The sequence below is a fragment of the Schistocerca nitens genome, chromosome 2 (genome assembly GCF_023898315.1).
Source record: "Schistocerca nitens isolate TAMUIC-IGC-003100 chromosome 2, iqSchNite1.1, whole genome shotgun sequence".
Taxonomy (NCBI): domain Eukaryota; kingdom Metazoa; phylum Arthropoda; class Insecta; order Orthoptera; family Acrididae; genus Schistocerca; species Schistocerca nitens.
The window spans coordinates 534,053,472-534,197,650 of NC_064615.1; the positions used below are offsets into that span (position 1 = coordinate 534,053,472).

The following is a 144,179-nucleotide window of genomic DNA, read 5'->3' on the forward strand; positions in this document are numbered from 1 at the left end:
CCGATGTATGTGTTACGGCAGACGCGGTCGACTATAATGAAACCACAGTCATATTTTTTAGCATTGTTTTAATTGATCAAGAGAGCTGGCCGACGTTGTCCATTGGCGGATTTGCCCGTTGCCGGCTGCACTGTGACTGTATCGTTAAGTATTAAGCGCTGTGCAAGCTCAAACTCAGAATGAAGCGGTTCCTGGTTACCGACAGACATGGGGACACTAGTGGTCCTGTCAACTGGTGGAGAGTAGGGAGACACTCCAAAGGCGAAAACGATACGTATGATGAGAAGTATTTATTGCTAGGCTTCACTGAAACCTCAGTCAGCGGTGAAGAACGTCCACAGTGCGTGATTTGTTTAACCCCTTTAGCTGCTGACAACACGTAGTCTAATAAGTTAAAGAGATATTTTTAAACCAAACATAATGAATGAACGGGAAAACTAAGCCTTTTATTGTCTGTCCAGAAGAACTTTGCTAAAACCCTTTTAGCCTCTTACCAGATTTCACAGAGGATTGGTAAATACAAGAAACTAAGCACAGTTGCAGTAATAAATAAAGAAATTCTGCTCTTATGACCAACAATTGATATAGTATCGAAAATGTTTGGTGGTTCATTTGCTCCATAGTTGAAAAGTGTTCCAACCTGTAATGACACAGTGCGTAGAAGAAAGTTAGCCATTTCTGACGATTCAGTCGAGCAGTTAATCGATAAATTGCGTAACAGGCGCAGGTGGACGAAGCCACTGATATAGGTAAAGTTGCTCGTTTGATTGCTTATGTTCGTTTCGTTGATGAGTTTAGCTTTCGAGAGGATTTGCTTTGCTGTGAACCAATACTGAAAACAGATACAGGGATATCATGAAATAGGTGCACTAGAGTATACACAGACGAAGCTCGCTCTATGTCTGGAATGCATGGTGGACTGCAGGCGAAAGTTAAAGCTGTAGTAGGTCCTTATTCAGCCTGCACTCACTGCATGCCATATCGGGAGGCTACGGCCGCTAAAACACTTGGTCTGCACATTGTTGAAGTGCTACAAACAGTTATGGAAACAGTTAACATTGCCGGCCGCGGTGGTCTCGCGGTTCTAGGCGCGCAGTCCGGAACCGTGCGACTGCTACGGTCGCAGGTTCGAATCCTGCCTCGGGCATGGATGTGTGAGATGTCCTTAGGTTAGTTAGGTTTAAGTAGTTCTAAGTCCTAGGGGACTGATGACCACAGCAGTTGAGTCCCATAGTGCTCAGAGCCATTTGAACCATTTGAACAGTTAACATTACTAAGGCAAAATCTATAAATTCAAGGCTTTCTAGAGTGCTGTATGAGGAGATGGGTGCTTAACACACTCAGTTGCTGCTCTTTAGTAATGCTCGATTGCTTTAGAGGGGTAAAGTACTAAGAGAATGTTTGGACTGAGGAGTGAGGTATTCGGTGTCTTAAAGGAGATAACTCACTCTCTGGCAAACTGTTTCAGTAACGGAGATTTTCGAATAAAAATGGCCTACCTCACTGACATTTTTGTGAAACTAAATATTCTTAACACTTCACTTCAAGATAATCAGGCAAATGTACTAACTTGGAATGAAAAAGTGAAGGTGTTCATAAGAAATTTGAGCTGTGGCAAAATCGAATCAAAAGTAGCATGCTATTAATGTTCCTCGCTCTAGTGTCACTGTTAGAGGACTCAGATAATCCAGTACTTCCAATGGAGATAAAAGCCTACCTTCATCATCTAGAAACACTAAAACTTCGCTTCGAAAAGCGTTTTAGAGACGATTCTGATTAATTTAACTGGATTAAAAATCCTTTAAAAATGCTCCTGGACTATCATGTCATATAAAAGAGCAAGAACGACTTAGCTGACCTCATTTGTGATACCTCACTGAAGAGTAAATTTAATGACGTGTCTTTGTTGGCGTTTTGGATAGCAAGGCATTCCCAACTCTTTCGAAACAGCCTACGTACCCGAGTATGTTTTTTTTTTCCGTTTTGGCAGCTATGAAGTCGAATAACGTTCCATAGTTAAATGTAAGCAAAGAACTTAAATGTGACTTTGTAATCTAAATTTTAATGCTCTTGTAGTTCTTGTTTGCTGAACTGTAAACATTGTTCATTTAATAATTTTCGAATAAATGAAAGTGTGATACAGATAAACAGTTTTTTTTTCGTATTTTCGTTATAATAATTCATGTAGTTTTGTTTTCTGTTGCGTAAAGTCCTTCTAAATGGAATTTTTCAAAACAGAGAATAAGGCAAAGAAAATATAAAAAAGACAATTTTTATTAACAAAATAGGTTGGAGGCGATACTGTTTTTCCTTGTGAAGGACGCCCAGAGGAAAAAACTTTGAGAATCACTGGTGTACATAATATCAGTAGCAGTTCTATCAATAATTTACTAGTAATGGTACTAAGTATGCAGCTACTAAAATGCCTTTTATTCGTCACAGTACACGTCGTTCATTTCTTGGTTAAAATATGGATGTGGTGTCTGCATGTAAGTTTTACCAAACCCATGTTCTTCCTCGCTGTTGCTGTAAAAAAGAAAAAGTTATCTGGGGGACCATGCACGGGCATCTGGCGTCCAATAACACCGACCAATGGCACTGCAGTGCAGAAGGAAAATGGAGAAAGACTGTTTCCCCCACGACCACCTAATATATATTTCCCTGCTCTCCTCCCTACACATTGCAAGAATTTTTCATAAAGCGCCCATTGGACAATCCGTGGTACAATCTGCGATTCAGGATTTGTCATTGGTAGTACTGGTGCCTGAGCAACATCTTGTCCCTGTGACTAGGAAAAATATGAAATTGATTGTGAAGTTTTTAAAAGTAGCATACGTTCATTTACATCTCCGTATTATATGAAATCAAGAATTGAAATCTAAGATGCCTTAATTAAATTATAGCGTAAAATCTCTGTACACTAATTTGCTATTCGCACACATATTGCATTCTAAGTCGGTAAGTGCTTCGTCAGGAAGCCGTGGTTCAGCACGAATTGAACGTGGGTTTCACTTCATAAGTTGGCGATCCTGTATATTGAGGCGTAGATGTCAAGGCTGCGGCGTGCCAGAGGAGGTTAGAATTGCAATACGAGGTTGTCGTTTCGTCGTGTGCTTCACTATAACGCTCGTTCCTTTCAGATGAGGATATAAGGTGCACTCATTATATTAGTTAATAGTACACATTGTAAATCTTGATTACTCGTGACAAATACTAGTAATAGTTTTCCGCCAATGAATAGATTAGTTAGCCTATGGCACATCGCAAGTACGTAATTAAAGAATTCGTGTTGTGAGCGGTATTAGTACAAGTTACCCTAAACTAAGGAACGAGACGCTTGCCTATACCCTTCTTACCTACGTGCTTCATAAGCAACACGAGCAAACTCTGCCACTAGGTTATACAGGCATTTAGCGCGGCGCGCATTTTAAATAGGTACCACCACTGCACAGAAAATTATAAGTCCATGGAGTATTTCTTTAACATGTAATTTGTATGCTGTTTATAGCAGATGAGTAACTTCTTCCAAATTATAACGTAGTAGTGTGTGTCACACTAAAATAGGAGCAAAAATCAGAGCAGAGAGAAATTTTAAAACGGGGTTTAGTTTGATTCTATAAACGTAGAATGTATTTTCTACTCATCTGAAGCCCTTTTATTCCAAATATGTTACTGTTCAGAATAAGTTTTGCTGTATCCTCATAACTTGCATAATTTATGATTTCCAATCAGGAACCTCTACTCTACAACCTTTGACCGCAAAACATGACCGTCTAGAGCCATCTGTGTACTGGAGGTAAGAATAAACCTCTTTACTGACGAGGAGAGGTCCCCAGAGGTGCAATCGACTGGTTGAAACTATCTATAGGCCTACGGTGATATAGGTTAAAATCTCCACCCCCTAAAAAAAAAAAAAAAAAAAAAAAACCGCAATTTTATATGACACTCAATAGTGTTAAAAAAGTCGCGTTTTACAGTCTTGTTGCGTGGTATAATGGACAGGTTAACAGTTTCACATGTAAATTGTGGGCTCCAATCTTTTTTTATTTTCAAATATTTATCGATATGACTTTGATCATAAGTTTTATTCAATTAATTGATGCAAATGTAATTTTCTAATTCCATTCCTTTGTCAATAATTCTAATCATAATACCAGCTTCTTCATTTGCTCTCATTTTCCTTCCTAAAACTCTTTCTCCACTTGAAATATTTGTACGTATGTTTTTAATTAATTTTATGTATTAATTTCGTTTTTTTCACGCCATGATTTTTCGTCCACATTATTGCGTTCATTATACCTATTTCTCATTTTACTTGAATTTCGTTTTACTTATAAACCCGTCTTTCATTTAAATTTTCATCTGTGATATTTTGTCCACAGTGCAATAGGTATTTAGGTTGTGTTTTAAACGTTAGTATGACGATTACTATGCAAAAAAATTGCGCATCTGGTAATAAAAATATATTTTTCACACCATTGCACAAATATAAATTGGTTATTTCTTTCGTCTTTTGTTTTTAACTGATAGGTTGGAATTTTCAAATAATTGAATATTATAACGGGAAAATATAATTAAACTCGTATTTACAAAAATTCCGATTGGAAGAAGAATAATAATACAAAGAAAAAATGAAAAAGTTCATATGGTGATTAAAATAATGTGACAAAGGAATAAAAATAAAAAAAATACTTTTGAATCAATCAGTTGAATAAAAATTACGATCAAAGTTGTTTCGATAAAGATTTGAAAATAATAATAATTCGAGCCCACAAGCCCCTACAAGTGAAACTGTTATGCTATCCGTTATACCACGCAACCAGACTCTAAAACGCAACTTTGTTAACGCTATTGAGTGTCACACAAAATTCCGATTTTTTTCGTCAGTTACTTGCAAATGAGTGCCCACTCGGGCGAATAGCTGCAGTGTGTGATACCTGGGAGCTTAACATACATCACCGTATGGATAATTTCAAAAAGTCGATAGCACCGCTGGGTACCTCTCCTTTTGAGCGCAACTCAGCAGATTGTACTTCCAATTGTTTATGAGACGCTGCGGCTTGGCACACTGTTCAGTCTATCTCGTACATGCCACAAAGAGTAATTTTAAGCTTTGACAGAGTGTGCAGGGCCGTATCGAAGATATGGCAAGGCAAGTGTGGGCTCACAGAAGCCACAGACTGACCCGAAAAAGAAAGAGAAAAAAATTTAAGAAAGAAAAATGCAATCATTTAAGAGTTAACAGGGGATGGTTACGTTATTTCACCTATCTCTCAAGGACCTGTCTTAACCGTACCTAGCCCTCGCCTCATGTCTATAAAAGCACACTGTTGACATATTGCCATTTCTACGCGAGTCAGTCAACAAGTAGTAAAACACATTTTTTTCTGAACGTAGGTTGCTTTTACTCCGTATTCTAGTACACCATATTAAGCCCACTCTTTTGGCTACAAAACCATATTTTTCAACATAATATCTATTGAATGCAACAGCCTTACGCCATGTTACTGGGAGGCCCGAATAGTACAACTCCACGGGTCGACAATGGAGCTGGCCCCTTGCTGCATCAAAAACCTCCCCGTTATTCATGCACTACTACTTTCTGCGGAGTGCATCCTTCATTGGACTAAACAGATGGAAGGAGCGAGATCTGGGCTGTAGCGTGGATGGGGAACAACGGGCCAATGAAGGTTTGTGAATTCCTCTCGTCTGTGCAGACTTGTGAGGCCTTGCGTTGTCATGGAGAAGTTCGTTTGCACTTTTGTGGCGAGGAACACACTCAAGTCGTTTCTTCAATTTCCTGAGGGTAGCGCGATACGATTCCGAGTTGATCCTTGCACCATGAGGGAGGAAATCAAACAGAATAACCCATTGAGAGTCCCAGAAGACCGTCACTATGACTTTACAGGCTGAGCGTGTGCCTTTGAACTTTTTCTTTCGAAGACAGGTGGTGTGGTGCGACTCCATGGATTGCCGTTTTATTTCCAGTTCGAAGTGATGAACTGATGTTTCACGGCTTGCAATGCAGTTCGACGAAAAATTGTCACTCTCTTCCTCGTAACATGCAAGCATTTCTGCAGAGGCAGACCTTTATTGTCTTCTCTTAAGTGACGACGAACCAAGTGAGAACACACTTTTGATTACCACAACTGTTGAGCAAGTATGTCATTACTACCAACAGAGATATCCAGTTTAGCAACTAGGTGTCTGACTGTAGATTAGAGATTAGTTTAGATTAGTATTTGTTCCATAGATCATGAATAGGACACTTCGTAAAGATGTGGAACATGTCAGGTTAATAAAAGGTGTCTATACAAGATATTACATTACGCAAAATATTACATGACACTTAATATTTTTAATTTTTTTGCGGGGGTGGGGGGTGGGGTGGGGGTGGGGGGGGAATTACCCACTTACTATATCCAAAAATTCATCTAATGAGTAGGAGTTGTTGCCATTAAGAAATTCTTTTAATTTCCTTTTAAGTGCTATATGGCTATCTGTCAGACTTTTGATGCTATTAGGTAAGAAACCAAACACTTTTGTGGCAGCATAATTTACCCCCTTCTGAGCCAAAGTTAGATTTAACCTTGAGTAGTGAAGATCATCCTTTCTCCTACTGTTGTAGCCATGTACACTGCTATTACTTTTGAATTCGTTCAGATTGTTAATAACAAATTTCATAAGTGAATATATATATATATTGTGAGGCTACAGTGAAGATCTCTAGATCTTTAAATAAGTGTCTGTAGGATGATCTTGGATGAGCTCCGGCAATTATTCTGATTACACGCTATTGTGCAATGAACACTCTTTTACTCAATGATGAGTTACCCCAGATTATGATGCCATACGAAAGGAGAGAATGAAAAGCTAATTTACTGAGATATATATCGCCAAAATTTGCAGTGATCCTAATATCATAAGTAGCTGAACTCAAACGTTTCAGCAAATCTTCAGGGTGTTTTTTCCAGTTCAACTCCTCATCAATGCATTCACATAGAAATTTCGAATATTCTACCTTAGCTACCGATTTCTGATGGAAGTCTATATTTATTAATGGTGTCAATCCATTTACTGTGTGGAACTTCATGTACTGTGTTTTTTCAAAGTTTAATGAGAGCCCATTTGCAGAGAACCACTTAATGATTTTTTGAAAAACATTGTTTACAATTTCACCAGTTAATTCTTGTCTGTTGGGTGTGATAGCTATATCATCGGCAAAAAGTACCAGCTTTGCATCTTCGTGAATATAGAATGGCAAGTCACTAATATATATTAAGAACAGCAGAGGACCCAAGGCTGTACCTTGCGGCACCCCATTCTTGATTGTTCACCAGTTTGAGAAATCACCAGTTTTTGTATATTATGTGAACTACTTATTTCAACTTTGTGCACTCTTTCAGTTAGGTATGATTTAAACCTTTTGAGCGCTGTCTCATTCATACCACAGTACTTGAGCTTATCTAGAAGTATTCCATTATTTACGCAATCAAAAGCCTTTGAGAGATCACAAAAAATCCCAACAGGTGACTTCCGATTACTCAGAGCATTTATATTTCATTAGTGAAAGTATATATAGCATTTTCCGTTGATAAACCTTTCTGAAAACCAAACTGACATTTTGTTAAAATTTTATTTTTACATAGGTGTGAAGCTACTCTACTCAAGAATTTTGGATAAGGCAGTCAGAAGAGAGATTGGGCGGTAGTTGTTGACATCAGACGTATCCCCTTTTTTATGTAGTGGTTTAACAATCGCATACTTCAGTCTATCTGCATCAGAGAGCTATTACATATGTGGCTAAGAACCCCGCTTATCTCTTGGGAACAAGCTTTTATTATCCTGCTGGAAATGCCATCAATTTCATGTGAGCTTTTAAAAATGGCTCTGAGCACTATGGGACTCAACTGCTGAGGTCATTAGTCCCCTAGAACTTAGAACTAGTTAAACCTAACTAACCTAAGGACATCACACACATCCATGCCCGAGGCAGGATTCGAACCTGCGACCGTAGCGGTCTCGCGGTTCCAGACTGCAGCGCCAGAACCGCGCGGCCACTTCGGCCGGCCGTGAGCTTTTATTCTGTGATCACCTTAAACGAGAGTGTCCACATGTTTCAACATTTCAAGGGTCACAGCTGTATGGTGCTGTCCAGTACGCAGGAGATGGACAGATTTGCGCAACCTTCTGATGATAACAGACTCCTCGTACAACGACTCGCACTTTTGTGCACTGCCGTAGATATTCTACAAGCGCCAAGAATATCTGCGATGCTCAGGTTTCCCAACAAAAGAAACTCAATGACAGCTCTCTGCTTGGAACTCTCTTCCATTATAGACGCCAATTTCAGGGGTATGTATATCGTCGATATGCATTGGAACTTCCTGAAATTATAAGGGCTGAAGCGGGAGTATTTCACGATACCCCACAATATATTCCGAATTTTTTTAATCGAAATCTGCCGAGAAAAAGTGTGTTGCGTTACGTATTGAACGCCCCTCGTACAGTGTCATTTCATCCATACAGCATCACAAAGAAATGACAGCTACTGAACATATACCTATTGCTAACTTGAGTAACGTGGCAACAGTGCACCTGGTTCACACAAATGATGACTACATAGCTCGCTCATGTTCAGGTATGTAGTACTTGTTTCTACTTTGTTACAATATTGTAGGATTTCTGGCGGTATCCAAGAGGCGACTGAGAGAAGAGGAATAGGAGAGGATGGGGAAGAATGGCGAGATCGAGGAGTTTTGCAGCAGAGATGCGGTGACAGCTGTAGGATTACTCAACAAAAAGAAGTGAATGTCAAAGATCGTCATGAGGGTCCGAAGCTTCTACAGTACATGAGAGAAGGCTTCCGATTTTACCCAATTTCTGCCGATGGATGACTGGAACGAGATTCGACATTGGAGGAAGCAAGAAGGAAAGGCGGAAGGTATATACAGGGTGGAGAAAAATTGTGTCACGAAATTGTAACACTTGATAGCTGATGCCAGTAGGAACCAGAATTACTAATGTTGTGTAGATCGGCAACGCACAATTTTTAAACTTCGGATACTTGGCGCCACGCGCTCCGATTGGCCGCGAGATTGCCCTGTTGCGGGATGCTCTGGACAAGAAAATCAGCAAGACCTATTCCATTGCGCAGACCGTCAACCGACGAACGGCAACAGGGCAATTCCACGGTCAACTGAAGCGTGTAGCGCCAAGTGTCCGTAGTTTAAAAATGGTGCGTTGTCAACCAACACAACATCAGTAATTTTAGATTCTACTGGCAGCAGCTATCCAGGGTTAACATTTCGTGACACAATTTTTCTCCACCCTGTATAATTTACTAGCCCCTCTCGTCAGAGCTGGCGCCTAGGATTTTCGTGTCCCTGGTTTCTTTGGATAAAGTGGAAAATATTTAACGCAAAAATAATTTTTTAAGAAGTGTTTTTAATATTTAAAGTTTTCCGCGAACTCTTTCATAACCCTGACATAATCTAATGAACGGCTAACTTTTACTCTATTATGAACATAGTTGCTCCGACGAGCCGCTCGTTCCCCTCTGTAGTTCTCAAGCAACTTCTAACGCTTCCAGAAATGCTCAATGACCGCTCCGCTTGGGCAATAGTAACAGGCAAAGTGCAGGAAATCTGGAAGGCTACAATTATATTTAGAAACATGTTATTAAAATTGCACTTACAGTCAGCATCGAGAATGTGCAGGGGGGGGGGGGGGGGGAACTGTTCACACAGAAAATTAGCTGCAAAAATCTTGTTTGACTTAAAAATTTCATCTTTTAAATCACGCTTGTTAACGTCTATGCCATCGTAGATGCAGATTTTAAAACTTCCGTTCAGTTCCCATTTAGTGAGGCATCCGGGCCGGCGGGCTAAGGGCTACTTTTGCCCTGCTTAACCCATTCTGTCGCACCCCACCCCTACTCACACTGCCCCCGCCTCCCCCGCCCCCCCCCCCCCCCCCGCCAACTCTGATCCTGCCTTCAGTTAGTACTTTTTCTCTGCAGTTTGACTCTCCCATACTAAAAGTTCTAATAGCTTATGGGGATGAAACCAGGTAATGTCTTTGACAACCACCAATATTTTTGCATGTGAACGATCCAGCATCTTCAAAGCACAAACCAAACAGCATCTTCAAAGCACAAATCAAACGAGAGACAACTGTCTATGGCAACTGATGGCAGCAATATTTTTCAATAATTCTTCATTTTATTAAACCTATTTACAAAATTCTAAAATTTGCAAAATCTGTAGTAAATAATTACCGAAATTTACTTTTACAGGAGCAAAGGGCAGAGTTAGTTCTACTGGGAATGTGGGATCACTTTGGTCAGGCTCTTGAGTGCGTGCATTGTCACTTAGTGGCTAGAACAGTTGTCAATACAGAATGTTGCCCACCTAATTGGCGTACACCACAGTGACAGTACTCAGACAGTCATCCACTGTTGTGAGACACTGAAAATTGAAAATCTGTCTCGTAATGGTCACCCACAGCCAACAACACCAGCTAATGATTGCTACCTGTACCACAATTTATGTCTTGTAGGTATCCCAAAGAGAAGACAATGGGACTGCACTTTGCCTTTTTGGAGGCAACTGAAAGGGCTGTGTCGACTGAAACATTACACAATCTTCTCCACACAATCAATTTGGACTCTATGCATCAATTGCAAATAACAGTGCAACTCTCCTCTCTCCCCCTAACCAGCACCGTGGTGCACGAAGGAGTACTAGGAAGCAGAGTGGATGCTGGCCTTCCTACATGACCTACTTGCAATTTTCTAGGGACTCCATTGCCCCCACTTAATGTTGGAGCTCCCAATAACCAGCAAACCCACAGTCTGCACTTGTTCGGACCTTTCAGGGGGAGACACTCCAGTCCCAATACACAAGACTGATATTTTCTCAGCAATGGGGCAGACCTGAAACCTATATTTAAGATGTAAGGGGACAACTGCGTGGCCAGTACTCATGATTGTGTTCCACTCAGCAGTTTGCGAATTTGCCATTGTTCATCATTCAAACAGAGATCAGTGTGAACCAACCAGGACAGTTTTATAAAAGGCCCTAGGACAACAGTGATCCCAAGCAATAATAAAGGCTGTAAGGAAGCGGCTAGAGCTTTTGCTGAAGGCTTGTCAGCACCTTCACTATCCTGAGCCACTTATAAAGGATTTTGCTATGCACATTCCTGGCAAGACAGTTTTCTGCATGATCGACCTTGTTCGCATTATTTACTGTGTACTCAGTGCACTGCGGATATATCCAAAATTGCTCTTTGCACTCCATTTGGACACTACGGGTTTCCTGAAATGCCATTTGGACTGTGCAGGGTATCTGGTGCTTCATGGAAAATATATCTATATATTTGCCTGCTATGTCGCTGAGCAAGACAGAGCACTATCCTACCTACAAGAGCAGTTCATCTATCGAAAATAGCAGTCCCTTAGACTATAAGAACACAGTCTAGTGATTAACTCTCAAATTGTGCATCTGAGGCAACTGAAATAAAATTCCAGACCACCTTACCAAAGCAAAAGTTAACCTACCACCTCAAAGCTCAGTGGAAGCTTTCTCTCGATTTCCATTACCCACTTGACAATTTTATACGTACAGTTTGCATGAAATCATGCATTATTGGCAGCATCTCAGAATGAATTTGTAAAAGGACCAGCCAAGCTAGAAGACATGCAGCAGGAAGAAACCATCCTTCACCATAGTCAAAGACTGTGTGATTAGCTCATCCTCTTCCTAATGCACTGCTCGCACTTACAGCGGTCACATCATAAGCTGCCAATGGAGCTGCATTACAACAATGTGTACAACATGATTGGCAGTCTCTGACTTTCTTCAGTTATAAATTATGAGCATCAAAACAAATTGGCCCACATACTACTTCTCAAACAAAAGATTAAGGCACACGCTGGAAGATAGACATTTCAGCCTTATCGAGGATCATAAGGAACTTGTGTTCACTTTCCATCAAAGCTAGCAAAGGTACAACAACATCAGATGTTTCATTTGGACCTCATAGTGCTGATTGCTAAAGATATTCAACATGTTGATGGCAACTGGAATGGATGAACAGACAAACATCCTGCATTGACACAATTGCAGAGCATCTTGACATCATTGCACTTAATGGTGCCCAGGAAGGAAACAATGAACTAAAGATATTTGAAATATTTTCAGGAACACTGCTGTATCTTCAGATACCATACTGAAACATAGCAGTATATTGTGACATAAAATCATATCACTAATAAATGCAAGTGTTCTTTACAGCTGATTTACAACAGTAAATAATTTCCTCTTTCCATAGCCTCACCTATTCAGAGGCAAGGGTTACTATATGACTTGTGAAAAAAACTATTTGTGTGGCCAAATAATGTATCGAGAGTGATTGTAAGCCATGTATCTACTTGTGAAATGCTTGTCAGCCCAACAATATAACTTGGACCGTTACAGCTCTGATCAGTACATTACTGCACCAAGTCAATTATTTAAATGGATCCTTATCAGTGCCATTGCTTCTTTATTACCACATTGACTGAGAGGAACTAACCATTTCTCTTCTTGCTCTGAAGCGTAACCAATGAAAGATGCAACAGCACTGAGTGTTGCCAACATCTTTTTTTGTGAGTGGATTGGATGCTTCGGCGCACCCTAAGTAACAATACTGATGTGGCGTGTTTCAACATGAAATCATTTGGTCAGAATGAGTCTTACATAGGTGCTCAATAAACTCCACTGGCAGACATTACAAGAGAGGTGTGTGCATTTACTACTGACATTTCGAGAGAGCACTTTCCATGAGTAGTCAGATAACATATTATTACTTCCTGCACACATCTCATGAAATGATCATGACAAGAAAATTCAAGAAATTAGAGCTAATATAGAGGCTTACCAACAGGCATTCTTCCCACATCTCATTTGTGACTGGAATGGGTTTGGGGGTATCAGTTAGTGGCACCAGAAATGCCCTCCGCCACACACCTATAGGGGCCTTGCAGAGTATGATGTAGATGTAGATGTACTGATCAGGGCAAACAGTCTGAGTGATACCTCTTTAAAGTACTTTCAACATGGTTTGGCATGAACTGAATTCGAACCTGTACCTATCACTCTCCTGAAAATGATGTTGTTGAACAGCTCCATCACCAAGTAAAAGCCTCAGTCAGATGCCACACAATAGAGCAATAATCTGACAGTCTCCTGATTGTCATACTACATCTCTGAATGAATTTCAAAGAGGATCTGAATACAGCAGTTACTGAATTAGTATGCGGACAAATGCTGTCACACCTTGGATAATTCCTCACCAACAAATGAAAACAGATCACTGAAGCACAATCCTTGCACACCATCTTCTCTTGCAGATTTGTAAGCTCTGCCCCACTGTTGCAAAAGAGCACAGTATCCATTGACCATATATTTTCTATGACTTGCATTCATCTAAAAAAGTTCTCATCTGACATGGCTGTATTGAAAAATCTCTCCACCCACTGTATGGTGTTCTGTACATAGCTTGGGTAAACTGTGATAGAACAGTGGAAATTGCCATCAGTGGCGCTTCTATCATGATATCCAGCAACAGACTTAACATGGCATCTATCCCATCTGAGACTCACACCGGATCAGAGACATCAGTCAACACCAAATGCACAATAGACATGACTCTACAAGGACACCTGATGTTCCAACCTTCTACTGCCACCAACTGTGCCTCTGAGTAGACTTCCAGCCACTATATGTTGGGTTTGCTGTGTACATTTAAACCCTAAATATTGTTAACACCGGGAGGAAGGGGCAGGAGGAGGTGGTCGTGGGGCGGAAGATACTGACGTATCCAGTGAAATGTATGCTATATTTTATGTGATGTGTACATTAGTTGATTATATTATTATTCATTTTGTGTCTGGACTTTGGACAAATGATACAAATGCTATTTGTGATTAACTGCTAAACAACATTTGACTGTAGCATGTTATGTTAAATAAATAGTTCTTTCACACAATAATAATACAAGTACAGGCACAAATACAAATTTGCTTTAATGAAACAAAATATATACAATTGGTGCCAAAATATGATGAATGCATAAAAGAATTAGAGATACATTTCTTTGTTAATGACTTCGTTGACTTTTCGCCCTCCCCTACACGCTATGATGCATAAAACAAATAAATGAAGTTACCAATGAATAATATGTCATTACATTTTGTGAAATTTTAAATGAAAAGCCCATATGATCCTTACTATATTCAGTTTAAATTGTAATTGACCTAGTAGCAACTTTAAAATCGAGGCTGCTGTGTTTCATAGAAATTAAAAGTTTGTTATATTCACAGTCCTCATTTGCAATACAAGCAGAATGACACTTTTGAACAGAGAAACTATTGTGGTAATACACTGGTCATGATTTTAGTCATTGGCTGCTAAAGGCTATGGAATGCACTAGTCTCTGTACATCCTGGTAGGAATCGATTTCTAATGCCCCACATTCAAATCCCTCCATTTAGGTGTGTGTAGGGGACACGATATCCAGTCATCAAACATTGTCTTGTCTCCTCGATACTGAAGATCCAACCTAGATGGTGTTGACCTTGGAAAGGTAAAGTCTTGTGTACTCTCCAGTATGCACTTTGCATCAGTTATAATCTCAAGTTCAAAGGCAGCTAACTCTCAACGTGCTGCAATGTTTGTTTCACGCCTGTTTGTAACAGGCTGCTTGGTTACCTTATTTACCCTTGCATCAATTCACCTCTCGTAGAAATATTCAGGCATCATACACAGCACACCTTTAAATGGGTCAACCATTTCCACAACTTCTGGTCACTCAGTCTAAAATACATAATTACAGATGAGTTACTTAGTGACTGCAATTTAGAGAGTGTGTTGAAGTAATGACAAAAGTCACGTTTTTTTTTAAACTTCTGTGCTACAACTCTCATATAGAGAAAATTTTCACGTGTAACTTTGGTGCGTAGCTTATTTCTCATATTTAAGTGTCAGTAGCACCAGTAAGCAGATATATGTACAAAAGTCATAGCAAGTGAGAAATGATACTGTAAGTCAGCATAGCATGTTAAATTGCTGTCAGTGTCCCTACCTACCATCATAAACAGTGGCACAGCTTTGTTGGCAGTTTTGGGAGAATTTACAGTGGCAAAGCTTTCAACTATGTTTATTATGAAATATAATCATGAAGATGATCTGAAAGCGAAATCTTATTGTTTTATAATGCATGAGATTACAGTTTCTTACATCTGGCTATTCTTAGTGGTTGAATGGCTCACATTTTGTAAATATTAAATCTGTCTCAAAGAATAAAGTCCTATATGTACCATACACTCATAAAATATGTTAGTGGTACACTGTTAGTGTTGTTTTAAGATGGCAGCATTGTTTATCTTTGGTTTATGTTAATTTCCATTTTTCAGATGTTTTTATTTTTTTGTTTTTGTTGCTTATCCTACATGTGTATTATTGTCTTACACCACTGAGTGTAAACTATCACATATTTCAATAAACTCTGTACAAACAGCCTTACAATAGAGCATTATTGTGCCTGATTACAGGTTATGGGTCGAGGAGAATAAGTATGTTTATCAGTATAGTGGCAATTTTTTTGGTAATATCAAAAGTAACAGTAAATTTAACATTACTGGCATAGTGTTGGCATGGCACAGTGGAATGGCCTATGCATCAGTGTTTAAAGTTGTCTGGAGGGGACAATTGGGCAATATGGTAATTCCAAATGGAAGTAATATTCAGAGGAAAAGGTGTTTTAGATATTATCAATGGCATAGCTATTAAGCCCACTAAAGCTGAGGAAGAAACATGACTGGAAAAGGACACAAAAGCACAGACCTTACTGTATTGGAGTTAGCGCCACTAACTCATCTACTTTCATGTATGACATCAACTAGCATGTGGACTGAACTGAAGAATGCGTACAAGAAAGAGTCCACTGTGAGCATTCACCTACTTCGGCAAAACCTTTGCTTGCTCCAATTTGGTAATAAGTCAGTTGTTACAGTTATGTCAGAAATGGAAGCAATCAACACTAAATTGAAGCAAGTCACAGAAAATGATAATAATCAAAGTGTTGATGTTATTGCCAGAGATATAAACACTTCTGTTCGACCTGGACGTCTGTCTCCCTTGAGAAGCAAACATTTAACAAGTTAGCTTCAAGACTGCATATTGAAAAAGAGAGAAACAATCAGTTTGCAATAAGGAGGGCCATTTTGCAGATGATAGCAAAAACAAAGTGAATAGAGAAATGAGAAGCTGCAATTATTGTAAGGAGAGAGGTCATTTGAAGTCAGATTGCAGGTAGTTGAAGTACAAGGGAGGTAAAAAGGCTCAGCATATGAATGCATTTATGTGTATGAGTCAAGGAGTTGGTCCAGAAGATAATTGGTTCGTGGATACAGGTGCTAGTGATCATACGTGCAATAAGAGAGAATTGTTTAAGAAATTGAACTATGTGCAAAGCTCAATGAAAGTTACCGCGGATGATGGTAAACGTCTTGATGTGATTGGGTTTAGTACCGTGGAACTGTATGCATGGAATGGGGTTGAGTTTATCAAAAGAGTAGTTAGTGGAGTGCTTTTTGTCCTGAACTGAAATTCAGTCTGTATTGTGTGGGAATTGTGTTGCACAAAGGTATGTGTTTAGTGTTAAACAAGGAACAATGTGAATTCTTGAACAGAAAAGGGTAAGTTTGTGCATTATCCAAATGCGTAAGTAAAATGTATCATATGTGGTTTTCTGTAAATGGAACACAGTCAGAACTGTTAATGGTTGCTGTGATGTGTGCAGATAAAAAATGCATTGTAGTTGATAATAATGACACTAGTGAGCTTTCATTGGCCAATATTGATTCGTCTCAACATGCTGAAAGCTTAACTATTTGGCATAAAAAATGGTGCCATCAGAGCATTACACATGTGATAGAGTTCTTGTCACATGAAGGAGTGGGCTTCATTGGTGACTTGTTACCTGTGCAGAATGTCATCAGTTCATCAAGAGCTAATGCCCCTCTTGAATTGGTTCCTGCAGACATCTGTGGACCAATGGAGATGAACTTGCTTGGACAAGTGAAATATTTTTTTTTTTGTTTTTGAAGGATGGCTACTCCAGTTATTGCAAAGTATTGTTTATGAAAGAGAAGGGTGAAGTTAAAGGTTGGATCAAGAACTTTATTGCAAAAGATGAGAGAGAAACTGGTTTGAAAATTAAAGTTTGAGGAAATGATAATGGAGTGGAGTTTATGAATACTGACTTAGGTACATTTTTTAGTGGAAATGGCATAACCCATCAAAGAAGCACTGTGTACATGCCAAGGCAAAATGAAAGGGTTAAGAGAGAAATGTGCATCTTGGTTGAAGATGGTCATTAATTGATTTCAAGAATGCCCAAACGTTTCTGGGCTGAAGCACTTAATGTGGTGGCTTATGTACTAAATTGAACTGGTCCAAGTCTTGTTGAAGGCAAAACTCCTTTGGAAGCCTTTTATGGCACAGAATTATGTTTATAAGATTTGAAAATATTTGTTGTTCATGTGTCTGTCCTTGTACCCAAAGAAAAGAGATTGAAACTAGACATAAAGAACAAGATGGTTTATTTATGAGTTATGATAATGATGTGAAGGTGTACATAATATGTATACCTTTAAAACAAGCCCCAAGGTGCATTGAGATGTGGTTTTCTTGCCACCAGCAGTATCTGAAAGGGAGAAAAAAACTGATGTTCTTGTAATAGAATCAGATACTGGTTGTGTGATGAAGAGAACATAGACAAAATTTCAGAACTGGATTGGCAGAAAGAAGAAATGAGGTTTGAGGTTGTGGAAGAAAATAGAAGTCAGCTTAGAGAAGAACATGAAATCAATGAAGACAGAGAAAACAGAGAAATTTCATTTGAGGATGCAGAGGAAAATGTAGATGATGAGGATGAGAAAACATACAATCTGAGACCCAGGAGGAATATTCAAGGCCCAAATTACTTAGAGGATTATGAGTTGGGCCTGTTGACTGCATTGAATGATGATGACCCCATCACCTACTCTGAGGTGATGCCTTGTAGTGATGCTAAAATTGTAAAGATGCTATATCAAGAGAGCTGCAAGCCTTGGAAGAAAATAATACATGGGATTATGTGTGTAAGACAAATGATTGTAATGTTATCGACACAAAGTGTGGATTTTTAGGTGAAAAAGAGATGAGAAAGGTCATGTTGTTCCTTATAAAATTTGTGTTGTAGCTACAGGTCTCCAGCAAAAATTGACTTATTCAGAAATATACAGTCCAGCAAAATTAACTTCAGTGAAATTTTTCCTGGTTTTATTTTATTATTTTCTTATTGAGAATAACTTTCTCTTTTATCTACTGGATATTTGCAGTGCTTTCCTCTTTGGAAAGATAGTTGGAGACTTCTATGTTAAATTAGCTACTGGATGTTGCAGTAACATGAACAACTTGGAATGACTCTGTTTGGTTTAAAGGACTCAACAAAAAACTGGAATGTTAAATTTCACCCAGTAATAAATGACTTAGGATTTGTAAGAAGCGGTTTTGAGAATTGCTTTTATATAAAGACAGAAAATAGGCATAAAACATACATACTTCCCATAATGAAACTAATAATTTAAAGTTTTAGTTAAGTGATAACTATAAAATGAAAGATCTAGTTCACATTAGGAACTATTTGGGAATGAATATTGTTCAAAATTTAAGGGAGGCTACTATTACTATTTGTCGATGTAGCTATCTTGAAAAAGTATTGAAAATTTTTGAATGTAATTCTGTTTGAAATACCGTGGGGGAAAATTTTGATTACAGTGTGTCAAAAAGAGAAAAATCTGAAAATGAAGATACTGATAAATATGTAGAAAATTAACAGAGTCACTGATGTATGCCATGTTAGCTCCATTCCAGATATTTGTGTAACAATAAGTATTCTAAGCAGATACCAATTGTGTGCAAATCTGAATTTATGGAATGCTTTAAAATGTATACCATGTTATATTAAGGGAACCCTAAAACTGAGTCTGTTATATGCTAAGTATAAAAACTGTACCAATCGCATAATTGGTTATATTGACTCTGATTCGGCTGCTGGCAGAATAGATAGAAAGTTGTATTTTCAAAGTTTTAGGTTGTAATGTTACATGGGCACCTAAGAAGCAACCCACAGTGTCTCTGTCATGAACAGAACCAGAATTTAGAGCCATAAGCATGGCAACTAGCAAAGCCTATTGGCTCAGTAATTTGTATTATGATCTTCCTGGCAGTCAAACCACTGTTGTACATTATGAAGACAACATGCCAATAACTGCAAGAACCCACAGTTCCACCATAGGCTAAAGCATATAAATTAAAGCATAAAGTAAAATTTATTTGTGAGGGAGAAAGTTTTTGCTGAGAAATTTTGTTAAGGCACATTAGCACAAATGAGCAGCAATCAGATGTTCTGACAAACCACCAGGTACAAAAAAAATTGAAAAATTTAGAACCTTGTTACAGCTTACTTGAAGTTAGTATCACCGATAATTAACACTTGAAGGAATGTGTTAGTGGTACAATGTTAATGTTGTTTTAAGGTGGCAGCACTGTTTCACTTTGGTTTATCTTAACTTCCATTTTTCAGATGTTTTTTTGTTTTTGTTGTTTACCCTGTGTGTGTGTGTGTGTGTGTGTGTGTGTGTGTGTGTGTGTGTGTGTGTGTGTATTATTGTCATGCACCACTGAATGTAAACTATTACATATTTCAGTGAACTCTGTACCAACAGACTTATAATACCACCTCTGACTTGCATAATTCAATCAGATAACGTTAAAGGTGAAGTGCATTTGTTGTCTATGAAGAATTCATTGTTTCGTGTCAGTAAAAGAAATTATTAATGCCATCGGTAAAAGCAATATATCATAGAAAAATTGACTTCTGATGCAATGGATTGGTTTAAACACTAAAAATGAGCTAAGTTTAAGACCTGGACTAGCATTTAGGAGGACCTGGGTTTGTATCCTCCTATGGCCTTTAATTTTAAGTTTTCCCCAGTTTCTTTAATTGTTCACAGAAATTTTTGGGATTGTTCATTTGAAAAGCTAATGGCTGCGTCCATCTCCAGTCTGTGCCAAATTTCAGCTTGTGCTCCATCTCTAATAACTTTATTGCTATTCCAAAGAAAACAGATGTCGGGTGTGAATTTTACTGAACCATTAGTTTAATAAGTCATGGCTGCAAAATACTGACACAAATATTTACATAAGAATGGAAAAACTGTTACAAAATCACCTCAGGCAATATTGTTTTGGGTCTAGAATTTAGGAACTTGCAAGACAATACTGACCCTACAATTTACCTTAGAATATAGATTGCAAGAAGGCAAACCTACATTTAAAGCATTTTCATATTAAGAGAAAGCTTTAGACAATGTTGACTGCAGTACACTCTTTGACGTGCTTTTGACAATGTTGACTGCAGTATACACTTTGAAATTTTGAAGACGGTGGGGCTATAATACAGAAGTGAATAATTATCTACAACTTGTACAGTAGCTAGACTTTAGTTACAGGAGGCCAAGGACATGAAAGGGAAGCAGTAGTTTTGAAAAGAGTGGAACAAGGTTGTAGACTATCATGATATTTTTCAATATGTATACTGAGCAAGCAGTAGAGCCAACCAGGAATAAACTTGGAAAGGAAATTAACATTCAGGGAGAGGAATTAAAAATTGAGGTATGCTGATAAAGTTATATTTCCCTCAGAGACAATGAAGGACTTGAAAGAGCAGTTGAGCTGCATGAATTGTGTCTTGAAAATTGGTTACATGGTGAGCATTAACTAAAGAGGAGATGATGAGTCACAAACAGACTTAATGAAAAGATGCTATACATTTAAGCTTTTGGCCAAAAGACTTCTTATCAAATAGAAGATACACACACACATTCTTACAGCTCACATACACACTTGACCCCTGTCTCTGGCCGAACTGTGAACAGCAACTGCACATGATGGTAGCAGGAACCTGGCATAAGTCGTGGGGCTAAGGACAAGGCATTGGCAGACAGCGGGAGGGATAACAGAGTAGGGGTGGGGCAACATGTAGTGCTGCTTGTGGTACCATGCAGAGATGTGTTATGGACAGGGTAGGGCTGCTAAACAAGACTGGTGGGTGCATTGGCAGATTAGAGAGCTTTGTAGTGCTGGAGTGGGAGTAGGGAAGGGGACAGGTAGGTGGATTGCAGGGACTAGTGAAGGTTGAGGCCAAGGAAGTTTTGGGGATGTAGGATGTACTGCAGGGAGATTTCCCACTTGCGCAATTCAGAAAATCTGGCATTGGTAGGAAGGATCCAGATGACACAGGCTGTGAAGCAGTCATTGAAATGAGGCACATGATGTTGGGCAGTATGTTCAGTAACTGGGTGATCCAGCTGTTTCTTGGTCACAGTTTGTTGGTGGCCATTCATTCGGAGCAACAGCCTGTTATTAGTTGTCATGCCAATGTAGAAAGCAACACACTGGTTGCAGCTCTGTTCTTAGATCACATGACTACTTTCACAGATGACCCTGCCTTTGACGGAATAGGAAATGCCTGTGACAGACTGGAGTTGGTGGTGCTCGGAGGATGTACGAGAAAGGTCTTGCATGTAGATATGTTACAGGGATATGAACCAGGAGGTAATAGGGTTGGGAGTAGGGATGGAAAAGGATATTTCATAGGTTCGGTGGGATGTGGAACGCCATTGTGGGAGAGGTGGGAAAAAAGGTGAATAGATTGCTGCTACAATCAGATGCAACTGCTGTCTGCAGTCTGGCCACAGTGGCCAGAGACAGTGGGCATGTTTGAGTGAATTGTGAGAATGTATGTGTGTGGCTATTTTAGAAGGCCTTTTGGCCAAAAGCTTAGCTGTACATCGGTCTTTTCATTGCACCTGTCTCCAACTCAACATCTCCTCTATATGGTGAGCAACAATCTATTCTTTTCATAATATTATTGTTATTCCATCCTGAACTTTCCATTGTTTTCATATGAAAACTCCATTCTTTCTTTGTCTTATGAAATAAACAACATTTGATTGTTATGAATCCAGATTTTTCAAGTCTACAAAATACAAAACATTAAAGGTCTCCATTTTAGCTCTTAATGGTTTACTCTACTGTTACTTTAAATATTCCAAACATAGGGCACATATATCTGGATATTATTCAGACAGGTAGAGAATGAATACTAAAATATATATATATTCAAATGTGATAAACAACCATATTCTTGTTTTAATAAACAAAATTTTTACGTTTGACTTGGCTTTGCCTGTAAATGGAGTTTTAATTCTATAAGTGAGACTCGTTAACTTTGTTCAATGTGTCAGATGTTGATTCTTCTAATATTCAGTTCTTGTGAGGATGTCCTTGCGTTTTGTTGATTAAATTGAGTAATTTATTGTCCATAAGTCACAGACTTTGAACATGCCTTTTGCTGTGTTTTTTATTTTTCTAATTTCTAGCATTATAATCAAATAAAATTCTCACCTTTTGTGAAAAATAACATAGGGCAGAATACTATAAATGCATCCAAACTCTGAGGATATGTGGAACAGTGTACTGTCAAGAAAATGTTTGGATTGTAGAGAGATGGCTTACATGTAGGCCTAACAGTACCCTCTCCTGTCTGATGGGAAAGTTTGTCATGAAATTCAAATCATTTAATTTCCACAGACAACACTATCCACTTTTTCAAGACAATAGTAATCCATCGGTGGCTTGAATATAAGTTTTATAACATGAAACATGTATGTGTAATAAAAGTGGAATCTTCTGGTGACCTATTCATGTAAAGTTTTAAAGTTCTTGCACTCAGTACAGGATTTACACTGTCTGTAGGGACCTATATAATTCCACTCGTCGTGAAAGATGTTCCACATATATGCACCATGTTTTATCTGTAGTAAAGTTCTGTTCAGTTAAATAATTAGCAATAAAAGAATGATATTGTCCAATCTGATTTTCAGTTAAGTCCATTTGATTAAAAATTGCACTTTGAATAGAAAAGACATATACATCCACATCTTCCAATGTATTTGAAATTTAACTTTTTTCAATTTATTATACTGATACTATTCAGTTGGTGCAGAAGACTATACAATTTTCAAGTAAAATTGGTAATGTAAATGCCTACATATATTTTTGCTATAAGACACAGTACTACAGTTATTGTGGATCAGTCGATTGATATGATAAGCAGTTAATTGTTTTACATGTTACACAACTGTAGAATATTGTCTGACAAACCAGTTCCTTCCACAGTTTATAAATGCAACACACAATTTGGGCCCACCTTTGAGGTTTCTTTAGCGTGCCAACACCCAATGCAAACAGGCTGAATATCACTTTGTACCATCAAAATTGAGTCAGTTAATGACACAGTTAATTGTTAAGATTTCCACTACTGGGCCTCAGCTTCTCTGATGTAAACACACACACACACACACACACATAAATAAAAATACAAAGTCAGATATGATTTATAATAAGAAAGCATTTGTCAGTTCATACTCATGACATGCACACAAAACTTTTTCCAGTCAGCTCATAAGACAGATATACACTGTCTCCATGCACTGTGAGTTGTTAATGTCAAGAGTTGCATTGATGAAGAAGAGTAGCACTCTGTACAAATGAAATTTACATATATAACAACATGAATATAAGCAATGATACAGTATTTACACAACCAAGTCAGTATATGATTCAAATTTTAGAGTGATAAACTCTGAAATAAATTTAACATAAATTTATCCATGTTGCATGGAAGTGACTGAGGTCAGCAACTCTGTTATAAATTTATGAAATATCTTTTACTCCTTTAGTCACTTTTTACTAATGTTTATTAGTACAACACATTTCAGCAGAATGTTGTCATCATGAAGTGCATTGTAGTTACACATTAATTGATCAGAATTGTAATGAGGGTTATTTGCTGGGTGAGCCAGTGAGGTTATATACCAGAATTTAATGATTTTGATGTCCACCCTGCGGTAGCTGAGTGGTCAGTGCAACAGAATGTCAATCCTAAGGGCCTGGGTTCAATTCCTGGCTGGGTCAGAGATTTTCTCCACTGAGGGACTGGGTGTTGTGTTGTCCTAATCATCACCATTTCATCCCCATTGACACGCAAGTCACCGAAGTGGCGTCAAATTGAAAGACTTGCACCCGGTGAATGGTCTACCTGACAGGAAGCCCTAGTCACTGGAAGCAAATAATAATAGACAGTAGCTACATCATACCCACCTTAGCAGTTAGAGAAGCGAGAACAGCAGGGAAAATCTATCGCACATTATGAGGCAAACATCACAGAAGCAGAACAGAGACGAATCTTCCAGGCAACAATTGGCCACAAGTCTGGAAGAATCTCTCAGAAAAAGCCATACCTCCAGAAGCTAGAGACATGTGGTACAAAGTCGTACACAAGACCATACCCACAAACGAGAGTCGAGCACACATCGGCATGGGTGAGTCGCCGAACTGTGAACCGTGCAACCAAATAGACTCCCTGGAACACCGCTTCACATGTCGGACAAGCCAGCAGATATGGGAGACATGCAGGAGAATGGTGGCACATATGAACAGGGTGGATCACCGTAATATAGAAATCATGGCTCTCACCATCCCAGAGGCAAAAAGCTTCCCTCGGCCCAAGTGCGTCGCGACCATGTGGACACTTGCAATGACAGCACTTGCTATAATTTCAAAAAGGCAGACAGACACAGTACAGTTCCTCACAGATCTCTGGGAGGAGCACAAGAGAGCCAGGCAACTACTGTCAGACATTCCAGAACTATCTGCAGATTGTGCTGGACGCCACCTTCAATGACGCCCCTATAATTTCAAAAAGGCAGACAGACACAGTACAGTTCCTCACAGATCTCTGGGAGGAGCACAAGAGAGCCAGGCAACTACTGTCAGACATTCCAGAACTATCTGCAGATTGTGCTGGACGCCACCTTCAATGACGCCCTCCATCCCTACACACCACGACCGCCGCCGCCACCACTGCCGCCTCCACCGCAGCCACCACACCGACACACCATGCCCTCCCATAGCCCCTCATGACCCTACCATTGCTGACGCAGACACCCTCCCACCCTCCAACATCCTCAAAGTGCATGTTAAATGAGTGTTGTTTGTGCTTGTGTACAAAATGGCAGTGTATCATCTGTGTTCTCATATGTGAAAGAGTGCAATACAACAAATCATATCGTCACACAACTAGGGAGTGTTTAAATACTGGAGGTCTTCTGAGTGTCCAAAAGGTGTTTATGTAAGTATCATTTCAATAATCCTGAAAATCATAAACAATTGTGACTGAATGCAACATGATGCTTCGCAAAGATTCATTTATCATCTATCAAATGATTTCCTCTCTCTCTCTCTCTCTTTCTCTCTCTCTCTCTCTCTCTCTCTCTCCCAAACACAATCAAAAACTACCTCTCCCTAAAATCACTATCCATATATACTGGGTGATCAAAAAGTCAGTATAAATTTGAAAGCTGAATGAATCATGGAATAATGTAGATAGAGAGATACAAATTGACACAAATGCTTGGAATTACATGGGGTTTTATTAGAACCAAAAAAATACAAACGTTCAAAAAATGTCCGACAGATGGTGCTTCATCTGATCAGAATAGCAATAATTAGCATAACATGACAAAGCAAAGATGATGTTCTTTACAGGAAATGTTCAATATGTCCACCATCATTCCTCAACAATAGCTGTAGTCGAGGAATAATGTTGTGAACAGCACTCTAAAGCATGTCCAGAGTTATGGTAAGGCATTGGCGTCGGATGTTGTCTTTCAGCATCCCTATAGATGTCGGTCGATCACGATACACTTGCGACTTCAGGTAACCCCGAAGCCAATAATCACACGGACTGAGGTCTGGGGACCTGGGAGACCAAGCATGATGAAAGTGGCGGCTGAGCACACGATCATCACCAAACGACGCGTGCAAGAAATCTTTCACGCATCTATCAATGTGGGGTGTTTTTTTTTTGTTCTAATAAAACCCCATGTCATTCCAAGCATGTGTGTCAATTTTTACCTCTCTATCTACATTATTCCGTGGTTTATTAAGTTTTCAAATTTATACTGACATTTTGATCACCCGGTTTGTATGTACATATGTTGTTGAGTGTACCCATAGACGTATGTCATAGTCACTAGGTTCAAACCAATTTAAAGGATGCTTTCATTTGGCACCAATAAAAATTAATCTCACTAAATTTCATCGGATTTTCTTCAAAAAGGACAGCTCTAAAAAAATTGTATGCAGAACTAGAACTAAAAACAAAAAGACCACAGTGCTGAAATAATCAGGCTACAAAACAAACAAATATAACCAAGTACATAATTAGAAACAAAATTTGCTTATCAGAAAGAACCAAAGCATAAAGAAAATACAAGAAAGACTATTGAAAAAGATACGAATATTGTATGTGCAAAACTTGAATGTACCTTTGATCAAGCAATGTATTCGTTAACCTGTAAACAAACGTTTATTACATTACAAAAAAAAAAAAAAAAAGTCACCCGACAGTTAGTTTTACCATTTTGCTGGAAATTTATTGTCTGGAGCACAGAGCATAGTAAGAAACACACCATCAGCACGTAACACTTTCACATTCACGTGTTTACATTCCATAGGCTCTTAATACTTTGTCTTTGAAACGTAATTATTCAAATGTAAAAGTGTTAAATGGTGATGGTGTGTTTCTTACTGAGTCTGTGTGCCAGACAAATAAATTTCTAGGAAAAATGGTTAAATTTCAGTATACAACCTCACTTGCCACCCAGAAAAATAATCCTTCTCACATTCCAAATTAACGTACATTTAACAGTAAAGCACCTAATGATGGCAGCAAGCAGCTAAAACACATTGTGCTGATAAATAATAGTAAAAAGTGACTGAAGCGTAAAAATTATTTCATAAGTTGTAATATGTAAGACTGAAAATGTAAAAGCCAGTAACTATGACCAGCAAATAAATACACCTGCAATTTTAGTTCACTTATCTGGTAACCCCTATCATGTTGACTGCATCCCAGTGGATTACATTGGTAAGTGGTATAACGGACAAATGACAAATGTGGTGGTTGGTATGACATTGGCCACAGTATACTAACTTGATTCCTACAGATTAAGGGCATTGTGAACAGCATCCTCCATATTGTCAAGGTTTTAAGATCTGAGGTATTATCCCTCCTTCAGGGAGGAACGTGAACAGTTTGTTTTTATATAAGACAAACAAGTAAATGATAACACTGAGGAAGAAGTTCAGAAGACTGGCATTGATAGGTCAGGAGATAAATCAGTGGAATTCAATTAAGAAGCAAGACCAGTTGCCACATACATTCGAGAAAACTACAATTACTCCATATTCTCACTGTGCAACAATTCTCACTGTCAATATCTCAAGTGAATTACTAAATCTTTGTTATCCATATACAAGTAACATTTTCAGTCATATGTGCAGTACACCATGGTCACAGGGAATATTTCCACATAGAGTAAAATATGCTAATCGGACATCTCTGACAACTTATTTACTCCACCTTGAAGATAGCTGGAAAGGCTATACATGCAAGAACTATAACACATGTTGAAGCATTACTGACCTGGAAGTCTTCTCACTTTTCTTTGTTGTCTGTCCTCCTGTAATTATTTGATTTAGTGACAAGTTGTTAAATAACCAGCACAACACTGCCAAAATTAACTTTGAACTTCTCATATTTATTAACACTGCAATGACCAGCTTGTATTCAAGCTTTTACACAGTTCACATATCACACATCTGCACTTTACCTAAACTAAGACTGTTTCGACAGAGTGGCAACATACTAACTGTACAATTTTGCTATCGATTTCTGACTGACAAATAGCATGAGGAAGTTTATTACATTGCAAACTTGACACTTTTACTGTTTAACCACAACTCTGATGGACTTGGGTACTGTACTGAGTCATAAATTCTGATAGCTTGGCATTGACTGACTCACTTGTACATAGTACCTGACTGTACGATCTTAATGAAATAAAATGATGTTCCCCAACGGACAGATAGCAACACAGAGATGTTGGCAGTTTAGCTACTGTAAACAAATTCATTACACAATAGTTACACAGTGTTGATGCAGTGAATGCAAACTAGTGATTGACTGCATCATTGTATAACATGCCTACTTATAGACATGCATGATAATGAAAATCATAATTTGTTATTACATTTTGAATATTAACAAAAAGACAGCAAAACTGGAGGACACAAAAATAGATCATCAAAGAAGGAAATTTGTTTAAATGTGACCCAGAGACATGGAAAATGACAAAATTATAAGTACTATTTTATGAACACATTTTCTATTTATGCAGGGATTTCCAAAGCATGCCAAAAAGTTATGAAAGTAGATGTATTAGGAATCAGAACAAGCAGGGCTACAAAACTGTGGTACTGAATTTTAGAAATAATCACAAGTTAAGACTGCAACATTCTGTACCACAAAATTTTTGGATATGAATAAATTTTAAAATATGAACTTTCTGAAAAATGGAAGACATTTATTGAGAAGAGGAGAATCATGGCTTTCAAATGAAAGCTATTTGCTAACTGAAAATTTCACCTTCACATTTATAGATTCACATTTACCATCTTCATCTTCTCTTCAGGTATTAGGTAGGAATTGCCTGTTATGGTACCTATCTCTGTCGGGGTCTTCCTCTGTCTCTTCTCCCATGGCACTTACAATTTCTTGCCTTTAAGGGAAGTATCTCACTCTCCATTCTCTGTAGACGTTGGTTCCATTTTCTTCTGTAATCTCAAATTTTATCATTGAGGCTAAAGATCTGCAGTTATTCTCTAATATCTTGATTTCTTAGCGTGTCTTCTCTTGTGCAACCTTTAACACCTCTAAGGAATTTCATTTCTTGTGCCTGAATCCGGCTTTCTTGCTTCTTGGTAATCACCCATATCTCCCTTCCATAGAACAGTGTGGGAAATTGTAAAATTTAATTTATGTTTCTTTTCTGGTTTTGTTTTTTAGGTTTCTGTTAATTTTTCCACATACCCGGCTGAATTTACTAAGCTTAATTTCAATATCTCTGCTGTAGCCATATTTCATTTCACATCTGAGATAGTTGAAACAGTTTACTTGCTCTAAAGTCTTCTGATCTATCACTATTTTGGTTCTGATTGGTTCTTTCCCCATGAAGGTCATTGTCTTAGTTTTTTCTTTTGAAATTTCCATATTAAATTTTGCACTTATTTGTTTTAGCAAGTAGATTCCTTTCTGAAGGTCATCTCATTATCTGCTAGGATCACTGCATCATTAGCATAAAGTAAAGTATTTAAAAGAATGTTGCTGTCTAGGTAGATGACTTTCTGAAATTCTGATTTCCATATATGTATTATTTCATTAATGTAGACGTTGAACGAAGTTGGAGAGATGCAGCAGCCTTGTCATACCCCTTTGTTAGTTGGTATCTCATTAGTTGTTTTACCATTGAGATCTTGAGTGATATTTGTGTCTTGATATAAAATTTTTATCACATTTACTGCATGTTTTGGATATCCATGATTTGTCATTATTTCCCAAAGTTTCTGTGTATTGACATTGTCAAGAGCTTTTTTTTTAAATTAAATAAAAGCAATGTGTGTTTCTTTATTATACTCTCTCCGTTTTTCTGTTATTTGCTGTAGAATAAAAACTGCATCTATTGTGGAGTGTCCTTTCCTAAAACCCATTTGTTCCTCATGCAGTACTGCTTCAGCTATGTTTTTAAGTCTTGTATTTAAAATCTTAACATACGCCTTGTATGCTGAGTCCAGTAAACTTATTCCTCTGTAATTACTGCATATGCTTTTATATCCTTTTTTAAAAATTGATATCACTCTTGCTGTTTTCAAGTCTTCTTCCAACATTTGTTGAAGAGATGCAGCAGTCATTGGTGTAGCATCCTTCCTCCATATTTCAATAATTCAGCATTAATGCCATCTTTTCCTGTTGCTTTTCTGTTCTTAAGTGATGTTAGTGCAGATGTTAATTTGTCAGACTGTATTTCATCCAATCCTTTCTCATCTAGTTGTTTAATTTCAGTTTCTTGTGCTGTATGATCATACCACAATTTGGTGTAATGATTTATCCACTGTTCTTTTTCAATACTATTTATTGGTATCTTCTCTCTTTCTGTTGTGTTTAAGGTTTTTAAAACCTTATATGCCATTTCTTGTCTTCCATGGATATTGTGTTTGATATTATAGATAAACCTATCCCAGTGTTCCTGGTGTGCTTTCCTTACTATGCATTTAACATTATTTCTTTTCTCCTTATAGTATTGTTTGTTCTCAATAGTGGGGTTACTTAAGTATCTTATATGTGCATCCTGTTTTTCTGTGGCAGCTTCCATTGTATCCTCATTCCAAATTTGTTGGCATTTTCTTTTCCGTATTCTTTACTTTTTACCAAGAGCTTCTCCAGCTACTCTGCATACAGTATTTTTCAGAGTTTGCCATTCTTCTTCTATATTGTCTTTAGTTTGAAATTTTGCTAGTTCTTCATTTGATCTCCTTTGGTACAGGTGTCTTATGTTGTCCTCTTGAATCAAGTATACCTTATAAACACTTTGATCTTGTTGGTTTGTTATTTGTTTAGTTATTTTCTTCCATTTTGTAAAAAGATCTATTCTGGAGATTAGTAAGAAATGATCTGATCCTATATCTTGTCCTCTTGTATCCTTTCACATTTATTCACATTTATAGATGATCACTAAAAGCTCTTGAAAGAGAATGTTTCTGGATAAACTAATGATCTTATTGTTAACTTTTATTACACTACACTGCAAATAATGTAGTAGTAGTAGTAGTAGTAGTATTCAATTTATTCATCTGTAGATATCTTTTTACAAGGATATAGGACATGTCAAAGTGTTTACAAATTTAGATCAGTTTAAAAGAACTAATTCGTATACACATATATTTACAGATTTCTAGTTAGAGACAATCATTAGATTTTCTGCTGGTATACAATACTTTTTTTACAAATAACTTATTAAATAATGTAATGCCACATTGTTCACTCATATCTCACTATCAGTCACTGCACGCACTACACACACATTGTTTCATAACACTTCACTCACTACAATGAAGTTTTGATAATCTCTGCTCAAATAAGAAATTGAATATTTTGCATAATTATTGTACATGTACTAAACATAGAAAAAAAGTATTTAAGATTTAGAATTGTAGCAAATGGGGCTATCCAGACTTTTTATATCTTGAAATCACTCACAGTAAGGTAATTAATAAATTTCAGTTTGCATTTCAGAAGGGGCTCTCTGTAGAACATACCATTTTTCAATTCAAGAATCAGATTCTATACAATTTAAATGACAAAATACTGCCAATTCATATTTTCTATGACTTTTCAAGGACAGTTGATTGTGCAGTTAGCAGTTTTCATCATATGTAACTAAAAGGTTCCAGTGTGTTGCATTAAGAAACTCTGGGAGTATACTCAAGGAAAGAGCATCTTCAAAATGGGGAATAATCGCTACAGGCATACCAGAGATTGAGATAGGGGGCACTCTTGTTCTTGTTGCATTTAAATGATCTGCCCTCATATATCCAAAAGCCTAGAATACAAGTGTAACAATCAAGTCTAATGGAGAAACTTTGATACTTGGAAGTGTAGATAAAATTTTCTTGAAAGTTAACAACTGGTTCTCTGCAAATGAACTTTCAATCATAATAAAATGCAGCACATGCGGTTTTGTAATGTATAAGGCTTGACAAGACCATTAGAGTTACTACATGAGATTAAATCAATATATGAAATAGAATATTGTAAATTCTTAATTGTTTATGTTGATAAGAAGCTGATCTTCAGGTTACATGTTACATATCTTAAATATCTAAGCTCAGAAACTTTCGTGTTACAGATACCAGATTTTGAAAATGAAACTGTCAAAAATTTGTCATACTTTTCCTTAGTCCCCTAATGTATTATAGCATCATATTCTGGGGTAACTCGTCATTCAGAAGGAAAGTGCTTGTTACAATGAGGTATATGATAATTACAATGTGTGGTGTCCACTCTAAAACATCTTGCAAACTGCTCTTTAAACAGTTGTGCATATTTTAAACAGACTCACAAAATATTTACTCCAATATGATTTGTCTGTTGAATAGGCATGCTAAATATGGTGGCCAATTTGTTTGTTTCTGAGGAGGTAATGTACTGGCATTGGGTTTCTCCTCGCATCTCCATCATCAACAGCAACAACGCAAACATGACACTGCACTACACATAGTCATCACAGTTACCTATACAAAATCAGTTACAGTGAAGGAAATTGTTGCGACAGATGCCAAGTGGCATCAAATGAGAGACTTGCACCAGGCTGTAAGTCATGTGAATAACTGTGAATTTGGGAGACACTTTCCTATGTATTATTTTTAGTTTCAAAATTATATTGTGCTACCCTTGTAGATCAGGTAACATGATTATCATTAGTGAATATTTTCTGTGTTTCTTTAGTGTAAGTAAGAGTCTTTAATGTCTTTATTCATATTTTGATTGCTAGTAGTATAAGGATACAAAACTTTTGCTTGAGTGACAAGCTAGCATTGGTGTATACAGTTAATGTCAGGAGCATATATACAGCAAAACACCTATTAATTTGGGCAGTGTGAAGTATATTTGTTTTGAGACAAATGTTCTAGCACTTTAGTGACATGTCCAGATAATGAAGTGCATTAGCGCACTGCTTCTGGCATTCTGGGATGTGAATGTGCCCCAGATAGAATCTGCCTTGCTGACTGATGTTGGGGGCTGGTGACCCAGCTACTCTGGATGTTGTTTTTAGGAGATTGCTTGCGTCCAGCTAGGTAAATATTGAGCTGGTACCCATGCCCCACCTCAGATACACATTATATAAACATTTAGAAAACGTTCTCACACTTGAACATGTGACTTAATTCAAGACACAGACAGATGAGGTACACAAATTCTGTCGCTGGGAAAGTGGTGGGAGCAGGTAGGACATCCAGCCACCAACTGTTACTAACATGAGCAAGACCCACATAACAAAGCCAACTACATAGAAAATCAGTAAAAGGTGAGGAAGAAAAAAAAATTATAGTACTTCTGTGTATGTATTCATATAACTTAGATTTTTTGTTTGCAATATAAACATGTGTTACCCTGAAATGAAAAGTGAGGTTAAAATTCCATTTCACAAGATGTTTTTTGCTAAATTATGACAGAAAATGTAGTTAATATTCTGTCTTACACCATGTGATGTTTTTATTACAGGTTTGTACAAGTCGTAGGAAGCAGGTGTCTGAAATACTAAAAACATATTCTAATGCACTACACACACCAAGAAGAATGCCTACAAATAAATATCAGTGTAAAAGAAAGGTGAAGTTAACATCGTTCTTTGCTATGATTGTTAACTTGCACTTCAGTTTTTCATATACGAAAGATAACTTTATTGTTGAAGGTGACTATAATTCACCAGTTCTAAATCAGTCACAGAATACAATATGTTCAAAAACTGAAATAGGAGATGATCTGAAACCAAATATTGTTCTGATTATGGCGGATGATCTGGGCTGGGGTGACTTTGGCTCATACTGGCCTCACACAGCTTTGACACCAAATGTTGATGCCATTACCAAGGAAGGAATGAGGTAAATAATTAAAATGTTACATTAAATCCCTTCAACAAGTAACTTTTCTTGAAAGACAGCTGTTTCTTTAGTAATTTTAATTTGAGATAATGTTTAATGCAGCTGATAAGTAATTTTTTACTTCAGTCATTATTATACATTTCAAATGAAGGAAACTCTGGGTAGACACTTAACATGTCTTCTTTACTGTAAATAGCACTCTATCTTTCATACACTGTTGTTATTATACACTTCAAATGCATATCCCCTTCAAGATTTATGTAATTTACATGTGTAATGTCTAGAGATAAAATACGCTGTGAGATCAGATAACTTTTGATTTGCTTTTGGAAATGATATTTAAGTGCATGTAATAAGGCACCCAACTATTCTGCAATGTTTTGCACTTTCCTCAGGATGTTTTCTCATTTTGCCCTTCATTATCTTTCTGCACTGTCACACTACAGGATGATCAAAATCAAACTGGCCCAGATAATACTTCATGCATCTTAAGATAGGCAATCCAACTTATATCGTCCACACATCCTGCACAAGTGTCCACTTTTGGTTGTCAGCACGTTTTTTTCACTGTGCCCAAAGAATTAAAATTACTGGAGCTGCTATACCAGTAATGATAGAGTTAAGAGTTAGCTAATACTCATGGGCAGGGATTGTCAGGCTGGTACTGATTCCATGGCACATAAATACTGTGTAACTAATGTTTTTAAGACAATTAATGGGCTGGCTCAGCAATGTTCTACACAAAAATTTAGGCATAGAAGCCCTCCTTCTGAATGTTTCAGGCATTAATCTGGATTGCAACCTTCAATTATGAAGTTGAGGATTGAACAAGATGCAAGGCTGAGAATGATCCCAGCTCTTGCATGAAGACAGTATTACTCTTTTAGTATTATTACAAGCCCAGCTTGTGTTCAGTGACACATGTCAGTGTGGATCTCAGAAAATTATGTGCAAGAAAGAACAACCTTATGTTGGTGTGACCGTTGTAGGATCCATTTACTTCCCTGCACTGTATGCAACATTGGTCTAGCACTGAATGCTTTTGGTATTAAGTTACTTATATGGCTGATAGCCAGAAGTAATCAGCCTGACAAAAGTAGAATCCAGTTTCTGAAATTGACAATGTATTCTGCATAGACGAGCCTATAAAGTAATGAACAAAATGAACTATATAATCTTTGACATAAGAATACACATTTTATGAATTTTGTCATAGTTACATACAAAAGAGCAAGTGTGTGTGTGTGTGTGTGTGTGTGTGTGTGTGTGTGTGTGTGTGTGTGTGTGTGTGAGTGTGTGTGTGTGTGTAAAATTGTACATTTACATAAAAAATTAAGTGAAAGATTATGCACAAAAAACATTGAAGACTTTATACATGCTGTCACTTTTTGTTGGTAAAATTGTTAGACTGTTCAAATTGAGAATCATTTGCATTATGACATATTCATACACAATGCCCAGCTGATGAACTTACTTCTGTCTGAAGTACATTACATGCAACAGTAATTCACTCTCCCATATCCTCCACAATTACTATAATTTTCCTGTAGACCATATTCTTTACCCAACCCCAGAGAAAGAAGGGTAATGGTATCAAGATAGGCAGTTGTGCTGGATACCTCTGAATAGGACTGGTGCTTTCCTCCCACTGGTTTGAAAATAAGCATGTTAATGCATCTCTTGCTACTGAAGAACTATGGGCCGTACATCTGTCGTGTTGGAACTACATCATTTGACTTCTCATGGACATATTTTTAATATCAGGAGTAAAGTATGTATCACAAAATGAGTGTAAATTTTCCCATTCAATATACCATCAATTAAATAAGAGGTAATAATGTGCTGTCTGACTATACCACACTCCACATTCACATTCCAGTGTTGTTGGTCAAACATCCGATGAAGCCAATTTGGGTTTTCTGTTAACCAGTAGTGCATGTTTCTCAAGTTTACATCCCTGTGATTTGTGACCACTGCCTCAACAGTAAACAAGTCTTTCGCCAGAAAATTATTCATGCCAGAGAACCCACTGGTACTATTCAAAATGATACTGAAAATCACTACTATTTCTGTTGTAGTGTAGGGAAATATGGAATGAGTAATATCTATTTGTATGAAAAGTACACAGAATCCTTCTTTAGCTTATACAACCTTGCTTTGTATTTGACAAGGACTGGCATGTGAATTAGTTGTAGTACCTGGAAGAAATGTCACTTATGCAGCTTCATTGCTAGCAATTTTCCATTGTATTTCTGTTCTTGGGTCATAACTTCCTATCTCATGAAGTGGGGTGAGGTAGACAGTGTCTACCTGGGAACCATTCTTCATGCAGTTCTACTGCTCTTGATACACTTTGATGACATTATCTATAAATTAGGAGCATGTTGATCCATTCTTCATAAGTATTAGCAATGGAGTCCAGAAAGTAATTAATGCATTACCAGTGTTTCGATTATGTGGAGGATTTACAGCATCCCTCATAACAAACATGATCTGTGTAGTCAGTGATTCAACTGCACTCACGTAACTATAGATGGTTCTGTAGCCCCAACAACAGCACAAATATCTTATGTTCAATGCATTTTTACTCTGTGAGTTTGTGTTAGATCTGCATATTCTTCTCATCATGATCGGCTATTCTAGTGTCAGTAAATAGCATAATTCAGTTAAAAAAAATTGATGCCTGGTCCTTGGTTATTAATTAAGTTGCAAGAACACATTGTTATTTGTTCCATGATCTCCTGGTTGCTGTTCATTTAGGTGAAAACATTACAAATATCATTAGTATATCAAATGTAATTTGAGGTGAAAAAGTTAGGTGCCTCATCATGTACAATTTATGGCTATAGAGATATACAGGTAAATCTATAATTTTGTAACTAAAACAGTAAAAATATTCTCAACAAAATTCTTTTCCACTATCAGGTCATAGAGCAATATTTTCACAAATCCATCCTCCATGTTAAGTATAAACCTACCTTTTAGTTGAAACTTTCTCACATATTAAACTGTGTGTCAGACCAGGACTCAAACCTGGGAACTTTCCCTTTCATTGGCAAAAGCTCTACCAACTGAGTTACCCAAGTGCAACTCACAACCCATTCTCACAGCTTTCTTTCCACCAGTACCTCACCTCTGACCTTCCAAACTCCACAGAAGTTATCAGTTGTAGGACTAGCACTTCCTGATGAAAGAATAATGCAAAGATGTGGCTTGCCCACAGCTTGGGGGCTGTTTCCATAATGAAATTTTTCATTCTGCAGCAGAGTGTGCACTGATAGGAAAGTTCCTGGCTGGTGAAAACTGTGTGTCAGGCCAGGACTTGAATTGGGACTTTTACCTTCCACGGGCAAGTGCTCTACCAACTGATCTACCAAAGCATGACTCATGACCCATTGTTACAGCTTTACATCTGCCAGTACCTCATTTCCCACCTTCTAAACTTCATAGACTTTTCCCTGCAATTTTTTTTTAATCTTCCAGAAAGTTTCACATCACTGCATATTGTGCTTCAGAGTGAAATAAATTCATTCTGACTACACTGTATTTAATTACTCATCTTTGAGTCCAGTACACTGCAATGTCTGTGTATGAAGTTTCAAATGGTGTGGGGTAAGTCTGAAATTTTCTGTATGACAAATATGATACAAGTATCTGAAACAGGAATATCTGAGTGTATTTTGAATATCTTACACAATATCATACAAATCAAATGGTCTATTGGCACCATAGCAGAACATTGATGGTCACACACAAAATGAAACATTGTGTGTAAAATTTGTTGGAGTCAGTGTGGACAGCAAGCTTACAAAATGTCAACACCAAGGTAGGCTTAACAAGTGTCACATCTTGCCATGTTTTATGCAAAGACATGTTCCTCAGTCTGCATACTTGGAGATATAGTTGCTACCTTACATTGCTTAATTTCATGTCATGTAGTCCTAGAGAACTATCTCATGGGGCAATACAGTTAATTCATTCATTTACACTTACTGGTGAACTACAGCCAGGGAGAATTCACTGAATTTAACGGTTAATGAATTGAGCTTAATATCATATTGGAATTGTACTAAACTGGTGATGTCACTGTAAATCATTGGTGGCGCATGTTGCAATGAAGTTTCCTACTCTGAAATAGTTTTAGTTGGTGGTCTAACTATTCAATAACACACATAACACCATTGATTTAAGTTGAATATCTTTTAACTTTCATTCACATTGAAGCACACTTCAGTGATGACCAGTTCAAAAACTTTCCTTTATACTAATAATGTTATGAAATTTTCCATATAGTGGAGATGTTGAGTCGCAGATAGACACAACAAAAAGACTGTCACAAATAAATATTTCAGCCAGTAAGGCCCACACACACACACACACACACACACACACACACACACACACACACACACAAATGCAACTTACACACACAACTGCTGTCTCAGGCAACTGTAGCCACAATTTCATAATACTGTTACATTCCATCCCAGATTTTCCATTGTTTGAGATTTATATTAATAACTGTTTGACAGGCAGAATATGTTCTGATCATCCCAATTTCTTTCAAGTGAATATTAGTACACCAAGTTAGCTACTGCCCATAATAAGGTCTACACAGTGGCAATGTGACCAATTAAGAGTCCCATACTGAAGTCAGGCGAAAGCTGAACTCCTTTTTACAGTTTGGACTTTCTGTATTATCAAACCTTTGCACTGAAATATGACTCAAGTTATATCTGGGCACTGTTATTTTTGCACATAATTGCTGTCGGAAGGATTCCCAATCACATTCTTTTATCACATAGATGTCACTGAAATAATTACTGGGTACAAACTTTGTCACTGATACACTTACAAAATGCTTCCTGCTTGGCAACTACACAAGCCAACATAGAGATGTAAGCTAGGTGATAGTTAGTCGCAGTGATGTTAATGCAGATTCCACCATGCTACCCAAGTGATAGCTAAGTTTGGAATGCTGACTTTTGTGTGGTAGAGCTATATAAAAACAGGAATATGTAATATTAATGAACTCAGTAATTACATTCTCCTTTACACTGAGGTGACAAATGTCATGGGATAGTGATGTGCATATGTACAAATGGAGGTAGTATCATGTACACAAGATATAAAAGAACAGTGCATCATTTGTACTCAGGTGGTTCATGTGAAAAGCTAGCCGATGTTGATTATGGCCGCACAACGAGAATTAACACTCTGAATGCGGAATGGTGACTATAACTAGAGGAATGGAATATTCCATTTTGGGAATTGTTAGGGAATTCAATATTTCAAGATCCACAGTGTCTAGAGTGAGATGAGAATACCAAATTTCAGGCATTACCTTTCGCCATGGATAACACAGTGGCCGACAGCTTTCACATAATGACTGAGAGCATCAGTGTTTGTGTAAAGTTGTCATTGCTAACAGACAAGCAACACAGCTTGAAATAACTGCAGTAATCAAAGTGAGATGTATGCCAAACATATCCATTAAAGCAGTGGGATGAAATTTGGTGTTAATGGGTCTTTGCTAACAGCACAATATCACCTGCAGTGCCTCTCCTGGGCTCATGACCATACTGGTTAGACCCTAGATGACTGAAAAACAGTTGCCTGGTCAGATGAGTCCTGATTTCAGTTGGTGAGAGTCCATGGTAGGGTTCAAATGAGGCACATATTCAATGAAGCCATGGACCCAAGTTGTCAACAAGGCACTATGCGAGCTGGTGGTGGCTCCATAATGGTGTGAGCTGCTTTTACACACAATGGACTGGGTCCTGGTTATGTTCAGCTACTTGGAGACTATTTCGAGCTATTCATGGACTTCATGTTCCGAAAAAACAATGGAATTTTTATGGATGACAGTGGGCCATGTCACCACACCACAATTGTTTGCAACTGGCTTGAAGAACTTTTTGGACAATTTGAGCAAATGATTTGGCCACTGATATCACCTGACATGAATCAAATCGAAAATTTGTGGGACATAATTGAGAGATTAGTTGGTGCACAAAATCGTGCACTGGCAACACCTTCACAATTATGGACAGCCATAGAGGCAGCATGGCTCAATATTTCTGTAGTGGACTTCCAACTACTTGTTGAGTCCATGGCAAGTTGAGTGGCCACTCTATGCTGCCAAAAGGAGGTCTGACCTGACATTAGGATGTATCCCAAGACTTTTGTCAACTAAGTGTATAATAACGTATATTTCAAATTTATTAGAGTTGTTTCTCAGTTATTCAAGTAGGATTTTTGTTTAACTGTATGGTAGATAATAATGAAAATATAGAAGTCAGATGTACTGTTTGGTTGACACACTGTGTACCTGTGTGGTAGTTTAATTGTAACCACCCAGTCCATACCAGAAATAACAAAATTACTTTACATTAGTAAGCTAAAATATTTTTATGAAACCTGTAAAATGTATATTCTATTTAAAACACTTAGAACATATATACAGCAAAATTCTGTATATTAGACTCTCAAATAAATTAAGAGGATGGAAGCTATCCTCAAGGTCCAAATGACCTTTAAACCAAAGCAAATTACTTAACTTTTTCAATTTTTAATTGTTCAAAAACTGCAGTATTTATTTCTCTCAGATTTTTGCACATGTATTGTATTTTTCAGCAGATTAATCACTAACAAATTTTTCATAGAAGCTTACTAATTAAGTTCACTAACACAGAAACATAAATGGCTAATTTACAGCACAGAGGAGGTAAATGCAACAGTACCCTGAAAATAAAATTTGCAGCCATCTATATTATGTGTCTGAAAGTGTCACGAAGAGGGCGAGTTATGGATGTTCAAGCATGAGTGATGCCAATGTGGCACCAGTTTGGCACTTCGTGAAGGATGCTGTCTACCAGTCGCCTGTAAGAGTCTTGCAAAAACTGCAAGTTCTCATCAGAGCAGCAACTGCACATGTTAATAAGGACATGATAGGCCGGACATGGGAGGAACTGGAATAATGCTTACCTGCCCTGCACGCTACAAATGGGGTGTAGATTGAACTCTGTTAAAGTGCTACAGAAACTTGAGGTGTCTGTGTGGACATTATGCTGTGAGCTTTACCTTTCTACCTATCCCCATTTATGACATACAGGGTGAGTCACTAACTATTGCCACCTAGAATATCTCTGAAAGTACGATAGTAGCTGAAATGTTTGTGGGAAAAATGCTACATGGGATAACATGGGCCATAATATGACATTGGTTTTTTGTTGCTAGGTGAGGTCATGTCAGGGATATGAAGGTCAATTTTGTTTTTTTAAATGGGATGCTATAGTTTGGTACTTATTTTCTGATAGCAGCTATCGAGATGAATCCAATGATGTGTAACAGTAAGGTCTTTGAAGGTCACGAAGGTCAAAAAGGTGGCATGAATGTCCATTTACAGAATGTGTTTGAAGTGAAGACCATTGGTATCAATGCAGTGCTGTAATCTTCTTACCTTGGATTGAGTGGTATTCCTTATCACATTGGCACTTATCAAAGCATGTGCTCTGACAATTCTCTCTCTTATATCGTGCAAATAGTAAATATTCGCCAAATACAGTGTATCCATCTAATGTGCCATTGACATGTAAACACCATTTGACGGTTTCAAAATACAACACTATTAGGAACAGTAAGAGTAGTATTGTTGAATCAAGTGAATATGAATGATCTATTCCTTCGAAGAACAAGTCGATATGCTTCTCATTTACGGAGAATGCCAACGAAATTCAGTGAGAGCTAGAGACTTATACACTGAAAGATATCCTCAACGTACTCACCCTAAACATCATACATTTAAATATGTGTATGACAAATTGAGAACAGCTGGATCTTTAACTTATCAGAAACATGTCCAGTAAAGAAAAGTTACTAACAAGGAAACAGAAATTGATAGTCTTGCCACTGTGGTTCGAGATCCTTGTGTTAGTTCACGTCAAATCACAAGGGAATCTGGCATGAGCCAGAGTAGTATTGTTCAGGTTCTGCATTGCCATAAATATCATCCTTACCATATCAGTCTCCACCAAGAATTAACTGGTATGGATTGTATGCATCACATTGAATTCTGCCGATGGGCTAAACTTCACATTCAGAGGGATGACACATTTATTCATTTGATTTTATTTACTGATGAGGCTACATTCATGAACCATGGAAATTTTAATTTTCATAACATGCATTATTGGGCAACTGAAAATCCATTTTGACTGCGGCAAGTTGCACACGAAAAACCATGGTCGGTGAATGTATGGTGTGGGATTCTGGAGGACAGAATCATAGGCCCCTATTTCATCAAAGAGAATCTTAATGGTAGGAAGTACAGCACATTTCTGCAAGAAACATAAGGTGTGTTATTGGAAGAAATACCTTTAGGAACAAGTAACAGAATGTGGTGTCAACACAATGGGTGTCTGGCACATTTTTTGCTGATGGCTAGAAATGAGTTGCAGAGACAATTCCCAAATCATTGAATTGGACATGGAGAAGATGTGTCATGGTCAGCTTGTTTGCCAGACTTGATGCCTCTGGATTATTTTCTTTTGGGGATTCATAAAAGGCATTGTTTATAAACACATTCCAACTACATCTGAAGATATGCAAGAGAGAATTGTCAGAGCAAGTGCTCTGATAAGTGCCGATGTGATAAGGAATACCACTCAATCCATGATAAGAAGATTGCAGCATTGTATTGATACCAATGGTCATCACTTTGAACACCTTCTGTAAATGGACATCTGTGCCACCTTTGTGACCTTCGTCGACCTTCAAAGATCTTACTGTTACACATCATTGGATTCGTCTCGATAGTTGCTATCAGAAAATAAGTACCAAACTGTAGTATACCATTAAAAAAAAGTTGACCTTCATATCACTGAAGAGACCCCACCTAGCAACAGAAAATCAACATCATATTATGGCCCTTGTTGTCCCATGCAACTTTTGTCCCCCAAACTTCTCAGCTCCTATCATACTTTCAGAGTTATTCTTGGTGGCAGTAGTTAGTGACACACATTGTATAGCTGATGAAAGTTGGAAAGTTCATTTTGGAACATTCTGTCCATAATGTCATTCAATTCTTTTCTTATAAACCTGTCAACGGAAGGAGTGCATCCATAAAAATAAACTAACAGAACAACAGGGTCCCCAGCAACTTCCTCAGCCTTCACTTTACTACCTAATTTTTTGTTATAGTCACCATTATTAGCTGATTAACTTCATCATTACATGTAAAAAAGTAAAGTTCTGCATTCTGGCCCTAGATGGGCCATCCAGGACTGACTGACAGTCATGTCATCCTCTGCCAAATGTGACATCGGGTGTAGTGTGGAGGGACATGAGATTAGCACACCTCTCTCACAGCTGTTGTTGGGTTAATTGACCTTATCATTACATATACCTCATATGTTTTGTCACTTAATTACTGCATCACTACTTCATTAATTAAACATCAAATACATTCCTTGTCCTTCTTACAAAAATTACTCTGAAGAATGACTCTTCGTGGCACAGACAACAATGATATTAAAAAAAGCTTCGCTTCCCATGATAGGACAGACAAAATACCAATTAATTACTTCATTTTAAACAACACAGTTATCATTTCTCAAGCTGAAGGGCTACCCCAAGACAAACATTGTTCTCAATAAACATTACTGTGGAGAAAATTGCTTATTTTATTTCAACTTTCTTTACTGTGGGCTGAAGGGCTACACAGTGATATACTTTTACTGAAAATGCACTTTCTTATACATAGACCACTGAACTTACTACTTCAGCAATATTCTTACAAATTGATAACAAATGTCACTGAATGTGTTTGAAATAGCTCAGCTATGTAATATTAAGCTGAAAAAGATTTGTTATGTTTTCACAAAATATTCATTAATACTGAACCAAAAAATAACAAGGTATTTTTCACTATAATATTGGAACAGTGTATTTCTTAACATATGCAGACATTATTATGTAATCAAGATAAACTATGAATAAAATATTATATAAATAGGACTGGATGTTTTAGAAGCTATAATCATTTAAATTGCTTCAGGCAGGCAAGGAAGGAAAATAGTGAAGTGTAACTTTTGGATCCTAATGAGAGAATCACGTTGGATCAGAGTTAATAACCATAGTTTTGGAACACTGGAAACTGTAGAATGGGTAATACCCTGGTTAGGACAGAAATACATGTTGGTACAGAATCTTGGATACAAATGAGATTGATATGAATGAACCAGGAAGGGCAGAATGGATTAATTAAGTTGTGGAAAGCACTGCTTGCCATTTAGTGTGTTCACTGAAGAATGGTGAACTCCCTACTTGATCATTTTATTTACATTCAACAGTGTTTTCAGTTGTATTCACCAGATGAATGGCTCCCAGTTTCAGATGGTTTCAGCTCATATTGTTGTACTTTCAGACATGTTACTGAAGATATGTAAGGTTTCAAATCAGTTATATTTTTCAGGTCTTGTATTTTATTAGATATAGGATATCTTAGTTCATATGCACTGTCATCAGTAGCTCTTATCATTTTAAATGAGCCATGGTACACATGTAGGAATTTATGTATCTCTTCATTCACATTTCTGGATTTTTCTTTGGTTTTGACTAAACCAAATCTTCTACTTTAGAACTGTGTGATTTCACCCAACTATCATGACTTCTTTTCTCTTCCTTAGCTTTTATTTTCATCGTCTCATTTGAGACTATAATCTTTTCATCCTTAGATATTTCACTTAAAGCTGTATATATTCCCTTGAGGAAAGTAACTGGAATTATTTATATGTTTAATTTTATATTTTCCCATATATTGCATAAATCTTTCAGAATGAATTGTGGCCTTTGTCTGATAATAGAGATTTTGCTCCCACTTTATGAAAATACTGTGTTTCTAAGTTTTCTGCAAAGGCTTTTGTGTTGGCCCTTTTTACTGGATAAAGCTTTATATGTACTGAAAAAGTTGCCATTACTATAATAATGTATTTACACAGGCCATTAGAAGTAGTTAATGGTCATAGTATATCTACTACAACTAACTCTGTTGGAGCATTGGTTAGAATGGAATGTATTAAACCTTTCGAAAATGCATTAGTGGACTTACGCACTGGGATTTATCACATCCAGCAAATATTTCCTTGAACCTCCTCCACAAATTATTAAATATTACAGTTTCCTGTATTTTTGATAATACTTTATTGATTCCATAATGCTCATAGCTTCCATGCAAATAATTGAGTAATTTCTTCTTGTGTACTTAAGGACTTTCTTCTGAATAGAAAAGCCTTTCTGAATAAATGAAAATTATAAGAATTGTAATACAATTTCATTAACTTCAGGTTTGCATCACCATTCTCTTCACTAAACATGTATTTATAAATTTTTCCTTCAAAGTTTTGGAACCCATATACTATGGCAAGTGCTTCCAATTCACATATAAAAAGTGCAATGACCTAGGGTGCATATTTTGAGGAGAAAAATCAACTTTACTTTGTTCTTGGTGAACAGATGGATTTTTAGTATTTTATTTGTTTAGGCTCACAGATTTTCATGCTAGTGCATCGGTGTGTGCACCATCTCGAAGTGCACTCCTCACTGGTCGACTTGGACTAAGGACTGGAGTTGTGCAAAACTTTGCTAAAGATGCTGTTGGGGGTATTCCTGAGAATGAGACAACATTGGCAGAAATCTTGAGGGATGCTGGATATAGGACTGCTATGATTGGTATGAATTATTGATCCACAGTTTCACTCTGTTTTTCCTTATTACTCAAGTCATTATCTTTCTTTTATTGTCATGTTTAGCTTACTGCAGTATATTTTATGTTATTAAACACAAATATAATTATTGTTTTAATTTTTTTGACATATCATGTTAAAATGTCCTACATTTCTAACTTCGGTAGTTCCAAGTGATTCACTGTTTAACAATATTTTCGAGGCTGCTTGTTATATAGTTAAAAGAAATTTTAAAAGAATCTAAGCATAGCATTCTTCAATAAGCAATGTAATTCAGCATGTTATTTTTCTGTAGATAACTGGTTCATTATATGAATTGTGGAAAATATCAAAACTGGGAATCAAAAAATTATGTCATTGTCAACAGGATATTTAACATCCTTTGGATTAGATCAGATACACTTTTTATTCCTCAGACCCAAAATAAGGAGCTCCTCAAGGGTGCAAAAGATATCTTAATACATAACTGCCTGGATATCTGAGTGCATTTAAGTGCCCAGTTTTGTGACATGGGGAGGTGTGCTGGCCCAATATCATATCTGCCTTGCAGATTAATGATGGGAACCATTGTGCCGTCCAGCCTGGATGTAGTTGTTAAGTGATTTTCCACATCAACGTATGCTAATGGCCATTAAAATTGCTACAGCAAGAAGAAATGCAGATGATAAACGGGTATTAATTGGACAAATATATTACACTAGAACTGACATGTAATTACATTTTCATGCAATTTGGATGCATAAATCCTGAGAAATCAGTACCCAGAACAACCACCTCTTGCCATAATAACGGCCTTGATACGCCTGGGCATTGAGTCAAACACAGCTTGGATGACGTGTACAGGTACAGCTGCCCATGCAGCTTCAACATGATACCACAGTTCATCAAGAGTAGTGACTGGCGTATTGTGATGAGTCAGATGCTCGGCCACCATTTACCAGACATTTTCAATTGGTGAGAGATCTGGAAAATGTGCTGGCCAGGGCAGCAGTCGAACATTTTCTGTGTCCAGAAAGGCCTGTACAGGACCTGCAATATGCAGTCATGTATTATCCTACTGGAATGTAGGGTTTCGCAGGGATTGAATGAAGGGTAGAGCCATGGGTCATAACACATCTGAAATGTAACGTCCACTGTTCAAAGTGCCGTCAATGTGAATTAGAGGTGACCAAGACATGTAACCAATGGCACCCCATACTATCACACTGGATGATACGCCAGTATGGTGATGATGAATACACGCTTCCAATGTGCGTTCACCGCGATGTCGCTAAACACGGATGTGACCATCATGATGCTGTAAACAGAACCTGGATTCATCCGAAAAAAATGACGTTTTGCCATTCGTGCACCAAGGTTCGTCGTTGAGTACACCATCGCAGGCGCTCCTGTCTGTGATGCAGCATCAAGGGTAACCGCAGCCATGGTCTCCAAGCTGATAGTCCATGCTGCTGCAAACGTCGTCGAACTGTTCGTGCAAATGGTTGTTGTTTTGCAAATGTCCCCACTCAGGGATCGAGACGTGGCTGTATGATCCGTTACAGCCATGCGGATAAGATGCCTGTCATCTTGACTGCTAGTGATACGAGGCCATTGGGATCCACCAGAGCGTTCTGTATTACCCTCCTGAACCCACTGATTCCATATTCTGCTAACAGTCATTGGATCTCGACCAACGTGAGCAGCAATGTCGTGATACAATAAACCGCAATCGTGATAGGCTACAATCTGACCTTTATCAAAGTCGGAAATGTGATGGTATGCATTTCTCCTCATTAAACAAGGCATCACAACAACATTTCACCTGGCAATGCTGGTCAACTGCTGTTTATGTTCGAAAAATCAGTTGGAAACTTTCCTCATGTCAGTACATTTTAGGTGTCGCTACCGGCGCCAACCTTGTGTGAATGCTCTGAAAAGCTAATCATTTGCATATCACAGCATCTTCTTTCTCTCAGTTAAATTTCACATCTGTAGCACGTCATTTTCATGGTGTAGCAATTTTAATGGCCAGTAGTGTAGATAAATCCCAGGTTGGTTCTCAAGTCCCATCTCAACAGCATGATGTGCAAACACTTTGGAAAATGATGTTACATTTGACCATGTGGTGTACACTAGACTCAGACAGAAGAAGTACATTGAATTTTGCCTGGAAGGGGGTGGGGGGTGGGGGGCTGACATTAGCTTTAAGATGCCTTTGAGAGTGGTGACCCCTTTGTAATAACAGTCTATGTACAGGAGTTATGGCTCGTCTGTAAGTTGGAGAACTATGGTACCAGTCCCAATCCAACAATGTCTGGATATAGGGCACTAGAATGGATGGATGGATGTAACACATGTTTACAAAAAGAGAAGATGTGCTAATGTTTCTTGCAGACTGTTGAAACCTTGTGCTAACTTGATGTGATTACCCATAAGTTATCTTTGTAATAAATCTTTTAATCAAGTCATATTTAGTAATAGAATTATATATGCTGTAATAATACACATCTATAAAACCACAGATATGCAAACTGCTTTTAATTACAGATCTGTGTCACTCCTAGTCTTTTCAAACACATCCAGTCAGGAATTGATTTAAAATGGAGTCAAAACAGATAAACAGATCAAGAAACTTAATTCAGCATGTTTTTCCCCTAGAAGCACCTCTAATCATGCGTAGGAATATTGTGTAAAGTAGATATCAGCACATCTTGCAAAAGCCTTTTCAAAAACTTGCAATTATTTCACTCCTTCCCAATAAATTAACTCCTTAATGATTTTTAAACAAGAATGGAAAATCCAGGATGGAATAATGACAGTATTATGAAAAGGATAGACTGTCACTCGCCATATAACAGAGATTCTGAGTCACAGACAGCCATGACAAAAAAGACTGCTAAACAGTAAGCTTTCAGCCAAAATGCCTTCTTCTGAACTAGACAACATACACAAACACACATTCATGCAAACTCAACCCACACACACACTTGACCACTGTCTCTGGCTGCCGAGGCCAACCAGAGATGGTGGTCATGTGTGTGAGTTGTTTTTGCATGAATGTGTTTGTATATGTTGTCTGATTCAGTAAAGGCCTTCTGGCCAAAAGCTTACTTGTTTAGGAGTATTTTTGTTGTGCTTGTCTGCAGCTCAACATCTCTGCTAAATGGTGAGTAACAATCTATCCCTTTCATAATATTGTTCTTAATGGTTTTTGTTGTAGCAAAAATAAGTTTTAGTTGAACTGTGATGTACACAAACACCATAAAAAATATAAAAAGAATTGTCATGTACACTATACCTCCAGGACTAGGACTTAGAGTGAAGATGTGTACTCTGGTACAAAGTTTTTCTGAAAGAATGATAATCTTAGGTAGTGCAGTAGAGGAAGTGTATAAAATAGATAGACTTCTGAATCCACATAATTTTCACATAAGGTAAGTATTAACCAGTTATTGCCTTTCATTTTTCATTGTGGTATGCGATAAGTATAAATTTTTGTGATGCACATGTTTGTAAGTAGTCAATAATGTAGCAAAGCTCTTCAGTAAAAAATATTTTCCAGGAAAATGGCATCTGGGTACATCACCTGGTCACCATCCTATAGATAAAGGTTTTCAGGCCTATCTAGGAATTCCATACAGTATTGACATGGGCTGTACTGATCCACCAGGGGCAAATTTACCAGCCTGTCCTCCCTGCCCCCATGGTAAATGAAGTGTTAAGTTTATTGAGTCTATGTTTAAAACATTAACCATTTATAGTCTAGTATCTTGTGATATCCAATATGTTCCTTCCTCCCTATGTTCCTGCATCCTCCCCCCCCTCCCCCCCCCCCCCTCTGTCTCTCTCTCTCTCTCTCTCTCTCTCTCTCTCTCTCTCTCTCACACACACACACACACACACACACCATTGGCTTCTAACTGGTGCAATCAATGTTAGCATATGTACTGGGTCTGAAATATTAAACACTGTGCAACACAATTAAAGGACTGACACTGTATAAACACAGATGTGGTAACCATCAATGATGTATCCGTGGCTCGACAGGCTAAAATGATGGTGAAATATTTGTCTCTGCCTGTGTGGGAGTCATGAAATGTATAAGTGTAAGGGTCATGGACTCTGTGACATATGGAAATTTGGGTTGGTTCTGGAGATGCACTCGGATGACTGAAGTGGTTAAGGCGACTGCTTGATAAGCAGGAAATCCAAGTTTCAGTCCTGGTCTGACACAAATTTTCATCTGTCGCAAACAGATGATATCAATGTCGATTCCATTTCATAATACTCATATTTACCACACCTGTAATCATTAGAATAGTATATTTTCCTTCAGATATGCATTCATGCATTGTAATGTATAGATACAGACACTGTATAAACACAGACATTGTAACCATCAATTACCTAATTAGTTAGTAGTTAGTTATGTGTTCCATAGAACATCTTAATAATTCTTTTATCAAAAATGATGTCAAATGAGTCAGTTTACAGGATAAATATACTTGTTATGTTAATATTAAGGAACAAATTACTTTTTAGTCTCACTCATACAATTACACTTACAAACTTACTTTTTGTTCTTACTTGCTACCAGTCTTTTTAATAAAAAGGTGTTGTCCAGGAGAAATGATTTGTGCTAAATTTAAAACTTGCTTTGCCATATGTTTTTATTTTATGTTATTGGGTAAATTAGCGAACATTTAACCTGCTGCATATTGAACTCTTTTCTGAGTCACGGACAGCTGTAACAATGGAAAAAAAGGTCATTTTTTCCTCTAGTGTTGTAGATATGGACATCACTTCATTTGTTACTCTCACTAGCAATTATATTGAGACCAAGAATATTAAATTAATTATTTGAGCAGCTCAATATTACGCTTCTTCCAGTTCAAATTTTTATCAGTATGTACACCTAAAAATATAGAGTATTTTTCCCTGTTTACTGAGTCCTATTCAATTGCTACATTGTCAACTTACCTAGATTTGTCTACAAAACTGTTTTCTCATATTTTAGGGTGAGTCCATTTTTAAGGAACCACTTAATAATTCTTTGAAAATATCATTATCAAACTCTTCTACTGTCTCCTCTCCAATGGAATAATTGTAACTCTGTTATTGTCTGAAAAAGTACTCATTCTGCTTGATGACCGCCTTCATCATTTCTACCCAGTAACCAAAATATTTTCTCCTTTCAACTTTGTCAGAAGTATTTAGCACAACTTTTTGCATTCTGTCAGTTAAGTATGATTCAAAAGAAATTTGTGTAAAAGCATCAGTGCCATAAGACTCAAGTTTTTTGTAGAGAGTAACGTGATCTATGCAGTCAAAGACCTCATATTCCGAGAAAGAAAATGGTACTGGTAGCAGTTGTGTTCCAAATAACTGTTCCTGTAAACCCATTTGGTTATATGTAATTTAATGTATTATCTGCATTAAAAAGGTAAGAGAGAGAGGTATGAATGCATTGTCTCCTTTTATTTATTAATTTGTTTTGACTCATGAAAATCTGTTTCTACACTTATAAGCAACTTGTTGTTTTATTTTTTACTTAGAAAATATGGTCTTCAACAAGGAGAATGATTGTCACATTTCATGTGATGAAGAATTGGCTCTTCCTTTGTATGTAAATAAAACAATAATACAGCAACCTGCACAGTTAAGGCATCTCTCAGAAATGTATGCCGAATTTGCAGAAGAATTTATGTCAGAAAGGTAACACTCTCCAAATCACATTATTTCTTCTGTAAATACTTATTTAATGGTATATATGAATGAGCTATGAGATTACTTGACTTTGAGGCATCACCTTGTATAGATGAACTTCAGACTGTTCTGTTAGATTAATATCTAGACTGTAATTGTAACATTTTGCTGTTACCGTCCCCAGACTATCCATGGCATCTGAATCATCATTATGTGTTTATGAGCATCACTTTAGAGTTCTCACAGTGACTAGGTTCTGGCCAAAGATGATGCTGTAGTATCATCCTGTCAGGTATAACACCATAATTGATCCCTAGGATGAAAACAAGAAAAAATGTTTCAATGAATGTATGTCATACAATGTGCTGATAGTAAGATACAAGCATTGCACCAAAATGAAATATGGTGACGTATTTGTTGCTCATACTGCTATAGTACTCCACATGTTGAATAAAACAAATGTGTCTTGCTATATCAATAACATGTGGTACAGAGCAGTTATACATAGGCATGAGTAGGCTAGTAGCTGACTGAGTGTGAAACAGGAGGTGTTATTCAAAACAAAAAGAAGGTGATGTGGATTTCGTGTATGGTAGTTCAAATAACAATTGGCTATAAGTAGCAAGCATTCTGCACAGAGAGTGACTGTTTTTCAGGATACCTGCAGCAGTTCCACTGGAAGGTAAGCCTCTATCAGTTTGCTGCACTTTATGTGTCATATATGAGTATGATGATGCTCCAGTGCACTTCAGTTTGGATGTGTACCAGTTTCTGGACAAAACTTCCACAAGACAATGAATCTGACACTGAGGTGCAGTACATTCTAAAGTCAAATATCCTTGCCTTTATCTAGTGAAAACTTGCTTTCATTATTATTTTATGTACTTGTTGCTGAATTTCACTTTAGTACATATCCTCTGCAGCTGAAGTGGATTATGAGTTACAAAGCAGTTAACTAGAAACTGAGGTCTTGGAAAGATGCAATGATGAATTATTCAGCAGTCTCAGAACTTTGCAATTACTCCCTTTGTCAGAGAAGTTCCAGGACAAGTCTTTTTAAAAATAGAAAACTGCATTTACCGAGTAAAGATCCTAGTAGTCCCCTTGGCTATCTATAGACAGTTTCTAGCATTCCTGGAGGTCTTGGAAGCAAGAAGGGAAATTTTCAACTGTGATGCTTATAAGCTCATCTGTCACAGCCCATTGGACATCTGTGATATCTTGATGAAGCTTTCCTTTCAGTTGCCTTTTCACTTGCCGAAACAAGGAAAAAATCACAAGGCGAATATGGTGGATTTGGGATGGCCATAACAGAATGTCTGGCCAGATACTCAGTAACAGATAAAGCAGTAAGGGGTCTTGCATTGTCATGCAATAAGAACCAGTCCTGAGAATGCCACAAATCAGGGCAGCAACGTCGAATTGCTTGTTGCAAACGTTTGAAGACTTCAGTGTAAAAAGTTTGGTTCAGTGTTTCACATTGAGGAATGTACTCATGGTGAACTAATCCTTTACTGTCAAGAATTTGATCAACATTGTCTTTGATCTCAAATGTTTTCATTTGACTTCTTTTGAGGTAGGTGATCCAGGACTCTGACATTCAACACTTTGATGCTTTGTTTGAGTGTCGTAGCACTAGCACCAACTTTCATCCCCAGCAATAATCTTTGACAGAAATGTGGGATCATGTCTGGCTCTATCAAGTAGTTCAGCAGAAATTCTTCATCATTCCTCTTTCTGTTCATATGTTAGTGTGTGAGGGACAAGTTTTGCATTAAGTCTCCATTTCCCTAAATCTTCACATAAAATGTTATGACACACATCATGATTCAAATTAAGTTAATTTGATATTGCATGCACAGTTACATGATGGTCTTCATGCAGCAACTGACTAACATGCTCCACGTTTTCGTTGCTATGTACTGTAGATGGCTGACCCACTGTGGGATCATATTTTGCTGAAACCTTGCCTTCACAAAACCTTTTGTGCCACTTGTAACATGAATTCTTAAATGTGCCTTTCCTGCATATGCTTGCTTAATCATTGTCCACATTTCACTAGGTGTTTCCTCAAAATTAATGCAGAACTTAATGTTATTTCTTTGCTCACAATCAGCATCTATTGTGTCATGTAACTAATGTGCCAAGAACCCAAACATGTGTTGTTAAGCGTAGCCATGCTACCTAGTGAGCTTGCACAGAAACATGGCCAAGGTTATCTCAAGCATACACACATACCAGGTGACATAAAAACAACATTGTTCTTTTTTGGCATTGAAAACTCGCAAATAAAAGAACCTATCATGGATATTTTCTGGCACATCCTGGTTGTATGTACCTTAGTACCAAGACTTTGTGAAACACATGTACATATGAAATTTTTTGTCCTAGGAAAATGGAGTTTTGACTTTTTTGTTTGGTTTTTCTCAGTATACATAAGTTAGGTCTGGACCTTGTTCCACAATCATGGTTGTTTTCAGGATGGTAATTTTAAAATGAGGCAACTACAGTTATGCTTGTGTATAAGAAAGGCTTGATTTGAGTAATGTGTTGCTCCATAAAGCATGGACACTCTGGGCACCCCTCAGCATGCTCTCAGGCAGGCATGGCTAATATAAGCTATGAACCAAGTGATCCTGTTGTAGTACATGCACTATCTGCAAGCACAGACTGCTTGTCCAACTGTGCCTGTGTGCACTCAGTAGTCTATGTTCACTCCTGGCAGCCTAACTGCCCATGTGTCAGCTGTGTGACCACCTGTTCCCACGAGCACCCAGCTGCCTGCTGGCAGGGACATGAGCTGGAACAGCATACTGTAACCATTTTAGAATGCACTGATGGTTTCTACTGATGACTACACTAACAAGAGTGAGAAATAGATAGAACTAAAAAAATTGATTAAGAAGCAGTGTGGAAGAACCAGACTAAATGCACAGAAATTTTTGCAACAACTATGTGATCTAGAACATCTTCTAGTAAGACTGCCTATTGGGAGAATGTGGAACTATTGTGTAATATGCTGCAGTAAATAATTCTCCTCTGTGCATCACTCATATAAAATGACAACCATGTGGCAGTTACAGGAGCCTGATAGTACATTGATCCATATATGTTCTAAATGAGAAATGAAACAATGGGAAGCCCAAAATGGAATAACAACAATATGAAAAGATAGATTGCTACTCACCACATAGATGAGGCATTGAATCACAGACAGGCACAATGAATAAGGTTGCTAAACATTTATGCTTTAGGAAAATAAGTCCTTCTTCCAAAAGAGGAAACATACACACATTCACACAAGAAGAACTCACTCAAATATGCACACTTGGTCACTGTCTCCAGGTGTTGGGTCCTGACTGCAGACTGTGACTGCAACTGCGACTGCAACTGTGACTGTGTCTGACATGAGCAGCAGTCTGGTGGAGTGTGTGGTGGGGGGTAAGGAGGAGGCATGGGACAGGAATGGTGAGGGATAGCAGGGTAGGGGTGTGGCAAGATGTTGTGTTGCCTGTGGGAGCATGAAGGGAAGAGGTAGGTATGGGATTGGCTGCTAGACACAGAGATGGGAAGCTGTGCTGTGGGGGGAGGGGGGGGCAGGGAGGGGGGAGAGGAGAGAAGTAGTGAAGGAGAATAGACTAGTAGATGTGTTGTAGATATAGAAGAGTATTTAGTGCAGAAATGAGACCAATACAGCGGATAGATAAGTGGTGGACAAGAACTACTGAAGGTTGAGGCCATGGGGGTTATGAGAATGAAAGATGGCACAGGCTGTGAAGCACTAATAGGAGTGATGTGCATTGTGTTGGGGAGCATTTTCAGCAATGGTGTGGTGCAGCTGTTTTTTGGCCACAGTTTGGCAGTGGCCATTCATGTAGAAAGGCAGCTTCTTTGTTGTCATGCCCACACAGAAAGCAGCACAGTAGTTGCAGCTTAGCTTGTAGATCACATTGTTGCTTTGACATGTAGCACTTCCTTTGATGGGATAGGAATGCCTATGACAGGACTGGCATAGGTGGTAGTGGGAGGATGTATGGGGCAGGTCTTGCATTTAGGTCTGTTGCAGAGATATGAGACATGAGCCAAGGGATTTGGAGCATCTGTGCCATAGGGATGAATAGGGGTATTGTGAAGCTTTGAAGGGAAGAAGAATAGTCCAGGGGAGAGTAGGGAGGATAGTGGCACTGTAATGGAAAATGTGATTTTGTTTCTACAGTCTTGGATGGTACTGAGTTATGAGATAATTGCTCCTTTGTGGAAGATGTTAGGTAGAATATCAAAGCAAAACCCTTGGCATATTTGGAGAGGGACTGGTCGTCAATACAGATGCAACAACCTTGGGTAGTTAGGTCTTATGGAAGGGTCCTTCTGGTATGAAATGGCTGGCAGCTATTGAAATGGAGGTGGTGTTGGTGGTTGCTAGGTTTGGTGCAGACAGAGGTACTGATATAGTCATCCGCTCATCTTTGGCTAGTAATCAAAATATTCTCAGTCCCATGTTTGAAGCCTGCCACTGCTTAAATTTGAAATAAAAATAATCAGCAGCTGTTTCATACTGGCAATGGCCTTGTCAAAGAGTATGGAGGAGTGGAAGAGTGGAAGAGAGTCAGTGCACTCTCTTGCCCTTGGGGTGGGAAACTGCCCCTAAACGTGGAAGACTCAACAATGATCAATAGCATGAGAATGCAGAAGGCCTTGGAAATCCCTGCATTGAAGACATGTAATGTGTATTCACAGGAGATGTGACCTATAATTGAAAAAGAGTAATGATCATCTCTTCACTGGCAAAAGATTCTGGATTAGTCCTCCATTCAGATCTCTGGGAGGGGACTGCCAAGGGGGAGGTGGCCTTGAAAAGGTCAAATAGCCAATGAAAGGATAACATTCTACAAGTTGGGTCATGGAATGTCAGAAGTCTGAATGTGGTTGGGAAGGTAGAAAGTCTGAAAAGGGAAATGCAAAGGCACGGTCTGGGTTTAGTGGGGGTCAGTGATGTGAAATGTAAAGAAGACAAGGATATCTGGTTAGATGAGCACTGATTAATACCAACAGCAGCAGAAAAAGTTATAATGGGAGTACAATTTGTTATGAACAGGAAGGTAGGCCAGAGAGAGAGTTACTATGAACAGTTCAGTGACATGGTTGTTCTTATCAGAATCAACAGCAAGTCAACACCAACAACTATAGTTCAGGTATACATGCTGACACTGCAAGCAGAACGAAGAGACAGAGAAAGTATATGAGGCTATAACAGGAAATTCAGTACATAAAAGGAGATGGAACCTAACAGTCATGGGGGATTGGAATGTGGTTGTATGGTAAGGAGTAGATGCAAGGGTTGTAGGAGGGTATAAGCTTGGTAGTAGAAATGAGAGAAGAGAAAGACTAATTGAGTTCTGCAATAAATTTCAGCCAGTAATACCGAATATTCAGATCAGAATTACAAGAGGAGGTGATATGCTTGGAAAAGGCTGGGAGATACGGGAAGATTCCAGTTAGATTACATGGTCACATAGAGATTCCAAAATCATATACTGGATTGTAAGGCATACTCAGGAACAGATATGGACTCAGACCACAATTTTGTAATGATTAAAAGTAGGCTGAAGTTTAAGAGATTAGTCACGAAAAATCAATGAACAAAGAAGTGGGATACAGAAATACTAAGGAATGAAGAGATATGTTGGAAGTTCTCTGAGACTATAGATACTGCAATAATGAATAGCTCTGTAGGCAGTTAAAGAGGAAAAAAAGGGTAATCACAAATTTTAGAGAGAAAAATGTAGGTAAAAGGTAGGTAACTGCAAGGAAACAATAGGTAGTGGAAGAAATATTTCAAATGATCAATGAAAGACAGAAGTACAAAGGTGTTCCATGAGATTCAAGAATACAGAAATACAAATCACTTACGAATGAAATAAATAGGAAGTACAGGGAAGCTAAGGTGAAAATGTGCACAAACATGTGAAGAAATCGAAAAAGAAATTATGGTCTGAAGGACTGACTTAGCATATAAAAAGTCAAAACAACCTTTTGTGAAATTAAAAGATATGGTGGTTAACACTAAGAGTGCATGTGAATTCCTGTTAAGTGTAGAGCAGAGAGCAGATAGGTAGAAAGAGTACACTGAAGGCCTTTGTGAGGAGGAAGATCTGTCTGATGATGTGGTAGAAGAAGATACAGGAGTCAATATAAAAAAGATAGGGAATTTAGTATTAGAATCAGAATTTAAAAGAGCTTTGGAAGAATTAAGACCAAATAAGGCCAAAGGGATAAATAATATTCCATCAGAGTTTCTAAAATTATTGTAGGAAGTGGAAACAAAATGACTATTCACATTGGTGTGCAGAATGTATGAGTCTGACTTTCAGAAAAATGCCATCCACACAATTCCAAAAACTGCAAAAGTTGACCAGTCTGAGAATTATCACACAATCAGATTAACAGCTCATGCATCCAGGTTGTTGATATTCAGAAGAATGGAAAATAAAATTGAGGATCTGTTATATGACAATCAGTTTGGTTTTAGGAAAGGCAAAGACACCAGAGAGGTAGTTGTGACATTGTGTTTCATAATGGAAGCAAGACTGAAGAAAAATCAAGACACATTCACAGGATCTGTCAACCTGGAAAAAGTGTTCAACACTGTAAAATGGTGCAAGATGTTCAAAATTCTGAGAAAAATAGGGGTAAGCTATAGGAAAAGATGCATCATATATAATATATACAAGAACCAAGAGGGAACAGTAAGAGTGGGTGGCCAAGAATGAAGTGCTTGAACTGGAAAGGATGTAAGACAGGGATGTAGTTTTTTGCACCTACTGTTCAATTTATACATCAAAGTAGCAATAACAGAAATAAAAGAAAGATACAAGAGCAGGATTAAAATTCAAACTGAAAGGATATCAGTGATAAGGTTCACTGATGACACTGCTATCCTCAGTGAAGGTGAAGAAGAATTACAGGAAATGTTGAACAGAATGAACATTTTAATGGGTAGAGAACATGGAGTCAGAGTAAATCAAAACAAGATGAAAGCAATGAGAAATAGCAGAAATGAGAACAATGTGAAACTTAACCTCAGAATTGGGGAGCACAAAGTAGATGAAGTCAAGGAATTCTGCTATCTAGGCAGCAAAATAACCCATTACAGATAGAGCAAAAAGGAAATAAGCCGACTAGCACTGGCAAAAATGGTATTCCAGGCCAAGAGAAGTGAGCTAGAACCAAATGTAGGCCTCAGTTTGGGGATGAAATATCTGAGAGCACAGCATTGTATGTATGGTAGTGAAACATAGACTGTGTGGAAACCAGAAAGTAGAGAATCAAAGAATATGAGATGTAGTGCTACAGAAGAATGTTGAAGATTAGGTGGACTGATAAGGTAAGGAACGAGTAATTTCTGTGAATAATCGCCGAGGGAAGGAGTATACGAAAAACACTGAGTAGAGGTTAAAAACTGTAGGGGAAGACAGAGATTAGAAGACATCCAGCAAATAATTGAGGATGTAGGTAGCTGAGATGGTTGCCACAGGAGAGGAATTCGCGCTGGGCACATCACGCTAGTCAGAAGACTGATTACTCAAAAAAATTCTGCTTTTCAAACATAAATTAGCTTAGAAACATACATTTGTCTTATTCCATATAATTTATAATTTGCTCTAAAGTTTAGTGACTAATGGACTTTTAAAATTCACTAGAGAAGGAAGGAAGAACATTGCTTAACATCCCATCAGCAACAAGTACGGGGAATGAAATTAGAGCTTAATATCACAATCATATTGAAATCAGTGTATGTGGTTTACAAGAAAGTACATTTTACACTTTTGTACTGAAGGTATCATACACCTACATCTGACAGACATATTTTTTGGGATCCTAAGATAATTATAAGAGACTAATGGGGTCCATCATAGAAAATGATAATAAAAATAGCATTGATTTCCTACCTGATTGTTTTCTTTGCCAGTTGAGCAGCTAAGTCAGTAGATTTCAGTTCTAACAAAATTTTCTCCTTTAAATTAACAATAAGCCAAGAAAAATGTAGAAAAGACAATATGTCTGTAATTGAAATTTATGAGACAAGAAATAAAGCAAAAAAGTGTGTCTCTTGTTAATCATTCAATGCAAGAAATTTTAGACTGTTGGTGCAACTGTGATTCTTTCTTACTTTAAATTTGTAAAATGAGCAGAGTATATATTTTCATTTATTTAAAATCATGTGAATAAATGTTTATTATTTCATGTTTCTCAAGGGAGGCTGATGAATGTCCTACATAATCTTTCTCTCATTACAGGAAGGAGCCTTTCTTCATGTATGTTGCATTGTCACACATACATGTACCATTGGCTCATGGCCCTACATTTGAAAATATTACTGGAAAAGGCATATTTGCTGATACCTTGTTTGAGATGGATTGGCTCATTGGAAAAATTGTGAGAACAGCTATGAGATATAGTAAAAATAACCTGATTTGGATTCTGAGTAAGTCCTCCAACCCAAACAACAAAATGAAATTGTCTTTGAGATTAATTCTTCAGACTCATGGAAAGGTTTCTAGTTTTATGACCAGCAATTTAAGAGAATGCCTATGGGGAGGATTATTGATCCCTACTCTTGCAATAAGCCTGAGTCTGTGGAGAAGCCAAACTCCACATTACAACCAGTTCACCAGAACAGCTCTGTTGACTTTGAGAGACATGTGTAATTGGGAAGAAATGGTGTCTCCTTGTGACATGAAAAAATGGGGGGGGGGGGAGGGGGGTGGAAGTTCAACACTGACTACTGTAAATAACGTAGCCGATAGTTGCACAATTACGTTTCACAGTTCTTTACTTTCATTTTTCACAACCCCCCAATATTACACAATTATATGGCCTGTTTGCTATTGGGAAATGTTGATAAGCTTCATTAATAGGTTGCAGGCAAACATCAGCATATTGCTACCATAGTTTGCTGTTGAACATCTGTGAGCAGTAAAAACCTAACCACACATTTCACAGTTCTTGCAGAATAATAAGGTAAGTGTGATGCTATTACTCAAATAAATTGAACAGACATTGTCATTACTTGATCTAACACATGGCCTATTTGTGTTACACATTTTCCACTGTTAAGTTGATGCATTGTTGTTACTTGAAACAGTACACGATTCCCCTCTAAAAATTGGCCATGAACTGACTGTCTCAGGACCAAAAATCAGTCCATTATATATCCTCTCAAAATGGCACTGAAACTATACATTGTTTGATGTTTAAGTTACAGAAATTACAATGAAAACATAGCTCATTCAATTAACTGAATACATAAAAAAAACTTATTTTTAACATTTTCTTCTACCACAAAGGTCAGGCCAAATTATTTGTTTAAATAATGAAATTAACAGATATAGTTATACAAACAATACTGTTGACAAACATGGTAATTATTTTGGACTTAATTAAGGGCTGACTTTGCTAATATGTTTTCAATTAGAGCCACATAAATACTTTAAGAATCCTTGTAGTTCTTCTTCCAAATGTATTTAATTATTACAGAATTTATATTTGGTTATAATAGAGGGAAACATTCCACGTAGGAAATATATATCTAAAAACAAAGATGATGTGAATTACCAAATGAAAGTGCTGGCAGGTCGACAGACACACAAACAAACACAAACATACACACAAAATTCAAGCTTTCGCAACAAACTGTTGCCTCATCAGGAAAGAGGGAAGGAGAGGGAAAGACGAAAGGATGTGGGTTTTAAGGGAGAGGGTAGGGAGTCATTCCAATCCCGGGAGCGGAAAGACCGCTCCTGGGATTGGAATGACTCCTTACCCTCTCCCTTAAAACCCACATCCTTTCGTCTTTCCCTCTCCTTCCCTCTTCCCTGATGAGGCAACAGTTTGTTGCGAAAGCTTGAATTTTGTGTGTATGTTTGTGTTTGTTTGTGTGTCTGTCGACCCGCCAGCACTTTCATTTGGTAAGTCACATCATCTTTGTTTTTAGATATAGAATTTATATTTGTTTATAAGTCAACAATAGAATCTAAGTTGCAAAACAATTACTGATTTTGACCTATAACAAAAGGTATTAACTAGGAATGGTGAAAATAAATTTGGAAATTGATTATATGAACAAAACCAAGCACAAAATTAGACCTGGTGCTATAATCCTTAAGACTGAGGGCCACCCTTTCTCTTGCATGTTAATGATAATTAGGCATAAATGAAAATAAAATGAATTTAAGGAAGCAGATGGCAAGGCAAGAGAGGAAGTAAAGAGATCCCAGCTGGCTTCATCATATACTGTGCATGCTTCAAAGCTGGTTTCTCTCCAGCAGCATTCAGGTAGTGTGCAGATTTCACGAATTGCTCATTTGAGTTTGTTGAAGCTCGTATAGTAATTGCAACATTGTCTCTGGAACTGAAGGTGGCCATCATATTTTGAGCTGTATTGTTGATCTGTCTTAGAGACAGAATGAATAAAGCTTAATGACTTGTCAATGACAACGTCATTAGAGATACAGCACAAGACTGAGTTGGACAAAGCTGGGTCTGGATACTGTCTGTGGCTTTTCACTGGTACTACCCCCACTTTTCCCTGGTACTGATTTAGGAAAACCACAAAAATTCTATGTCAAGATGTCTTGCTGAACATGATGCCAAACATGATATCCTTCATTTCAATGACTGCTTCACAGCCTGTGCCATATGGACCCTTCCAACCAACAGCAGCTTGAGAAGATAGAGTCACATAATTATACCTGCAGTTCTGGTACATATTGAATTTACTGTGCCATAGAACGATAGCTCACCACTGGCATAGTAAGAACAAAATTGCATAATTTATTGTTAAATTGGAGATAGTTGGTGCCATTTTGTTTGGGTTCCTCTAGGAGGATGTTGTGGTAATTTGGCTTGTGGATTTCCTTTTGTACCAAGACTGCAGACATGTATGTGCAAATAAACAAAAAATTAACTACCTGACTTTATTTGTTCAAGATGATAATTCAAAATTTATGACTACCCCTGTTGGCTACTTCTGTAAAATATACTAACAACAAATTATGACTAGTGCTAACTACTCACACTGATAATTACATCTAGAAGTACTGATAATTACTTATAGATTACTTTATATATGTATATTAGGGAAAATAAAAAGCAACTGCTTTGAAAAATGCTTCTACTTCTTCTCTTACACTACTCAGCTGCTATCTACTACTTCAAACAAACAATGGAAAATCCAGAATGGAATAATGAAAATACTATGAAAAGGATAGATTGCCACTTAGAATATAGGGGAGATGTTGAGTCACATACAGGCACACCAAAAGACTGCTAAACATGTGGACTTTCAGCCAAAAGGCTTTCTTCTAAAGTGGACAACACAAGTACAACTCATGCTCGCATGACCACTGTCTCTGGTCCAGCCTGCATGTGACTGCATGGTGGGAGACGCAGTCTGTGTGGTATAGGTAAGGAAGGAGCTGGGGTGGGGAGGGGGAGGGATAGCAGAGCAGGGGTGGTGAGAGTATGCAGAGACCTGATGGGGACAGTGTATGACAGCTTGGTGCAGTTGGGTGGTTGGGGGGGGGGGGGGGGGGGTGTGGAAAATGGGAGAAGTAGAGGAGGGGGTGGATGGACAGAGAGAGAGAGATTCTATTCCACCAGTGCACCCACTAGTGTCTCTCTCTCTTTCCCTCTCCCTCCTCTACTTCTCTTTCTGATTCCTTTCCTCTACTTCTTCCTTTTTCCACTCCCAGCCCCCCCCCCCCCTCGTCTAACTACTTCACGACTACACCTCTGCCCTACTCTGTCCCCACCACATCTTTGCATGCTTCCATAAGCAGCACTTTACCGTCCCCAACTGCATGCCCTGCTATCTCTCTTCCTCCCTGACCCAGCCTCCTCCTTACCTCTACCACTCAGACTGCTTCTTCCATCCTGCGCAGTTACTCACAGTCTGGTCTCTGTGGCCAGAGGCAGTGGTCATGTGTGTGTGAAGTGTGCTTGCATGAATATGTGTGTGTGTGTGTGTGTGTGTGTGTGTTTACTTTAGAAGAAGGCCTTTTGGTGGAAAGCTCTCATTTTTAGCAGTTTTTAGGTGTGCCTGTCTGTGACTCAGCATCTCCTCTATATGGTGAGCAGCAATCTGTCCCACTCATAATATTGTCATTAATACTTCAAACAAAACTCTACCTCACACAATACACTACATGCTAGCTAAATATTGACAAAATCGATTTATTTAATACAAATGTTAGAGAGATGCGGTATTTACATCTCTGAGCCCAAATACTCTGATAAATGGTATGGGGAGTTGCTAATGAAGTATTTCTTTACTGTGTTTTTGAATATCTGGGGATTTGAAATTTCTTGCCTGGCAACATGTTATAGACTTCTGCACCAGAGTGTAAAACACCATTATGAACCCTAATTAGGGAAGTAAAACTTATGGAAGAAATTATGTTTACTTCTATTGTGGTTGGCATTTGCAGAGTTCGCACTTAATTCACTGCAAATACAGTTAGGGACTATATGTATTGGGATGTAATCTCTAGGTCCCCAAAGAGGTTTATGCAAGGTAACAAGTTATCAACTTAACACAATATTTTTGTTGCACACTTCCATACTATAAAGAGATTTTAGGAGTGCAAAGCAGACAGTACTGGGTCTTTTGGTTATCTCTTCCACATGCTGGTGCCACTCCAATTTATTATCCATGAGGATTGGGCATTTTGATCAATTTATCTGTGTGCTCTCATTATAGCTTGTTATCAAAGTGGACCACAAGGAATTTTACATACAGTGTTTCATATAGTACATGACTATTAATGTCAGTTTATGACACCAACAGTTTATTGGCACATAAATTACATTATGTAAGTCTTTGTGAGAAAAGTTTCTTGTTGTCAACCAGTTACTGGCCTGTTCAGCTTTCATCATAGGTGTTCTGTTATGGTTGAGTTTAGGGCCGTTCAGTTGTGTGCTTGCAGTATCAGCAAACATTACAATCTTTGAATGGCCCTTTAAAGCCTTTAAAAGATCTTTATTGTAGATCAAAATCAAGAATGCACCCAGTACCAAATCTTGTGACAATCCACATTTTATGTTTTGCAATTCTGAATTTGAATTTACTCCTTTGGTGTAGTTTGTTCATTACTTGCTTTCTTTTCTCTCAGTGTAAAATGCTTAATTTCACAGAATTGTTGAAACTATTACTGAAGTATTAACAACATTGTTATAAATGAAAACTATAATTTATTTGTTCTCGCTTTAGGTGACAATGGACCATGGGAAGTAAAATGTGACTTAGCTGGGTCAAGTGGCCCCTTTGTAGGAGCATGGCAGCGAGATGTGTTGCATGGAGGTGGAGGAGGAAGTGCTGCAAAACAAACTGTTTGGGAAGGTGGTCACAGAGTTCCCAGCTTAGTGCTATGGCCAGGATACATAGAGGTAAGAAAGAACAACATATATTTATCAATAATTTTAAATGTCAAATTAATTGCACAGACTGTTTCGTTTCAATATCATCATCATCATCATCATCATCATCATCATTATCATTTAAGACTGATTATGCCTTTCATCATTCAGTCTGGAGCATAGTCCCCCTTATAAAATTCCTCCATTATCCCCTATTCAGTGCTAACATTGGTGCCTCTTCTGATGTTAAGCCTATTATTTCAAAATAATTTTTAACCAAACCCAGGTACCTTCTCCTTGGTCTACCCTGACTTCTCCTACCCTCTACTGATGAACCCATGAGTCTCTTGGGTAACCTTACTTCTCCCATGCATGTAACATGACCCCACCATCTAAGCCTGTTCACCCTGACTGCTACATCTATAGAGTTCATTCCCTCCTGCCATTGTTCCCATCTACTAGTACCTGCAATCATCTTAGCTACTTTCATATCCGTAACCTCAACCTTATTGATAAGGTAACCTGAATCCACCCAGCTTTCGCTCCCATACAACAAAGTTGGTCGAAAGATTGAATGGTGCACAGATAACTTAGTCTTGGTACTGACTTCCTTCTTGCAGAAGAGAGTAGATCATAGCTGAGCACTCACTGCATTAGCTTTGCTACATCTCACTTCCAGTTCTTTCACTATGTTGTCATCCTGTGAGAATATGCATCCTAAGTACTTGAAACCATCCACCTGTTCTAACTTTGTTCCTCCTATTTGGCACTCAATCCGTTTATATCTCTTTCCCACTGACATTACTTTCGTTTTGGAGATGCTAATCTTCATACCATAGTCCTTACATTTCTGATCTAGCTCTGAAATATGACTTTGCAAACTTTCAATCGAATCTGCCATCACAACTAAGTCATCCGCATATGCGAGACTGCTTATTTTGCTTTCACATATCTTAATCTCACCCAGCCAGTCTATTGTTTTCATCATATGATCCATAAATAATATGATCAACACTGGAGACAGGTTGCAACCTTGTCTTACTCCTGAAACTAATCTGAACCGTGAACTCAATTTACCGTCAACTCTAACTGCTGCCTGACTATCTATGTAAAGACCTTTAATTGCTTGCAAAAGTTTGCCTACTATTCCATAATCTTGTAGAACAGACAATAACTTCCTCCTAGGAACCCTGTCATATGCCTTTTCTAGATCTATAAAGCATAGTTACAATTCCCTGTTCCACTCGTAACACTTCTCCATTATTTGCTGTAAGCTAAAGATCTGGTCCTGACAACCTTTAAGAGGCCTAATCCCACAACGATTTTCATCCAATTTGTCCTCAACTGATACTCGCACTTTCCTTTCAACAATACCTGAGAAGATTTTACCCACAACGCTGATTAACGAGATGCCTTTGTAATTGTTACAATCTTTTCTGTTTCCATGTTTAAAGATTGGTGTGATTACTGCTTTCATCCAGTCTGATGGAACCTGTCCCGACTCCCACGACATTTCAATTATCCTGTGTAGCCATTTAAGACCTGACATTCCACTGTATTTGATGAGTTCTGACTTAATTTCATTCACCCCAGCCGCTTTATTGCACTGCAATCTATTGACAATTTTCTCCACTTCCTCAAATGTGATCCTAATTCCATCATCATTCCTATCCCATTGTACATCAAAATCTGAAACATTACTGATCGTATTTTCACCTACATTGAGCAACTCTTCAAAATATTCCCTCCATCTGCCCAAGGCATCAACAGGATTCACCAGCAGTTTTCCTGACCTGTCCAAAATACTTGTCATTTCCTTCTTACCTCCCTTTCGAAGACTGCTAATTACACTCCAGAATGGTTTTCCAGCAGCTTGACCCAAAGTCTCCATCCTGTTTCCAAAGTCTTCCCAAGATTTCTTCGTGGATGTTGCAATTATCTGTTTGGCTTTGTTTCTTTCTTCAAGATAACTTTCTCTGTCTACCTGAGTTCTAGTATGTAGCCATTTTTGATACGCCTTCTTTTTCCTTTTACAGGCTGCCTTGACTGTGTCATTCCACCAAGCTGTTTGCTTCATCCTGCCTTTACACACAACTGTTCCAAGACATTCTTTAGCCACTTCTAGTACTGTGTCCCTGTACCTTGTCCATTCCTTTTCCAATGGCTGTAATTGACTACATTCAACTAACAGGTACCTTTCTGAGATCACTGTTATGTACTTGTGCCCGATTTCTTTATCCTGAAGTTTCTCCACTCTTATCCTCCTACATATGGACCTGACCTCGTGCACTTTCGGCCTCACATTACCAATTTCACTGCAGATTAAATAGTGATCAGTGTCATCAAAGAATCCCCTGAATACACATGTGTCCCTCACAGCCTTCCTGAATTTCTGATCTGTTATTATATAGTCAGTGACAGATCTGGTTCCCCTGCCTTCCCAAGTATACCGGTGAATGTTCTTATGTTTAAAAAAGGATTTTGTGATTACTAAGCCCATACTGGCACAGAAATCCAAGAGTTGTTTCCCATTCCTGTTGGCCTCCATATCCTCTCCAAGTTTACCCATAACCTTTTCATACCCTTCTGTTCGATTTCCAATCCTGGCATTAAAATCACCCATGAGCAGAACACTGTCCTTGTCCTTTACTCTAACCTATCCATCTTATCTTGATCTGTCCCTTCACAATGCAAATATACTGACACAATCCTAATTTTCTTGCTAGACACTGTCAAATCTATCCACTTATTGCAACTACGCTGGGTTCCATTTCTTTCCTGATGTAAAGCCCTACACCCCATTGTGCTATTCCTGCTTTGACTCCTGACAGGTTGACCTTGCATTCTCCCACTTCCTCTTCTTTCTCACCCCTTAACCAAATGTCATTAACACCTAAAACGTCCAACCCCATCTTACTTGCAGCTTCTGCCAGCTCTACCATCTTCCCAGAGTAGCCCCCATTGATATTAATAGCTCCCCATCTCATTACCATTCGTTCGCCGAGTCGTATCTTAGGAGTCCCTGGTTTGTCAATTAGAGGTGGGACTCCATCACCTCCAAAGGTCCGAGGCATTTTGCTCTGATTGTTGTCAGCATCATATTTAAAGTACCAGGGAAGCAGGTTGCTAGCCTTATTTGCCCCAGGTTCCATTGAGTTTTACCCCTAACGGTTGAGGGACTAACCGGTGGATTTGGTAGTCTTTGCTGTCTGAGCACAAAGGTGACCATGACTCAGAATATGTCCGAGATGCCCACCCTTATTCCAAAGTAACTGGTATCCTGACTGTCAGGACCATTTACTTGGCCACTCATACATTGCCTGTGGTTCATGAACTAGGACATAACAACAGGACAGGACAACAGGAACCCACATCCATTGTCTCAATAAAGTATCTCATATTGTGCTGGATTTTCTACCACATTTTCTGCAGGTATCTAGTGAGAGTTGTCATTGGCTTGTGTGTGTGACCAATATTGATCTAAGAAATTGGTCAAAGATTTAGGAAATGAAATGACTATGCTCTGACTAAACATGAGATCATCAGTGTACATTCAGTTTTATTGACTGTGGTCTTAATATTTCTGGCTCCCATTTTTAATATGTTCATCAAATTGTCTGTCAAATTGCCACAAATAAATTGAGTATATTCCTGTAAAAGCTTGTAAAAATGCAACTGATTATAATGAGACCTTCAGCTCAAATTTGCTGAGTGAATATCTTCTAAGAAATCCTATCTGTGAATCACTACAAAATACAAATGTAGGACCACTGTTTGAGTTGTGTATTCCTTTCTTTAAATGTTTCTGATTGGTTTCTTAACCCTATCACTGTTGTTAGTGAGTTCATTTTTTGCAGTTTTTATCTGGTCATTCAGTCCCTGATATTTCTTGTGCATTCTTGCCATTGTCTTGTAGCTTTTCCCGACATTGTTATACTTTCATCATGCCTAAGAACTAACGCCCTAAAAAACTCTTTCTTTTCCTTCATCTTCTTTAACATCTATACCTCTTTTTTGTGCTGTCTTCTGTTCTTTACCTGGCCTACCTTACCCCTTTCTTCATTTGTACATGTTTCCATCTTTCTATTAATATCACAACTGTATCTTAGCTATAATTAATTGTCATTCACTACCCAACTATTCTTCCTTTTCTGGATTCTCACATGACAATGCACAGGTTGCAGTACTGTCCATGAAGTTCACCTCCTTTTCAATCATGCTATTGTTCAAAAATCCTGAATCCTTTGTTTCATTCCATTGTTCGATTTTGTTGCTTATTCACTAAATATTTCTGGCACTTCCTAATACAATAGCAGGTTCACAGTTAATACCTGTGAAATGGTCATGACCCACATTTCTGTACTTACAGTGATGCTTATACTGCACAACACAGTTTATTGCAATACATAATGTGTAAATATAAGGACAACATCCTGAGGAGGGAAAAAAACTTCAGAAATTCTACAGCAGCAATGCCAAACAATTCTACAGTGTCTGCTTACTGCGTCCCTTAACTTTTGTTGGCTACCGTAGTTTGATGTTCTGCAGTCCATCTTCTTTAATGGTTTATTGAACACATCAGAATGACTGAATGGTTCACTATGGTTGTACCATAAGATGGGGTAATATCAGATGGAATTTTAATATTCTTTAAGGTAGCTTCACAAAGAATATTAAATTCATACAACAAAAAGTGTGAGAAATTTGAGATGACATTGAAGAATCATATGATGGTGAAGTCTTATCATAAGATTCGAGGGGAGTAAGATTTACAGTAAACTTTTTACTTATCTTTTCTCACATATTTGGCTCCAGTTCTTCATGTCCATGGGTCTGATTCTTGAATCTGAAATTCTCACATTTTAGGTCCTAAATAATTATGAAGTATGTCTCTGCAGAATTTTTGTTCTTATGATGATTTATTGCATTAAATTTTATTATATCACACTGTCTTTTGAATTTTCACATTAACAAAGCCAAAATTACATTGCTCATCCAAACTAAAAAAATACATCTGATCACATCAGAGGCATGCTTACTGCTCTCCCACTCTGGTAACAACAATATTCCAAAGGATTTACAGTTTTTCTTGACAAATGAATTTCTATTGGTTTAGATTGTGTAATTAATAATAGAAATTTTAAGTGTGCCAAGTGTTTTTTAATTTCAAATATTTCTAAAAAAACAATTTTGACTGTATGTTCAGAGCTACTACACATCAATTGTAACAGTGAAAATAAAGTAACTTTTTGCCATAAACTTTTGATTGAAGTGTAACATATTGTGTATAAAATTACATGAAAATTTTCAGAAAAGCAGCTGAGATAATATTGACCTGACCAAAATTCAAAAAATATTTCTGGTATTGACTGGTGTTTGCCTTCAGTACCATCATCTAGAATCACAAAAAAAAAGTACACACAGATTTGTTGCACTGATATGGATGCAGAAATCTGACTCCCCCACCTTTTGTGTCCACTTCTGTTACGATTCTGACAAACTAACTGTTTAGTTGTTTCCTTCCACTCATGTGTTTATTCCCAAATGTTCAATATGATATGTAACATTTGCTTGATGCCTTCCTGTATGGCTGTTTCCCTGCTCTTGCAGCAGCACTCTTTCCACGATTTTGAGGGTCATAATTCTACCTCTGAAGAGCTCCAAGCCTCCCTCCATAAGTCTGCAGCACTGTCCAGTGTTCCCCCACTGTATGTAGATATTTGTTAATAGTTTACTAGACATTATTCCAAGTGAGTTATGCAGACAAACTACATTCACATTTCATTCTTAACACTTGCATAAGTAAATTATGAGGAAATTATGCTTGCCGCTATTTTTCTCTTCTAGTACAATTACAAAAGCATTTGTATAAATTATACAATCCGTTGAAAATTGCTGCACTCCACTTCAAAGTGTAACCATCTGTGTTCAAATCTGCTTTACAATACCTAAAGCGTAGACAGCAAAACACATACATGAAATAAAAGATTGCATTTGGTGATATCAACATAAATTGAAAAACATAACGTTCCCATTCAAATTTATCCCTGTACCTGATATTTCCTCATCCTACAATACCTTCTTTCCAGAGAACTGCCTGTCCCTTGTTATCATGCCTGTCACTTGCTCTTTGTGCACTAAAGTAGTCTCTTCCTAATCACTTTTAATGTTAATTACATTATTGTAACTGATAATATCTTTACAGAAAAGTCCAATGAACAAAATTTTTATTTCCAATCCAATAAGCAGTGGCCTGTCTGGCCATGACATACAGGGTGTTACAAAAAAGTACGGCCAAACTTTCAGGAAACATTCCTCACACACAAATAAAGAAAAGATGTTATGTGGATATGTGTCCGGAAACGCTTAATTTCCATGTTAGAGCTCATTTTAGTTTCATCAGCATGTACTGTACTTCCTCGATTCACCATCAGTTGGCCCAATTGAAGGAAGGTAATGTTGACTTCGGTGCTTGTGTTGACATACGACTCATTGCTCTACAGTACTAGCATCAAGCACATCAGTACGTAGCATCAACAGGTTAGTGTTCATCAGGAACATGGTTTTGCAGTCAGTGCAATGTTTACAAATGCGGAGTTGGCAGATGCCCATTTGATGTATGGATTAGCACAGGACAATAGCTGTGGTGCGGTACGTTTGTATCGAGACAGATTTCCAGAATGAAGGTGTCGCAACAGGAAGACGCTCGAAGCAATTGATCGGCGTCTTAGGGAGCACGGAACATTCCAGCCTGTGACTCGCGACTGGCGAAGACCTAGAACGACGAGGACACCTGCAATGGCCGAGGCAATTCTTCGTGCAGTTGACGATAACCCTAATGTCAGCGTCAGAGAAGTTGCTGCTGTACAAGGTACCGTTGACCACGTCACTGTATGAAGAGTGCTACGGGAGAACCAGTTGTTTCCGTACCATGTACAGAGTGTGCAGGCACTGTCAGCAGCTGATTGGCCTCCACGGGTACACTTCTGCGCATGGTTCATCCAACAATGTGTCAATCCTCATTTCAGTGCAAATGTTCTCTTTACGGATGAGACTTCATTCCAATGTGATCAAATTGTAAATTTTCACAATCAACATGTGTGGGCTGAAGAGAAACTGCACGCAACTGTGCAATCACGTCATCAACACAGATTTTCTGTGAATGTTTGGGCAGGAATTGTTGGTGATGTCTTGATTGGGCCCCATGTTCTTCCACCTACGCTCAATGGAGCGCGTTATCATGATTTCATACGGGATACTCTACCTGTGCTGCTAGAACATGTGCCTTTACAAGTACGACACAGCATGTGGTTCATGCACGATGGAGCTCCTGCACATTGAAGTCGAAGTGTTCGTACGCTTCTCAACAACAGATTCGGTGACCGATGGATTGGTAGAGGCGGACCAATTCTATGGCCTCCACGCTCTCCTGACCTCAACCCTCTTGACTTTCATTTATGGGGGCATTTGAAAGCTCTTGTCTATGCAACCCCGGTACCAAATGTAGAGACTCTTCGTGCTCGTATTGTGGACGGCTGTGATACAATACGCCATTCTCCAGGGCTGCATCAGTGCATCAGGGATTCCATGCGATGGAGGGTGGATGCATGTATCCTCACTAACGGAGGACATTTTGAACATTTCCTGTAACAAAGTGTTTGAAGTCACGCTGGTACGTTCTGTTGCTGTGTGTTTCCATTCCATGATTAATGTGATTTGAAGAGAAGTAATAAAATGAGCTCTAACATGGAAAGTAAGCGTTTCCGGACACATGTCCACTTAACATATTTTCTTTCTTTGTGTGTGAGGAATGTTTCCTGAAAGTTTGGCCGTACCTTTTTGTAACACCCTGTATATACACACAGATATGAAAAAGCACCTCAAAATTTTCTGATAATTCTGTGTGAACCATCCTTAGCTGAAGCTAAAATGCATTTAGTCTTTACTGAATACCCCAACACCAAATTAAAAAAGCTTTTGCACATGAGAAGAGATGTAAATATTGACAAAAATTGGATGCGTTAGGAAGGCGACATATATGAAGGAAAAGGAACAGAATTTGACAAAATGTATCAAGAAATGCCACACTTAATTCTGATCATAGTGACACTGGTGAAACCTTTCTGAATAAAGGTTATTGCCCTAACAGAGAGATTTAATGTGCTTCTCCTCAACTTCTTGACTTACTTGTTACTGCACAAAGAACTGATATGTAAGAAACTGTGTGGTCTGTCAGAAGAGACATGTCTCCATTATTTTGCTGCAAGAAACTAAAGACGGGGGAAATTTTCTGAGAGGTAAAAACCAAAAGCATTTGATTGTGTTTCAGTAATGATACTAAATTACTATTGAAAGATCATTACTATTATCATAGTTTTATGAGGGTTGACTGAAAAGTAATGCCTCTACCTTCATAACTCTTCAACAGTTGGGTGCATTGGTATGTGGCAGGTACTGGCTTGTTCGGTAGCATCTTCTCTACAGCTCCAGTTGGCGGCAAGCCTTAGCATTGAATGGTTGTGTTGTTACAGTGAAAAGTATGGAACCCTGCGCAGACAGTCGGTCAATGCGATTTAAGCAACGTGCAGTCATTGAATTCTTGACAGCAGAAGGTGTCACCCCAAAGGAGATTCATCACAGAATGGAAGCAGTTAATGGTGATTGTGTTGATGTGAGTACTGTGCGTCTTCATTCTTGTAATGCGAGAGGAGTTCCTGGAAAATTTCAAGTCTGTGTGCTTTCATTTCAAGAGTCAGCATCTGGGTACCCATTGTGCACAGATCTTCCAATAGCCAAGCAAAGCAATAATGTGACCCTCACATTCTTGTGAAATGCCGATTGTGCTTGCAGTTTCTCTCTGAGTGATACGACGATCATCCTGAATCTGTCTGTCTACATTTTGCATGTGACACTCAGTGGTTGCTGTCACAGGTCGTCCAACTCTTTGTTTCTCACGCAGGTCAGATGTTCTCGCCTCAACATCTTTAAACTTACTTACCCAATGGCACACAGTACTCACATCAACACATGCACCATAAACTGCTTTCATTCTCTGTTGAATCTCCTTTGGGGTGACACCTTCTGCTGTCAAGAATTCAATGACCTGCACCTTGCTTAAATTGCATTAACCAACCATTTGCGCAGGGTTCCATACTTTACACTGTAACAACACAACCGTTCAATGCTAAGGCTTCCCATTAACTGGAGCTGTAGAGAAGAGGCTACAGAACAAGCCAGTACCTGCCACATACCAATGCTGCCAACTGTTGAAGAGTTATGAAGATGGAGGCATTACTTTTCAGTCAACCCTCGCAGACTTGCGATACAGTGGTTGCGTCTCAAAACTGTCTCCAACTGAGCACCTCTGAGCCTTGTGCTCGTCCTATTTATACATTTTTAACAATGAAGACAACACAACTACAGTCCAAATTTATAAAATTAACAATTAAAAGTTTAACATTAATGTGAGTAACTATCCACAAAACCTTGCTTGTTTTATGCTGAAACTGGCATATACAATAAAAAAGATTTTTACATAGGATATACATCATATTTTATAAAATACTGAAAAACAACAATGCTAACCTAATTTTTCTTAATTGCGGCTTCATTACTGAAAGCAAAATATTGAAAATGTATATTTGGCAAACATGACAAATCTGTTTGTAAGTGAGATGCTGACCTTTGGTCTGAAAAGACAACACAGTCTTAGTAAAATGTGGTGCAGTGTGATCTGTACACCATGAGCACCACACATTGCAGAGTCCTCTTGCCGGTGGAAGAAGCCATGCAGCATAAGTCTGTGGCCCATGCAAAGGCAAGTGAGGACGACCTTGTCCCACCTGCATGGATGGAAGGAGGTACTCCATGGCTGCATTGTGGATGTAACAAGATGCAGCTTATTATCTGCCATTTCCAGCTGTTCTTCTTGTCATTGACTCATCTGTACCTGAACAGCAAGGCGAGATCATGCAAGAGGATGGCATGCTGAGCTAACTGAGGATCACGACGTGTCTCCTTGGCTGCTATATCCACCTTTTCATTCCCTACAATAACCATATGGCCTGGCACCCAGCGGAGAAACACCTCCCCCCCCCCCCCCCCCACACACACACACACACTCACCAGCTTTCGTAGTCAGAGGAGGGCATCCTGGACACACTGGGCTGCTGTATGTGCTGGGCACAAGCACTGCAGGGAGCAAAGGGCTCTCAGGGAATTGGAACAGATACAGAATTTAGCACTCAAAACACATCTCATCTACTCCAGTGCTTGCAAGATTGTGTCTAACTGCATGTTGAAGACAGTAAAGTCTTGTGGCAGTCAGATCTTGAGGATATGCTCAGGGAAAACAACAGAGTGACTGATGGAATCCACCTGTTTATATCTGTCCATATATACAGCTACAGAGTTGTAGTGCTCAATTAAAAAGTCATAAAACAATGTACTAAAAACATATACAGGAGTGCAATCTCTCCTGTACAGCACTAAATCTAAAATCACTCTGGGCCTCTGCAATAACCAGGGTAACAGGTGATTTTCAGTTAAAACCCTCGATTCAAGGTTGTACCTGCTCCATGCCAAGTGACCCCAACACTCATTGCATATGTATCCCAATTGGCCTTGTTACTTGTGGAAAATTGGAGGAAAGGCATTCCACAGTCAGCCATGCAACTTGGTACACAGATGAATTCAGAGCACTGAGGAGGCACCATGATGAGCTGTCACCATATGGTGAGTGGCAGTTCCCAACTGTCAGCACATAGACTGGGTATTGGGCACATCCTATAAGCACCTTGGCCAACTGGTGGGTAGGTCAATAATCTTCAGATAAATGAGCCTCACAGATCCATATACTGTGCATCTTTAGTCTAGCTATGATCACATGAAAGTCATATAAAACTGGAGCAGACTCACATTGTTCTCTCCACAAGACCTGTGGCTAAGGCATTTTAAGATATTCAGTTCTTTATGAGTTCTGGCTTTCAGGTCTCTCAGGTGTGGTCGCCATCACAATTTGGTGGAAAACATGATGCCCAGAAACCTCAGTGAGTCTTTGAAATGTAGAATGGTGTCCCTCTTATCCAAGTAAAGTAAATTAAAAGTACAATGAGAATGATTAAAATGAACACACTCACATTTATCTGCAGAAAATTGAAAACCATTATTGCAGCCCAATCCTCTAACTTCTGAACTGTAGGCTGCGACTGATGAGTCACTGTTGCAACACTGGAGGAGGAGCAGAAAACTGCAAAATCACCCACAAATAAGTAGCACTATACAGGACTCCTTATCATAGATATGATACTGTTTATGACTATGACTAAGAGGGTAACACTTAAAACACTGCCCTGAGGAACACCATTCCCCTGCTCAAAACAATACAACAGTGTGTCACATACGAGGGACCAAAATAACTACTGAGACAGGAAAGACTGTACACAGATGAGGGAGGTGGCCATGAAAGCCCCACTGATGGAGTTGTGCAAGAATACTGTGTCTTCAGGTAGTATCAAACACCTTACTTTAGAATATAAAGAGACAATGATGTTTACTCTGGGAAGCCTGCTGAATAGCTGCCTCTTGTGAGGTTAGGTTGTTGACAGTGCACTGAAATCTCTGGAATCCTCACTGAGAATGGCTAAGGAGTTGCCTGGTCTCTAAAATCCTGACCAGATGATGGGTAACCATTCACTCCAGAGTCTTTCCTACATGGTTTATTTAAGTAACACTGTGGTAACTACTCGGACATGTGCAGTCTTTTCATGGTTTGAGGAGAGGCACCAAAATTGCCTCTTTCCATGAGTTGGGAAACTGGCCTGATTGCCATATCAAATTAAAACAATCAAGGAGGATTTCCTGTGACACTCTTGGGAAAAGTCAAAGCATGCAGTACTGGATTTGGTGATGACTGGGTGCAGTATCAGGAGTCTCAAACAGTGCAAGTCCAGCTCCCACATGGAGAAAGGTCAGTTGTACAACTCAGAATTGTTGAATATGACATCCAACATGCCCTTCTCTACAATCACATGATAGCAGTTGAGCGCCAGATCCTGACTGGCTTTGGCAGTAGTTGTTGCAAAATACTCTGCCATTATCTGAGTGATGCCTCTGGGCATTGTCTGGAGATTCTCCTGTTTCAACACTGCCACTATTGGTAAACGACTGTGTCTGCTGGAAACCCTGCTGATGGCTTCCCTTTCTTCCGTAGAACAAGTAGAACAGTTGATGGAGTCCAGAAATGCTTGCTATGACCAGTTCTTACTCTGTTCATGTAATGCTCCATATAGTAGGTGGGTCCACAGTAGGAAGTGGTCACTGGAATGAAGATCATCAGTTGCTTCCCACTGAGCAGAGTATGCAAGGGCTGGAGAACAGGAAGAGAGGTCGATGGCTGAAGCTGACCCAGTAGTAGTCAAGAAATGAGTGGGACCAGCTATTTTGACATCTATTTTGAAGATCCACAGCTCCTGAGACATCATGAGGTCCTTCAAGAGTAACCCCAAGGGCAAGTATAGTTAGAGGTCCATAATATTTATGAGCTTTCAACTCACCCACTAGGAGAAATGGGCAGGGGAATTATTCTATAAGATCTGTGAGAATCTTAGTGCACACCACATCCTGTGGAGGTAAGTGTCATATGCAGATAGTGATCTTCTGACCCAAATGAATTGCAATGGCTGCAGCTTGTAGGTCAGCAACCAATAAGAGAGCAGAGGTGTGTGTTACTGACAAACATAGCAAACCCTCCCTTGGCCATCATTGCAATGGAGGGTGTGTTACTGACAAACATAGCAAACCCTCCCTTGGCCATCATTGCAATGGAGGGTATAACTCGGTAGTACAGGGGCATCAGGTGCTTTAAAATGTGCTTCCTGCAAACACAAGCACAGGGGGAATTCCTGTGTTATGAGCATCAGTTACTCCACATGTGTCCTGAACCCATTAATATTCCACTGTAGTATGGGAGCCATTTATCAAGGGGGTTACACTTTTATCCTACATTTCTGCCAGGGTGGGAAGCATGTAGTGGGTGGAGGCTCATTTGGGATGAGATCAGTGCCCTGACATCGAGGTCCATTGTCTCCAAATACAAATTGTGAGAAATGTCAGAGAGAGTGATATTATTGACCTTGTCAGACTGCTTACTTCCTGTCCCCATCAGTTGCTGGCTCTTTGCCTTGGATTTTGATTTTTTTTGTCTGGGAAGGCTTTGAAGTGACAACTGTGGAGCAGATTGTGGTAGTGCTGGACAGTAGACAAGACGAAACCTTTGGAGGGGCAGGGAGCTTTGCAGTGTTGGCAACCATGGCATTTTCTGATGCTCTGGGAGGAGGTAGGGGCTTCAAAGAAACTGGAGCAGCACAATTGCATTGAAAAAAAAACAGGTAGTAATGCTGCCACTAACAATCTCCATTTGTGTAGCAACAACAGTCTTCTGGAATGACTGTTTAAGAACAGAAGCAAATGGGGTAGCAAACTTGGGGGCCTGCATGGCCCTACAGATCTTCTTGGCCTTACCATATAGAATGTGCTTGTTTTAATTTCCTGTATCTCTCTTTCTTCAGGGAAGAAACTGCAGTCCCTACTTCAGACAGAGTGATCCCCAGAGTAGTTTACACATTTGGATGAGATGAACAACAGGCTGTGTTGTGGGTAGCCTGATTACATTGGCCACAACTGGCTTTTCCCTTGCAACCAAAACTAATGTGCCCAAAGCACTGGCATTAAAAAAGTGCATTGGACTGGGTATGTAAGACTGCAAGCTTAGGTGAAGAAAACCTGCCTCGACATGCTATGGAAGTTTTGTAGTGTTGAAAGTCAATACAAATGAGTTTGATCTCACTAGATCACCATCCACCCTTTTTGTTATTCTTTGCACATCAACAGTGTCTTCTTGGGTGCATTCAGTTTTCAGTTCTCCTCAGGGAATGTCAACCAGATCCCTGTATGTCACAACACCTTTGATGTAGTTCAACGTGTTGTGCTATTCAGTTTCTGCTGCATACTCCCTGAGGCACTGAGCTTTCTGGAGGTTCTTTGCTTGTCAGGAACCAGGCTGGAGAACCAACAGCAAAAGGTGCCCTCTTTCCTCTTAACTGTTATAAATATATTCTGTGCAGCAGCATATGTTTTTTTGCTATTACCATAAGTACTCCAAAAAATCTCTGAGTCAGGAGGACTCCACAAGTCCTCTTGTTGGACTGGGTGCTGATACACATCAGCAGCCCACCCATTCCACTGGGGGAGAAGGAGAAAATTTTGAGGGTTCCATCTCAGTTCCACGAGCAGCTAAGGAAATAAAAAACCACCTAGACAGAGCCCTGCATCCCTAGGTAAAACTTATACAATTAAGGAGTGGCAGGTTCCCGAGAGGTCGCCCACTAACCACTCCAACTCAAGAGCCATGCATTCATTGGTGTGCAGCACACCTAGAGAGTGAGGACTTGTTTATAGAGGTTTTTAACATCCTCATTATCTAGGCAGTCAAGCCAAGATCCTCACTCCCTGTGATATACAATGTTTTGCCACTATGCCTTACAGTGGTCATTAAAGTATGCTCAGAAATTACAGCGACGGAGGTGCATACCAGTACCCAGGTCTGGAACCCCAGTGCTGCCAAGCTCATAACCAGCAAACAAATGCTGAGCCCCTGAGGGCACACTCCATTCCCATCATGTGACATTCACTACAAAACATAACAAAAGAAATTCCCTAGATCACTACATTAACAAGACATCTGCTACATCCCAAAACCTTTAACCTACCTAATTTACTTTGTTTTATACCTGTAATCTGTAGGTCTAAGGATTCTCAGTCCATTATATTGTGTTATGGATCATTGTAGTGGTTAAGTAACTTTATATTCTTTACCTGTAAACATAGTGTACAAGTACTTGTCATTGACAATGTAAAAATTGACACACACTACATCCATGTGAAATTGTCACAGTTGGATCCATGGTGTAAGAAATAAATAAATAAAGCTCATCCACACATCATAACACCTAAATTAACATTGTACCTGTCAAACCACATATGATTATTGATCTATAGTTATATGGCAATGTAGCCATCCCCCTGTAAATACGCATTTGACTATTGATCTATAGCCATATGGCAATGTAACCATCCCCATGCTATGAGACCTCTGTATAGTCCCAAGCAAAATACATACCCATACATAAAAATGAAACTCCTCATAAAGGAATGCATTTAAATTGCTAAGAAACACTTAATTATTTGTACAACGTCTATTCCCTAGACTCTCTCTACCATGGCATATAACATGAGATACATGAAAAGAAATATGCCTAATAAACCTTTAAAAAATCTCAATACGCTATCACTTCCATGGCCTTAAAGCATAAGGCAATTCACGCATAGTTTTGTGGGTGTGGTCTGTCCTGCCTTCCTCTTACTATCTCTCCCCAGTTTTTTGAGTGATGTGCCACTAATGAATCTCAACCCAAAAAGGATGGATACATCTGACATGTATGAACTTTATACACATCGGCAGGTGACGAATTTCTTCCTTTTCATCCTTTGGAGTGTATAAGCTTCTTAACATCACCCATTACCCTACAGAGTACTCTGACAGCTTTCCATGGCACTGTCCCATCCATTTCTGATGTTTGAGTATTGGCTTAGTATTCACTTTCTGTACCCACTTCCATACCTCTTGCAATGTCTTTATGAAATTTTGCACTGGTTCATCATATTTCCCCACTTTATGTTTAATTATCTCAAATAGTGATAGTATTTTCCAGGCCATAAATTACTTCCTCTGGTGGTAGGTCAGTGTCTTCATGGATCTTAGAATTATATGCTGTGATAATGTATGGCAAAAGAGTATCCCAGTCACTGTGATGGCTATTCACACAGTGGCTTAGCGTTTTTCCTATTGCTTCAAGCACAAACTCCATTCTTCCATTTGCCTGTGGTTATAAATGTCTTGTCCTCAACTTAAGAATATTAATAGATGGCACAATATCAATTTTGACATAAAACTGGCTTTCTCAACTGTGATTAATGTGTCCAGAACACCAAACTTTAGTAACCAATTGTTCACCATTGCCTGTGCTACCATGTCAGCTTGCTGATTTGGCATTTCTACCATTCCCACAGAACACAAAAATGATCTATTATGGTCAGAATATAGCAGTGCCCTACTGTTTTGTCAAAAAGGTCCTAACATGAGCATGCCAATCATTCCAAAAGACATACTTGCTTTCAGTAACCTTTACAGTGGAAGACACTGATACTCAGCTCAGCCTGCTGCACATCTGGTACACAACTTTTAATGTACTGTTCCACATCTTGTCAGCATGTACACCACCAGTAATTTTTGGCTGCTTACTGTCCCACAATTCTACAGCCCCCATGAATAGGTAACATGTGATCATGAGCATGTTGAAACTCTTGTTCTTGCAACCTGAGTGGGTGCACAACATGCAAACCAAGTTCTGTTGTCTTGCACAAAACTTTGTCATTCATAATGAACTGGGGCTGCATTGCAAATAGTTTGCATCCCTAGACAGCAGCCTGTGTTTTTTGCCGTTCTACCAGGGAATGACCTACACTCTGTCACACATGTACTTTTATACTAAGGCCACGTACACATGTACAATCCTGTGATTTTTACCAGGTTTATGGATTATACTGAAATTCAGTTCACCTAGCTTAAGTGCCCACTGTGTTAATCTACTAGATGGATCCTTTATCTCATATAACCATTTCAGTGTCATGTGTTCTACTGTTAGCTTAAACTTCTGATCATATAGACAACAATAGAAATATGTTGTATCATAAATGAGGCTTAACATTTCCTTGTCCACCATAGAGTAGTTCCTTTCTGCCATATTTTTTTGCGTAAGCAGTCAGATGTTCCTTCCTCTTTACTTCCTGTCACACAGCCCAGTGCTTAACTACTTGCATTATGTGATAATGTGAACTCTTTTTGTAATTCAGAAAGACCAATATGGGGCAAGTTGATCAACCATTCTTTCAGTTTCGCCTCCACATTCCAGTGCCTAATGGAACTTTATGCCTTTCTTCAGTAAGTGTGTTAGAGGACATTCTATTTCTGCAAACCTCAGGACAAATTTCCTATAATAATTCTCTAACCCCGAACAGCTGCAGTTCCTTCCTCACCTGAGGTGTTTGAAAGCTTTGTACGGTATTCACCAATGTAGGATCTGTTCATATCCCAGCATGACTAATTACATGTCCCAAGTAATTCACCTCTTATAGCACATTGTGTATAATGTCTAAAACATCCATTAATCATCATAAATGCTTTTCCATATATTTTACAAGAAAAATGACAGTGGCCAGATACACCATCCACTGCTTTTGTTTCATTCCTCTCAAAACTTCAGCCACCAAACACAATGAAACATGACTGGGACAATCTTCAATCGAAATGGCTTATGCCAATATTGATAGTGACCACAAGAAACCATAAATGCTGTTTTCATCCGGTCCTCCAGTGCTGCCTCTAGCTGATGATAGCTACTACATAGGTCCATTGTTAAGAAATACCAACATTGCCCCAAACTGTCCAGAGATTCTATTATATTTGGGACTGGATATGTATCCATAATTGTGTGATTATTGAGGTACCTACAGCCACAGCAAAACCTATGTTTCTTCTTTCCATCTGAGTTCTTCTTTGGCATAATCACAAGAAATGTACCAAGCTGCTACTTTCCTCAGTAACACTGTCCCAAATTTGCTAATTAATTGACTCCTCCATCACAGTATGTAGGTGATGAGGTACACAATATGGTTTGTGATAGAGAAGTGATTCACTACCAGTTGAGACTATGTTGCATCACTGGGGTCACTGATTATTATTATTAAATTATGATTTTTCAGCTGTGTAAAATATTTTGAGGTGCCCCCCCCCAAGGTGGGATACAACGCATCCCCAAATAAGGACATTGTGTTCAAATGGGTGCAGTATAAGTCAAAAAGTCAAAATATTTTATGTGATTTTATTTCACTAAAATACATAAATTACACAAAGCTTATTTATATACATAAATTATGGTTTTACACTTGTGAAGAACGATAATCAAAGAAACAAATTTTTTTTTCTATCCAGACATACGTGAAAGTTACATTTTACACAATAAAATTTGGTTTTTCCTGTGCAACTCGATTTCTTGCAACTGTCAAATGTTTTTTTGTCACCAACCACTGGAAGATGGTTATTATTTGTGGGGACTTCAATGTAGATTCTCTGAAAGAGGGTAATAGGAAAAATGACTTTGAAGTATTACTCGGTTCTTTCAATTTGACACCCGTTATTGATTTTCCTACTCGGGTGGTAAAGGATAGCAGCTCACTGATAGATAACTTCTTTATAGACCAAGATAAGTTTAACCAGATAAATGCTCAGCCTGTTGAGAATGGTCTTTCTGATCATGGTGCACAGCTAGTTACAATATATGACATAGCTCCATTCAGCAATACTTAACAGTCCTGCAAAGTAGTACGTTCAGTCAATGATTTAACAATTGCAAATTTCAGGGAAAGCCTACAGCAGTTAGACTGGGATGAGGTGTACTGTGAACATGATGCCAATTTAAAATATAATTATTTTTCATGACATTTTTGTAAATGCATTTGAAAACTGCTTCCCCCAAGAAAATAGTTAAATATACTCGTAAGAAACCTTGTAACAAACCATGGCTTACTAAGGGTATAAAAATATCTTGTAACCGGAAAAGGGAAATGTATCTGACAGCAAGAAAGAGTAGTGACCCAGAAACTATCAGACATTATAAAAACTACTGTGTTATATTAAGAAAAGTTAATAAAAAATCCAGGAGTATGTGTATCATGTCTGAAATCAGCAACTCTGATAATAAAATTAAAACAATTTGGAATATTATTAAAAGAGAAACAGGTCAACCAAGAGCAGAGGAAGACAGTATTACCATTAAATTGAATGAAAACTTTATGAACAAAAAGTCAGAAGTTGAAAATATTTTTAATAATCATTTTCTAAATGTTGTGGATATAGTAGCATCCAGGTGTTCATTAGAAGATGCTAGGCTGTTAATGGAAGAGGCCATACCTATGCAATTTGATACAATTGAAATCTCACCCACTTCTCCCTCTGAAATTAGGAAAATAATAAACTTGCTTAAAAGCAAAAACTCACATGGAATTGATGGCATCTCCAGCAAAATACTAAAAGTTTGTTCTCAACAGATAAGTAAGATTCTCAGCCACCTGTATAATAGCTCTCTGGAACAGGGCATTTTCCCTGATAGACTGAAATATGCTATTGTTATACCTTTGCATAAAAAGGGGATAGATCTGATGTCAACAATTACCGTCCAATCTCCCTTCTAACAGCTTTATCCAAAATTTTTGAGAAAGTAATGTATTCAAGAGTAGCTTCACATATCTGTAAAAATGAAGTACTAACAAAATGTCAGTTTGGTTTCCAGAAAGGTTTTTCAACAGAAAATGCCATATATGCTTTCACCAGTCAAATTTTGAATGATCTGAATAACCGAACACCACCCATTGGGATTTTTTGTGATCTCTCAAAGGCTTTTGATTGTGTAAATCATGAAATTCTGCTAGACAAGCTCAAGTATTGTGGCATGAGTGGGACAGTGCACAAATGGTTTAATTCGTACCTAACTGGAAGAGTGCAGAAAGTTGAAATAAGTAGTTCTCATAACATGCAAAGATCAGCACATTCCTCAAACTGGGAACTAATCAAGAATGGGGTTCCACAAGGGTCAGTCTTGGGTCCTTTGTTGTTCTTATTATATATTAATGACTTGCCATTCTATATTCATGAAGAGGCAAAGTTAGTTCTCTTTGCTGATGATACAAGTATAGTAATCACACCTGACAAACAAGAATTAACAGATGAAATTGTCAATACTGTCTTTCAGAAAATTACCAAGTGGTTCCTTGTAAACAGACTCTCACTGAATTTTGATAAGACACAGTACATACAGTTCCATACAGTGAATGGTATGACGCCATTAATAAATATAGACCTTAATCAGAAGCATATAGCTAAGGTAGAATATTCCAAATTTTTAGGTGTGTCCATTGATGAGAGATTAAATTGGAAGAAACACATTGATGATCTGCTGAAACGTTTGAGTTCAGCTACTTATGCAATAAGGGTAATTGCAAATTTTGGTGATAAACATCTTAGTAAATTAGTTTACTACGCCTATTTTCACTCATTGCTTTCATATGGCATCATATTTTGGGGTAATTCACCACTGAGGAATAAAGTATTTATTGCACAAAAGCGTGTAATCAGAATAATAGCTGGAGTCGACCCAAGATCATCCTGCAGACATTTATTTAAGGATCTAGGGATATTCACAGTAGCTTCTCAGTATATATACTCTCTTATGAAATTTGTTATTAACAACCAAACCCAATTCAAAAGTAATAGCTGTGTGCATAACTACAATACTAGGAGAACATCTACATCTAAATCTACATTTATACTCCGCAAGCCACCCAACGGTGTGTGGCGGAGGGCACTTTACGTGCCACTGTCATTACCTCCCTTTCCTGTTCCAGTCGCGTATGGTTCGCGGGAAGAACGACTGTCTGAAAGCCTCCATGCACGCTCTAATCTCTCTAATTTTACATTCGTGATCTCCTCGGGAGGTATAAGTAGGGGGAAGCAATATATTCGATACCTCATCCAGAAACGCACCCTCTCGAAACCTGGCGAGCAAGCTACACCGCGATGCAGAGCGCCTCTCTTGCAGAGTCTGCCACTTGAGTTTATTAAACATCTCCGTAACGCTATCACGGTTACCAAATAACCCTGTGACGAAACGCGCCGCTCTTCTCTGGATCTTCTCTATCTCCTCCGTCAAGCCGATCTGGTACGGATCCCACACTGATGAGCAATACTCAAGTATAGGTTGAACGAGTGTTTTGTAAGCCACCTCCTTTGTTGATGGACTACATTTTCTAAGCACTCTCCCAATGAATCTCAACCTGGTACCCGCCTTACCAACAATTAATTTTATATGATCATTCCACTTCAAATCGTTTCGCACGCATACTCCCAGATATTTTACAGAAGTAACTGCTACCAGTGTTTGTTCCGCTATCATATAATCATACAATAAAGGATGCTTCTTTCTATGTATTCGCAATACATTACATTTGTCTATGTTAAGGGACAGTTGCCACTCCCTGCACCAAGTGCCTATCCGCTGCAGATCTTCCTGCATTTCGCTACAATTTTCTAATGCTGCAACTTCTCTGTATACTACAGCATCATCCGCGAAAAGCCGCATGGAACTTCCGACACTATCTACTAGGTCATTTATATATATTGTGAAAAGCAATGGTCCCATAACTCTCCCCTGTGCCACGCCAGAGGTTACTTTAACGTCTGTAGACGTCTCTCCATTGATAACAACATGCTGTGTTCTGTTTGCTAAAAACTCTTCAATCCAGCGACACAGCTGGTCTGATATTCCGTAGGCTCTTACTTTGTTTATCAGGCGACAGTGCGGAACTGTATTGAACGCCTTCCGGAAGTCAAGAAAAATAGCATCTATCTGGGAGCCTGTATCTAATATTTTCTGGGTCTCATGAACAAATAAAGCGAGTTGGGTCTCACACGATCGCTGTTTCCGGAATCCATGTTGATTCCTACATAGTAGATTCTGGGTTTCCAAAAAGGACATGATACTCGAGCAAAAAACATGTTCTAAAATTCTACAACAGATCGACGTCAGAGATATAGGTCTATAGTTTTGCGCATCTGCTCAACGACCCTTCTTGAAGACTGGGACTACCTGTGCTCTTTTCCAATCATTTGGAACCCTCCGTTCCTCTAGAGACTTGCGGTACACGGCAGTTAGAAGGGGGGCAAGTTCTTTCGCGTACTCTGTGTAGAATTGAATTGGTATCCTATCAGGTCAAGTGGACTTTCCTCTGTTGAGTGATTCCAGTTGCTTTTCTATTCCTTGGACACTTATTTCGATGTCAGCCATTTTTTCGTTTGTGCGAGGATTTAGAGAAGGAACTGCAGTGCGGTCTTCCTCTGTGAAACAGCTTTGGAAAAAGGTGTTTAGTATTTCAGCTTTACGCGTGTCATCCTCTGTTTCAATGCCATCATCATCCCGGAGTGTCTGGATATGCTGTTTCGAGCCACTTACTGATTTAATGTAAGACCAGAAGATGATCTTCACTATTCAAGATTAAATCTAACTTTGGCACAGAAAGGGGTGAATTATACTGGCACTAAAGTCTTTGGTCACTTACCAAATAGTATCAAAAGTCTGACAGATAACCAACAAGTATTTAAGAAGAAATTAAAAGAATTTCTGAATGACAACTCCTTCTACTCCATAGAGGAATTTTTAGATATAAATTAAGAAAAAAAAGAAAAAAAAAAAAAAACAAAACAAAAATATTAAAAAAATAAAAAAAATAAAAATAAAAAATAAAGAAAAAACACAAAAAAATAAAGTTGTTATATTAACTTAAGTATGTTGTTAAATTAACCTAATTATGTCATGTATTGGAAAATTCGACTCGTTCCACATCATTATGAAATATCGTATTCATGATCCATGGAACTAGTATTAATCTAATCTAATAATCTAATCTAATGTAGATGACCAACGTTGTCCAAATGAACATCAGCTTCTGGACGAACTTCTGCATTTGCTCGCTTTGAAGCACTTGGAATGGCATTGGACTCTCACTAGTGGGAGCTGGCAGGTGGCTTTTCTATTTTTGTCAGTACTTTGGCCACATTTTCCCTAAAGTGAAGCAAATGAAGGGTATTATTTTAGGAACACCTAATTCTGATGCATTTTTCTTGTACTCAATCCATGCATTTACACATGCAATATCAACTGCATGAACAAACATGTGAAGTATCCGCTTTTGCGATCTGATGAATGTGTGATAAATTGTGATCAGAAAATCCATCTTGTCAACCCCTCCCATATGTTGATTGTAAACTTGAATAACTTCTGGCCAGTTGATTTCAACATATTTCTTTTCAGTTTTATCCCATCACTTACACAAATCTTTGTGTCCAATTCCCACAAAATTTGACGCCATTACCACAGGCTTATTGTCATAACTTTTTGTTACTGTAACTTCTCCATCTTCACTTATCAATTCTTCAGCAGAGCCTCTACCACATTTTGTCATGTCTTTGTCACTTGAAAATAGTGGGTTCTTGGAGTGTTTTTGGCGCACCGTATGTATTGCTTACATATTCTTATTTCTCAAGTTCTGCAGGAGACTATAATTTGGGAAATAATTATTGAAAATGAGAAGCACATTTGTTTCATTGATTCTTTCTGCTAATTTCACCACTACCTGATGTACCAAGACCAAAAATTTTTAACATTGCTGGATCAAGTTCTGTCATTGAGGCTTGATATATTATAAAATCAAACATTTGACCACTTGTTCCACAGAGTGCAAATATTTTATTCCCCATGGTTTTGGTAGCCCTTTACATACTGTTTTACTTACTGTTTTCCCTTGAAAGGCACCATTTGCTCATTGACACTAAGATGTTCTTCTGTTGGTAAACTCAGCAACCGTTGTCTTATGGAATTGTATATTGGTCTGACTTTCCAAAATCAATCATTTTTATCAGGATCACTTGTTGTGTCAACACAGTAAAAGTTCTGTCTCAGTTTTAGGAAATGGTTAACTGACATAGTGTCTGCTATTTGGAAAATACGTAGCTGCGGCTCCCAGTAACATCGAATACTGGAGTATTTCAAGTTTCCCATCAAAATGTGAATTTCTATAAGTGAAGGTATTTCTTTTTCTGTCATAGGAGCAAAATTACCTACACTTCTGTATACTTCATAAATATTTGTGCAAAGCCCGCTAAATGCCCAATAGGCATGGCTGTCGTCCTGCATATCCAGATGCAAAGCACGTGAACAGACATCAGACTAACCAATCTGGATATTCAAAGCCACCTTTTGATCTGTTATGATTAAATGGATATTTTTCTTATTCAACTTTAGGCTGGGTATGCTGTAGCAAATTTGTATGCTACAATAACATTCTCGCTGCCAATGCATTGTCGTTTGGGTGGGACGAGTGTTTCGTGATTATCCCAGTGTCACTTATGATGCAGTTAGTGGGCTTTGCATCTAGGCTACTCAGCTTACAATATACTGTATGATATAAAATGTCTAACATTACCTCCATCATTGTTCTCTTGTTCAACATTATTGCCAGGATCATCAGATAGATTGTCAGTTTCAGAGGGATTAAGGAGCACTATAACTTTTTATTCTTCTTCTGTAAGTGGCCTTTGTCTGTCTTGGGGCATTGTGAAATCACCATAAGATGACTAAAAAGACAGTGAAATAATGTCCTAAATATCTATGCCATTATAACCTTTCAATCACAATGTCCTCATTTGGAGACATGTATAAAGTTATGTTACTTACCTTCTGTTCTGAAAGACACCTTTAGTTTTCACCTTCAAGACTGCACCTTTCTATGCACAGATAAATTTTCTTACCTAAACTCAGAAGATATCATCCGGCTGATAGGAGGTACAAAGATTACTGGGAAGTGTCCATGTGACTGCACATTCAGTTTTGTTTTGTGGTACCACAGATTGACAGGAGATATCGACAGTGTTCTCAGATAAACTCTCTGCTTGTGAAAATATGAGGACAATAATCACAAATGGTAAAATTTATGAATTTTAATATACTAAGCATTTATTTAGTAGCCCTATGTCTTTATATGAGGATGCAATGACCGAATGGGTTAAACAGGTCTGCATATTTCAATAAAAATTCCTCCATTGCTCCTTTCTCCATTCCTTTTAAATGTTTCTCTTTTCCATGTAATGCAGTAACATGAGTGGCATGCAGGGCCTGTCCATGGATAAGATTACTAAATAATACTTCCCAATATATTTAATACTTGATAAATTATCTTTTTCAAATCAACAGTCAGTTCATGGAACTAGAACTAGAAATAAGAATAACCTTCGAAGTCACTTACTTTCGTCCAGTAAGGTGTCCATTACAGGAACACACATTTCGATTCATTCCTGACAGCAGTAAATACTAATTACTGCCAAAGCATACTTTAAGAGGAGCCTAAAGACTTTGGTGGCCAGCTGCTTCTGCTTTCTTAGTAGAACCGACTGATGTGAACTTATTATAATAATATCAAATCATGTGAGTATTAAGTAAAAATTAACTGCAGTACAGCGGTTGAACACTAGACTTGCATTCAGGAGGACGACGGTTCAATCCTGCATCCAGCCATCCTGATTTAGGTTTTCCGTGATTTCCCTAAATCGCTCCAGGCAAATGCCTGGATGGTTCCTTTCAAAGGGCATGGCCAACTTCCTTCCCCGTCCTTCCCTAATCTGATGAGACCGATGATCTCGCTGTCTGGTCTCCTTCCCCAAAACAACCCAACCCTTAACTTCTGTACAGCTTCAGTACAGTAATGTGACCAATGTAAAGAAGCAGTTAGCCTCCATAGCCAAGGTTACCAACTCTTGCACTGTGGCAGTGCTCAACTTGAAGGTAGGCTGGTTCAAATCCTGGTAGTGGATGAAATTTTCACTGCCAGTATTTGGCACCAGGGAGAGGAGAACTGGTGGCATAAAGTTCTTATCTCTAGTTTTTGCACCAATGTTCTTAATTAAATTTCAAACCTCCCTGCAGTGTCTTGTGAACTGAGCGCATATGACACTGTTGATGGTGACACATCTGTTGGATGGTGATGTTAAGCTTGGCAGCTCCCTTGGTGCTATTCCAGAGGAGTGAGCTATATGCTAGCACTGGGTTTCTCTCACTCCCTTCTCTCATCATCATCATCATCATCATCATCATCATTATCATAGAACACAAATCTAATACTACACTACATATTTGCTTCCATTACACTCACGTACACTCCACAAACACACATATGACAGAACTCTTGCACATCAGTAAGGAAAGGGGTTGACATTTGTGGAGAAAAAAAGCCCTGTCTGAGAGGTGACTGAATCCATCCCATGGGATACCTCACCCCACAGTTCCATGCAGTATTTTCTCCCTGATAGTTCATGATTGGAGTAGTCTAACAATTACTATATCCACCTCAATGAACAGTATGTTCACAAGTTTTGTGATAAGCCTTTTATTACCTTTGAAATGAAAACATGTTTAAGACTTTGTGACTAATTCTACATCCTTGAGGATCATTTTACTTGGGATCTCTAGTAGGTACATTAACATATGTCTTTTTATGTAAATATGTGTTGTGTATTCTTGTTTCATGGCATGTTCTACATCCTTGAGAATCTCATCACTGCGCATCTATGCAATGAAAAGTATGTATAATGTAATCAAACTGGAGTGCTTCAACTGGCAGTCATTTCTGCTAAGATGTATTGGGAGGTATGGTGCTCCTTACAAACTCAGCAATCACACTGTCATGTAAATGGACATGATTATGGAGTTGAAGTTGTATGAAATTGTAGATATGTAGATGAGTTATATGTGAAACATATATTGTATTTTTTGCACATTTTTTGTGACTTAAGCAGTAGTCTATTTTTAATATTAACTTAGTCAAGAACCCCATACAAGGACTATCTTCATTGATAATGGATGCAATTAAAAGAAATAGACAATAGTTTCAAATGTTTTATATCTTTGAAATGGTGAATACAATCAGTTCAAGTAATCTTCTTCTTGCCATACTTTCTCAGGAAGCAGCTCAGCTGCAGAGTTAAGAAAGACTGACATTTTGAAATATAGATTTCTTTAATCTCTTTACTGCGTATTAAGTTCCTCAACTTAGCTCCCACAAATAGAGAACATCTTAATTGGTCTTATTGCTTTTGGCAGTGGATCCCTACCATATTTGATCACTGAACTAATTATGATGGTCTAATATGTTTGGTAAAAATAGTGTCATGCTCCATTACATTATGGTCTCTTCACACCTCCCTCCGCCCCCCAAGAACCATGGACCTTGCTGCTGTTGGGGAGGCTTGAGGGCCTCAGCGATTCTGATAGCCATACCGTAGGTGCAACCACATGGAGTGGTATCTGTTGAGAGGCCAGACAAACGTGTGGTTCCTCAAGAGAGGCAGCAGCATTTTCAGTAGCTGCAAGGGCAACAGTCTGGATGACTGACTGATCTGGCCTTGTAACATTAACCAAAACGGCCTTGCTGTGCTGGTACTGCGAACGGCTGAAAGCAAGGGGAAACTACAGCCATAATTTTTCCCGAGGGCTTGCAGTTTTACTGCATGGTTAAACGATGGATGGTGTCCTCTTGGGTAAAATATTCTGGTGGTAAGATAGTCCCCCATTCAGATCTCCGGGCGGGGACTACTCAGGAAGATGTTGTTATCAGGAGCAACAAGATTGGTGTTCTACGGATCAGAGTGTGGAATGTCAGATCCCTTAATCGGGTAGGTAGGTTAGAAAATTTAAATAGGGAAATGGATAGGTTAAAGTCAGATATAGTAGGAATTAGTGAAGTTCACTGGCAGGAGGAACAAGACTTCTGGTCAGGTGAATAAAGGGTTATATACAGAAAATAAAATAGGGGTAGGTTTAGTAATTAACAAATAAATAAATAAATAAATAAATAAATAAATAAAAAATAAATAAATAAATAAAAATAGAAGCACTGGTAAGCTACTGTGAACAGCATAGTGAATGCATTATTGTAGCCAAGATAGACACAAAGCCCATGCCTACCACAGCGGTACAAGTGCGTATGCCAACTAGCTCCACAGACAATGAAGAGACTGAAGAAATGTGTGATGAAATAAAAGAAATTATCCAGATAGTGAAGGGAGACGAAAATTTAATAATCATGGGGAACTGGAATTTGGTAGTACGAAAAGGAAGAGAAGGAAAAGTTGTAGGTTAATATGGAATGCGGGTAAGGAATGAAAGAGGAAGCCACCTGGTAGAATTTTGCATGGAGCATAACTTAATCATAGCTAACACTTGGTCTAAAAATCATGAAAGAAGGTTGTATACATGGAAGAGGTCTGGAGATACTGGAAGGCTCCATATAGATTATATAATGGTAAGACAGAGCTTTAGGAACCAGGTTTAAATTGTAAGACATTTCCAGGGGCACAAGTGGTCTCTGACAACAATGTATTGGTTATGAACTGTGGATTAAAATGAAGAAACTGTGAAAAGGTGGGGATTTAAGGAGTAGGGATCTGGATAAACTGAAAGAACTGGAGGTTGTAGAGAGTTTCAGAGAGAGCATTAGGGAACAATTGACAAGAATGGGGGAAAGAAATACAGTAGAAGAAGAATGGGTAGCTTTGAGAGATGAAATAGTGAAGGCAGCGGAGGATCAAGTAGGTGAAAGGACAAGGGCTAGTAGAAATCCTTGGCTAACAGAGGAGATATTGAACTTAATTGTGAAAGGAGAAAATATAAAAATGCAGTAAATGAATTAGGCAAAAAGGAATACAAATGTCTCAAAAATGAGATCAACAGGAAGTGCAAACTGGCTAAGCAGGGATGGCTAGAGGGCAAATGTAAGGATGTAGAGGCATATATCAGTAGGGGTAAGATAGATACTACCTACAGGAAAATTAAAGAGACCTTTGGAGAAAAGATAACCACTTGTACAAACGTCAAGAGCTGAGATGGAAAAACCAGTGTTAAGCAAAGAAGTAAAAGCAGAAAGTTGGGAGTATACAAAGGGTTTATACAAGGGTGATGTACTTGAGGGCAATATTATGGAAATGGAAGAGGACATAGATGAAGATGAAATAGGAGACATGATACTGCATGATGAATTTGACAGAGCACTGAGAGACATAAGTTGAACAAGGCCCTGGGAGTGGACAGCATTCCATTAGAACTACTGATAGTGTTGGGAGAGATAGCCCAGACAAAACTCTACCATCTGGTGAGCAAGATGTATGAGACAGGCGAAATACACTCAGACTTCAAGAAGAATATAATAATTCCAATTCCAAAGAAAGCAGGTGTTGACAGGTGTGAAAATTACTGAACTATCAGTTTAATAAGTCACAGCTACAAAATACTGACACGAATTCTTTACAGATGAATGGAAAACTGGTAGAAGCCTACCTCAGGGAGGATCAGTTTGGATTCCTTAGAAGTGTTGGAAAACACAAGGCAATACTGACCCTACGACTTATCTTAGAAGACAAATTGAGGAAAGGCAAACCTACATTTCTAGCTTTGGTAGACTTATAGAAAGCTTTTGACAATGTTGATTTGAATATTCTATTTCAAATTCTGAAGATGGCAGGGGTCAAATACAGGGAGAAAAAGGCTATTTACAATTTGTACAGAAACCAGATGGCAGTTAAAAGAGTCGAGATGCATGTAAGGGAAGCAGTGGTTGGGAAAGGAGTGAGACAGGGTTGTAGCCTATCCCCGATGTTATTCCATCTGTATACTGAGCAAGCAGTAAAGGAAACAAAAAAAATCTGGAGTAGGAATTACAATCCACGGAAAGAAACAAAAACTTCGAGGTTTGCTGATGACATTGTAATTCTGTCAGAGACAGCAAAGGACCTGGAAGAGCAGTTTAATGGAATGGACAGTGTCTTGATAGGAGGATATAAGGTGAACATCAACAAAAACAAAATGAGGATAATGGAATGCAGTCAAATTAAATCAAGTGATGCTGAGGAAGGATGTCTAGGAAAGCATTTCTGAAGAAGAGAAATTTATTAGTATTGAGTATAGATTCAAGTGTCAGAAAATCATTTCTTAAAGTATTTGTATGGAGTATAGCCATGTATGGAAGTGAAACATGGATGATAACTAGTTTAGACAAGAAGAGAGTAGAAGCTTTCAAAATGTGGTGCTACAGAAGAATGCTGAAGATTGGATGGGTAGATCATGTAACTAATGAGGTGGTACTGAATAGAATTGGGGAGAAGAGGAATTTGTGGCACAACTTGACTAGAAGAAGTGGTCAATTGGTAGGAGATGTTTTGAGGCATTAAGGGATCATCATGCTAGTGTTGGAGGGCAGTGTGGAGGGTAAAAACCATAGAGGGAGACCAGGAGATGAATATAATAAGCAAATTCAGAAGGATGAATGTTGCAGTAGTTACTTGGAGCTGAAGAAGCTTGCACAGGATAGAGTAGCATGGAGAGCTGCATCAAACCAATCTCTGGACTTGAAGACCACAACAGCAACAACAATCCTTCCATTCCTCTTGGCAAAAAATCTTATATGTGTGTTTTCTATCAACTTCAAGAAGTTCTATAATTTTCATTGTGATAGGGTCTGCAGCTGTGATGAATTTGAATTCAAAAAATTCAAGAAGTAACATCAGTTTTGCAATATGTTTTGTTTTGCAAAATAAGTCTCCAAGTTTGATGGGCATGTCAGATTAGCTTTCCTCAACCACTTGACAAATTTACAGCTTCAGCTTGTCATGACCAGTGTTGTCAGTGCAGACTGCACATTGTTTTGAAATTTCCTGACAGATTGAAGCTGTGTGCTGGACTAGCCCATGAGGGGCATGGCAGAAGCACGAGGTATTAGGGTTTCTTCCAGTTCCATTTATGTATTGAACATAGGAAGAATGATTGTTTGAATGCCTCTTTGAATACAATAATTATTCTAATATTATCCTCATAATCCCAATGTGAGCAATACATACTGGTTGTAGTATAGTCCTAGAATCATCATTTAAAGTCAGTTCTTGAAATATTGGTAATAGACATTCTCAGGATAGTTTATGTCTATTCTCAAGGGTCTTCCAATTCGGTTCCTTCAGTATCTCTGTGACTCTCTCCCACAGATCAGACAAATGTGTGACCATTCACGCTACCCTTCTCTGCAAACAGTCAGTATCCCCTCTTAGTCCTATTTGGTACAGTTCTTTTCTCCATTTTGAAATCTTATCAATATCTGACTGAATATGTATGAAGCTTCTTTCAGACAGCACTTTACCATACATAATTGCACCACCTGCAAAAAGTCTGAGGTTACTATTAATACTGCCTGCAAGGTCATTGATATACAAACTGAACAGCAAGGGCCCCAATGCACTTGCCAGGGGCACATTTGAAGTTATTTCTACATCTGATGATGACTCTCCATACAAGATAACATGCTGTGTTCTCCCTACTGAAAGGTCTTCAAACTAGCATACATTTTACTTGAATCTCCATGCGATCATAGTTTTGACAATAAGCATAAGCACAGGCATGGTTAAATCAGGTGCTGGTTTCAAAGAAGTGACGAAAAACATCGTAAAATATAACTATGACAAGCAGGTCAGTGTTGTAATTTGCACTGGAGCTAAAGACATTTACGAAAACAATGCTATGAAAATGTATAAGCAGCTCTTGAGTGTTTTGCTAGTACTGTCAAATACAAACATTTTACTTGTGAATTTTACCAACGGGCATGATATACCTGAATGGTCAAGTGTGAATAAGGAAATTCACAGAATTAATGTGAAACTTAAAAGCAGTTGTAGGCTACTCAGTAATGTGAAATTAATTGACTCAAGCACACTTGATAGAGAATGTTTTACAAAACATGGGCTTCACCTTAACAGAAATGGGAAGGCCAGGTTAGGAAACTTAATAAGGGAAAAATTAAATGCATTTCCAAAGTGACAGCCACTGAACTGGGATGGTATAAATCTCCAGTAGCAGAAACACCAGCACAAACAGCAGCAGCACGTAAATGGACCATCCAAAAAACAGTAGCAACAGAGGAACCTACTACTGAACCAACATTAGCAGCAGCAGCAGAACTAACATCAGAAGCAATAGTTACAGCATCAAAAACCAACCAACGAGAATCATTAGCACTCACAGCAACATCAGAAGCAGTAGTTCCAACATCAATAACCAAGCAACCAGAATCACTGGCATTCACTGCAACAGCACACAGCAGCAGCAGTGGTAATAGGAGCAGTCATCACACCAGAAGAAGGCAGCCACCCTTGAGAAGCCAGGATTTTTGCTGGGGCAAAACAGTGAACATCAGCACATAACAGGGAAACATCTAAATGTTTGCAAGCAGAGGAATTTACAACAACGTATGAAATCTTGTAACGGTGTAAGAGTCGGATTGTTCAAATCAGCTAAGAATTATGAGTCTGAACATTCAGTGTCTTAAAAACAAGTACCTTGAACTTGAGATAGCAGCAAATAGTGACCATATTAATTGTTTATGTGTTATGGAACATTGGAGCAGGGACAGTGAACTAAACAGCATAAACTTAAGCCAATATAAACTTGCCAGTCAGTACTGTAGGCAAAATGCCAAAGGTGGTGGTGTATGCATTTATCTAAATCCTAAGCTTAAATTTAATTTAAGATACGAGGCTAAACCATTAATCATAGAAAAGGATTTTGAAGCAGTAGCCATTCAGTTATATAGTTTAAAGAAGAAAATAATTGTTGCAGCAATTTACAGATCACCATCTGGAGATACTGAAGTCTTTCTTAAGAATTTGGAAGAAATGCTCAGCATTTTATCAAATGAGAACTCTACCATAATTCTTTGTGGTGACTTTAATATTAATCTATTGGTCCAGAGTTCGGTAAAAAACAAGTTTTTAGACATACTAAAAAGCTTCAACATATTCCCCCACATATCAGTTCCCACTAGAACTCTTCTAAAATGTGGTCACACATGAAGTTGCAGTTACAAATGTGAATATAGGATTATCAGATCACAGTGCACTAACCTTTAATCTCACTGCAACTCCCAAGGAGGAGGAAAATAAAAAGGAGTACAAACGATTTTTCTCTACTAAAAATTGTAATCAGTTCAAAAATAATTTAAAAAATGCAGTTTGGTCAGAGGTCTTGGCACAAACAAACACAAATGATGCTTACAATACATTTGTTTCCACTTTTATGACATACTTTGAAATGTGTTTCCCAAAAAAGCTTTTGAGTTATAGATCATCTGGATCCAAAGGGACCTGGATAACACCTGGAATTAAAAAGTCAAGTGAAACCACAAAATTACTAAGTTTAAAGTTAAAAATGTGTCATGATCAGCAGTTTGTTGAGTATGTGAGGACATACAAAAATACTTACCGCAAAGTAATAGCAAAAGCAAAATTATTAAGTAATGATAGATTAATAAGGCAGGCTAGTAACAAGTCCAGAATGATGTGGAAAATGGTAAAAAAAGAAACTGGGGGTCAAACTAAAGAACAGGAAATCAATCTTAAAAATAATGAAAATATCCCCATAGAGAAAGATGCCATGGCAAACTATGTAAACAATTATTTTGTAAATATTCCCCTTACTTTAAGTAGTAAATTTAAGCAACAACCAACAGTGGCGACTCCAATGGTAAATACCAGCATGATGGCAATCCCAACAGATGAGCATGAAGTTCTAAAAGTCATTAAATGCTTGAAATCCAAAATGTCCTCTGGGTTGGATGATGTACCTATATCAATAATTAAGAAAATTGCTCCATGTGTTGTCAAACCTATAGTGCACATAGCAAACTTGTCCCTTAGTGAAGGGATATTTCCAGATAAACTTAAAATCTCTAAAGTGATACCTCTATACAAAAATGGTGACAGACATAAAATAGAAAATTACTGTCCTATATCTCTCCTCCCAGCCTTCTCCAAAATACTCAAGGAATTAATGAAAATCAGGGTTAAAAAATAACTAGAAAAACATAAACTAATAAATAACAGTCAGCATGGTTTTCGAGCAGGGCACAGTACAGAAACAGCCATATTGGACTACACAACAGAAATAGTAAGAAATTTGGAGTCAAATAAACAGGTTGTTGGAATTAATCTAGATTTATCCAAAGCCTTCGTTACTGTGAACCATGTAATAGTACTAGGGAAACTTGAAGCAATAGGTATCAGGGGTACTGTTAAAAATGGTTTGAATCTTATTTGCAAAACACGTAACAAGTTGTTGAGCTGAGGTCATCCAACAATCTTCACAATTTTAAACTCATATCTGAACCAAAACAAATTGAAATAGGTGTTCCTTGCCGGCCGGGTTGGGCGAGCGGTTCTAGGCGCTACAGTCTGGAACCGCGCGACCGCTACGGTCGCAGGTTCGAATCCTGCCTCGGGCATGGATATGTGTGATGTTCTTAGGTTAGTTAGGTTTAAGTAGTTCTAAGTTCTAGGGGACTGATGACCTCTGATGTTAAGTCCCATAGTGCTCAGAGCCATTTGAACCAAATAGGTGTTCCACAGGCAGCATTCTGGGCCCATTGTTATTTCTAATTTATATCAATGATATACAGGCTCCAGACAGCTCAGCCAAAATTCTACTATTTGCAGATGACATGAGTATCCTAATTAGTGATATAAAAGAATCATTGTGTACTACAGCAGAAAAAATGCTCTCATACATACAGTCATGGTTTTATTCAAATAAGCTGACATTAAATACAAAGAAAACAAACTTTATACAGTATGGAAGCAAGTGTCAAGGGGAAAATATGTGCCTTTATGTTGGATATCAAACAAATAGAAAAAGTGTGCACCACAAAGTTTCTGGGAATGTGAATTGACCAAGATTTAAACTGGAATGAACACAGTGTATATCTTACTCAGAAACTTAACTCAACATGTTTTGCCTTAAGAATAATATCCAGGGTATGTAGCAAGGAAAGTATTAGAGTGGTGTACTTTAGTTATTTCCAATCAATTGCAAGCTATGGCATAGGTTTTTGGCGAAAAACCAGGTCAAGACTAAATGACATTTTAATTATGCAAAAAAGAGCTATTCGTATCATGACACACAGCCCAACACAAACTCACTGTAGACCCTCATTCAGGCAACTAAAGATACTGACAATACCATCAATATATATTTTTAAATGCCTGGAAATGATCAGTAAAAATAACTGTGATCTCCAAAGCAACTCAACCTACCGTGATCACAATACAAGACATTGTAAAGACTTCCACATTCCCTATGTAGCAAAACCTAGGAGTCAGAAACCTACTAGCCACTTAGGAATAAAGCTTTTAAATACACTTCCATCTCAAATTAAAGAACTGAAAGGCAAAAATAATTTCAAGCGTGAAGTAAAAAAATACTTTATGGAAAAATGCTACTACAGTGTAAATGAATACTTGTCTCAGACTGTGGATTGAAACCTGAACTTATTTTTTAAAAAATTTAAACTAATTTAATTACGTTTTCAACTTCATAATTATGGTACTTATGAAAAATCTGTTAAATATCTGTAATATATTTTGTGTATAAGGCGTAGTTCATGATATGTAATTGTTTATCATGAGCACATACTTTTGTTTTTGTGTAATAAGTTCTTGTACACTACTTATGTACTATGTGTATGTAATTTGTTTTGCTGTTTGTATATGTTTGTCCATTTATTATGTGTATGTGTTGTTATGTGTTACGTGTAATCAAATAACAAATCCTATATCACATGTGTGATGTATTGGATGCTAAATAAATAAATAAAATAAATAAACTGAGTCAAATGCTTTTTGGAATTCTTGCACAATTAGCAAGAAAGTGTTAATGTTATAATAATAATATTAATAATAATAATAACTGTAAATAGCCAGAATGTATCCCTATAAACATTGTTTTATTTTTTTAGTTGTCTATAAGTGTTCTACGTTTGTTCTGTTGATGCATTCCACATCGTAATATTTATCATGAATTTTATTTATGGGAACAAGTAATTATCTAACTGTGCTCATTTTGTCATGTATAATATTAAAGTTTCTTCTATTGTAACTCTACTAAATTATATGGTCAGTACATAGAGCATCATTTCTGTGTTTCAGCCAGGAAGTATGTCCAATGCTTTGGTGTCTGCTCTTGATGTTTTTCCAACTATTGCTGCAGTCTGCAACATCTCACTTCCAACAGACAGATATTTTGATGGTATTGATGTTCAAGGTATCCTAACAGGAGAGTCGGAGCAAGGTCATGAGGTATAGACAATTTTCTTCAACTACAATTTTATAATTTTGTAAAATATTCACTTCAAATATTTACCTAACTCTTACTTCTGTCTGATGGGCAAGGATCAGACTTTGTGTACTTGAGAAACTTGAACAAAAGCTTTTGAGAAACTTGAAAGAAAGCTTATGTTATTCCTGAGGAATCATGTTGGGTATATTTAGAGACACAGTGGATGTAAATGTAGAATCTGGATGCTTGGATCGTGCAGTGACCTGGCAGATACATTTATGTATTCATTCCAGTTGAGCATTTTGACTGCACTCATTCTCAGGAAAGACCTCAATCAGAGTGAAATGAAAGATTTGATACAATTTTGGACAACATAAATGAATAAAAAGCTATTTGATTGTATGTTATAATAACTATGTTGGCCTATTTCACCATTTTGTTTTCCCAACAAAATATTCTCGTCCAAACTGCTTAACTGAGCACGTTAAACACATTATGTATTTGAAGATCCTTTTTCTGAAAATTATATTTCATTACAACTTAATGCTGTGTGGATGACATAGTACAAAAGTGAAGAAATAATGTGAAATTTTTTCATGTACTCTGAATACCTTGTTAGGGTAGCCACATGTGATAAATATACATAGTCCTTTTTCCAGTTGAAAGACAAGTTCTCTGTTATTTTATTTGTGTATTCTCAACCCACAATGCAATAGTCTGATTTTCAGTTGTGAGCCAGGGTTTGATCTAATTGACTGTAATAAACATTTGATTATCAGCTTACTATTTTATTACTCCTAGGATCATGTATACCACTTGCAAGTGAGAAACAGACATGCTTCCAGTAGTGCTGAATAGCTCTTATGGCAGTAAGTGCTGAACTTCATCTCTTAAACACCTTATGTAAATAATGTAGTAGTAAAAACAAACAATGGAAACTCCAGGTTGGAGTACCAACAACATAAGAAAAAGATAGATTGCTACTCTCTGTTAAGATGACACTTGGAGTTGCAGAGAGGCACAATGAAAAGACACTTACTCATTAGCCTTTGGCCAAATCCTTTATCAGAAAAGGAAACACACACACACACACACACACACACACACACACACACACACACATTCATTCAAACAAGTGAACAAACCTCATGCACACTTGCCTGCCATCCCCGGCACCTTAGATCAGGATGCCGGAATTTCAGTCCGTGCTGCTGGAGATGGTGGTCATGTGCGTTTGAGGTTTACTCGCTTCTGTAAATGAACATATGTGTGCTTGCTTTTCTGATGGAGACCTTGGCTGAAAGGTAATGTGTAAGTGTCTTTTTGTCATGCCTGTCTGCAACTCCACAAGTCGTCTTTACGGTGAATAGCAATCTAACTTTTCCTTATATTGTTAATGTAGTAGTAATAGTGACAACTCACTGAATAGTAGAGGTGTTGAGTAGCTGATAGCAAACAAACATGACTAAAAATTTGCTAGCTTTCAGAGTTACATTGTGCCAGCTGAACTATGAGTGTCATGAAGAGGCTTATACAAAATGTTCAGTTGTTAACTTCACATAATGTTCTTATAGCACACTACATTGCTCCAGAAACTTATGCTGTAGAATAGTATTCAATGAAAGACAAAAAGCATCTCAACTGTTCCATTTCCTGGCCAACATAATTTCTGAGTGTGAATCCTTTTTGTCTGAAGCAGTACTGTATTTGCATAAGGGACTGTCATTCTAGCTACAGTTGCTCTGACTTAAACAGGCTCTAAGTATCTCTTCTCTTCTGTCATATTTTGAATTCATGTTTTAAATTGTGAAATGTGCAAATTTGTAAGACATAGAAAAATGTATTTATTTATTTTTTTGTTTTGAATCATCAGTGTTCTGACTGACTTGAGGAAGCCTACCATGAATTTCTCTCCTGTGCCAATCTCTTCAACTCAGAGTATCATTTGCAACCTATGTCCTCAATTATTTGCTATATGCGTCTCTGTCTTTCTGTACAGTTTTTGCCCTCTATAGCTCCATCTAATACCATGGATATTATTCAGTGATGTATTAACAGAAGTCCTATTATCCCATCAATGTTTTCCATACATTCCTTTCCTCTCTGAGTCTGGACAGACCCTACTCATTCCTTATCTTATTGGCCCACGTAATTTTCAACATTCATCTATACTCCACATTTCAAATGCTTCAATCCACTTCTGTTCCAGTTTTCCCACAGTCCATGTTTCACTGCCATACAATGCTGTGCTCCAAACATATGCTCTCAGAAATTTCTTCCTCAAATTAAGCCCTGTGTTTGATGCTAGTAGCTTTCTACCCACCAGGAATGCCCTTTTCACCAGTACTAGTCTGTTTTTGATGTCCTCCCTGCTCCATCTGTTATGGGTTATTTTGCTGCATAGGTAGCAGAATTTCAACTTCACCTACATTGTGACCATCAATCCTGATGCTAAGTTTCTCATGGTTCTCATTTGTGCTATTCTGATTGCTTTCATATTTCTTAAATTTACTCTCAGTCCATATTCTGCACTCATCTGACTGTTCTTTCCGTTCAGAACATCATGTAATTCTCCTTCACTGTCACTGAGGATAGCAATGTCATTGAACCTTATCAGTAATATCCTTCCATCTTGAATTTTAATTCCACTCTTGAACCTTTCTTTTATTTCCATTATTGCATTTTTGATGTATAGATTGAACAGTACATTCCTGTCTTAGGTAATTTTTAATCCAAGCTCTTAGTTCTTGGTTTCCACTTGTATTATTCCCTCTTAGCCAGTTTACATTCTGTATATTAGTCACCTCTCCCTATAGCTTATCCCAATTTTTCTCAGAATTTCAAACATCTTCCACCATTTGACATTGTCGAACCCTTTTTCTAGGTCGACAAGTCCTATGAATGTGGCTCGATTTTCCTTCAGCCTTGCTTCCATTATCAACAACAATGTCAGAACTGCCTCTCTGGTGCCTTCACCTTTCCTAAAGCGAAACTGATCGTCATCTAATGCATGCTCAATTTTCTGTTCCATTTTTCTGCCTATTACTCTTGTCGGCAAGTTGCATGCATCGGCTGTTAAACTGATTGTGTGATAATTCTTGCACTTGTCAGCTATTGCAGTCTTCAGAATAGTTTGTGTGATGCTTTTCTGAGAGTCAAATGGTATATCACCAGTCTCATACATTCTACACATGAATGTGAATATTTGTTTTGTTGTTACTTCCCCCAATGATTTTATAAATTCTGATGGAATGTTATCTGTCCCTTTTGCCTTTTTTGATTTTAAGTCTTTCAAAGGTTTTTTAAATTCTTACTCTAATACTGCATCTCCTATGTCTTTCCTATTGACTACTGTTTATTCTTCTATCATGTCATCAAACAAGCCCTCCCTCACATAGAGGCATTCAATGTACTCTTTCCCCCTATATGCTCTTTCTTCTGTATTTAACAGTGGAATTCCCATTGCTCTCTTAATGTTACCACCCTTGCTTTTAATTTCACTGAAGGTTATTTTGACTTCTCTGTATGCAGCATCAGTTATTGTGACAGTCATTTCTTTTTTGATTTATTGACATTTTTCAATGTCATTTCATTTTAGCTTCCCTGGACTTCCTATTTATTTCATTCCTAAGTTGCTTGTGTTTCTGTATTCTTCATTTTTGCTGAACATTTTTTTATTTCCTTCATTCTTCAGTCAACTGTTTCTTCTGTTACCCATGGTTACCTCACATGTACCCTCTTTATACCTACGATTTTCTTTTCGCCTTCTGTGATTCTCCTTTTTAGAAATGTCCATTCCTCTTCAATTGAACTGCTTACTGAGCTATTCATTACAGCAGTGTCTGTAGCATCAGAGAACTTCAAGCATATCTCTTCATTCTTTAGTACTACCTTATCCTACTTTTTTGTGTATTGATTCTTCCTGACTTGTCTCTTAAACTTTAGCCTGTGCTTTGTCACTACTAAATTGTCTATATCTGCTCTTGGATATACCTTACAATCCAGTATCTGATTTTGGAATCTCTGCCTGACCACAGTGTAATCTAACTGAAATTTTGCAGTATCTCCTGACCTTTTCCAAGTATACCTCCTCCTATTGTGATTCTTGAACAGAGTATTCACTATTTCTATCTGAAATTTATTGCAGAACTCAATTAGTATTTCTCATATCTCATTCCTAGTACAAGCCCATACTCTCGTATAACCCTTTCTTCCACTCCTTCCCCTATAACCGCATTCCAATCTCTCCTGACTGTTAGATTCTCATCTCCCTTTATGTACTGAATTTCCTGTTCAATATCCTCATATACTTTCCCTATCTCTCCATCTTCTGCTTGTGATGACAGCATGTATACCGGAACTGTTGTTGCTGGTGTTGGTTTGCTGTTGATTCTGATGAGAATAACCATATCACCAAACTGTTCACAGCAAACAGTCTCTGTCATACCTTCCTATTTGTAACAAAACCTATTCTCATTGACACATTTTTTGCTGCTGCTGATATTACCCTATAGTCATCTGACCAGAAATTGTTTCTTCTTTCCATTTCATGTCACTGACCCCCACTATATCTAGGTTCAGCTTTAGCAGTTTCCTTTTCAGATTTTCTAGCTTTCCTACCTCATTCAAACTTCTGACACTCCATACCCCAAGTCATAGAATATTACTCTCTTACAGGTTATTCAGTCTTTTTCTCATGGTTACCTCCCTCTTCCAGAGAACTGAATGCAGGACTAGTCTGGAATCTTTTGCCAAAGATGGTTCTTCAATTACAGGCCACATGTCCTGTGAATATACATTTCCATTGCCTTCTGCATTCTAATGCCACTGATTATTGCTGATTCTTTTGCCTTTATGGACAGTTTCCCACCCAAAGGGCAAGAGAGTGCCCTGAATGTCTGTCTGCACCTCCACCCTCTTTGACAAGGCCAATGGGTGACTTCTTATTCCAGAAGTCTTTGGCTCCCATGGCTGATGATTCTTATTCAAAATTTGAACAGTGGTGGGGTTTGAACTTGGAGCTGTGGATGTTTTGATTACTCTAAATATTTTGTAAAGTGCATAAATGCTGCAGAGTATTTCTAATCATCTTTGCAACTACTAAAACAATGCTTATTTATTTCATCATAAGCATTTCATTTTATTCACTGTGAATTTTGTCAGTGGTATGGAGTCAAACAAATTTGCAATTTTAGTTTGCTTCATGATAAAAAATGGTTCTGTTTTCAGATTACATATCACAGAGATCCATTCCACCTGTAAGCAAAAGTCAGACTAAAATACAGTAAGTAAAAGTCACACTTCAATATCTTTTGAATTTAAATGTTTTTAAATCTAGAAGTGAACCATAACTATAAATATGTTTGATTCCAGGTCATTGATAATGATTTAAATGAATAAAATGAAATTCTTATAGTAAAAAAAAAAGTATTCATTTTTTAGTAGTTGCATGGATGTATTTGAAGACCTAAATGTAATCATACAACAACTATTAGTGCTATGACCACATAGATGCAGGATTTATGTAAATGTTGGTCTGGCTTAGATAATAATATGGTGCCAGTTTCTCAATAAATGATTGACTGTATGATGTTATTGGCTGGGAGACACCATGTGGGATTGTTTAGTCACCTAGTACAAGTATTTTTATTTGATGCCTCTTTGCCAACTTGCACATTGATGATGATAAAATGATGGTGATGATAACTCAACACCCAGTCCCTGAGTGAATAAAGTCCATGGCCAGCTGGAAATGAAACCCAGGAACCCCTGGTCTAGAGTCAGCAATAACCACTAGACCATGAGCTGTGGACAATTTCTTCTTAATGTGTAGGTTAGTGTACTGTTCTCTATCAAAATTATTCTTAATTAGGGAGCAGGAATTTTCTAATTTATTTAAAATTTTGATATGATGATAGTTTTTTCACTGATTTGTACTCAGTTTTGAGGTCAACAGGATAAAGAGAAAAATCTGTATGTGTAAATGAAAGTTTATATTTAAACATCAAAATTAATAATGACAAGACAAAAGACAAATGATCTACAGTGTTATCAGCTTTTAACTACTAATGAAATAGCTGCTGTGAGTGTAGAATTCCATACCAAAGCATTTAAGCTTTATTAAGAAAACATTACATGGTTATTTCAGGTGTTATTTCACCCCAATAGTGGAGCAGCAGGACCAGAAGGTGAAATTGGGGCAGTAAGAATTCAGGAGTACAAAGTTGTATACTACTCTGGTAAGCTGACAATTATTTAACACTATTTGAGGAATACCTTTGATGCTTTACTAACACCACGAAGAAGTTATATAAATTAGCCACAAACTGGTATTCATAAAAGTATCAATGTAAAATTGTAACTTTAGCAGCTGATGAAAGAATGTGTGATGTTGCAGTGCAATTGTGGGGACAGTACTGGCAAGGGGCACATTGATACTAGGGCACAAAGTCTTTGCGAATTTCATTCAGTGTACTCAGTTGGGCAGTAACTATACCTTACAGACAGGCATGTGAGCAATATATGCAGATGTCAGCATTTGAGATAGGACGTGTAGCTGGCTCAAAGAAGCTGGTTGGAGTAATCAGTGAATGGCTTGGCAACTGAGTAGGAGTGATAGGCCACTATTCAATGAAATTGGCATGAATGGGTGAACCATGGTCAAATACAGCATCAAGAAGGATGCGGTCGACCTAGAGAGAAGACAGAATGAGAGGACTGAGCAGTCATCAGAGAGGTACTCAAGAGCCCTGGATTCATCATCATCATCATCATCATTGATCTGATGTGCACCTGGTGCTTCACTGACCACAAGAACCATTAATAGGCAGTTCACAGAAATGGGTATGAGATTATGGTGCTCCTTGCACCAACTACCATTGATCTCTGTACAACAGTAAGCCCATTTGCTGTGCTGTCATGCACATTTGGCCTGGAATCTCATCAACAGGAGAAGAATTGTCTTCAGTGATGAGTCCCATGACCAGAAAAGACATCGAGATTCCCTAGACAGTGGTGGAATAACAAACCAGACTGTCACCCGCATGTGGACTGGCAACCAGGAGTGATGGTCTAGAGAGCCGTTTCATTTCATGGCACCCCATTGGTTGTCATGCATGGCACCCTTACAGCACAGCTGCCCATTCATGATATTCTACACCCTGTTTTCTTGCCCGTCATGGTAAGCCATCCTCGGCTTACATTTCAGCAAGATAATGTCTGCCTGCACACAGCAAGAGTTTATTCTGCTTGTCTTTGTGCTTGCCAAACACTGCCTTGTCCAGCAATGTTACCAGTCTCTCCCCAATTGAGAACATTTGGAGTGTAATAGGCGCCCCCCCCCCCCAACAAATTCCAGATTTTTACGGTCTAATGGGCCAATTGGACAGAATTTGGCGTGTCCTGAGGAGGAAGGGCCTGAGGTGGAGCAGCGTGTTACTGACTTGCTCAATTTCTGAAGCTCGTTTTCTTTGGATAAATTATAGAATTTTTCTGAAACTGCAATCATTTATTTATCTGTACATGCACATCACATCTATTTATTTCATCCCATTTGAATAATTCCTTCATGGTGTATTTTTTGGTTTTGTTTTAGAGTGTATTTTAAAATTAATATGTTAATGGAAAGTCCTTGGCAGAATATAAATAATCAAAAGAGTAAACGTGGCAATACATGGAATACTTGAGGTGCTGAGTTACTGATAGGTAGGTAAAAAAACTGTTTCTGGTTTTCGGATAAATTGTTATTCAGGTCTATAGAGTACGTATATGCCTGCACAGCTAAGTGACTACAATGTGTGAGTACTGCAGGTCAAGCTTGAACCTGTTTACTGTAGTCAAAATATGGCCTCATGCTACAAATGGTCCCCTCCTCACCCGCACACACTCCTCAATTACTGAACTGACAATTCCTCAATGTCCTACCAACCACCTCTTCTTTTAGCTGAGGTGTGACACAAAGTTCTTTTCTTTTCTTCATTAGTTACATAATCCACCCATCTAATATTCAACGTTCTTCTGGAGCACCACATTTCAAAAGTTTCCATTCTCTTCTCATTTGTACTGTTTATTGTCTGTGTTTCACTTTTGTAAAAAGTTACAATGTAGGCAAATACTTTCAGAAAACACTTTCTAGTACTCAGATTTATCTTAGATTCATAGAGTTCATAGTGCCTGCTCCATTCACTGCCACCACCTACCAACATGGGATGAGGTCTGAAGATGGCCAGTAACTGGAAAAAAAAAAAAAAAAAAAAAAAAAAAAAAAAAAAAAAAAGAAGGAGAGAGAGAGAGAGAGAAGAAGAAGAAGAAGAGAGGTTTCTTGTGGCCAAAACTCTTCACAAAAAAAGGAAGAAGAAGAAGGAGAAGAAGAAGAGAGGTTTCTTGTGGCCAAAACTCTTCACGTTCATCTTAAAGGACTAAGAAAAACCACTCTTCTCCATGACAAATGTTCTCAAAAATTACTTTCTTCTGAAATACTTTGCTTGCTATTGCCCAAGTGTGTGATACATCCTTCATACTTGGACCATCATCAAGTATTCTGCTGCCCAAAATAGAAAAACTCATTTACTGCTTGTTATATCTCATATCCTAATCTAATTCCCACATCACCGTGTGATTAAATTTGACTATGTTCCCTTACCCTTGTTTTATTTGTGTTGGTGTCACTCTTGTTACTTCTTTTCAAGATACCATCCATTATGTTCTTCCACATTCTTTGCTGTCTCTGTATAATATGGCATGTATTTGCAGTCAGAAATAAGTAATGATGTATCTGCTTGTCCTGTCTGGAAGCTTGGCATGAATAAAATAATTCGGTAGAAATTTATTACATTATTTATTCTTTGAGGAAGGTTGCAAATTTGCTGGCTCGATTTATCAACAAAATAAGTAAGAGCATACGCAGTCTCAAGTAATAGCCACTCCATATAGAAACATGAATACATTATACTTTGTAAATACTGACATTTTTCTTTTCCTAGACTTCAAATTCTCAAGTATCTTTTAAGATCTGAATGGTGACTTTTAGTGAAAGGATCTCTAATAATTAATAATGGAGTATTATGAATTTCAGATAATTAACAGTTTTATTACTACAGTACTGTAAAACTGCCTTTTTACACCTTTCAGTAGAGTGACCCAAAAAAGTGCAAAATTCTGGAAAGTGAATACAGGGAAGCATAGGAAAAACAACAAGCAAAAATAAATAAATTGCTCTTATTGTCATACTCTTTACATTGTTCAAAATATGAAAATAAAACAATTTAAATTTTGTCTATTTAAAAAATCTGAAATAATTAATTGTTTTTGTTTCTTTCTAATAGCAATTAGCTATACTTGTCTCTCTGCTGTATACAAAGCACCAGCCACAAAGGAAATGGCCAAGTGCTGACACATGCAAATGCCCACGCATGTTTCCTTCTTCATTCCGATCATGTCCAGTGGTGTAAATAAAACACAGAAGTAAAAGTCTTTCATATTCATGTTCTAATGTGAGACTTATTATTGAGAATCATTATAAAATTGTGCTAAATAAAACTTGAAACCCAATACTGATTAAAACACTAAAGTTGACAGTCTTTGTAAACAGAGAACAACAGACACAAAATCTACAGCTTGTAGTCGACAAGGAGGTCACTTGGCTCTAGGATGTCCTGGATGAAAAAGAGGGTGGAAATTGCTGTGATGTTAAGGAGCATATTGAGCAGGAATGTTTACATCTGACATCAGATCAGATCATACCAACCTAAGACTGCATTCCTAGTATGGATTAGCGTGTTTCACATAGAAGTAACAACAATATGTGAAAGCCCATTATAGAGACTGCCATGTTCAAATAAGGCTTTTATTTTTATAAATGACTGTGAAATTAAATTAAAGCTGTTGTAATACAATGCAGTGAGAAGAAGGAAGGTTGTCAGATTGTGATTCTCATCATGGCAGTGACTCAGCACCACCCTTCCAAATACTGTGAACCTATAACACATGTGGCCGAGACCCAACACACTGACGCTGGAAATCTTGCTTACTGTGCTAATGTTACATTACACAATCAATAACTTTATATGTAGCCTGTGTTTTCTACTTTGTTTCAGGGCTGGCTTTGAGCAGGAATACGATGCACTTTTTGCAGAAATCTGTATAAAAATCAATGTTAACCATTGTGATAATGTCAAAGAACTACTACTAGTAGTAGTAGTAGTAATAATAGTAGTAGTAGCTTTATTCATCTCTAGATCTCTTTTTACAAGGATATAGAACATGTAAAAGTATTTGCAAGTTTAGATCAATTTAAAATAAGCTAATTCGTATACACACACATTTACAGACTTCTAGTTAGAGACAATCATTAGATTTTTTATAAATAACTTATTAAATAATGTAATGCCACACTGTTCACTCATATCTCACTATCAGTCACTGCGCACACTATACGCACTTTGTTTCATAACACTTCACTCACTACACACACAAATGCACACACACTGGTGGTCTCTGGGCCTTTTTCTGTACTGCTAAGTCCCATTTGCTATCCTGAAAAACTGAGTCAGCATCCCTCTATAATGAGTGAGATGTTGAGCTCAGAAAGAGGAAGGAGGTGTTAGTATTGTGCTATGCATAGCTTGGGGGTAAGTACTTCTACAAAGGAAAAAAGAAGGAAAAAACAAAATGTGAAGGTGTTATGTGGAAAGTTGGATGTTTTATAATCATTATTATTATTTATTTGTATAACATTTCTTTATCAAACCCCTGCTCTGTTTTATATAAGTAATCCTACAATGCATAAAATGTACTGCATCACAGGTACTTTTTAGCTGTCTTTTTAAATAAGTGTATTTTTGCAATTTATTGTACAGTTTTATTCCTTGGTAGAAAATGCTGTTTTGAGTTTTATGTTTATTTTTGCTTGGTAAATGTAAGTTGAGTCTAGCTCGTGTTGCATGGTCATGGACAGAGCTGTTTGTGCAGTAATTACCAATGTTATTTTTGATGTGTATAACTGACTGGTAAATGTATTCACATGAAGCAGTTGAAATCTCCAGTGTTTTGAACAGATCTTTACAATGAGCTCAACTAGTATTTTTGGTTATTATTCTTATGGCTCTTTTCTGGAGTTTGAAAACTGTGTTCATATTTTGTGCATTTGTTCCCCAAAAAAGAATACCATGGCTAAGAATTGAGTGTACATATGAATAATATGTAACTAAAAGATACTGCGTGTTACACACTGATGATAGGATTCCAAGGGCATAACATGCTGATTACATTCTATTTGAAGTACCTTCGTGTGTTCACAACACTTCACCTGAGAATCAATATTCATTCCTAGAAATTTTGCATTTGTTACACAGTTTATAGAGGTGCCATCTACATTTAATTTAACATTGTCATTCTTCCTCTTCAAACTTAAATTCAAGGCATTAGTTTTCTTTATGTTCAATATCATTTTATTGCTTATTGACCAATCATAAACTTCCCTGGGAGTTTCATTTGCTTTCTCGGCAAGGAGTTCTCTTGTTTTCTCAGTGAGTGTGATATTTCTGTCATCAGCGAAGAGAATTTTTTCACCATGAAAACTTAAAAAGTGGCAAATGTTGTAACACAGAATTGTTAATGATGGGAAAACATTGTATTGAGGGAATAGGTTCTGTTAAGACTGACAAAAATGAAAGTAAAAAGTGGAAAATGTAAAAATGAGGTTTTTCTGTGTAATACAAGTATCTTCTCTTCTGACTTTGTCGGTTTGTTTTATTACTACTGTATAATAAAAGTCCCTTCTCTGCTGACTGTATCGGTTAAGGAACAAGAAAAAAATGGCCTTGTAAAATGGGTGTTTATTGGTTTTATAACTTCAGTTAACTGGCAAATAAGACTACAATACAATTACAGTTTGAATTGCTACTTCATATTGCCTCTGGAATACTCTGTAATCACTAACAGAGATCACAAACATTACAAATTATATTATAATATTACAATATGTTACATCTCACAGAATTACAATGCCAACAGTAACACTTAAAAGCTTTGTTTCTTCTCCTGAAGTTTAATTCCTTTTCCAAAATTCTCTCGATTTCCTTTACTGGTTACTCATTGTACAGACTGAATAACATTGGGATAAGCTACAACCCTGCTCACACTCTTCTCAACTACTGCCTTCCTTTCATTTCCTTCTACTCCCATGTTTCATCTTCACTCATGTTAAGCTTCAAGGATCTTCTCAGTGAGACATACCCACGGAAGGTAATTAACACAGAATGGAAGTCAACAGTGGATGCAGCTGAGTAGGCACTTCCGTAGCTGCATGAATGTAAGCAGAAGGGCAGCACCAGCACTATAGATTGTGCCACACACAGCTCAGTGCTCAAGCATCTGCGATAAACATAGTCAAAATTATCATTGCATGTTCAAAGTCAGTAGGTCAGTTGTCACACAAAACAACAAACTTACAATTTCCATGGAAAGAAATGTAGTTTATTGTCTTCAGTTAGCCCTCAGCAAGTCTGTTTCTCTCATTAAATACCACCTCCAGCTAACTAATGTCTCCACATACCAATATGAGGCCTCTTCCTACCAAGTATGTGCGTGTTCACTAAACTGCAACACTTGCCTTGAAAACTGGAAATTGACTACATTATCAGAATTCCACAACTGTATCTGAGAATGCAGTTTTGATTTTTTACAACATCCCATAGACAAAAAACATCGTTGTGTATCATGAAGAGCCACTAGCTTCTTGTTCCAGAAATGTTGACCACTTTTAGACAACATTTCTGACCCAGAGGACCCATCAATTTGCTTCCTACATCCATGAGGGCTGCCTGCTAACACGCCAATTTAGCGAGTTACTAAGAGCTCTAGAAAACTGTGTTACCATTCAGATCTGATAGCCAGTCAGCCTCAGGAGCAGAATGCAGGCTTTTTTTATACTAATAGCATTCCCTGCAAGTCATTTTGTTAGTTTATTTCCATTAGGTGCTGGAAAATATTTGTTCATGAGAAAGTCACTAGGCCATATGGCAGCCAAGCAGGTTGTAACCGCAAACCACATTAGGCAGATTACAGGAGATGAATCCATGTGATTAAAGCTGAACAAAGGTCTCTACCACCAGATGCCAGCTCTTGAGTCCCAAACAGCCAAGAGGGTGACCTCACAGTGCTGCTATAACATTGCCACCTGTGATGAAGAGAAACTGACTTTATATTCTGAATCTGTCTTTGGGGGTAACATGATAAGAGAACTGGGGTAAAATTATACCTTTGGTTTAATCTCAATTACTTTCATAAAAGTCAAGAATGATAATAAAACTGCTCAAGATAGAAAAAGGATAGTTGCTGAGTCACAGAAAGGCTTTCGCGGTCAGTAAGGCCATGTAACTCGCATTCAGGAGGACGATGGTTCAAATCCGCTCCCGGGCGTCCTGATTTAGGTTTTACGTGATTTCCCTAAATCATTTCAGGCAAATGCTGGAATGGTTCCTTTGAAAGGGCATGGCTGATTTCCTTCCCATCCTTCCCTAATCCAAGCGTGTGCTCTGTCTCTAATGACCTCGTTGTCGGCGGAATGTTAAAAACTAGTCTCCTCCTCCTCTCTGGTAGCTGGAGCCAGGCTGCAGAGAGGAGTGTGTGTGTGTGTGTGTGTGTGTGTGTGTGTGTGTGTGTGTGTGTGTGTGCGTGTTGTCTATTTTTGGAATAGGTGTTGTTGGCCGAAATCTGACTTTCTGACAGTCTTTATGTTGTGCCTCTGCAACTCCACATGTCTGCTAGCAACTCTTTCCTTTTCATTATATTGTTACATTCCATCCTTGATTTTCTATTCTTTAATAATACTGTTCACTTTTATTTCCTTTATAATGCTAAATAGCTACAATCCACAGTTAGCATGGAAACAATTCTTTTGGTATTTTCTGACTGTGAAAAGAAATGAAATTTCCATTCAGAATAATTGCATTCAGAAAAGTTATTGGACTTTGTGAAAAATAAATGTATGTAATATGCAAATAGTAATTACACACAAATTGGCTTTTGAAATAATCATGAACCAAATGAAAAGCTTCTGTACTTAATTATCTCACTCGCACCAAATGCCATTTAATTTTCTTTTTATCTAAGATGGAAGAGGTTCATCAAATAACATATTCTTAATGTAACAACATATTTTTTTATACTTTAATGGACATTCAGTCTACACATGTAAATTAGAGTCACATTTAATAATACGGCCCAGCGACAATGATCAAAAAAGACCTAACTTCCAACAAGACCAAATCAACTATGAGACTTAATCCCAAGAAAGCTTTTTTAGATTGTTCCACTATAATGCAATGGTTTCAAAAACATTAACATCTTTGTTTTTACAACAGGTACTAACAAGGTTCACATATTGCTGTCTTTCACAGGCGACAAATTTTCAGAAAATTAAAATATTATTTTTACTAAGTGTATTTGATGCTGTCATTCATTTTGGTTGTGTGGGAGTGAATGAGTGAGAGTGTGTGTGGGGGGGGGGGGGGGGAAGGGAGGGAGAGAGAGAGGGGGGAGGGGAGGGGAGGGGGTATTAAACTGGAAAAGGTCAGCTTTAGGTGAGTGGTTTCTTCATTTTTGCCAGCTGTTACCACCAAGGAAGCAGCAATGTTTGAAATTGATGGTCAACTGCTCTCTTGTAGTATATGGATTTGTATGTACCTGTTGCCAAAATCCTAATGTTTGCCTCATCTTCAGCTCCCCTTAGTGCCTGTACCCATTGTTCCATGTTTTGTTGTTTCATCAGGCTGATACCAAGCACAGTAGATTTTAATTAGAGAAACTCTTAAATCCTTCAAGTGCCCACAAAATGAGCTGATTTCACTGATTCCACCAAATATATGGTATTATAGCAGTCATATAACACAAACTCATTCATGAACCTAAACTTAAATAACAAATGTGTGGACTGAATGAACTAACCTCAGCAAACATCTGTTGTCATACAGATGAGATAGTTTTTGGGAGAAGAACCTCCCCTTGTCCCCAATACCAGTGCATCCCTCTCATCCTGAGAACTGAGCTACCTGCCCTTCCTATTATCCTTCCCTATCTTCCCTTCTCTCCTTCCAAAGGAAGGAACTAACAAATATGAAAGCTAGGTTAGTGCCACCTACTCTTCCATCTGTACTGGCAGTATTAAATATATCATCTTCTGATGGTAAGCACCAGCCAGCAATGCTGTCTCATTATTTTACAGGTTTCTTGAGTGAATTTCCTTTTGATAAAAGTAACAAGAACTCCTACCATGACCAAATCACTGCAACTTTCAAGTACACACCATTCATGTACAACACCATAAGCAAAATCATAAAATAAGCACAGATAATTTCAACACTCACCATGTGATGAAGCAAAATTGTGCCAACTTTAGTCTCAAGACACATTGTTGCTAGTAGTTTATTGGAATGCCTCTTGCTCTGCACTATCTGTGGTAATATGTGAGAAGATAGTATACTTACTGCTATTTGCTATACTGTTGCTATGCTTCAAGTCAACTTAATAATTTGTAATGCTGTCTTGTAGCCATTTAGTTAATTCTGCTGGTTAGTGAGGTGACTATAACTGAGGTAATAATTTAGTGACTGTGTATGTTGAATCAGCATGTGATATTTAATCAGTTTTTAAATATTGCTGATGTGTTTCCACGTGATGGATACTTGGATTGGGTCCACAGCTGTATAATCCATTTTGTAGGGAGGAAGAAAATTCATTGAACATTTACAGTTTTTCTTTTAAGTTTACTTGCCAACTGGTTTTCAAAACTTATATTTGTATTGGTTAAAAAAAGATTTATAGGAATGCTTCTAGTTTTGCTGTTACAATGTGTCATTTTGCTCAATTTGTCTCACACATTGAGGAGCTACCATAATTTTTGCATCAGCCTTCATATACATACTGTTTTCTAAAATTTAAACATTGTCAAACTGTTGGTTGTTTGTAGGTGCAGAATTAATTTGCTTATAATCTTTTGCATTGTTTTGATTTTTTCTTGTGGTTATTGTTCAAAATTGCTTCTGTGAAAACTAGTAGCTGACCTTATGCCAACATTTCATTATCCATTTGTACAGGTGGCTCCCCAGAATGTGGTGGCCGCACTGGTCCTTCAGTATCACATATTTCGTCTCCACTTGTGTTTAACCTCAAGAATGACCCTGGTGAGACATACCCACTGAAGGTAACCAGCTCAGAATGGAAGGCAACAGTGCATGCAGCTGGGCAAGCACTTGCGTGGCTCTATGAAAATGTGCAGCAGGACAACACCAGCACTGTAGACTACACTAAAGAGCACAGTGCTCGGCCATGTTGTGATAAATACAGTCCAATTTGTCGCTGCCCCTGGGACTAGGCCAGTGTTCTGCTACACAACTTGCCCAGATCATCACTGAACCTTGATCCCATGCTTGAGTATTTCTCTTCCTGGCAAAAAAAAAAAAAAAAAAAAAAAAAAAAAAAAAAAAAAAAAAAGTTTTGCCATAGCCACAGGAGTATGCTTTCAGTTGACTGTGATTGTTTGTGTGTGTGTGTGTGTGTGTGTGTGTGTGTGTGTTTGTGTTTGAGTGCGTGTGAATATATGTACTTTGACTAGAAAAAAGAGCCAACACTAGTCTAAAGATAGTGTGAATGCTGCTTTCTGTTACATATTTCTGTGCCCCCCACATTGATCCACTGTCAGTTACGTGGTTTCCTTTCCCTTATTTTATACACTTTTCCTGAAACAGTTACATCTGCATTGTAAGATATCACATTAAATCTTGCAGTTAAAATAGGTTTCCATTGAACAAAAGTTTAATTAGCTTACTATTGTCATTAAAAAGAAAGCAACATAAATTGATAACAACACACTCTGTAAGCTGTAAAGTTTAGAAATAATTGAAAATTTCAAACAGTTTTTGTAGCTGTTAGCAACTGACATAATATCATTGTATAACACAAAAGGGAGCTATCTAATGTTGAAATGGAAGCCCAACTGAAATCAGACCTTCTTGGTAACTCCTTTAAAGAAACTTCGTGGCAGATTAAAACTGCGTGCCAGACTGAGACTCAAACTCAGGACCTTTGCCTTTCATGGGTAAGTGCTCTACCAACTGAGCTACCCAAGCACAACTCATACCCCGTCCTCACAACTTTACTTCTGCCAGTACCTCGTCTCCTACCTTCCAAACTTTACAGAAGCTCTCCTGTGAACCTTGCAGAACTAGCACTCCTGAAAGAAAGGATACTGCGGAGACATGGTATGTGGAGACAATGTATGTGGCCAGCAAGTTGACATACTTTTTACTGAAAAATGTACATAACTGTAAAGTAATTGATTCATTCTACATGGAGGATCTTTAGTACGATACATGGAACTTGCAAATAAGTAAACTAAACAGTACTAGTAGCTGGACCTTGTTTCTTTTTTCCTATCTCTGTCAATGTTGTGAAGTGTGAGTTAGATATCGGTGATTTATGTAAATTAATAACACATGACTCTTCAAATGTTGAATAATGATAATTGACTCTGATTATATTAAGTCTTTCCTGGAACAGTTAAATTTTTCTATAAATTATTTCATCTATTTCCATTTAAAATGTGTCAAAATGATGTTATCCAGAGCACCATTATAAAGAAATTTAATTACTATTAAATTTTTCATTCCAACAGTGTGATGGAAGGAACTAAAGGTTTCATTTCATACTATGAAAGCTTGTAACAAAACTGTAAATTTTTGAGAACATAATATAGTTACTCTGCCAGGCAAGGGGAGACTCCAGTTCTGTTTTATAATAAATTTATCTGATTGAGATACCCTGTTCTCTCTGAAACTGCTACATCTTATTGGATGATTGTCAATCTAAATTTTACAGTTAGTAATGGTTTCCTCAGGAAAAAATTACAATTAAGATGTTATTGTATTCAATATTTTAACAGAAAATATTTTACAGACACATATTGAAAGTGAACTGGCTGAACTTCATATGGACTCAGTATGATATTCAGGAAATTTATTTCTGGGTTCATCAATTTATCTGTGGCTGCAGAGCACAGAATATGGAGCATAGTCTGACTAGCCAGTTGAGGTTGCTATGAAGGAAGGCACTGAAAACACTCATGATATAATAAAAGGCAAAAGGAAAAAAGATTTGTGGAATGACAACGTAACATAGAAAAAACGTTGATGAACATGTACGTCTCAAATTTTCCATAGTTAGATGTGTACAGGTCATGCAACCAGTTTTATGTTAACTCAGGGAATATGCAATTTTTTCTGGGTTACTCATGCTTCTAAAGTGTCATCACTGTCACATTAGTGCACTGAGTCATTGAGTCAAAATGTTTGTCACAAAGTCCACAACTCCCTAAAAGTGGCACAGGAAATCATTCCCATGATTACCATCAAAATCCTGTCCCCTTTTCCTAAGCATCTCCAGACAAAAATCATAGTTTCCTTCACCAATCTCCATCTTGACAAGTCAAGTTCTCAGTGCCATTTTTCACCAAGAGCTAAAAGTTATATCCTCACCTGAACCTTCCTGACTGGCTTCCTATTTATGTTGTCTTTCGTAGTCATGTTTACCACCCTGTTAACCTTTCAACACTAATGAAAATAACTGATTTTATTGGGAGCTCATAGCAGTGCGCACACCAGATCTTATACTGTTTCCTGTTACCTCTGTGCCCTCAAAATCTGCTGTGGCTTCTGTTTAGTGCATGCTGAATGGTTGCAGCTGGTATTTAAGTGACCGATCTCTGTACAGTGAGAACAGCAGGGGGTGATAACACCTATCGGCTGTGTATCTGGGGATCTTACAATGACTACAATTTGTCTCCATGGTGCAGAGATGATGGGAATCATTCCCTTGAGAAGAGGACGAGACAAGATGAGTAGCTTCTTCCCTCAGCAGTGCAAAGTGTGTATTATAAATATGAGAGTGTGATGCAAATTTTATTTCTCTGCCAATTTGCAGATTTATTCCCTTGGTAAACATGTCAACAGCTCTCATCTCTGCCTCTCCAACATGCACTCAGTTCCCCCTTTCGTGTGACCTCAACACATAGGGATTGTACAAAACTAGGTATGGCACAAAACAGAGCAGATGTGGTTGGCAAAAGTTCTACTGACAGAGGGTAACAGGCTGTCCCAGCAAAAAACTCAAAATCCTTTTTATCAGAAAATTGTTTGGTTGACCACTTGGCAAAAACATCAAGATTCCTGGCATAATGTATTGTTTATGCTGAGTCTAGACCTTGCATCTCCAGTTAATTTTAGACATGCAGTATACAATGGAAACCAGTCACACCAACAAACATTTGACAATCATTCTGCATGTTTTGCATAAATGTAATGATATTTTCACATTTCTTGCCCTAGAATGGAGGTGTGAAATTAACAGCAGGAAAGTTATCAATCACTTTTGACTGCAATAGAGGAAAAGGAAGTGCAGCTTGTGTAATAGAATTATTGGTTGCCAGAATGCTTAAGTCTACTTTGCAACAGATGGTGGCCCTTGTTTAGTTAGCATATGTTTCATCAGTGCCATGTTCTTAATAACAAGGGCTGCTTTCTGATTCAGCAAAGTCAGAAGTCGATCACTACTATTTGCCTGTGTAATAACTTTCATTTGTAGCAAGCAGTCAGCATTTCATCCACTAAAGTTAATGACAAGAACTGTACAGAAAAATTTAAACATAAACGTGCAAGGATGTTAAGAGTTCTCCCTTGGACTTAGCATGTGAGAAATGCATCAACATAAAATTATTGCTTTCTTATCAAGTGGCTGCTGCATCTGATACACTCCAATTGGGTAGGTCAGCAGTTCTAAAGCTGTGCCTTAGCAACACTTACTGAGATGATGTCTGTGCCACAAGATGCTATCAGACCAAATGCTGAGAGGAGGACCCTCATGGCTGATATCGAATGCGTAGCTGTGCTGTCTTAGGCAGCAGTGTTTGGCTGAGGTTTTGACAGCGGCAGGGAATGTGTTCACCCCAGCAGTGTATGAGCAGGTAGCAGTGATGTGCTGCATACCAAGTCAGGACTCTGAGTACTTCTCACTGGTCTCTGCTAGATTTTGTTGCCTAACACAAGGCAAATATTATCATGAAAATTATGGCCTCCTTTTTAGACCAAAAGGGGAGGGATCCCACTTGTGACACCAGACTGTATCTGTGCAGTGGTCCTATCCAGGATGAATGGGGATGTGAGTGTCTGACAGGAAATATTTATTGCATGGAAAGAGTCCCTTTGAGCAAAATCTGATATAGTCTTGATTACAGAATATAAGTGCACATGTCCAAGTCAGTATGTCAGACCACTAATTAGTCAAGGTGATCTTAGAAGGATGTAATTTTAGTGACAGAACGAAGTCCAAACAATAAAAAAGAGAGAGTTCACGTCATGCCTAGCTGGAGACTGGAGCCAGAGAATGGTCCTGTCTTGGACCACTGCAGCAGCATCCTGCAGCCAATACGTAATGTCTGTTCCAGGCTTGTCATTAACTGTTCAGAAGCAGTGTGTAAGAGCTTGTTAATCAGCATATTTTACAGGACCAAACAACCTTTGCTGAAACAGTGATATTATCCAGCAACAGTTTATGTTTGGGCATTATAGATGAAAATTTAATTGAGAAAAAAATCATAAATAGAAAAAAAAAAGATAAATAACCCCCTTAGACTGGTTGGGTGACCTTCATAGGTCCAATCTTCAGAACATTTGTACAGATTAAGTACTGTATGTGGGATTTGGATTCCTAATCACAATTCCAAACATACTTACTGGGTGTTTCTTCTAAGAGTCATCAAGATCATTTTCTCTGGTATTTTGGCAGACATTTGCAGTTTTGTTTTTGCCATGGCACATAGAATTAACCTAAATATTTACTGCATGATAAGTATTTCATACAGTATTCATTGTCAACAGATGAATGGGGATGTGGGTACATGAAGGGAGCTATTTTGGGGATGTGGGTACCTGAAGGGAGCTATTTTTTAAATGAAAGAGTTACTTTCTCATTTTCTAAAGTGTAATCTTATATACTTATTCAATAGAGTGATCCCATATTAGTCTGTATGACTAATGACATTGAAAACATCCTCTTTTTTCTACGAATTTTGTATATCAGTATGCATATAAGAATATTGCTGTTGCTACTATTTTTATATATTGTGTCTGTGTATGTGCGGATGGATATATGTGTGTGTGTGTGAGTGTATACCTGTACTTTTTTCCCCAAAGGTAAGTCTTCCCACTCCCAGGATTGGAATGACTCCTTACCCTCTTCCTTAAAACCCACATCCTTTCGTCTTTTCCTCTCCTTCCCTCTTTCCTGACGAAGCAACCGTTGGTTGCGAAAGCTAGAATTTTGTGTGTATGTTTGTGTTAGTTTGTGTGTCTATCGACCTGCCAGCACTTTCGTTCGGTAAGTCACATCATCTTTGTTTTTATATATATAATATATATAATAGAGGGAAACATTCCACGTGGGAAAAATATATCTAAAAACAAAGATGATGTGACTTACCGAACGAAAGTGCTGGCAGCTCAATAGACACACAAACAAACGCAAACATACACACGAAATTCACACGATAATATTTTTGGAGATGTAGATAGATTGAATTTTGTTCAATCCTTTGTCACCAAATTTTAGAGAAAGTAAATCATTCTAACAATATCAATACTGTATTTTAATGATATAGATCTTCAAATATTAACAATGTTCATACATAACCTCACATGAACTTTGTTTGAAATATGTACTGTTGGGGCACATTGAACCAAGCTCTCCTGGGGCACAATGAGCCATGGTTCATTGTGCCCCAGGGTGATCCAATGTGCCCCAGGAATCTTTTAATTGTCCAGTACAAGCGCTCTGTACTTTGTTTCCTTAGCATAGGTCAAAACATATGTGCAGGTATTTACGGCTTTTAAATTACAGATGTTCAGCAGTCCTGTCGTATATTATCAGGTTTGAAGATGGTTTGTTCATACTGCAGGAAGGCGGACAGAGGTAAAACTGACCATGATGTTATGCAAGAAGCTGGATGGATGTTTTTAATAAGGGCATGGCAGTTCGCCAAGCAGCTAAATCTCATTCAATACCTTACCCTACTCTTCGATGATATGTTCAAAACATTAAATATAGTTCCAGTGAAAGATTGACACCAAACTATGACAATTGTAAGGCATTTTCTGTGGAGCAGGAGAAAGAATTAGTGGAGTATTTGTTGCATTCTTCTAAGATATGCTTTGTGTTGACACTAAAACATGCAGGTGCTAAACAAGTGAGCTGACTTTGAAAAATAGTCTGAAATGTCCTGAGAACTGGGTGGAGGGAATGGATGGTTTAGACTGGTTCCATGGGTTCATGAAACGAAATCCCAGTTGGAGTATCTGAACCCCAGAGCTCTGCAGCTTATCCAGAGCAATGTCCTTTAATCGGTATACTGTTTCGAATTTCTTTAAAAACTTGAAAGACCTTTACTGGAGATACCCTACTTTCGCTGATGGTACAAGGGTTTTCAATCTGGATGAAACCAGTTCCTCAACTGTACCAGATGGGTTTCCAAAGGTAGTGGCACAAAAGGGAAGTAAACAGATTTCTCAAGCTACTAGTGGAGAATGTGGTGTCTTCGTGACCACCTGTTGCATAATCAGTGCAGGTGGTACTTTCCTGCCCCCAGAAATGATCTTTCCTCGAGTACATTTTAAACAACATATGATAGGGTGGTTGGGTTGTGTGGAGGAAGAGACGAAACATCGAGGTCATCGGTCCCGTCGGATTAGGGAAGAAGGGGGAAGGAAGTCGGCCATGCCCTTTCAGAGGAACCATCCCAGCATTTGCTAGGAGCGATTTAGGGAAATCCCGAAAAACCTAAATCAGGATAGCCGGATGCGAGATTGAACCGTCATCCTCCCTAATGCGAGTCCAGTGTGCTAACCACTGCGCCACCTTGCTTGGTCATATGATAGATAATGCACCAACAGGCACCTTAGTGTTGGCAACAAAGACTGGCTGGATGAATAGCGAACTTTTTGTGGATGTCGTGAAACACTTCATCCACAAATCCAGTAGTAGTAAAGACAATACTGTGCTTCTAATTTTAGACAATCATGAAAGCCATCTGTCAATTGACGTAATAGATGTAGCAAAAGCCGGGGGGGGGGGGGGGGGGGTATGCTAACTTTAATCCCCACATACCTCAAACAAACTGCAGCCTCTAGATGTAGGAGTGTTCTCTTCATTCAAGGGAACTTATTACTCAGCATTAAATTCAAAACTCCTACACAGGAAGGGAACTGCTCTCACTATTTATGATGTAGCTGCATGTGTCAAAATTGCTCATGACAGATCAATGACACCCACTAATATATGTTCGGCTTTCAAGAAATGTGGAATATTTCCATTTGATGAAGACATCTTCACTGACGAAGATTTTATGGTCAGCGAAGTAACAGACAGGGTCGTGGAGGCAAACAGAACAACTTCAGATGTTAATTGTCTCCATCACATCAAGGATGCACAATCTGCAGGACAAGCCTCAGTCGATGTCAGCCAGTCACAAGATCTGCAGCAAGCAGGACCATCTGCAGTGCTCAACACCCAAACAGCTTTTCCTAATGGAGTTTCTCCTGAAATAATTCGAGGAAATCCAAAAGCAGAGAACAGAAAGAAGAGCAATAAACGTAAGAGAGGATGAAGTTTAATTGCAACTGATGCACTGGAGTAAAATTTGTTGAAAGCCACAAAACATCCCAATAAAAAGGTCAACCGGAAGCTTTATGAGCAGGAATCAGATGACGACATTAATGAGGCGCATTATGAAGAGAGCAATGCAATGTGGATGTGTCAGGTGAATCTGAGTACAACTTTGAAGTCTTGGACAAATTACCAGAAACAGATGATTTCGTTTTGATCAAATTTGAACTGAAAAACAAAACACCAGTTTACTATTTGGGGAAGATTTTGAAACTGAAGGATGACGTAGTAGACTATCAGTTATCATTTTTGAGAAACAGTGAAAAAATGGGAGGGACGTTTTATTTTCCTCAGGTAAAGGATGAAGCTTTTGTTCCAGCTAGCAACATACTTTCGTGCTCCCACGACCTGCTACTGATGGTATGACAAAGAGACAAAAATCATATTTCAAATTTGGAATCAGCTTCCAGTCCATTCATGTTCGGTAATTCCAAAATAAGTTACATGATTGTGTGCCTACAGATTTAATTGTATGATTCACACGTGGAATATATGTAAACATTATGTTTAAATTATATTTACACTTACTTTGTATGATAAATAGGTTCTTTCAATGAACCTTTGAGGTTCATTGTATCCAGAATGAGATTTTCACTCTGCAGCGGAGTGTGCGCTGATATGAAACTTCCTGGCAGATTAAAACTGTGTGCCGAACCGAGATTCGAACTCGCGACCTTTGCCTTTCGCGGGCAAGTGCTCTACTATCTGAGGTACCCAAGCACGATTGACGCCCCTTCTACACAACTTTACTTCTGCCAGTACCTCGTCTCCTACCTTCCAAACTTACAGAAGCTCTCCTGCTCTTTTGGTTCATTGTACCCCACATGTGGGGCACAATGAACCATTTGCCAAATTTTCTTCAAAGGCATGCAGCTAAAAAAAAATTAATGACAATGCAATAATATAAGACCATTTGATAGCTGAATGACTAAACTGTAACATCTGTAAATCACAACTCTGTAATAAAATTATTGGGTGAGTAACACGGAGAAATATTTTTTATGGTTCAATTTGCCCCATTCTCCCCTACGTAACTGATGTATCTGTGCGTAGGTATTGGACGTGGTCAAGTATGGCGCTATGGCGCTTTAGACGTCATGCTGTTCGGACGTGTGATCCTTCCGGTTCGCCGTAGCGTTTGCAAGCCGCGACTATTAATCGTTAGTTTCTGTTGTGTCAACGTTGTGTGTCTATTCATCGTACACTTGGTTAGATTTTTGTTTCGTTCCGTGTTCTTTTTTTGTCGTCATGACCTCCAGAATGTTTCCGAGGAAATTCACACTGTGTTTTGGGTTTGAGAAGCCTACAGGGAACGTCCAACCAAGTTCGTTAGAGTTGCATGATTGGATCGCTGAGTTATTGGTATAACGTCAGATCAAGTTCACACTGCATATTATGACACAGAACTCTGCTGTTTCTTCGTGAAACTGTATAATCAAGTGATAATCGAAAGGATTCTGCTTAAACAAGGGAGCGGGTTGGGGGTGGGGGACGCGGCCTTCCGTCACCGTGACGCCTAGGTGGGTAGCGTTCTCGTTTACAATGCTGGTATTGAGTATACTAACGTGCGTGTGTTTAGCCTGCCACCTGAAGTTGAGAACTGTTATCTAAAGAGGTTTTAACAAAGGACCGTTACAGTGTTTTAGCGGCATCAGTTCCGTGGAAATGCATACCAGGCAGAATACCCCCTCTCATCTCATTGTTTGTGGGTACAGGCGCACGTAACTTACAGTGGACAAATAGGTACCTGTTTCATTTGTAACGAGAGTGCACAGGTTCAAACGAATTGTCCAAAATGGGTGTTCGTTTAAAAAAATACGTTAGAACAACGTGGAAAGTTGAGTTTAGCCGATCTTGTGAAACAAAACAGAATACTTGATACAGAAGGGCCTAGTACTAGTGACGAGTTACCACAGGAAACAAATCTGCCAGCAGTAGAGTTTCCACCATTAGGTACCAAGCCGGCAGCAGCAACGTCTATCCCCTCAATTGAAGTGCAACCGTTTAACAACGAGAAGCGTCGAACATGTGAAGAAAACAGCACATACGACGAGGCACCCGAACTGGGAAAAGTTGTGCGTCATGAACGTCCGAAGACAGTGCCTGAAACGATTGTTTCTCAGAAAACAATAGCAGCAGTAGAGATAGCACCTGCTGACGTCACACCGAACGACAGGCAGGCAGTTCTTGTATCACAACAACCTCCGGCAATGTTGACGCCGCGCCGACCGCATCCTTTCGCGTCATGAAACCAAGCACAACCACAAGAAATCACATCTCTTACTAAGGACAGCAAGACAGGCAATGGTGGTTAACACACTGACGAGAGCCCAACCCCAGTCTAAATAAAACAAGGGGTGGGGCCTGGTGTCATCATGCAAGCAGGTACCAACAGTGAAAGTGAATTCAGACAGCCTCAAGCGGCACTACCGTCTACCGGGATGTATCTGATCAGCGAACGGCGCAGAACCAGAGTCCAACCTAACGTCAGTGGGATGCGTAAGAAAATCACGCACCATAACTCGAAAGACGACACGTCTGATTGTCACGAAAAAGACATCCATTCTGCGAACATAATGTATTTGGAATGAGAAAAAGATTGTTTAGTCAGTTCTGAGGGATTGCCTGTGCTCATGACTCAGGCGTATAAAATAGTCTCCCTGAATACGAAGTGGAATCCAAAATTTTCAGGACTGGTACTGCCAAGTGGAAAGTAGTAGCAGTAGATCTTTGCACCGCTAGGTGACGAGAGCTGCATGCCTGATGAGTTAATGTGCGGAGTGGCATTCAGCCGGGAGGAAGTGTTGCGTGTCCACAGTGATTTCCGTAATACTCTGTGTTTGGTGTGTGGAGATCTTACGTTGGATCTGTGAACAGAATAGCGCGGGTGTATCAAATTCTGTGCGAATCTCGGGAAAAGTGCTACGGAGACCCTTGCAATGATTCAACAAGTGTTTGGGGGACAAAGCAACAATTGTCCCAGTGGAAGAGCCCGGGCTCTCCAAGACCCAAAAAAGCGAGTCAGGTGAAGAGGAAAGTGAAGAACATGATCATCGTTTTCTTTGATACCAAGGGAATTGTGCACAAAGAATTCGTCCCACTCAACCAAACAATGAATTCTGCGTACTACTGTGACGTTTTGCGACGGCTCCATGAAAACACGCGGCGATGACAGTCCGAACTTTGGCGTCAAGTGAACTGGTTGCTGCACCACGACAATGCGCCCTGTCACATGTCCTTGCTCAGCAGGACCTTTTTGGCAAAAAACAACGTGAGGGGTTGTACCCCACCCACCGTACTCGCCAGATTTGGCACCTTGTGACTTTGCACTGTGCACAAAACTGAAATTCAAGTTGAAAGGCCGTCGGTTAGACAGTTTAGAGAGGATTCAAGAAGAATCGCTGGGTGTGATGAACAACACCCTCAAAGAACAGGACTTCCAGAAAACATTTGACTGGAGGCAGAAGCACTGGGACCAGTGTGTACAAGCGGATGGGAACTACTTCGAGGGTGCTGGTGACCATTAGTCCAAAGGTAAGGTTTTCAACAGAGGGCAGCACCAGTCCCGAAAATTTTGGATAGCACCTCGTATAAATAAGATTAAATCTGCATTAAAAGTAGCATCAATTCAACAATTTATTATAAATTTGAAGCAGATATTGTTTTATTGCAGGAAGTTACTATTTCAAATCTATCTATAACTGGTTTCAAAATAATAGCACACATGGCTCCAGAAGGCAGCACAGGTACCGCTATTTTATGGCGGGAGGGCATTCCAGTAACCGAGATTGAGTTTTTAGATTCAGGTCGAGAGATCAGCTGTAACGTCTATGATGTAACACTGATTAACTTACACGCACTGTCAGGCAACAGCAGCAAGTTACAAAGATCCAGTATTTACAAAGAAGAAGTTATTTATATGTTATGAAGAAGTCCTTGCAACCTTTTAATGGATGGAGGTTTTAACTGTGTGTTACACAAAAAAGATCAGTCCCTTAATTCTAACTATTGTAAAGAGCTAGACGAGCTGGTTTGAAAATTAAAGTTGAAAGACACGCGGGAATTTAAGTACCCCACATTTGTGAAATACACGTTTCTCACCTCAACCTCGTGCAGCCGACTTGGTAGAACGTATGTATCCGATGGTGTAACTGGTAAAATTCTTGCAGCTGATGTTATTCCGGCATGTTTTTCCGATCATTGTACTCTCGTCGTAAGTGTCAACTTAAGCACACAGCCTACAAATCTGTATAGATCCCAGTGGATGTTAAATATTTCGCATCTGAGAGACAGCGAATTAGTGGATGTTATCAGCACCACATGGAGTACCTGCTTACGCCCCATCAATAATTATTCGTCTAAAGCTATCTGGTGGACTCATTTAGCGAAACAGAAACTGAGGCAAAGTTAGGGATCACGCACGGAAAAGGACACCAAGACAACCTTTGAGTTGTATTACACTGTACTGCAAGAATTGTACGATAAATCCAGCGCAATAGGCAACAACATTGTTGACGTTAAACGTATCAAGGCCAAACTTTAGTGCTTGAAACGGTAGCAAATGGAAGGTCTGAAGATAAAGTCAAAACCTAAATCTGTTGTACACGAGGAGAGGACATCTACGTGTCATTTAATTCGACACCAGTTACGCCGGCGATGTTTTGGAAACGGACAATGGGGTATTACTCTTCAGTCAAACGGAGGTTGTTCGACAAATATAACGCCATTTCGAACAAATGTACTCCCTTGAGGAGACCGATGATGCTTCTCTCTATGAGGTGATGCACACTTTTGATAGAAAGGTTACTCGTGCCGATAATGTGGAATTTATATCGGATTTTACTTCAGAAGATGTTTTGGAGTTTGCCACCAAGTCGCCATCTAACAAATCGCCTGAGCCTGACGGTCTGCCCAAAGAATTTTATCTGAAGTTTTGGAATGTCATTGGCGGTATTTTTACTGAGATTACCAATGAGATAATGAGAGGCAGTCCTGTTCCTAAGAATCTCAAGTTAGGTAGAATTGCTTTAGTACCGAAGTGAACAAGTCACAAGACGGTAGACAACTTCCGCCCAGCAACGCTAATGAATTTTGATTACAAAACGATTACTAGAGCAATAAATAGCACAATGACGCCCTTCCTTCAAAAAAATAGAGAAAACTCACAAATCCTGCCTTTCAAAGAGGTCCACCATGACTCCAGTCGCAGAACACCGGGACGTAATTTCAGTAGCTGTCGTAATATGAAATGTGCCTAAGTTTTTCTTGATTTCTGCGAAGCTTTGACCGTGTTAATCATCAGTACCTAGGTCAGATAATCGCACAAATAGGATTTGACCAACGGATACTCAACGTAATCTGGAATATGATCAGTGGAATCAATGTCAGAATCACCATCAACGGACGGCTAAAAAAAAGGCCATCAGAGTCCACACAGGCGTACCACAAGGCAGTCCGCTTTCGATGTCGCTTTTTTTGTTGTCACTGGAGCCACTGCTCAGGAGACTACGTGCAGATCTAACTAGATTGACTATCTTAGGTGCGAACTTCACTGTACGAGCCTATGCAGATCATGCTGCGGTTCTCTTACGTCGTGAACCCGATGTCGCTGTACTGAACACTGAGATTGACATCTACAGCAAAGCCTCGGGAGCTAAACTGAACGAGGTTAAACGCGAACCTCTGATCATCAGAGGCTTCGACACTGTCATTGTACCGCGGGCAACGGTTGTGGCAAATCGTACAACATTAGAGGTCATCATAGATCAATGCCCTTTAAAAATGGCAGAAAAAAACTGGAAGCATATAAAGAATACAGCACAGCTGGCGTTCGACAGATCTCTTCCAGAAAATCAGGATTTTGGACACTTATATACTATGCAAAGAATATTAAGAGGCTCAGCTGTCCCCTATCCCAAAATGAAAGCCAAAAAGATTATGAAGCTGCCCAAATGTGTGGCAAGGTCATATCTTAAAGCTTCATTATGATACCCTCGTGAAGTCACGACAGACAGGAGCTTTGGAAGTAACTGATGTCAGTAGGAAGGCGACAGCACTGTACGTCAAAAGAACCACCATGACCATTAACAACAACACAGACAGTATCACGTCCAAGCTGCTCCACGTTGTCCGCCCCCCCCCCCCCCCCCCCAGGATGAAACCACCAGTTGACATAAGTGGCATGAATCACAAGTTGAAGCATATATATTAGTGCATTTTGCCTCAAAACGAGCTACTTTGGAGATACTGTTTTACGGACAACTATTGATTGCTCAGTGGCAGAAGACAGGTAGTCCGAACCCAACTGAACTGAAACACCCAAACGTCTTACAGAAGAGGGCGTGGGAAAATATAATGTTGAAAATTCATTTGTCGAAAGTGCTTTCCACTTGATACAGAGTTATAAACAATGTCATTCCAACTAACGAGAAACTAAACTGTATAGGGTTAAGTGATACTGACAAACACTGCAAATGCGGTCTTGTCGACACACTGCGACACAGATTTACTTGCTGTGGACAACTAATGAACTGAAGTTGGGTCCGGAAGACATGAGCGCTCCTCGCAAGAAGCACTGTATACAGTTTTACCACAGACTCAAAATGCTACCCGAAAACAGAAAAGCAAGACTATAATGTGGATGCTTGGCCATTACGTTAACTACATCATAAACAGAAATGGAGATGCCAACATGTAGCCTATACTTTTCAAGATTTCATGGGAACATCATAATGGCACAGGAAACAATTCCCCAACGTCAGAAAGGACTTTGACAATATGTTACCAGTATTATTTGAGAAGAAATGAATTGAATAATTCATAGACGAAAATAGTCTAGTCTGTGTCCATTCATTTGGAGATGCAACAGAAATACTACGTAATTCTATCTGTTACTTCTCGTTTAATTATTATTGACATTTTGTTATTTTAACAAGAGAGAAACGTGGAAAATGAAATAACAAGACGAGAGTCACTTCGTCGCCAGGAACTACTGAAGGAGGCATGTGTTCGTTTAGTGCATAAAGAGAAAGATTTTTGTTTCCAGTTGCAAGCACTTTCAGCTCCAACTAATTCATTTATACCAAGAAGCAAGAGCATACTTTTCAGTTAAAAGAAAAAAAAAGTGGTTAACGTTCAAGCTGCGTAAGATGAACATGTATGAGGCGACTGTTCGACTCCTGCTCAAACTTAATTTTTAATCTATATTTTTTTCATCAATTTTCATATTATTTAATTTATATGACATTTGAGAGGTAATATAATTTTAAAAAACCACCTGTTTTTAGTGACATTTTAGTGAATTTCTTGTTATTTGACTACTTGCCATTTTAATTAAATTTAATCATTAGGACAAACATATTTATCACTATTGACAAGCAAATGAAGAAACGCATAGAGTTTTCCTGAAATGTATGCCTATCGTGATTTGCGAAATCCCTTATACATGCAGTCAGGTGTGGTACGCGGACCTACTTTGCACCTCGACGCTTCGAGCTGCAAACACAGACAGGCCCTATTTGGCAGTTAACTTGCGTAGCGGTGAGACGACGCTAATGTAGCAAGAACGAATAGCTTAAACGCAAATTTTCTGAATGCCACGGAATTTACACTTGTAATACAAAAATGAAGGTTTTAGCGGATATCGAACCGTCGCCTTACACACGTCTGTCTTACGAATCTCTCTCTCTCTCTCTCTCTTTTTTTTTCGTTGTTGATCGTTGTGTTTGGTCGTTGCGGACGTCACATGACATCCGTTCAAGTTCGTTTTGGTGATCATTCCACTCAGTTTTTTTATTACAGAGGCCAACCAGCTCTCTGTCCGAACACGCTGAGCTACCTTGCCGGCTAATCTCGAATGCTAACCACTTGACCACCGTAAACTCTGGTATCTGACACCAACGCACAGATACAACAGTTACATAATAGACGCGTAAAACTTCTCTTGCGATTTTCTCCGAATTGCCAGAGTAATGCACCTTACTACTTCCATATTATATTTTTCTAATGGCCTACTAAAGATATACGAAGTTTGAAGTAAATCCGTGATCCTAACGTCGTGACCTCCCCTTGTCAGTTCGTCACGAGCGTCTTTCGGCTGCAATTCAGACGGAAATACTTCGTAGCGGTGCATGTCTGCCACTGCAGGTAATATCGGATAAAAGTACACGGCGATAAACCTACGAAATACATCATTTATGCCCCTGTACGGTCTTTCGGAGGCCAAAATTCAATCAACTCCTTTTTACACTGTCGCGTCGCCCTTGGAGAATACTACACGTTTCACACGGTCAACGAGACAGACATTGAAGTGTGTCATGCATGTGGAAACTTAGAACAAGTGCAAGTAATTTCAAATCATTTGTCTCCTCCTCCAGCTTCCTGCCTACCTGGAGGCGCTTGATGTTATCTCTCATACTCCTGGTGAATACTTGTCCTCCAGTGTTCCTCTACTTCTCCACTGCATAGCTTCTTTCTTTCTGTCATAACTGCTACCACTGTAGGTATCACTATAGGTTTTCCACTTACCCCCTTCATTTCTGACAAAAGGAACGCTGTGCAGGCGTTAAGTTTCAAAATTTCTGTGAACAAAGGTAGTTTTCGTAGCTCTTCATTTTACTTGCGAGCATTTCGGAAAGAAAAATGACACTAGATCTAATCCTTATGGCGAAAGAAATTTTTATAGTTGCAGTTGTGTATAACTGGAGGACCGGTGGAAGTATACTTTTAATACATGCCAGACTGTTCTAATGTCTTGTGGATTTAATTCGAAATTTGTGCGGTGTATGACTACTTTTAAGACGACTGCTCTGAGCTTTTGCACTTCGTTTCTGTGTCGTTCTCAAAGACTCATGTCTCATTGCAGTGATGTCACTGTCTAAAAAACCTGTCTCTCTTTCCAGTCGCTCCACAAGTTCTGTCGCGATCTCCAAATGGCTGCATTTCTCGTCATCACTCAGAACTTTTGGAACCAATTTGGCATACACTTTACGCATGCTTAAAACATCAGTAACGATGTTAACCCTCTAGCCACCGACAACTCATGCATTTGTCGGCATTCAGCAACGCACGTACGCAGTTCACATTATTGGGTGTTGAACCTGTTGACGGCCGTCCAGATGGGCTTCATCAGTAACCTCTTGCCGGCTCTATTTAAGTTGTTATAGCTACCTGGAAACTAGCACATAAGACATGACAGACTCCCCATAGGCCTCTTGAATAATTTTGTAAGTTTCAGCCAGAAGTTTTTTGAGTTTTGAACAAAACTTACTGAATAGTGTTGCTCTACAAGTTGACTACATTTTGCGCGACGACGCAAGTACTGAACAAGGGTTTACACAAACAACAATTCTGACGATTCCACAGCTCGGAGCGGGCTGCAGAAAGCAGCGCTGGAAAGCTAATACCCCCCCCCCCCTTTACCCTCCCACCATTCCCTACCACCGGCGTAGAGCTCGGGCCAATAGGAGCGTCAGGAAACAACCGACTGCACTATCTTTTGATGTGTTTCCCAGTAATAACTACATATACAGCGCGTCTGATAAGTCACTCCCAATTTTTAAACAGTTATAATTTCTTTATTTATGAAACAATTTAATTAGAACTACTTTTGGTAGAAACAGCTCTCCTTGAGGATGTGTTTAGTATCACATTAGACCTCCACGCAAGATCCAGAATTCTCTAAGCATTTTTTTAAAACGAGCTCGTACGAGCGACACTGCTGCTTGAAGCAAGTTAATCCATGTCCTGTGGTTTTATCTTATAATCTTCTCCTTAGACCACCCTAGGGAAAAGAATGGTAAGGCCTTAAATCAGGGCTGTGGTTAGGCCATTCATGTGTGGTTAGGCCATTCATGTGCACCTCGTCTGCCAATCCAACAATATGGGGAATGAACATGCAACCATTCACACAGACATAATTTGCAAAATGTGCAGGTGCTTCGTTCTGCATGAAGTGAAACTGTGGGTTGTTGCCGTGTGATATTACTACTCATATATAATATTGCAGCATTTCCAGGTATTTTTTGCCATTCATTATGTTCTGCAGAAGGGAAGGACCAACTTCGGATGATGTGATACTACACCATACTGTCGCCTTCGGACACCCATGTGTTTTTTCAACACATTTGTGTGGATTTTCGGCTGGCTAGTAATGGCAGTTATGCCTGGTGAAAAAATCCTCCAATGCGGAAAGCTGCATCATCAGTCCACAGAATATAATCAAAAAGTTCAGGCCAGTCATCATTCCAACGCAAGAAAATTTCTCCAAACCCATTCTTCTGTTAGAGTCATCAGGAAACAATTGCTGCACGTAGTGTGACTTCCATGGCGTAAAAGTAAGATATTTTATAAGAATCGTTGCAACTACTAAATGTGAAAGACCCCTTCCACGAGATCCTTGACGCAGTGATTTCTTAGCGCTCCCTGTGAACATTCCACGAACTCTGCCAACGTCCTCTAGTGTTCTCGAAGTTGATGGTCTTCCGGATCTTCTTGCAGAGGCGATACTGTCTGTTGTTAGTAATTTGGAATGACAATTTTGAACTGTTTCTGCACCCAGCATTGCACTGATCCCTCGTTCAGCCCTCCGCCATCTTTGTACTCGTACCACAGATCCCTAGACCTCGTGATGAGCTGCTATTTTGGCCCGTCCTTTCACAGTCAACGCAAGTGGCATTTTATAGCTGAAACAAAAGAAAACATGATGTTACACACAACCTCAAGAAGTGATGTTTCTAACAGAAGAAGTTCTAAGAAAATTGATTCATAAATAAAGATTCTGTAGAATAAATGATAATATAAATAGTAAAGCAGTATAGTACATACTGAAGCACGCAAAGATAGAAACTTCTCACAGGAATACTCACAAATTCAGGGAATATATCTTAGATTAGTTTATAAAATCATTTTCTTGTTCTTCAAAATATTCATTTACTGAGCAGCAGCATTTGGCAATTAAAAATTCTCTAATCTCTGACTTAAAATTTACATCATCCTTTAAGTCATTTAACGAGTCGAGGCAATGCACTGTAGAGCTTAATATCCAAACAGCTTTTATACTTCTGAGTTCGTGCTCTTTTTATTTCTTGTATGTGCAGCTCGTTGCTGTTCCTTGTGTTATAGTTGTGACAGTCAGCATTTGTGTGGGGATTGCTTAGATTTGCTTTGGTTAAGAGTACACATTTAAACATATAGAGTGATGGCCGAGTAAGTATTTCTAATTTCTTGAAAAGAAGTCTGCAATAAGATTGTGTAGTACTGTGGGTAATTATTCGAACAGCCCATTTTGTAAGATAAAAATCTCTGAAATTAGATTTTGAACTGGTCCAGAATGCTATTCCAAATGAGGCAACGGAATGAAAGTGTAAACATTTGCGATAATCTAAATGCAAATCAGGTCAAGTTGTGCCTATGTACAAGGAATGTTACATGGTGTTTCCAATTCATAGCTTCATTCATACGCATTCCCAAAAATTTTGCAAACTACGCTGTCTCTATCAATCTGTCATCAAGATCTAAATTAATGTCTTCATCCTGAATCATTTCACTAAACTGTATGAACATTGTTTTCTTTGAATTCAGTGCTAGTTTTTTTGCACTGAACCAAGTCTCAGTAATTTTATCAGTTTCTGACTGATGAACTGTTTAAAAAGTGCTTCTATTTTAACTCAAAAACAACAGACTTTAGGACTTTTTGCATATAGTCTTTTTCCTTATTCTGAAACGAGGAGCCCGCTCTCAGTGTTTGTAGAAGTTTTTCTGGTACACCGTTCATACAGTTACCCCAGCGACTAATCATATACAGTTAGTCGCAAGTGAGGGGTGAGAAATTATCATTTCCTTTAACATCTGGGAGTGTGCCCATTGCGGGGGATTCTGTCGTGTCGCCATTTTTATTCACTCAGTAAAAAGTTTTATCTTGCCTATTTTGGCATTTATGGTTATGGTTATGGCTCTGAGCACTATGGGACTCAACTTCTGAGGTCATTAGTCCCCTAGAACTTAGAACTAGTTAAACCTTACTAACCTAAGGACATCACACACATCCATGCCCGAGGCAGGATTCGAACCTGCGACCGTAGCAGTCACGCGGTTCCGGACTGAGCGCCTAGAACCGCTAGACCACCGCGGCCGGCTTTTGGCATTTATAAAGCCTCTTCACGAAACCCTGTACAGTTTTCGTACAATAAACTTTCCTTACAGACCAGTTTCTGTTTCCTAAAGCACATCCCATTCGTAAACGTGCCTTTCTCGCTCAGAAGAGAAGCATACACCAGATGGGTTACCGATTCTTATCGTTTGCACGACTATGATACATACAGGATGAGTCATGAGAAAGTATTTCCGGATCGTCGTGTGTCTGGCAGTCAGTTCGGGATGGACCAGCAGTGTAGTCGGGACGCAGCAGCAGTGAAGTCGGGGGGACGGAGCGCCGGTGAGGCGCCGACAGCCAGTGCTCGCCGACCGCTGGCGACTCACATGAACTGTATGACGGAGGGAGATTGGAGCGGGTCGACCGTTGGTTGATTGTTCGCTTGGTTGTCTCATCGGCCGACGTATATTTGGTCCTTTCACTGTTTCCGGGCCTGAGCAGTTGGTCGGTTGGCTCGGAGCAGCGAGGATTTCTCCGCGGGACGAAGTTTGGCCGGTGCCGCTGGAGGTCTCTACGCGGTGTCGGAGAGTGTACTACGAGGTCCGTGGCTCACTGATCCTGGACACGAAAGTTGAGTTTTGATTTAATCTACCAGCAAGTCAAGACTGTTCACATTGTGTCGTTTGGAGTTCGTTGTCGGCTGTTGGGCTATTCCTACGAGCAACAACGTGGTTTTCAAGTTGGAAAATTCTAGCCACCCTCCAGTGGAGTTTCACTGTATTTGGTTATTTGAATTGAAGTGCACCAGTCGAATCTTCTGCCTTGTGGCTGTTAACGTTCTGGTTACCTGACCTGGCCGTTGATGTAAATTTCGGGCAGTGTAGTTTCCTCATTGTGTTGTTGCTGTCCAGCAAGGTGTGTAGTTTGACAGCTCCATGTATGATTGGTTGTGGGCGCCAATATCTTCTACGTTATTCTGTTGAACTCCCTGTTGTGCCCTGGTCGGGTGAAGTGGAAGATATCTTGTCGGTGGGTCCACTGACTGTCGCTCGTTCGGTTGGGTTGTCGTCGGAGCATGAATGGTTGGCCCGACTGCCTGTCTCACCTAAGTGAGCGTTACTGTTTGAATTCCAGGCCGACCCTCGAGCATCTGAGTGCCCTGGGTGTACTGCCCATTTTTATTTTGTTCTTGTTGTTTGTACTTGTATGGCTTCTAGCCGATTTTTTTAAAAGTAATGTTGTTTTGCCCTTAAGGCGTAAGATTCTTTAGTCCTTCAGCCTAATTTAAAGAACTGTTTCAAGTAAGACCTTTGGCATTCTAAAGGTTTTAATATTGTTGAATTTTAAGTGTAGGGCCTTCAGCTGATTTTGAGTTTGAATTGTTTTGATTTTAAGACCTTCAGCCTAGTTTAAAGAACTGTTTCACGTAAGACCTTTGGCATTTTAGTGTTGTTTTAATGTTGAATTTTAAGTGTTGGGCCTTCAGCCGATTTTGAATTAAATTGTTTGCTCAGAAAATCTCAGATTCTTTGGGCCTTCAGCCTAAATAAAGAACTGTTGTAAGATAAGGTTTGCCTTTAAATTTCTGATTATGCTTGAATTTTAAGTTATTGGCCTTCAGCCGTTTTTAAATTAAAGTGGCTTTCAGCCAGTAATTAAGTCCCAAAGATTAAAGCTGTGTGTTAAAAAAATTTTTTGGAGCTCTTATATGTTTTGATCAAATAATAAAGTTGTATATTCGAGTGTAACTCAGAGCCCTTTATTTTGGCCCCTATCCACAATTTAAACTGTCTGTCCTGTCCTGCGGGTTAGCAGGGCGTCTCAGAAACATTGTGAATTAATGTTTTGTTTAATTGTGTACATTTCCTCACGAAAGGTGTGGCATTTTCACTATACTCATCGGTACTGTTTTTGCTGTACATGTAACAACACTGTAGTGTACTGGTGTAACCACTGTAGTACAGCCGCGCGGGGTAGCCACGCAGTCTCAGGCACCATGCCACGGTTCGCGCTGCTGCCCCCGTCAGAGGTTCGAGTCCTCCCTCGGGCATGGGTGTGTTTATGTTGTCCTCACGGTAAGTTCGCTCCCATAAGAAAAAAAAGTTGAAATGTGTCTGAAATCTTATGGGACTTAACTGCTAAGGTCATCAGTCCCTAAGCTTACACACTACTTAACCTAAATTATCCTAAGGACAAAAAAACCACACGCCCATGCCCGAGGGAGGACTCGAACCTCCGCCGGGACTAGCCGCACAGTCCGTGACTGCAGCGCCTTAGACTGCTTGGCTAATCCCGCGTGGCGGTCCCATTGGACCTTACCACAAATTTCCAACGTGTAGAACTGCAGGCCTCGTCGCCCCACCATGCACATGTGAAGTGCGCATTGAAATGGCCAGTAAAGACTTTGGTTGTCGCTTTGGTTGTGTTCGCATCTGAGTGCTGGTGAAGAAGGACAGCTGGCTGACAGCTTTGCAAGGCTGTTTGTTGATCACCAAACGAAAGCGCAGGCCGTGGAGCAGCGGTATTAGCGCAGCCGGCTACCGAGATTCGTCATTAATTTTAATTTTATTTTACTGTTGTATAGTTTATTATCTATTTGTAATCTTCTACCATATGATGAGTCTTCAGTCGCCTTTGAATATCCTGTTAACGAAGAAACGAGCAGAAGGAATAGGTTCCCAGGTGTCGTAAAGCGATATGAAATGGAACTGGCACTTAAAAAAAAAGGACGGTAGCAGGGAAGGAGAACGATGGACTTCTTCTCGTTATTTGGAGAACTTACGAAAGTGTGGTTCATCTGTAAAGGAAACCGCGTGTTGAACATGAGAGCGAAACCATTCTTAGAGTACTGCTTGAGTGTTTGGGATCCCTACCAAATCAGATTGAAGGAAGACATCGAAGCAATTCGAAGGCGGGCTGCTAGATTTGTTACCGGTTGGTTCGAACAACATGTAAGTGTTACGGATATGCTTCTGGAACTCAAATGGGAATCCCTAGAGGGAAGGCGACGTTCTTTTCACGGAACAATACTGAGAAAAGTTAGAGAACCGCCGTTTAAAGCTGACTGCAGATCGATTCTGCTGCCGGCAACATACATTTCGCGTAAGGATCACGAAGATAATATACGAAAAGTTAGGGCTGCTACGGAGGCATGGTCGTTTCTCCCTCGCTCTGTTTGCGAGTAAAACGGGGTAGGAAATGACTATTAATGGTACGGGATACCCTCCGCTGCACACCGTACGGTAGCTTGCGGAGTGTATATGTAGATGTAGATGTTGATATGCGAATTTTGTACAAATATTGAGATAATTAGGAATTATTAAACAGAATACTGAGGGCATAAGATCGGCGTGACTGTTGAGTAAGAAATTATCGAACAAGCGTCATTTAATCAAATAGAGAACTGGATGAAATAGAATGATACAATCATTTGGTAATGCTGTACGATAACAGCTGGTGCCGAAAGACAATTGAGAAAGCCAAGAAAAGATCGTCGCACTCAAGCGGAGCTTACCATCGTCTTCAAGGTAAAAAAAAAAAAAAAAAAAAAAACAAAAAACAAATCTCTCTCTCTCTCTCTATCTCTCTCTCTCTCTCTCACACACACACACACGCACACACACACACACACACACACACAAATAATGAATAGTGCGTATGGCATTATTGGCCTTGGAACACTGTTTCAAGACAAAGAGTCGGGAATTTCAGTGATCGAGATTAATGTGCGCATGTTGCAGGTTGTCTGACACTTCATTGCGATCATACGAGTATAAAGTAATAAGAACAGGTATAAAAATCCGACACACAAATAAACATTTGAAAATCAACACTTAAAATTTCACGTTATACTTGGCTTCCTACGCCAGGATTATAACAGACAGAAACAATGTAAACAGTTGTGGGGAAAGGACACATTATAAAATGTTCAGCCTTTCTTTAATAAGATAATTTTTTCTGTGGTGGGGTGGGGGGTGGGGGTTGGGGGGCAGGGGGCGAGATTTGCTACCCTCCCTCTCGCTCTCCCTTGTTGCGCACACCTAAGAGTGCAGCGATACAACTGTTTGGTGGAAAATTAGGAAAAAAACCGATCGATTACGAGGCCTCGCGCTCTGAGCTTGTGAACTTAATGATGTATATAGATAGTTCATCGATGGGTTTTGGTGAGTGAGATTTCTAATCTTAAAATATGAGACATAAATCTATGTATCTTTTCACTGCATTGAGTTAGAAGCTTAAATTTATTACACCACCAAGGGAGCAAAGAGCTTAATATTTCACTTACATTTCAACTTCTCCTGAAAAGAAGGGAATAACAAATGGACAGACAGACTGGAAACAAAGTGATCCTACTAGGTTGGTGCATAGATTCGTAGCGTCTTTGTTTTTTTATACTGGTATTCCGGTTGAATGGGTTTGTTTATAGCTTGTCATTTTTTATTTGTAGTTCATTATTGCTATTTGAGTTTACATATTGTCATTTTTGTCATTTGGAGATAGTGAGTGGAGCCGTGGACGCTAGAAAAGGGAGTGCCAAGTGGAGAAATCGGAATATGCCCGACACATTCTTCTGTTTGAGTTCAGTAGAGGGGAGGCAGCCAGAAACATTTGCGCTATGCATGAGAGTAAGCCATTGGCCAGAACACGGCAATAAAATGGTTTTCTCGTTTTAAGGAGGATCGTTTTGACATTAGTGACTCTCTACGTTCAGGAAGACCTTCGGAGTTTGATGAAGATCGTTTAGCACATTAATCCACAATGGTCCAGGTCACTGAACTCGAGAACTGTAAATGTGATGACTGATCATTCCACTATCGTGCGACTTTGCGTGTAGTGGGGGAGGTTCAAAAATCGGTTTTGTGTGTGTGTGTACGGATGCTCTAAGCCAAAATCACAAAAATCAGCAGGTGGCAGTATGTGCATCTCTGCTTGCTCGTCATCAACTGGTTCGTGAACAGCACCGAACATTCCTGTCTTGTATCGTTACTGGTGATGAGAAATGGTATCTTTATGCTAACATAAGGAAAAGAAAGTGATGCTTAAGCCCAAACAAAGTAGCAACTCCTCATACAAAGACTTGCATGCATCCATGATAGACAATGTTAATGCATGTGGTGGAACAGCGATGGTGTGCTGTACTATGAGTTGCTTCGCCGAGGTGCAACTGTCACTGCTGACATTTATTGTCAACTAATGAGACGTCTTGCTGACACAATCCAAGAATAACGGTCAGGAATACTGCGTGAAGTGATGCTACTCCACGATAAAGTCCGCCTGCGTTCTGCTAGACCAGTGTTTCCCAAGTTGGGGGGTAATTACCGTATGAGAGGTGAAATGAGGTATTCTGAGGAGCCTAAAGACAAAGGGGTTCACTTGTGTTTCGGCCATGCAACTTCATTATTTTTGTAAGATATTTACTATTATCACTTTTTCGTAAGACTGTAATGCGGATTACGTAAGTTCCCAGTAAGTACATTTTTTCCAGTGTGTTGTTTCATTAACGTGCGACAAAGTGTGGTGGAGGTTACAGTTTGCGAAACAATAGCATGAATATCTTACTCACACTCGCTTTGTACCATGCATCTATGACAGTAAAACTGAGACATAATCACTGAGGTGACGAGTCGTGTGATAGCGTTATGCACATACAGAGATGACGGTAGTATCCCGTACACAGGGTATAAAAAGACAGTGTATTTGCATTGGCAGAGCCGTCATTTGTACTCAGGTGATTTATGTGGAAAGGTTTCCGACGCTATTATGGTCAGACAATGGGAATTAACAGACTTTGAACTCGGGGCATTCCATTTCTGCAAGTGTTAGAGAATTCAATATTCCGAGATCTACAGTGTCAAGAGTGTGCCGAGAATACCAAATTCCAGGTATTACGTTTCACCACGGACAAAATAGCGGCCGATGGCCTTCACTTAACGACCGAAATAGCGGCGTTTGTGTAGAATTGTTAGAATTGTCAGTGCTAACAGACAAGCAACACTGCAAGAAATAACCGCAGAAATCGATGTGGAACGTTCGACGAACGTATCCGTTAGGACCGTGCGGCGAATTTTGTTGTTAATGGGCTATGGCAACAGACGACTGATGCGATAGCCTTTGCTAACGGCGCTACATTGCCTGCAGCGCCTCTCCTGGGCTCGTGGCTACGTCGATTGGACCCTAGACGCCTGAAAAACCGTGGCCAGATCAGATGAGTCCCAATTTCAGTTGCTAAGAGCTGATGGTAGGGTTCGAGTATGGCGCAGACCCTCGAAGCCATGGACCCAAGTTGTCAACAAGGCACTGTGCAAGTTGGTGGTGGCTCCATAATCGGTGTGGGCTGTGTTTACGTGGGATGGACTGGGTAATCAGGTCAAGCTGAATTGATCATTGACTGGAAATGGTTACGTTCGGCTACTTGAGGCCATTTTCAACCATGCGTGGACTTCCCATTCACAAACAACAATGGAATTTTTATGGATGATAATGCACCTTGTCACTGGGCCACGGTTGTCGTGTCTGATTTGAAGAACATTCTGGACAATTCGAGCGAATGATTTGGCCACCCAGATCGCCCGACATGAATCCCATTGAACACTTACGGGGCATAATCGAGAGGTCAGTTCGTGCACAAAATGCTCCAGTGGCAACACTTTTCTGAATTGTGGGTGGCTATAGACGCAGCTTCGCTCAGTATTTTTGCAGAGGACTTCCATCGACTTGTTGAGTTAATGTCACATCGATTTGTTGCACTACATCGGTCAAAAGGAGATCCGACCCTTTATTAGGAGGTATCTCACGACTTTTGTCACCTCAGCGTTTGTCACATATGCTTAAATATCCCTTGAAAATGCTTTATCCGATCTGTGCTTTGTGACTCTAGCATACCAGAACTAGTCTGTTTATTCAATTAACAACAACAAAGAAACTGACAGAACGACACAACGGTAACTGTGTAATGGCTACAAGACTGCTGTACCGCCTAATCTAGGTTATTATTATTATTACTTTCAGTGTTCAGGCACAAAGCAGTGGCAGCCTGAAATCTTCCAATTTATGTCAATTCAGAAGTAAGCAGTCCAGTAATCAAGTAGGTTACAGACAGTAAATGTAGAGTGCGCATTTCAACTTGGTTGATGCGACTGTAGGATGTGAGTGAAGAAAGTATGGTTAGGAAAAGGAATGGTGGAGAGGAAACATGTTTTGTACTAACTGTCTTCCCTCAGCGTAAATAACTAACTTTCTGTCCTAAGAAAGAGTTACAAGTAGCATTCACGATCCTCCGAGAACTTTTTCATGAGACCATAAGAAAAGGTTGTAGAAATAAGCATACCAAAAGTGTCATTGACTCATTAGTTCGTGATTTATTAAAATACGTACAAAAACCAAGCATCATTTATCTTTCATCGTAAAAATAAAAGTATGTAAAGTATATTCCTCTTCATCTTAACGTTTAGTTAGGCACTAATGCTGACAAAGAACACTATACAGTGGCCGAGCGGTTCTAGGCGCTACAGTCTGGAACCGCGCGACCGCTACGGTCGCAGGTTCGAATCCTGCCTCGGGCATGGATGTGTGTGATGACCTTAGGTTAGTTAGGTTTAAGTAGTGATAAGTTCTAGGGGACTGATGACCACAGAAGTTAAGTCCCACAGTGCTCAGAGCCATTTGAACCATTTGAGCACTATACAGGAGCTGGGTTGGAAAGTCATTCCGCACCCACCTTGTTCAGCTGATCTTGCGCCCTCAGATTTTCACCTTTTCCGCTCTCTATCGA

The 144,179-nt window shown here is 38.7% G+C and overlaps 1 protein-coding gene across 3 annotated transcripts; it reads left to right on the top strand.

Moving 5' to 3' along the window:
- The first annotated feature begins 3,045 nt into the window (after nucleotides 1-3,045).
- Nucleotides 3,046-117,011, top strand: LOC126234481 (arylsulfatase G-like). Of its 3 annotated transcripts, none has more exons than XM_049943172.1 (11): nucleotides 3,046-3,153; nucleotides 3,733-3,796; nucleotides 33,403-33,782; nucleotides 45,325-45,512; nucleotides 49,071-49,214; nucleotides 51,064-51,223; nucleotides 59,512-59,699; nucleotides 64,485-64,660; nucleotides 100,422-100,571; nucleotides 106,700-106,790; nucleotides 116,646-117,011. In XM_049943172.1, exons 3-11 carry the CDS (start codon nucleotides 33,478-33,480, stop codon nucleotides 116,921-116,923), a joined length of 1,680 nt encoding a protein of 559 aa, XP_049799129.1. In that variant the 5' UTR covers nucleotides 3,046-3,153; nucleotides 3,733-3,796; nucleotides 33,403-33,477; the 3' UTR covers nucleotides 116,924-117,011. The 3 variants fall into 3 exon arrangements, with proteins under 3 accessions (XP_049799129.1, XP_049799132.1, XP_049799130.1); XM_049943175.1 differs by lacking the exon at nucleotides 116,646-117,011 and adding an exon at nucleotides 110,646-110,762; XM_049943173.1 differs by lacking the exon at nucleotides 3,733-3,796 and having other exon boundaries at nucleotides 3,050-3,153.
- Nucleotides 117,012-144,179: the final 27,168 nt, after the last annotated feature.

Excerpts from the sequence above, each read along its gene's own strand:
- LOC126234481 (XM_049943172.1), top strand. The coding sequence starts at position 33,478 with ATGCCTACAAATAAATATCAGTGTAAAAGAAAGGTGAAGTTAACATCG. Across the intron at positions 45,513-49,070 it reads ATATAGGACTGCTATGATTG|GAAAATGGCATCTGGGTACA; the intron begins GTATGAATTATT and ends AATATTTTCCAG. Across the intron at positions 100,572-106,699 it reads AGTCGGAGCAAGGTCATGAG|GTGTTATTTCACCCCAATAG; the intron begins GTATAGACAATT and ends TGGTTATTTCAG.